This window comes from Bacillus rossius, chromosome 6, assembly GCF_032445375.1.
Source record: "Bacillus rossius redtenbacheri isolate Brsri chromosome 6, Brsri_v3, whole genome shotgun sequence".
NCBI classification, from domain to species: domain Eukaryota; kingdom Metazoa; phylum Arthropoda; class Insecta; order Phasmatodea; family Bacillidae; genus Bacillus; species Bacillus rossius.
In genome coordinates, this window is record NC_086334.1 from 52,499,335 (window position 1) to 52,643,513 (window position 144,179).

Below are 144,179 nucleotides of genomic sequence, written 5' to 3' on the forward strand. Positions count from 1 at the left end.
ATTAATTCATTCCTGCCTGCCACGTGGCGACATCACACCCCCAGACGAGTCTCGCTCTGCCTTCGAACTAGCCCGCAGTATCACTAATCTAGGCTAGTTGATGCCTTCAGCGATAGACATCCAATCACCGACTCTGTAAATCATATCGCCGACCATAGAAAAGAGAGTATGAATGACATATGTCTTTCCTGTAAATTCACTGCCAATCTCTGCATATGATCGAATGTCGAGCCGTCTTAGCTAAGATGCTATAGTTTGGTGACGGAAGAGGTAGAACAATGGAATCAGTGCTAAAATGTTCATGCGGCCACCATAACTCAACCATTGTACTGTAGATGTATCGTCACTATGATGTTGGCGAGTAGAAGAATCATTCCTGCTGGATACATTATTCCTTATCATGTATCCAATTTATATCTAAATATAATGCTTATCTTCAAAATTAAAAATGTTTTGTAAATTGTACAATTTAAAATCACAAACACATTCTACTGCCTACTTTTTTTTATGTTAAAATATAATTAGATATGTTATACAGAACAAATGCTCCCGGAACATGGTTCCTCAAAGTTATATACATATTTTCAATATAATCTATATTTTGGTAATTATACAGCTATGCATCACAAACACTCGAATTACATTATTTATTCTAATTTTTTTATATTGTAATACAACTCGATACACAATAAACCTCAATCATAATAACCAAATACTAATTTGATCACAACAGTCTCCAAACTTCCCAAAGCTCGTCTTCATTTAAACTTGCTTCAACCGAACTCCATGGAGTCTTGTCTGAATTCGTTTTGTGCTAAGCTTAGTTGAAGTTAACAATAAACAGTTCTTACTTTTTAAGTTACCGTGGTGCTGAAGTGTGGGAACTATGGAATGTGAGCGTCGTTATATTAGCGAACGTTTCACTACCAATGAGAGAAGAATTCTTTTTCAGTTAGTTGGGAAGAGAGCAGCCGTATTTGCATGTAAACGAACTGATGCTATTGCTTCGGGAAAGCGGCAAGAAGCGTGGAATGCTCTTTGCAACGAGTACAATTCGTACCCTGGAGTGACTCAAGTTAGTTTAGTGGTTTAGTGTTTATACATAATTTTATTCCTAAATGACCATGCTACCAAATCCTGTTGGACATGGGTCAATAATAATATTATTCCTAAAATGTAAATATGGAAAGTACTCTTAAATAAGTTTTGACAGTTTATACTAAAACATATCCACATGCAAGATGCAATTATATTTCAAAATAAATAAATCGACTATGTCGTTCAGCGAGGTAATTTAATAGCAGCTTTTCCGGGGGTATAAAAAAAATTCCTAAGTTGTATTCTGATAATTTTGAGCACTACGTTAATCATCGAGAGGATCCACAAAAGCCAACCGAAATTGTATTCTCAGTTAATGACATGGTAAAGTTTTAATTTGGCGGCTTTTCCGTAAAAAAAAATTGCATTAATGGTGTAGATGTTTTCATTTAATTAGTACCTATGTCAAAAATCCTGTGCTTGATATTTTAGGAAACTTGGTAGAGGGAAACTGCACTGAAATCTGCAAAAATTGTGTTTTTAGCCAACTGAAAAATTAGTAAATATTGGATCTAAAAAATATTACATAACCTACATATTATATAGAAATAACTTTACCTAGGCTTTAGAGAATTCAAATGTAAAATAACTTAAAATTACAGAAACACAAGGAAAGCTGATAAAAAAAAACTTACCTTTTATGGAGGCTTTATAAATTCTTATCTGCAAGCATATATTTTAGCATGTCAGAAATATGTGATGCATTATGAATTGTCAAATATGCAAATAATGGAAGATATTTTTTTTGTAGGATTCCATAACTAGCAATAATGTAGACATTACCCAACATGGGAAAATGGGGTGTGTGGGTGGGGAAAATCAAAAGGTAAATATTTACAATCGCGGTAGATGCCAAAAAAAATGCTAAAAATCCGAAAATACTTTTATTCTATGCTCTTTCACTTCCTCTTTTCAAATCAACCGGCGGAGATAAGAAATTCCATATACTTTAGGAGATATCAATTTTTTTAATTTCATGATATGTAGAGTTGCGGTATATGCGAAAAAAAATGCTAAAAATCCGAAAATACTTTTATTCTGTGCTCTTTCACTTCCTCTTTTCAAATCAACCGGCGGAGATAAGAAATTCCAAATACTTTAGGAGATATCGAATTTTTTAATTTAGCAATACAACGCCCGTTTAACCGTTCGAACGTCGCCATTTTTTTTTTGACGTGTGTTAGTGAATGCGTAATAAATAAAATGGTCGATTAGGTCAGGTCAGTTACATTATAAATACTTTCAAACAAAGCGGACATTAAAAATAATGTGAATTTAATTTAATGGTTCTTTAGTTTTAAATTATTTATAATGTAACTGACCTGACCTAACAAAACCCGGACAAATGATGAACATTAACAACTCACGTAATTTCTTTTTACTTATTACTTGCGCAACAAAATCCAAAAAAAAATAATACTTTAAAATTAGAAACGTTAAAAACTCACCTAAGTTGGAGGCGGGTACATTTCCTTTGCCACTAAAAGGAAATGATGTAGTCGTTCACCTACGTCGCGATACCTCCGACGGAACATGAATTCCGCAAGGTACCCGACGTAGTGGTTAAGGGGCCCGCCTCGTCAGGGGTGTATGTGTGTTAGTGAGGCGGGATGATAAGCGCGACGCTCGCTGGTGCTTCCAGCGCGGTATAGCCTCTAAGCGCAAGTCTCTGAACTGGCGCGCATTCGTCTCGTCGTCACAGGATAACTGTGAAATTTGAGCGGCGACCGTAACATTATATGGCGGAGAAATGAAGATAAAGGTGTTATGCAAGCCCCTTAAGTGCTTTCAAGAATCTGTACTGATTGTTTTATTCCTACAAATTACTCTGAAAACACGCGTTTTAGGCATTTTAACGCTTCTAAAAATACAGTTTAAAAACTTAATCCGAAATTAAAAGTACTTTTCGGTCCTCAGCGAACTCTTAAATGCTATTCGTAAATAGGCCCCTCTCGGATATCTTGAGTAGTTTTGAAATCGCGTTGTTTTTCCTGAAGCTCTGCACACCGTATGTGTGCCCAGGTAGGCGGGCCCCTTAACTCGTCGACCATATCGTGGCACATTCTGCCTTACTTCCCGCCAAAGTCTCTCTATTCTTTGGGTGTTCGCCCTTGTGTCGGGATCAACAAAGTTCATACTATGATTTACCTTCAGGTGAAGATAATCATGCTGTGAAAGACAATCATAAGCACGCCAACAGTCGCTTATAATTGTCGTTCCAGGCGAAATGTACTTCTTGATCACGCGCAAGAGCGTCCTGCTAGTACGATCTTTGACAGGAATGAGAAAAATGTTATCACTATTTCTCTCAATACCGCCAAAAACCCACTGACCCTGAATGACTCGCCCCTTATTATTCTTACGTTTGCCAATTTTAGCTTCATCAATTTCGACAACTTTGCCCGGCCCACCCAATTTCCCTACATTTACTTCCAAACTCCACTTAATTAAAACTTCCCTACAAAAGGACGTCCAATCTACGACGGTTTTCAAGCTGACATTACAATTGAACTGAATAAATACTGTATTAGGGTGATGAACTGTTAAAAAAAAAATAAGTTATCTTCAAAATAGTTTCAATCGAAAGATTACTTTTGGAGAACCACGTGCCGTTCCTGAATGATTTTTTGAAACAACAAGGTACCCTTTTAACTTTTTTATTGGCACGGGTTATTGTTGACCAGTGACATTGAAAAAATCCGCTGTCCTCGGGCAACTCAATTACCGTCCCACATTGGTCGCACTTTACCTCTGAACTCAAAACTCCCTGATCAACTAAATATTCAAACAACAATTTCCAATCATCACACAAATGCACAAAATCGAATACATTCAAGGAACACCCGCTGCATAGCTGACTATTCCCAGAAACACAGGCCATTTGAAAGACAGAATATATCAAAATATAATAGACGATTCCCCAGAACGACTACAACATCGAATGATCAAATGGCAGAAGTTGACTGATTAATTAAACATCGTATTGAACAATAAATGAATAAATAATCACGTATTGGCTCATTTGAATACTGACCAATCACGGAATAAATAATCACCTATTGGTTCATTTGAATACTGGCCAATCACGGAACAGTCACGTGACAAAATTGTCCAATAAGAAACATGATACTCGTAAACAAGAAACCTTATTATCTATGACAAGAAACAATGGTGATCGCCGCAGGCCGCATACTACGCAGGTATTGTGATGCAAATTAAAAAATTCGATATCTCCTAAAGTAATTGGAATTTCTTATCTCCGCCGGTTGATTTGAAAAGAGGAAGTGAAATAGCACAGAATAAAAGTATTTTCAGATTTTTAGCATTTTTTTTGGCATCTACCGCGACTCTACATATGATGAAATTTAAAAATTCGATATCTCCTAAAGTATTTAGAATTTCTTACCTCCGCCGGTTGTTTTGAAAAGAGGAAGTGAAAGGGCACAGAATAAAAGTACTTTCAGATTTTTAGCATTTTTTTTGGCATCTACCGCGATTGTAAATATTTACCAATCAAAAATATAATTACATACAAAAATAATTTCATAGGGAAACTATCATGTGGGTATCTTAAAATTCACTAGAATGATTAGGATTCTAGGATAATTTACAAAGTAATTTTCTCGGTAAATATGTAGTTGAGCGGTATTTGCGAAAAAATTTTTTAGAAATCTGAAAATACCTTTATTATATGCTCTTCAACTTCCTCTTTTCATTAAAAGTGGCGGAGGTAAGAAATTTCAAATACTGCAGGAGATATCGAATTTTTAAATTTCATCATATGTAGTTCAGCGGTATTTGCGAAAAAAATGTTAAAAATCCGAAAATACCTTTATTATATGCTCTTCAACTTCCTCTTTTCATTAAAAGCGGCGGAGATAAGAAATTTCAAATACTTTAAGAGATATCGAATTTTTAAATTTCATCACAATACCAGTGCATTCATGTGGCATTCAAAATTGTTTCTTGTTTACGAGTAGGCTATCTATTTTTTTATTGGATAATGATGTCACGTGATTGTTCGTGATAGGCCAGAATTAATTACCGCCTCCAACTTAGGTGAGTTTTTAACGTTTCTAATTTTAAAGTATTATTTGTTATTTGAATATTGTTGCGCAAGTAATAAGTAAAAAAAAAAATTACGTTAGTTCCTACTGTCCATCCTTTGTCCCGGTTGGTTAGGTCAGGTCAGTTACATTATAAATAATTTAAAACTAAAGAATAATTAAAATTAATTCACTTTATTTTTAATATCACCTTAGTTTTATAGTATTTATAATGTAACTGACCTGACCTAATCAACCATTTTAGTTTACTGTTCATCCTCTGTCCCGGTTTGTTTGGTCAGGTCAGTTACATTATAAATATTTTAAAACTAAACAGCCATTAAAATTAATTCACATTATTTTTAATGTCGGCTTAGTTTGAAAGTATTAATAATGTAACTGACCTGACCTAATCAACCATTTTATTAATTACGCATTCACAAACACACGGCAAAATAACAAAAATTGCAACGGTCGAATGGTTGCACAGGTCTTGTATTGCAAAATTAAAAAATTCGATATCTCCTAAAGTATTTGGAATTTCTTATCTCCGCCGGTTGTTTTGAAAAGAGGAAGTGAAAGAGCATAGAATAAAAGTATTTTCGGATTTTTAGCATTTTTTTCCGCGAATACCGCCCAACTACATATTTACCATTTTCTCACGTCACTGCTGGTCCGTAAATAAAATAACAAACTTTGGTAAATACCTTTTTTGAACTTTAAAGATGTTCCTCTATTTACCCTGTAAACAGCGTTTCTTAATTCCTACTGGTTTCTGAGAGTATATGAGTGTGTGATTGTAATGAATCCAATTTGTGATACCAAAGAAACACAGCTCATTCTGACTCATATTTCCTTTATCACAGCTCCAAAACCCTTCTCTCTCTTTACAAAAATTTTTTTTGCTAGGTACATATTGGCACAAAATATTCTCCAAAAATTTTATCTCATTTGAAACACTACGGTTTAATCACTGCAACTCCGTATAAATATGCACAATATGCTTTAGTATCCGCCAACGCCACATGGAGAACCATCTTTTTTAACATATGACTGTCGATACTTCTACTTCACTGTGTACCAGTCTAACATACACAGTATTTTACAAACCTCATTTACTTTTCACAATGTCATATTATTCCTTTCTTGTTTACATTCAGGCCATAACATCTTAAATCGTGTCAGTATGCCAGTAAAGTAATCCTGACCCAATAATGGTGCAGTATCACAAAAATTTGCATTGTAACAACTACTAAAAACCAAAGTAAAACACACCATTATAAATTGCACTCTCACAAACTAAATATAAGTTCTGCAGCCTTCATCAGCATGGCCAGTCAACTACTCCTATACATTTAAAATACTGGTGTTGCTAAGAGTTTGACTAATGATACAAATATAGAATAATAATTGAGCAAAATATTGAAATGAAACTGCAGTAAGAAAATTTTTAAAAAAATCTTTGAAAAGTTGCACCTAAGTAATAACAAAAAAAAATTAATACAATAATTTTGGTATAAATGATTTAAAAGACAACAGTGTTTTATTAAAAGCTTTGGTGGCCCAGAATGTATTTTTAACACGTAAGTTCATAACTCCCAACTGTTAATTTGCTTAAAACCTTATAGCTTATGTAGGTATTGTCTTTGAATACCTAGGTTTTGCTATTTGAGTTCTGGTTTTATTTTTAAAACAAGGATGCTGATATAGAGATCATTTTAAATTGGTTAGAAAATAGAGGAACTATAAAAATAGAGGAACACATAAAAATTTTATTTGTCCTGGGTAAGTAGGCAACCTACTGTTTACATTCCTGCAGTATGTCTTAACCACATTTCCATGTGGACCTTTCAGTACTAGGCTGCTTACATTTTATAAGCCAAAATGCCTTTGTATTTTCATATTTAGTTACATTATTTATTGTTTTAGCCACTTGATTTAAGTAGTTTATACTTTTTGCTTTTATTCAGTACCTAAACTGTATAAAATCTTGTTTTCTTAAAATAGGTATGATCTTTCCAGCATGTAAAAGAACAATGTTCTATAAATAATAATTTTTTCTTTCCCATATGTTATAAGTGGGGGGAAAAAAAATCAAATAAAATTACCTAATAGTGTGATTAGATATTTATGCATAACATTTGTGGTGCTTAAGAAAATTATGTTTTACTTCTATTCCACTTTGATTACAATTTTGGTGTTCAGTTTGGTTTTAATGCTATTTACCAAGTAATGTGGACTGAATTAACTGTTGCTGAAAAGGATAATTAATTTTTATTTTGTGATAGTTTTTTTATTGGAGATTACCTATTTCATGGCAGGGTAAATGTTTCTTCTTTATTTTTAATTGTTAGTTTAGAACATATTGTTTATGTTGCAGCGCACGGTTCAGCAGCTGCGAAAATGTTGGCAGAACGAAAAAACGAAACGGAAAAAAGCATTGACGGCCGGATGTAGGCCTTATTCGAATAGGTCCTCTATAGAGCCAGACCCAGAGTTCGAGAAGGCGTTGTCTGGAATTGAACACTACGTCGAATACACGCTCGACGATGATCCGCTCTCGCCAGCGGAGGATTCGGAGGAGACGGTTGTTACAGCAGGGTCTGGGTTAGCCAAGTCGGAAGAACTAGACACAGAGTGCTCTTTCATTGAACTTGATTCAAATGAAGAGCACAGTTGTGCTGACTCCAATGCAGCGACTGCATTCAGCAGCTTGCACCACACTAAACACAGAAACAGCTCTCTTTCCACGCCAACTGCATCAGCATCCACTTCCATGAGAGATGCGGCGATAGAAAAAGAGCTGAGCAAAAGGCTCGAGAAGCTGCAAAGGCAAGGTGCACAGAACGACCAATTGCATGCTTTGTGCGTCAAGGAGCAGCGTTACAAGACAGAGAAGGCTCGCTTGGAGCTTGAAAACGCAAAGAAACAATTTAAGCGGGAAGAGGAGCTTCATGCATTTGCACTCGAGGAGTCGAAGCTGCGACTCAGATTTCTCAAGCAGAAACTGCATGATAGAGACCTTCAGGAGACCACCTATGTTTTAAGTTAATTATTTCATACTAAAATTTATCTTTTAATATTATATTTCTCAAGTTAATTTAACCCATTTACAATCATTTCTGTACCATATCTTAGAGGTCAAAATATTTTTAAGAATAATATTTCTGTTCTGGCAGATGCAATATGAAGAAATACACCAAATGAATACTGTACCTTCAGAGATTGTTATGATGTAGGGGATCTGTGTGGACAAGTATGTGAAATTTCTGTATGACAGCCACTTCACACAATTTGTCTAATACTGTACTATGCATTTTTAGGAACACTGTTTTTTATTCATCCAGTTATTTTCCTGCTGGTGAATGTGGGTTAAGTAATATAATTGAATCAGCCTGTGGAGAAAGGAACAAAGTCAATGTTTTTGTTTTTCACTTTTTAATACAAGTGGACAATATGCTTCAAATAGTGGTGAAAAGAATGGTCATATTGTTCCTTATCTCTTAAATCACACATCTAAAAATGTTGATATTTAGAGAAAGGAAGAAGTCATTGACATACATAATTCCTTCCTCCATAAAATAACGTAACTTTGACTTTATTTGTTTCTATACTAAATTTTTTTAAATGATGCAAAGAGAATGTACTCTTAGAGAGTGGTATATTTCTGATTTACATTAGCAGAAAGTAGTAGTGATGTTTGTTTAACAGTTAATCTTATTTATAATTATTTAAATATTGGTTTTTATATAGTTGAAGGCTATCATCTTCCAAGATGCTTCTGTTGGAACAGTCGTCAATGTTCAGAGGCATCCAGACAGTGCAGTTAACTTCTACAGAGAATAATTTTCACAAAATTTCAACTACAGATTTGGGCACTCACGAGTTGATATATGCTGTAAATGTGAACTAATGAACACCAAACTAAAAAGCCCTCACATAAGTGATAGCATAAAGCAAGCAGCAGAGAGTGTGTTAAATGTGCACAAACAGTGCAAAACTTATATCAATAAAAGATGTAGAAGCCCGGTGTCATAAACAAGAACACACCGGAGGTTTGGTCTTTGATTTTATGCAGAACCTGCCACTTCCATGTATACCAGTACATGAAAGTGTTTGTGTTTTCTACCTGAGGTATAGACATTCTGTGATATGCATGTATCATGAAGGTGAAGGACACAATAGTGCAAATGAAGTGTGCTTTTTTGTATATGACTATATCCACACTGACATTTTAAGCAAAGTAACTGAACTCTTTCTTTTATCAGACGGGGCACATATAGCCCAGGAATTTTAGGCTCAAAAATACCCTAACCCAGAAAAAAATATTATAAAGCTGCAAATTTGGTCATTAGTACTATTCACCTTCCTGAACAACATACTGAATTTCCCCTATTCTCCCGTGCCGGCGTCCATGTTTTTTTCGGGCAAGAATGTCTTAAGTCGCAAAAATCGACACACAGGCGAAATTGACCCTTCAGAAATTAAACCCAAGAATAAATACTTTTCTATAAATATTTTATTTCATCGTAAGATCATACTGAATAGCTGTAAATTTTCAATTAGTAAATGAAATACATTTTCAGCGTTGTTAAAGCGATTATCTTTCAAGAATTTCTTGAAAAATTAGCAAAGTTACAAATCAACTGACTCAGAGAGTATAAATTAAGCAAGATAGCTAAAATGTGGTTTTTACAATCGATATTTGCTACTTCTTTTTCCAATGGTGTATTATTCATTTTCATGGGATGGTTTGTTTAGGAGATACGGCCACCTTAACAATAGCGCGCGTCGTGTAATCACGAGTTCTGGCACGAGTCACCACCAGCAGTTGTCTAGACGCATTGTATTTCAGTACTTGCATACGTGTCTGTTGTCTCTGTCGATCGATTACATACAGTCGACTGATCGGTGACTGGCTCCTCACATAAATGTTCAGTCTTTGTCCGGACGTGTCAGAAGTGAAGTTGCGTATTTACTGGTGCTTTGGAATGAGTTATTTATTTCTTAATGTGAGTTTGTGGTTAGAAATGAAATATTAGTTGAAATTGCTACTCAATCTGAGTGTTTGATTTGTAAAAAAACACTGGAACCTGGTCAAGAAGAAATAACTACAGTAACAAGAGGATTGTTGGGACTCGTTAAAGCCAGTGAACAAAGGGCTGATGGAAACGTTCTTTTCTTACGGTCTCTCGTGGAGACTGGGTCGTCACTAAAGTTGCACAAACAATGCAGGTAAGGTAATTTATTACAATTTTAACCTAGCATTGTGTTGCACTTATATTACTATTGTGGTGTCAATAGTGAGGTATGTACAACAACGGCATTACGTTGGATTCACATTTGGGAGGACTCAGGTTCGATACCCGGTTGAGCCATTGTGATTTTGGTTTTCCATGGTTTCATTAAATCACTCTAGGCAAATATTGGTAAAGACCATGGCTGACTACTTTCCTATTTCCTGATTAATAGTGTTCCTCTTTAGGCCTTGCGGTTCGGTAATAACTCAAAACATAAAAAAACTAATTATTATGTTCAATAATTGAAAACTTTTCCATTATCTAAATATTAATTTGTTTTATTTATTTATTTATTTATTTATTTATTAAATTTGTGACATGCACACCAACAGCCGAAGCTTTGGAGGTGTGCACAGAACAAGTAATAAAGACACGACACATACAAACGAATAAATACAACATAAACAGGATAATAAAAGACGACACATACAAGCGAATAAATACAACATACACAGGATTTTAAAAGACGACACAATAACAAACAAAACAAAACAGCAACTGAGATAATCTTAACTAAATGATCTAGAATGGGAAGAATAAACAGGATTATAATTACTCAAAATATTAGGGTAATCATAAAAATTAAAATTTAAAGTTTTTAATAAAATTTTCATATTTATTGAAATTTGAGATAAGTCTGTAAATTAAATCATTATTATTGTGTAAGGAACATAATAGGGATCGAAGGCGGCTTTTGAACTGCGGGACTCGAATACCAGAGTTACCAAGTAAGTATAAGCAATTAATTTTTGAACTATAGCACTTAAACACAAACAGGGCATCCAGATGGATGCGGCGATTTGAAAGAGATTCTAATTTGGGTAATTGATGGTGTCTAGAACTAATTATTTTGAAAAATTTATTTTGTATGGATTCAATTTTGTCACTATCGGTGGTGTTAATACTGTTCCAGATAACTGAGCAATATTCGAGTTTACTTCTAACTAAGGACAAATAAAGAGTAAGAATGGATTCAATATTAGATGCATAGTAAGTTATATAATTTATTAAATATAAGGTTCTACGGGAAAAGGATACTAAAGAATTAACATGTTGATGAAAGAATAGTTTGGAGTCAAGAATAACACCAAGATCTTTTATACTAAGAGATTTGGAAATTTTTGAGTTGTCAAGAAAATAATCATATTTAACTGGATGAATTTTCCTTGTTAAAGAAATAATTTTTGTTTTATCTTTGTTAAGTGAAACTAAATTCATTTTACACCAATTATCAATTTCAGTAATATCATATTGAAGAAGCAGACAGTCATTTAAGGAGGAAATTTCTCTGGATATTTTAAGATCGTCAGCAAACAGAAAACCAGTAGTATGATGAAGAACTTTAAAAATATCATTAATATAAATATTGAATAATAAGGGAGATAAAGTACCCCCTTGAGGCACACCAGAAGTAGCATGATATAAAGTAGAAGTTTTTTTATTAAGTGAAACAAAGAAACATCTATCTTTAAGGTAACTAGTAAACCAGGTTATATAATTATTACAGAGACCGAAGTTAGAAAGTTTAGCTAGTAAAATGGAGTGATTGACAGTATCAAAGGCTTTAGCCAGATCAAAATAACATGCATCAACCTGCCCCCTTGTTGTAACTTTATTGTATATAGGATTAATAAATGAGAGAAGATTAGTAGAAGTTGTCATACTATTTCTAAAGCCATGCTGATTAGGAGCTAATCTGTTGTTTATTGGGAAGTTAATATGTTTAAATATTATTTTTTCAAAGATTTTAGTAAAGCCATTTAATAATGATATAGGCCTATAATTAAATACACTGAGTTTACTACCCTTTTTATGTATGGGAATAACCTTAGCTATTTTCCATTTAGTGGGAAATACTTGTGATTTTAGACTTGTATTAAATAGATGCAACAATAGAGGCATTAGAATAAAAGAGCAGCCTTTAATAATGAAATTTGGTATACCGTCAGGACCAGTAGACATAGTAGGTTTTAATGATTTAATTCCCCATAAGACCTGGCTTTCTGATAAGAATGATACAGGAATTGAATCGTGAATAATATCGGGATCAATGATACGAGGGTGGTTGGTGGATGGTACATATACACTAGCAAAGTACTTAGCAAAGACATTAGAAAGAATACCTGGATCATTACAGATATCACCATTGACATTAAGAGAATGAGATTCACTATAACCATTTTTCATAACATTGACATATCTCCAGAATTTTTTAGGGTTATTCTTAACCTTATTATTGATACTACGATTCCAATTAGTTTTATCACGCTTAGTAAGATTTTTAACTAGTGCTCTATATTTAGAGAAAAGAAGGTAATACTGAGCATAATGTTTCTTTTATAGAGTTTATGAAAGTGTTTTTTTAGATTTTAAGGCATGAATTAAATCACCAGAGAACCAATAAGGATGTTTAGAGGCCTTACGTGTGGATAATGGAATGTGAGTATTGATTTTATCACAGATACAAGATGTAAGTTGATCTACAAGAGCATGTACATCAGTGGTGTTATAATATTCATCCCAATTGTGGGTTTTTAGAGAGTTATATAGGCTTAAGTAATCACCAACTTTGTAGTTTCTGAAAAAAGAATCTGGAGTAAAATTGTGTGAGGTCGCCTCAATAAGTAGTTTAATAAGTAGGGTAGGATGATAGATATCCTCTTTGACCAGAGATTCAACAGCTTTTTCAACCACACAATGGGATAGATTAGAAAAACAAAGATCTAGAAGATTATTGGAAGATTGTATTAGGTTGTGCTGAATTAAATCCAAATTAGATATGAAATCAAGTAGGCACTGAGCCTTGGATCTGACATGTGCACGGGCAATATTGAAATAGTGATTACCTTTCCAATATATCCCAGGTACATTGAAGTCACCTAAGATAATCACATTATCATGCATGCATTAATATTTATAAGGTATTCTACTAATTTATAATGCTGGAGCATTCTAATTTTGAAAGTACAACAATGTGATGTTAACAATGTGATGTCAAAGTTATGATTATTATATAAAATACAGCTGTGGGAGATGCAAAGCTCAAAACCAAGAATCAATGACAATTAACAGACAGCATCATCCACCATCAGCAGACATCATAGCCGCCAGAGGCAAACTTCAAGTTCACAGTTACAAAAAGTCAACATTGCCAGGACTCAAGGGCATTAGCATTCGCGAGCTAGCCACTGTGTCTGATGCTACAGCTCGATCTGTGAAAAATGCTATTGCAGCAGATGTACTTTGGACCTCTGCTAGATGGTTAGAAGAGTTTTAAGCATCATCTTGGAATGGTTTTATGCGTAGCTGTATACACACAGGGAAAATTAGTTGGTGCGTCACTGCAGTCGAGGCAGTGCCATTTATAAATTTAGAGCGATCAAATCACAGTACTATTTATACTGCACTTATTTTTGCAGCTGAGGAGTGTAAACACCACAATCAGGGTAGCTGTATTGTTAATTTTGATCAGCCACTTTATGCGAAGGCATCAGAAATTATCGCAGCTGCACCTCCTGGGGAACTGGATAGTGTAACTCTTCGGCTTGGTGGATTCCATCTCCTCGTCAGTTACATGGGCTCTGTTGGATTCATAATGTCTAGGAGTGGCATAGAAGAGCTGTTGATGCAAGTTTATGCTAAATCTTCAGTAACACATGATTTCAGGCCATGCATTTTCTAGAGCTGTGCGAGCACACATGTTAACTTCTTAGGCCCTGATTACTATGAACTAGGAATGGAAAATTGCTTTTCGTTTTATCAAGAAGAATTACACAAACTCTTTCTTGAAGATATAAGTGGTGAGAAAATTATTCCAGATGCTGTGGAGTCACCTTTGCTAATCAGTTTTCTAGCTTCATTTGAAAGAAAGTGCACAGCATTGTCTGAACAAAGTCGTACTGGCAAGTCATGGGTGCAGTACCTGCGGCAGGTGGACATATTACGCCTTTTTATTAGAGCTGAAAGGTTCGGTGATAGGGAACTCCATTTACAGTGTGTGCGGTCAATGTTGCCATACCTGCATGCTGCTGGACACTTTCACTATGCAAAATCAGCTCACTTATATGTCCAGCAGATCGAGGCACTTCCATCTCAAATGCCATCAAATGGGTACAACAAAATTAAATCACAAAGTTTCTTTACTGTACAAAGAAAGGACGAGTTCTGGGGAGGCTTATGGACAGACTTGTCGATAGAGCAGGATCTCATGCGTGCGCACAAAACTCAAGGGGGCCTTACAAGAGGACGTGGAATAACAGAAAGTACACTTGCATATTGTGTAGCTACTTTTCCTGTATGCTTGAAGTTGTGCAATGCCTTGGAGGAGCTTTCTGGCATCAAAGCTGGATCATCTGAACAGCATGTTGAGTTAAGGGATTCATGCAAAACCAGAGATGCTCGTGATGTTGCTGTACTACTGTCTTGACAATCACACGAACATATTCGGCGTGCTTCTAAAAGGACATCTGCTGAATTTATGTTTGACATGAACACATCTGCGAGCACAACGCAAGCTGATTTCCTAAGTAACCATCACAACAAGGAACGACTGATCACCTTGTTGGCCCACCATTTCGAAACAGCAGGAATCAAAGTGTGCAATTCTGAGGGCGATGCTGATACTCTTATTGTGAAGAAAGCGCTTGAGCTGGTTTCATTGGGAAACAATGTCACAGTTGTTGCATCTGACAGACATTGTAGTCATGCTGTTAGCCCGCGCCACTGATGACATGGACTTAAGAATCCTTAGTCCAGGTACGAATACAAAATGTGACAAAGTGTGTCATGTGAAGGAAATTCAAGAACATATCGGAAAGAGCAAAGATAATTTCCTCTTCTGTCATGCAGTTACTGGTTGTGACACATCTGCTTTCTTTGGCAAAGGTAAAAAAAAGCATGGAAAATTCTCCAGAGACCTGACATGGTCTATGTTGCACAAGTGTTCAACAGTCCAGAGTCTACGAAAGAGGAGGTTTGTGCTGCTGGAGAGAAATTCGTCATAGCTCTGTACGGTGGGGAAAATATCACCAGTTTGGATGAACTCAGAGTAATTCAGTATACACGCTCCATCGCTAAGCAGTCTGTTACGGCAGCCTTAAAACTAGCGACATTGCCACCAACAAGTGCTGTATGTGCAGAACATTCACTGCTGACATATTATCAGGTAATTCTTTTCAACTTTACACTGAGAATGTAACTGAATGTATATAATATCGAAACATTAAATAATAAAACTTGTGTTTTTGTCCTAGGTTCAGCAGTGGTATGATAACGTATCCCTTAATTCAGTCAACTGGGGGTGGCAACTGGCTGGAGGATACTTGGTTCCAATAATGACTAGCTGGGCACCTGCACCTGATTCTTTGTTGCGCCTGATTTCCTATGGCTGTAAGACAGACTGTGGCTACAGATGTGAATGCAGACGTGCTGGATTGGCCTGCTCGACGATGTGTGGACATTGTAGAGGAGGAAGCTGCATGAATATAGAAATTCAAGATTTTCATGGAAGTGGCGACGAAGATGACCCAGAGGAAGCTACTCTATAAGTAATTATATCTAATTCATGAACCAAATAAATTGCTTTCCTTTTTTTTAGTTTATAATTCACAATGAAAGAGTTGTAGAAAAGATTGCAAACATTACTACTTTGCATATAATTATGAGAGGGTTTTATTAACATAGAAAGCCGTATTCTAGTTTTAATAAAATAAATTTATGTTAGTAAATGCTGTGCTAAAAAATATATTACGATAGGCCTAACATAAGTTATTTATTTTGAAATTAATTAAAACAAAACTGAATTAGGAATCGAAATAGTGTTTCAGTTTAGGTGTCGCATAACATAACAGTCCAAATCATTTACATAAATTATGTATACATGATTAACAAACTTATAATATGCGTTAAACTGAATATTACTTGAATATTATAACTAGCTTACACTTACATAGATTCTGTAGACTCGCAATTGCACTTGACGATGCACGCCAGTGTATGTGATTACACGACGCGCGCTATTGTTTAGGCGGTCGTATCTCCTAAACAAACCATCCCATGAAAATGAATAATACACCATTGGAAAAAGAAAACTGTAGCAAATATCGATTGTAGAAACCACTTTTTAGCTATCTGGCTTAATTTATACTCTCTGAGTCTGTTGATTTGCAACTTTGGTAATTTTTCAAGAAATTCTTGAAAGATAATCGCTTTAACAACGCTGAAAATGTATTTCATTTACTAATTGAAAATTTACAGCTATTAAGTATGATCTTACGATGAAATAAAATTTATATAGAAGAGTATTTATTCTTGGGTTTAATTTCTGAAGGATCAATTTTGCAGGTGTGTCGATTTTTGCGACTTAAGACATTTTTGCCCTAAAAAAACATGGACGCCGGCATGGGAGAATAGGCGAAATTCAGTATGTTGTTCAGGAAGGTGAATAGTACTAATGACCAAATTTGCAGCTTTATAATATTTTTTTCCGGGTTAAACTCTAAAATTCCTGGGCTAATAGTATGTTTGTAAGAATGTGTATCGAGCTACTGTCATATGGGCATAAACTTAAAACAATATGTCATCGATTTCTGTAACTGAGCTCATTATTGCCCTGTGTTTTTTTATTAACAAAAACTTATAGAAGTGTGACTGATTTTATACTGCTAAACAATATGTAGAGGTGACTGCTAAACGTATGCATAATATTATAGTAAAGGATGTTGACTGCAAACATGAGGTTTTTAACTTTGACAAGTGATGGCCAACATATTTTAAAAAGGCAGTTCTATCCTACGAAACTTCCTCAAAGTGAAAAACAGGTTTTTACACCTGCCGGATTAAAGAAATTTAAGTTTTCTTCAGAAATGCCAGGTTATGTCATTGCATCACCATTCATGTATCATATAGTATTTCATACATTCAGACTTAAGAAGCACACAAACATTTATTTTGGTATGACAGCTTATATTGCTTATGAGTTTAGTCACGTATCAATCAGTTTCAAAACATTAGAAGACATAAACAACCCATTTGATAAAGCACAGCAATTTTATAAATATCACATCTTGGCCTGGGACATAATTTGTAAGTAATTTTATGCATAATGAGCTGCATAAATTTTCTAATTACCATTGTCATTGATATGTTGGAATGTTTTTCACGTATGACCTCTGGATGCACAAAATCAGCGGAGATAAGAAGTACAAATTTTTAAAAACCTTTTATTGTATAGTTTTTCTATATTTTCACATTAAATATGTTATGTTTATGTAGCCCTGATGTATCAGAATATCATCTAAAAAAAAATTAAACAGCTAGATAGTAACCACTACGATTCACACTAATTTTAGTCTCTGCTGAAAACTTTGATGTTTTTGACTGTCTTCACAGACTGATTCAATTGTTAACTGCCAATCAGCATACTACAGATTTTGATAATCTAAAAAATTTTAAGTCCAGCACCAACTGTAGTTCTTTTATTGTATCCATTGTTTCCCACTGCCCTAAAGAAACCAAAAATATACTCGCAGCAAATCCTGAAAGAACTTAACATGCAGTTCAACTATATAGGAGTCAGTGTGCATAGTCGTGGCTATTATAGCTTATTTTAAGGTCCGTTAAATTAATATTTTTGTTAAGTTACAGCAAGTTGTCTGCTAGCAAAGGAGATGTTTCCACAGCAGAAGTACAACGCTGCAGCATTGCAGCTGAATTGCTGAAATTGCTAAGCATTGTGAACGGACATAATCCAGTAACTGCTTTTAATGTAATCTGAATGAAACACAAATAATTTTTAACATATATGTATTTATTACTAAACAAAAAAATTATCAAAAAAAATTCTTAGTTAAAATTTAATCTGATATAAAAAATTAGTTGTATAGTTTTTACAGAAAATGTCTGTTATAACAGTTTCAGTAGTACAGAGTAAATTACATTAACAGAATGTGTACATTTCCATACACTCTAACATTCATGTTTTTGCCAGTTTTCTTCATTCTTCTCCTAGCAATTCACTTATTTCCTCAAGAAACCTGAGTTGTGGATTCCATGTAAAAGTCTACAAGAAGTGACGCGTATCTCTTGTTGGTTTCACGCATGCACATTTCTTGAACGTCATTAGATCCTTTTCTAAGAACAATACAAATTAATATTAATTGAATGCCATCATAATATAGCCATTTATGTTATATTAAAATAAAAAAAATAGTAGCAATTGAATATTATTGCAATGAATACATGTTTTGTTGAATGGTTAAGAATATGTGTCTTTAACCAGATCCTTGGATCAGTGCCCATAATTATGATAGGACAATAAAATATTCACCACTAACTACATCCTATCCCTGAATATAAGATATATATTTTTTATTATTTCTGTTAAAGCTATGTAATTTGAAAATTCAGTATGGCTGTGGTCCCGAACATGCTAAATTAAAGAGCTTTTATTGTATTAGACTACAAACAATTATAAAACTAGGGAAATTTAATTGTAGCACACACAAGTTTGTATTCGTTCCCATTCTGAGGTCCAGATAGACAAACCAGGTATAAACACGATCATTCTTATAATTCATGCTAACTACTTATTACTCTAAAAGGAGGGGCGTGGAGGTACTCCCCAGAGTACCAGTAGGTGGGAGATAAGTGGAGGAAGCAGATAGCTGTGACGGACGAGAGACTACAGAGTCGTGTATGTAGGAGTCGCAGCACAAGACAGTCGTCTGCTGGATGAGTATGACAAGCACTGAAGAGAGGACCCACACAAGAAGTGCATAGTGAGAGCTCGTGATGACTGTACCTTCGAGAACACTGTGTGCACTGGTTAGGAGCTCTTAGGGGAAAGGAAACAGTAAGGCATAAAACTTAACTAATCTTGGAAAATTATTTGTTGAAAAAAATATTCACTGTTAAACATACCCCTATTCTTTCCCTTTTACATCTAAAAGTAGTGCAATTAAAATGCAAACATAATGTTCAGCATACACAAGGTATCTGGTTTGAACTAGACTCCAAACCTGCATACAGAGTTTGTCCTGTAAGTAATTGCATAAGTGCTGTAGTTTAGCGCGTGTGCTGTGGTGGAGGAATCTGTGGCTGAGTGGGGTGGTGGGTGGTGTTAGCTATACGTTGCAACCAGTCCCAGTTATCGACAAGCAGTTTGAGTATGTGAATCGTAGAAGTAGTGAATCCGTGCACGAGTGACGTGTCGTGAAAAAAAAAAAGGCATGTTTCATCGAACAGTGTTACGCAATTAAATTTTCCATCAAACTCGGGAAAAACTGGGACAGAGACGTTGGGAATGTTAAAGACAGCTTAAGGCAATGAGAGTTTGAGTGGATCAATGGTGTTTAACTGGCATAAGGCCTACAAGGAGGAGAAAGATGATGTTGAAGATGAGAGACGGGTGGGTCGACCTTCCACTGCCAAAACAAAGGAAGATATGGACTGTGTGCAGGGCAGATTGAACAGTTATGGATGAAAGAGAGTGATTAATCGCAAAAATTGCCCAAAATGTAAGTTGACTAAATTTTTACGCAAGAATTGGACATGCGAAAAGTGTGGCAATTTTGCAAGAATTGTTTGAGCAGGTGGCAGCAGTCAACTTTCTGCGGAATGTGATCACAGGAGACGAATCCTGGATGTTTAATATGATCCGGAGACCAAAAGGCAAAGTTCCGAATAGCACCAGGAAGGGTGACCCCGTCCAAAGAAGGCCCGCATAAGCAAATAAATAATCAAAATAATGCTCATCCTGTTCCATGATTTGAAAGATCTCCACTCCTGAGCAAAATGCAAATGCACATTATCATGTTGAAGTACTCGAAGGACTTCGAATCCATTGCATCCGTCTGCCAACAGCTGGATCCTCCACCATGACAATGTGTCGAGCCACACCGTTTTGGGGACTGGGGAGTTTCTGGCCAAGAAAAAAATTCCAACATTGCCACAGCCTGCATACAGCCCAGATCTGTCTCTGTGCAACTTTTTTCTGTTCCTCCGGCTGAAAAGGGTCATGACCGTTACAGTCATTCAAGACTCCATGACGAGGTACCTTCGCAGCATCCCAGAGGAGTTCCAGGGGGCGAACGAGCAATGGAAAGAACGTTGGTAGCGCTGTGTGACTCCACAAGGTTTTTTTTTTAGATTTTCAAATGTCAGTCATGTTTTTGTAATAAATTGTCTTTGCCAGTGTTAATCCAATTACTTTCAGGACAAACCCTGTATGACTGAAGGTAGCTTTATTTTTAATTTATTTGTTCAATTAGTAAAGTTACATTCAAATACCTGAAATTTCTGTAAGTAAACAGCACATGTATGTTATGCTAAACAACAAGAATACTTACTCCTTTAGTTTACACATCAACATCTGGTTCTTGCTAACCACATCCAGAACTTTGTGTGGAACAAATGCATCCTGACTGCTGACTACCTGCAAATTCACAAAAGCCACATGATTGAGAGAGAGAGAGAGACTGCAGTTTTCACCATCCAGTATACAAGAGGAAACACTGACAGATAAATAAGTGAAAAAAATAAACAGTTCTGGTTGAAATAATTTATTATTAAAAAGTTAAAACCAAATATTTAATTTAAAGATTTTAATAAAGTAGTATTTATACCTCTTCTATGGAATTAAATTTTCATTAAAGGTGATTCACTGTTTCTTAATATAAACACCATGTGGAAGCTTAATGCATCTAAAATAACTAAAATATATACTTTGTAACTGTACAAATAGTATGCCTTCATAACCTTATTATTCAAAATGTAATAAACAATTTTCTATATACAAAAATAGCATTGTTACAACATTAGTAACATTGCTGTTTTAGCTTGTCCATTCAATTCAAATAGCTATGTAGTTGAAACAAACCCCAATATTGGTGCAGTAATTTAGTATTAATGGTAGCTGATATTCATAAATGTCAAGACTGCATTCTAAGCTGCATTTAGAGCCTATACAGATATTTAACACTGACATTTTTATTTATAACTCCATATGTACCTACTTAAATGTAGCAACAAAATAATTTGTATTGTAGGGGAGAAAGTTTTTAATGTAACTTGCAATTTTTTTTTAAAGTACATATTCTTGTTCCTGTACCCTGATCATTGTAATACTTTGTACAAGATGGTGATGTAAAATTCCCTGGTTTAACTGTACAACTGTTGTTGCCTTTGTGCTTCAATTGCTTGAAATACATTGTGATTGTGCCGAAGCCTTTTGTCAAACAGCCATGCAATACAGTTAGAAATACACAGCAGCATACCATAAAGGATTAAATATAACAAAAGTAGGTAATTAAAACAGTAAAAAAAAAAAATACCTTGTCCAATCAATTGAAGTCACACAAGAAAATTAAACCCAAATTTCAACATAAATTTAAACTACCTATCTGGAGGATTTTGTTAGTAGTTTATTGTGTAGAAAAATGTGTCACTTGCATGGTAGTAAACAAACACTTAACTACTCTCATAATTTTTCTTAAAGCCTTAGCTATAAATATAAGAAATTAATCATTATTCTGGGTTATGAGGGAGCTATATTCCCATTAATAGCAAGATTGCAAATGGCATGACTATCTCTATTACAGACACCAAACCTGGTTAATAATGAAACCCAGGACCTTTCAATGTATCGTAATAAATGTGGCTTAGGTATTGTTTAAAACAAAACTGGACTTCAAAACCACACAGATAATATTTTAGTGTTATGTTTTCATGTATGCTGGATTTAAAATCATATAAACAATTAGTACTTAAATTGACTGTATGTTGTTCTCTGATGACATGTTCAAATTCTGCCATTGCATGGTCACAAACATTTTAACAAAAACTTAAATTAGTAAAAGTAGAGGCTAAATGATTGTCATCAAAGTTGTATGTTGAGAAAAGCAGCAGTACACACTTTGAAGTGTAGTTAAACTCAAGTCAGTGAGAAGTTTGTACTGCAAGTGTGTGGAGAATATCATCGTTGGTTCAAGTGTACAAACTCTGCCAGCAGGCATCCTTACCCAACAGCCAGGCCTCCTTTCAGAAACCATTTTAAGATAACTGTAAAGACTAACCTCACTCCCAGGACTGTGAACTGCATCGTCATCCATTCCACCTAGAGGACTAGATGTCATGTGTTCTTCGGAAGACAGAGTGATAGGTGTTTCTAGTGATGCATTGTCGTTACTCTGTGATGTAAACGATGCACCAAGAGATGGGAATTCTTGAGGTCCCATACTTGCTGGTAGTGATTCACTGAAACTAGTGTCACTTGAAGTGGACGCACTTTGGTCCGAAACTGTCAAGATTTTTTTGAAGTAGTCTAAAATGATTGGTTGTCTTTTCATTTCGGATTTCATCTCTTTCTTCAGTTTGTACCTGTTTTCTTTTATCCTATTCAATTCAAATTCTTCAATCAATTCTGTACAGAATAACTGCTCTTCTGGCTCCCACGTATTTTCATCACTGAAACCAAATATACTTTATGTTGCATCACTAACAAATAAATATTATTTGGAAATTTTAAATAACTATGGAAGAATCTGTTTTAAAAAATGTATTAAAATCACCTAATAAGGAGAGCTTTAGTTTCTAGCAGCTAGTAAAAAAACCCAAATGCAAATTGACCTTTTGGACACTCACAAACTAGTCATAAAGATGCCTGATGTTTTTGTAGTTGTGACAAGAAGCTATTCCCACCATTGGCTTGACAGTAACACAATAATAGTTCTATGATTTAATACAGCCAGCACAGCAAATAAAATTGTACTACTTAATTGTTAACAAAACTAATGAGCACTTATTGTTGAATGTATAGGATTTAATTGTAGTGGAGTCAAAAGTTTAGCTTAAAGAAGTTCTGCAAGAATTTTTTTTTTTTTGACATGAATATGTCTTTAAAATTGCTTCCATAGTGGGAAGCAATTCAAAAAACGAATAACAAAATCGGGGGAATACAGTTTGGTGTTGCAACTACATATCTATCATCTCCATCCAAACTTTAATTACACCACTGAATAGCTAAAGAATCAAAGAATTTGTTACGCTAAGTGAGGACTGTGACGCATCGCGCGCAGTGGAGGGCGAAGCGCCACCAGTTTGAGGTCATTTTGCTGTGTTTCGAGATTTCCATTTAGTATAACTTTTGACTCTGAGAAGCTACGACGTTTGAGTTTCAATCGTCAGTTCTCGTCAAAATCGATCAATTGCATGTATAAAACATTAGTGCAAAATAGTTACTGTGAATATAGTTGGTGTTAAAATAAAAAATATATATAATCAAAAACATATGTCGACCTATATATGTGTTCAAACATAACATCGATAAAATAGCGTAGTTTATATTTTTTACAGATAATATTACCTGTTAAGTATACGTATTCACGTACAACACACGGCCGTGTCCATGACACAGCAACACCCCATTTTTTTGTTTGTTAAATCAACCATTATGTACTCCAAAGTTTTGACTTTCAGTAAAGTTTTCCAGCTCCACCAACTGCTTAGCAAGTACAGGAAAGACCAAAATCTTAACTTGGTTCTACATATGTTTGTAAGATCTATATTTAGCTACATATAGTGATACACATATGTTTTATTACATTCAAGTGAATAAAGCTCTTATTGTTTTTTTTTTTTTATTTGTAGATCTCAAGTTTTTAATTTTGAGAAATTGGTAATTACGTAGCTTGCATTTTGTGAACAGAGTTGTTTGATAAAATACAACTCGGGGATACTTGGTAATAAATCGGCATTAGCTTACAGTAAGGAGCCAGCCCAGCATTTACATATACCACAAGCCAAAATCAGGATGTTTGTACAAGGTTTCAAGTCAGGGTCCTCACACAGATATTTTACCACTACACCACCTTGCTTTGAGGTCCTCAAGTTATTAGCTGATAAACCATTGCAGGTCAGCGAGCATCAAATGAGCCAGTGGTTTCAAAACACTACCTTTTTTAAGAGTTTGCGTATTGATAGCATAGATGCTTGTTACACATATCGATAAGTGAGCCAACCACGTCAAGCAAGTTTTGTGCAAAGCAGCACTATGTACATGCTAGCCAAAGGACTTTAGGACTACTGGTGATTGCATGATGTGTTGAAGTCGGGCTGCATAATTTAAAAAGACTGGCAGGTTGTGGATGAATCTTGTTGAGGGAATTAGCAGAAAGCTTTGTTGATGGACATTTGAAGACAAAGCCATCAAGATAAAATTTAAGGGGAAGGGGGAAGGAATCTACACTCCCTAGAGGTTTTGAACCTTTGAAGGGAATTTTGATGATAGTTATCAATGGCCAAGGTTTTCTATGCTACATATCGTTGAAGTCCACTAGTAGTGTATCCTGGTATTTTGTAATGGTTTACGGAATTCTCAAGTATTTTTGTAAAATCAAATTATAGGCCATAGATTGTTTAGATGTCCGTTATGATAACATGTATGCATTACTGTCTCAAGTTTTTCTTCATTAAAAATTGAACGTAGTTTTAAGGGAGAGAAGGTAATTAAATGCTATTGTTTTGATAGTTTTGGTGGAACACTATCTTATTTTTTTTGCGAAATGTTGGAAGTAAATTTTTTTAAAAAATACTCAAGTGTTTGTCAGTTGGTCCTTCTTTCACACAGCCAACATATCAATATTATTTGCATAAATTATGGGTCAGTGAGCGACATAGACTAAATATAATTATGAAATTCCATCCTAAGAGAGTGAAAAAGCGCTAAATTCAGTTTAATATTAGAATATTGTAGCAGTTAGATCATAGACACACAAACAGTGCATTTTTTACATTTCTCTATGTCTGCCACACAGTCGTATAGTAAGGTCTGGCAACTTCCTATCCTTTGCCTTGGTGAAACCCATCAGCTTAGTTAAGCTCGCGGCTGCTAGCGAACTAAAGGTGCTATAAGTTTAGAATGTCATCAATAGATGGTGTTGCCTTGAATTTGTAATTCGCTATTGTTCAGTGCGTCCATCATGTCTTGCCTAGGAGTTACCTGCCTTCCCTCAAAATAAAGCTTAAGATTGGCGTCCTGGTTTTGCTGATGCATAGCCTTGAATCACTGAGATTGTGCAATCAATGGGACTTTAAAATCAAAATTTCCCATTTTTCAAGTGAATGTCCTACAGACTTGAAACTCAGTAGTATTATTCCTTACATTATGGTGTGTTTATCCCTGGCAACATGGCCCTTCCCTAATAAAAATACATAATAAAATCATGCTTCCACTTTGTTAGCACTTGGTTCTCAGATACAGCCCATTCAAGTTATAAGGATAAATTTTACTAAATTTTATACCTGGAGATTGTGTTGGCACATCTGAATGCAGGAATCATCAATTATGCTTGCTAATGTTTTGTGACATTCGCTCTGTATAGTTTGTTTCAGGTAGTGGACATGCCATGCTGAAGGGGGGTTAATCATCCAGAAATAGCAATCATTCATGTGATTTGAAGGCTCTCTCCAAATCACTGGGACAACAAACGGCATTGAACAAACTTTATTGTTTAACCATCCCATTGAATTACTTCAATCATAGAAGACAGCATATCACCATTTTGGGATGCCATCAGGAGATCTGACCAAGTCCCGGGCATCATATACAATTTGCAATGCATATGCTGTGAACCTACATGGATTGTTAAACAATAAAGTTAGTTCAATGCCGTTTGCTGTCCCAGTGATTTGGAGAGAGCCTTCAAATCACATGATCAATTGCTAAACCCCTTCAGCATGGCATGTCCAGAAAAAAAAAAGTGGACTGCAGAATACCCCAAAATCCCCAACATCGACCAGAGTACCTACCACATGGAGACGGTCGGCCTCTGCCACTCCCTCCGGAGGAGTACACTCAGCAGTCAGATGTGAACAAAGACTGTGGCAGGGAGAAATCACTTAATCTTTCATCTTCAAAGGAAACTGATTTTGTGCTTGGAAATGAACTGGCCAGTAAGCCACAAAGGTTTAGCCCGTCTGAACTAAGTGATTTAGACACTTGGAGCTAACTGACGACACTGAATAGGTTCCGGCATCAAGGCTCATTCTCCCCTTCAGTTCCTACAGGCCATGCTGTCCATGGGAAAGAAACCTGTGGAAATATGAAATCACTTCCGACAGCAATTAAGTACATCGACCCTCAGTGGCAGATTGTGGATTCTTGAATTGCTGGGCATGCCGTTGGGATACACAAAGTACTGCTGTTTCCTGTTGTCAGTGGGACAGTCTGGCTAGGTCATCTCACTACAAAGTAAAGGACTGGTTCCCAAGGGAAAACCTCTACATTGGAGAGGAAATATGTCCAACATGATTCTCTGGTAGAGAAAGCCAAATTCTTTTGCCGCCTCTACACACAAGTTGGATTAATGAAGAAATTTTTAAAGGGGATGGAACAGGGCAGAGAAGCTTTTCAGTACCTCAGAGGACTATTTCCACCGATCAGTCATGCTAAAGTTAAAGAAGGTATCTTTATTGGCCCGCAGTCATCATTTTCTTAAAGATGAAAACTTTGATCAAGTTCTCAAAGGCCATGAAAAAGCAGCATGGAAAGCATTTAAAGATGTTGTGAATGGCTTCTTGGGAAATCCAAGAGTTTACAAATACATTGCAATTTTGAATAATCTTTCTACTAAAAAAAGAATTACGCTGCAACATGTCACTTAAACTCCATTTCCTACATTATCACCTGGACTTCTTTCCTGATAATTGCGGTGCTGTAAGTGACGAAGAACATGGAGATATATTACATCTGGACATTTCTCAAATGGAACTAAGGTATAAGGGGAAAAATAGAACACTTCTATGTTTGCGACTACTATTAGACAGTGACAAGAGAAGTCTCAGAAAAAGAGTGCAAGCAATGAGCAAGGGAAAATGAAACACTTCTATGCTTGTGGACTACTATTGGACGATAAAGAGACGACCCAGAAAAGTACAAGCAACTTGCAAAGAGATGTTTGAAGTTAGTGAAGCTATAAAACCAGAATCTAATGTCACATTCTCAATCCAAAATTCAGGTAGTTTAGCCATTTTCAGAAAGGAAAAATTTTTGAAGTGTATGTTTAGTATTTCTACTTGAAATTAGCATATTTTAACAACTAGAGCTAACATATTTGTTTTTCTCGACCCAAAATTACAGTAGTTTAGCTATTTTGATCAAGAAAAGAATTCCAAAGATGAATTCCAAATGTTGATCAGTGTTATTTGTTAAATATAAAACAATGTGTGAATAATATAGTAGTACAAATTTAAATTTCTCAATAAATCATCTTAGCCTCATACATGTTACATTATTTTTTTGTAAATATTCCAATAATGTCCGGTGTAGTTTGTTAAAAGCTATCCTCTGGTGTATTTGTGATGTGACCTGATTAAAAATTACAGGAACAACATAAACTACACAACAAATGTATATTTTAACAGTATGGGAGATAGTGTGTTTGTTATGATTTCCAGACTTTTCCGGAGTACATGTAATTCCCTAACTTTTCCATGTTTTCCTTAACTGTACCAACCCTGAATAAACAGAGCACAGGAAAGTTAATTGAAGTAGACTGAGAATAATCCTGGAGAATTATTCTCTAAATGAAGTTTCTGGAGAAACTTGAGAAATTTGTGGCTAGGTTTCTGCAGGAAAAATGTAGAATTAAAGCAAAACATTTTTGTTGGAAAGCCTGGACGAACTGTTTGGAAAGGGTGCTGCTATCGCGACCAAAAATGTAAATATTATTAGACCATAATTTGTCAGCACTCAAATACGGAAATTGCATCATAAAATCCACTGAGAAAGGTAGGTATACAATTACATATGGAAAAAAGGCTCTGCTCTGAATGGTTTGCTTATTTTTAAGTCAAAGAATAAGTCTGAAGATAACGTCGAATATAATTTGAAAAATTTTAATATACACGAAAAGTAAATGACAAATTTTCCTGAAAAAGATACGGTATCAAAATATCAAGGTTAAGAAAAAATGGCTGACTAGAAACAATGATGAAAATAAAACTTTTGTTTGCAGTAAAACATGTGCCAACAAAAAGTGAGTTTATTACTTTTCTTACTCATGCACAATAGCAACTTTTCACTTCGGTTTCAATGTTCTTAAGCGAAATGGATACTAAAGATCAGTAAAATATTGGTTATTTTTTTTGCTGTGCCATAAACAAGCCTTTGTTCATAACATTTTCTTCAGCCATGCCTTCTTTAAATTTATGCATGTCTGAAAGACGTTTGTAAGCATTTTGAGTTAAACAATAAACAAACATATTTCAGTTTCAGTTACACCATAACATTAAAAAATAAAAAAAATACACGAAACCACGCAGGACATAATATTGTTTGGACAGCAGTATTAAAAAAGCTGGGACTTGATTAGGTTACCGAATGAGTGAACAAATAAATTACCGAGTAATAACATTGTGATCTTGTAAGAATGAGTCAAGCACCACAGTTGGTTCCCACCCCTCACCCAGCTGCCTCTAGAGAGGAAGGCAGTGGATGCACACAGAAAACCGAGAAGGCTCTTTTGTTTTTCATTCATGGATCATCTATTTTCCCAGTTGGATGGCAACACCATTTATTTGTAACTTTACAAATACTGATAATTTTTGACGTGACGTCTAATAAATCGATAAATATCGGCTGCACGCACGAAAAAGTGTCCCATTACGCACATTGTTCCATTACGCTGTGTTCCTTTTCACACATTGTTCCGTTTCACACATTGTTCCGTTACACTGTGTCCCGTTACGCTCATTGTACGCTTGCGCCACATCTATCTCTCTTCCACTCGACTGTTTATAAAGTGAAAAGTTAATGTGGTTTTCATTGCTTATTACAACAATTTCGGCAATAAAGGTTAATTATTCTTGCATTTTAAAAATCTGATTACTAGTATAATTTCAAGTATTTATTATTTTATTATTAAAATAAAAATGATTCAATTTCATTCATAAAGTATGCAATCACATCAATGTTTTATGACGTTGTCACGTTAAACTATCGTCCGTAAACCGATTTTATAGACAACCAATTTTTTTTTTAAATATTGTAAGCTTGTATTTGGTACAGCAAGCTGCATAGAATTTTCAAACTTCAAAAACTTTAATTTGCAATCAGAAGTCAATAAATTTGGTAAAACTAAGATGACAGATCGTTAAGATGCACCCCATTTTCCAAGCTTGAAAAGTCACAACAAAAAAAAAATGCTTCTTAGATTAGTGTAAAATATTTTTTAAATTTGTTTACGAGTTTTGCAAAGCCTAAAAAAAACCTACTTATACATAAAAACTTTCATTGCTTCGGCAGACAATATTCCCAACAATTTATAAAAAATATATATATTGCAAAGCACTACTTTGAAATTATTTCATGCAAACTTAAAATTAAATTAAAAAGATGTTATTATAAAGTTATAATTACTTTATTAAACAAATTAATTTATGCATAAATATATATATACACATAGAACAGCATCAACATCATACAGTATTATACACAAAAGTCAACAAGGTCATTGCAAGGTATCCACACAATTGTAATAAAAAATTTACATTTCCTGACTTAACTACACAATTTCAAATCTCCTTTATTAAATGCATTAAAAATACTACAATAACAAAGAAATCTCATCTTACCAGCCTGACCTAAACATCTTACTTTTGAAAGCACAAAGAAAAAATAAGGATGCCTTAAAACTACACAATATTCAATAAATAAAACTATTTGCCTACTTTGCTTGACAAAATTATAACTGAATGTTTACATTACAAGACACCTAAGAACATAAGTTTCTTAAATGGTTATGATTTCTGTAGGTTTTTGATTATCAGCGTCATCAAAATTAATACAAGCAAACATACTTAACACCAAGTCACTAATCCTAAGTTTAGTTTTATGGGGAAAAAAATGTATGTAATAATTACTTCCAGTAAAAAAGCAATATTTCTGAAGGTTAAATAAATGAAAACGGAAAGGTTCTGAACAATCTGCACAGATGGATTATGATGGTTGCTGCTATAGCCTGTAGAAACCTCTCTCCACTGCTGGTATCCTGTCGCTTACCCTGCCATGCGGTCATTCATTTGGTAGTGATTTCCAAAAAAGGACAAGTAGAGCTGGATACTTAATTTTATATTTTAGTCAAATGAAATATTTAAAAAATTGGCTAAATCACATGTAATTAACTTTTTTATCAGAACTCTCATAGAACTCACATAAATAAAAAAATAAATAAAACCATGGGGAATATTAAAAATAACAAAATTCTTTAAAGCAACACACACAAAAATATTGTGTTGTTTTAATCATGCAAAAAAAATTTCTATTAAACTAACAATCTAGATTTTTTTAAGCACATGTAGTTCTCCACATTTTTTTTATTATGAATGTATAATCGTAAAACATTGATTCAAGGAATTAACTAAAAATGTCTTGGCTAGGAAAATTACACTACAAGTCGATGAAAAGTTGCTGGCTTGTGTTACAAAAGCCATTTATGGCATTTCAAAAGTTGAAGATTATGGCTGTGGAGTACAACTTTGATGGAAAACATCCCATAATTTTATTGTGGTTTTAATTGAGGCCATAATATATGTAAAACAAATGCCTCCAAATCTGAGAGGGGGAAAAAAGCAGGATAATCAACAAATATGAGCCAGAATAAGAACTTAATTCAAGGCAGACTGATAATACTTACGCTTTCTTGATACAGAACATAGTTTACACATATAGTGCATCTTTATAATGGTTTTAAATGTCTATAATTACAAGACAATTACATTATACATAATTAGAGGATTTTTTTATAGACAAAACAGAGGCACTTTTGTCAAAAACTTTCAGTGTTATGAACGGAAATTAAAATTTCAAACAACTAAATTAGGTGTCTTGTTTTCATCACAAAATTTAAAAATAAAATTTTATTGATAATTAAGCACTATTCACAAGTAAATATGGTAAAACTTGGGTTCCTGAATTTTGCAATATGAAATGATTCGATTGCCTAGGAGATACTTGCACAAATTTTTTTTTTTTCAAAGTTCGAAGGCTGGAATTTGTTCTTTCTAGTTTGAAAATAATGACAAGGGAGAAGACTGCTATTTGTTATACCCTTGTTTCCCTTTCCTCCACTGTTAGTTCCATCTATAAAAACTAGCATGCAATTTACCCACGAGGCTGGAGGAATATAAAAGGTGATCTTATAAAATATCAGCGATGGTTGCAGTTTTGTCATGGTATGTTCAGTTGAAAGTGTGGGAAATCTCATTCAAAAACCATAATGATTGGGCACAGTTTCATCATGGACACCTGTCAAGATAGACACTTTAATATTTAATTGTGTAGGTGCCAGTTCTTGGGACATTTACTAAGAGAGGGAGGGAAAACCGTCAAAACTGCCACATGGTCTCCTGCACACACATGCACTCTCTTGCTCCCTCTCTGGCTGGTTTATGTTTAGATTTCCCCCTCCTCTCCTCTCCTCGTCTCACCGTCGCAACGCAGGTGCGTCACTAGCCGGTGTCACGACCGGTTGGGCGGCTACACAGCACACACACATTAACTGTGCTGTTCACGGAACTTCACATGACTGCTGAGATATTTTGATTAAACTACTTATACTTTAATGTAGAGTTATATTCATTAAAAACCAACATAGGTTAACCTATTTATGCACACATTCATCCACAGTAAAATATTATTTTTTTTTAAACCCAACATACGCATTAGGACGGCCGCAGTACATTTTTTTTACACTAAAACTCGGCATAAAATATAGGACTCATACGCGGGTAATACAGTAATATACTTCACTTGGCTGTTGAGTACGTGGGTGAATATTGGAAACAAAATTAGTGTTGGGTCAATCCAAAAATTCAATTCTGATTCCAGTTCAATTCTCATAATTGGGATTACTGATTACATAAAAAACAATTTTAAAATCATGATTAGTCAAATTAGTGGGGTATCAACCAATTAGAGGGTTATTGGCAGATTAGTGCAATTTTGGCTAATTAGTGCAGTATCTGCACAATATTTGAATGTAAAATATTGATAAATAGTTTGATGCCCTTATTATAACTAAAAATCCAAATATTGTGCTACAGGGGAAGAAATGACCAGCTTCAATTCAAAAAACATTGGACTCTTGAATCATTCAATACCACTCAAATAGATGGAATCTGCCAGACCCAACACTAATTGTAAATTGTAAGGGACCCAGTTCTTCAAGGGCTCAACAAGTTGAAGGTGACTTAAAAAAAGGATTAATATGCAATATTACAAATTTTTGTTCATATTACAGTATGTATGTACAGCAATCATGGGCGTATCCAGGAGGGAAAGGGACAAGGTCCCTAAAGTAGAAATACAGCAAGGAGCTGTAGTTAGAGAAAATTTGTAATTATTCTTAATGAACTATCGTTCAATTTTTTTTAAAAGAAAATATTGTTTTTTCCTTTTGATGGTTTTTTATTGTATGACATCATGGACCCTCCCCCTCCATGAAAGAGGCTGAGTTACGAAAAATGAAATTTTCCCCACTTCCTACTTGTTTAGAAATGTATACGCTCTTGTCATGAACTGAAAAAATATTTATTAACATTTCGGTACACTAGAAGATGAAAAATAATAATCATCTTATATTACCACTACTAAAAAAATCATTCTAGACTTTCTGATTCAATAAAAAAATATTCTTGTTTTCCTGACTATCAAATTTTACAGATTCAGGAAATGGCATGACAAACAAATACACATTACATTACTAAAAACACACAACTACTGCTTGCTTTGTGTATTGTAACTATACTACAGTTCTTACAAATTAATTGTTGAAAGACTACGCTATCTAATGGTAAAAATAAATATCACATGAGAGAAATGAGAAAGTCTAGTTTCTCAACCACCAAATACAGAACACTGGGCATTTTTAAAATCTGGTACTTGCAATTAAGTACTGTCTATACATAAAAAAAACTTTCATGAATAACATGTAGTTAGTACTACAAATGAGAAATGGGCTGTTCCTTATCCATTCTAAGTTTCAATCAAGTGCTCTTACATTAACATTCTTTAGCAGTTACAACTGTAACACTTAGTGCGGGGAGAGACTAGAGACTTACATTCCTCAATCAAATAGGATGTTAAATGCTACATTGTAAAAATTTTCCAAACATATCCTGAGAACATTAATAACGCTGTGAAACAATACAAGAGCCTACAATTAGAATATAATAGCTGTAACAATAAAATATAATGAAAAAAATATACAGCGAAATTTTCTTCTGTTATTGCTACCTTTTGTAATTAAGTAAGAAAACATTTACATATTGTTATAATCTGATACGAAAATACTGATCAATAATTTTTACAAAGCACAATATATATGTACCACTATTTTTTACAAAATATTAATTACCATTTAATAAATCACCAAAATAAAAATTAATCTGGACTTCTGGCAGAATGAAATATTTTGATTTCAAAAACTTACATTGAAATTGTAATATTCCAAAGTTAAAATAAAAAACCATTAGTATTTTTGTTTCTTAACATCATTACAAACAAACTATTGAACAAACAAAAATATAATTTAATCAGATTACATACGTACATAATTATGTGAATCTAAATGTTTTGAAGATTAAAAAAATAAATTAAAAATGGTATATTGTACTTAAAGACATGCAAGGCAAGATGGAAAGTAAGTTAAAATAACAGTGTATTAAAAAAAAATCTAATTTGGCACCACGAGCACGTTACACACCTTTAAAAAAAAAAATCAGAATGCTTTTGAGACTTAAAAGACAGCAACAAAAACACCCCTGCCAAAATCAAAACAAACACTTTTTTTTTTGGAAAACCATTCAATGAAACGCAGGCTGGAGCCGAACGTGTTTGGCAGCATTCGTTGGAAATCCAGACGGTGAGACGGACGGACCGAGCGGGGGCGCTCAGGCGGCTCCCTTGGCCGCGGCCACGCCCCCGTCGTCCTCGTCGTGGCTGGACGTGTGCCAGGTGAGGCGCTCCTCGTAGAAGCCGATCACCACCTGCGGGCACTTGACGTTGGCCTGGCGCGCCGGCACCAGGTCCGCCTCGTCCGTGCCCTTCCTGCGCACACCAGGCACCGCGTCACCACCCCTGGCCACCAATACTGCCGGTGTCGAGGATGGCTCATCTCACCGTGAGCGCAGGAGGTCCAACCCTGGACCAATGCTGCTGCAGGAGGAAACTAGACAGGCTCCCGAGCCCTGTCGTGGCACGTGACCAGAGGCGGGACTTGTCCTGAACTTATAAAGGAAACACCTGCACCTGTGTTCAGGTTTGGTGTTTGGGCATGTTATATGTAATTCAATTTGTGAAAAGTTATTACTACTAATAGTAATAATTATTACTATTTCCCATATGTTCATCACAGGCCATTTCTCATAGCTTGGTCATATAAGAAACAAATTGTAATAAAAGTTGTAACCAGTTACCTGGTAATTGTTTTCCCCATAGGTTAGCTACCTCAATTAAGATTGTTGCTTTATTTAGTTTTAATAAAATGTTCTTGTAATATTAACTAATTTTTATTTTAGTTCTGTTATTTTTAATAGGTTAAGTAAGTTTAGTAGTTTAAAATAATTTCCAGTGTTAATTTTCTAGTTTTCATTTAGGCTTGCCAATCTCTTTTTTGGTTGTTTTCAGAGTGAGTCCAGAGAAGAGCTGAGCACGAAAGAACGGTGGTCGGCGGTGTGCAGCGAGAACGACAGACGACATGAGGACTTGTGTTTCGCCGACAACGAGAAACTGAGCTGCCTGAGCCCAGCGAGGGCGGCGTGAAACTCCTACTATGAGTTTCATTGCACGCCACTGGTCTTCAGTGTCGCCAAAGAAAGTAAGGTTGTCGATACATGAATAGCTGTAAGCCATTGAGGGCGAAAACTTGCAAAGTAGGAAGACGATCTATAGTGTTACAGACTTGCTGTGCTTTTGAATTGGACAGTAACAAACTATAGCACTATAGCACGATTTTTGCTATGAACTGATAAAGTAAAAATTGCGGTTCAACCTAATATTGCATAACTGCCAACCTTTCATGCCAGTCATCAGTAATCACTCGGAGGCATATCCAGGATTCGGTGTGGTTAGATGAGGGGGGGGGGGGGGGGGTTGCCACGCCATCCCCAACACCCTTGTTAATAACAACACTACAGAACATACATTAAGCTACATTTTTCAGCATAGGCCTACAGCATTTTGAAATGAAGAAATGCACTCTTTACATAAAACGTCAATGTTGTCTGTGTCATACACTTTAAACTAACATTAAACTCTTTAAGTCAGATGTTTCGTTGCATGTTTTCCAGCCTGCAACTGTTTTTGGGGAAAATGTTTTTTGTGAACAACAACTCTGCATTCGTAACATCCGTATCGTCACTGTTTACAAAAAAAGACGAAATTGATTTATTGTCTGATTTCACTTTCGCATAATCTCGGTGTTTCTTGCAATCAAAATGTCTTCGGCAGTCGTCTCTACTTCCGTGGGCAACCGAAAAATCACTATTACAGACGTTGCAGAATAAGTGATTCTCAGACACAGATGAACGTGAAAAACACGGCCATTCACTTGCATAAATGTCCCGGTATTTTTGTAATAAAGGTGTTCTTTTGCTAGTACTTTCACTCCGCACAGCATCACGCTTCATTGTATTTTCAATGCCACTCTTAAACGGTAAAATAAGTGACGCGTAGCCCACGCAATCCAAACATAACGGCCATGTTTACAGTTAACTCGAAAAGGACGCCAAGACTGCTTGAAAAAATCGCCGCAACAGCGCTACTATTGCAAGATATCGACAGCGATAACTATCGTACTCACAGCGTCACCGATATCGTTCTATAGTAAACAAATATCACTTAACCGGCTTTTTGTGGTTTTTGTAAAAAAAATCCGTAATACTTTCTTACCGACCCGTAATTCAGTAATATATGTCACTACACCGTAATAATTACGGACAATCCGTAATGGTTGGCAGCTATGATATTGTGACGGACGTATAGTTCATTCATGTTGTTGGCTGCTGATAAATTTTATATGATATCGTGAGGAAAAGAGAAACGGTTAATACAATGTGAATTTTTCCTTCTTGCCTACGAAATTGCTGTGTTCGTGGATGGTAAAATCAAGTTGGAGAATATACATAACTTTAAAGAAATGATCAAGATTTAAGTACTAACTGAATGTGTGCTGAATAGTTACATGGGCAAGCGTGTAAGTAAACGGACATGAACTTTCGAGATGATTATGAAATGCCAAAAGAACATTTTTAAGTGCTCTCCAATTAGTGATAGTATTTCCAATTGATAGTTTAATATTTTTTTAATAACCCATTTTTAGATGATTTAGTTTTTACTTTGTTACATATTCCTGTTAGGGTGAGTATTGTGTTTCAGAAAATAATATTTTTATGCTATTTGTATTTACCTGGCACTTAATTTTTACACATTTTTATAGCAATTGTTACTAAAGTTGCCTATATACCTGGTATAAAAAGTGTGTGTCAAATTTTTTTAACGGTTGTACAGGTTTATGCGGATTGTGGATTAAGTGGTAAATGCCAACGTTAAGACAATAGTGTTTCCTACGATGGCCATGATCAAAACAAAAGTTGTAAATAAATCCAATATATTTCAGAAAAAAATTATAAACATTAGCTGGTATATATATATTTTTTATGGGTGTGTGGGATCCCGACGCTTCGGGAAAAAAGTCGGGAAAATAGGCTTCCCGAAATGCCGGGCGGGAATTTTATTACACCCGAATTTTTCGGGAAATTGTTTAAAAATTTACAAATGTTTACTAATCATGTGAACATGTTTTCTATCAATTCAAACTGTTTTTACAACAATATTTTTTTATGGATTCGTACATTTTTGAAGGGTTTCCGTACTATTTAAACGCAAAACATCTTTTAAACTTATGCCGATCGTAGCGACAGCTGTGGTGTGCAGTGAATTATGATAATCGTTTACACATATCTAATTGGAATATAAAAAACGTGCATGGAGTACCTTAAATATTGTATGCGCTCATAAATATATTTCTTCAAGGGTACAAATTTGCAAGTTACGTGAATAGTCAGTTATATAACGTTATTGCCGTCACCATCGAATACTTAACCTAAAACCACCGTGTGTCCTTAGACACAAACAAAATATGCGCATCTTTTCGCCAAAGATATGAGAAATACTAGGCTTGCGTTACATAACGAAGCGTAACCGTTCTCATTACTTGATAACAGTGGCGAATAGAGAACTGTATTGGCACTTTGAAAAATATGAAATCACGTAGTTTTACACCACTGCTCACGAGTATCTAAATATCTATGATTTTGCTTTGGGAGAAAAAAAATAGTTGTTTACTGTTTAGTTTGGCGGGCTTTGTCGTTACGTTACGTTATTAAGGTTTGTGCAAAGTATATGTTCCTATTTTCGATGCCGTTGTATATTAAAACAAACTAGCAGCCTACAAATAATGGAGTTCGCAACCGATCAGCCTGTTACTTGTAAACCTAAAGGTGTTTGGAAGTATTTAGAACGTCTGGCAGACAGTAAATCCCTGGCAAAGTGTGTCTCGTGTGGAAAATTTTTGAGATGCGAGCATGGTAGCACGTCTGGATTACTAAGACATCTCAATAAACATCCCTCTATAAAAAAAGAATTTGAGGATGCTAAAAAATACAAAGTCGCCGCCGAAAAAAGGGCAAGTGAAGCAGACAAAAGAAATAGCAGCAAAAAACAACTAACTTTGCAAGAAACTTTTAAATGGCCATCTTCTCATATTAGAATTAAAAATTTGCTTTTTTTTTTTTTTTAAATTTTTCCCGATCCCGTCCCGTTTCCCGAAAATTTCCCGCAGTACAAAAACCTATTCCCGCACACCCCTAATATTTTTAAATTATTTTATTGTTGGACACTCTTCAAGATTAATGAGTTTGGTAACTTGTGTAATCTCCCATAGCATGCTCAAGGGAGGACTCAGGATTTGCGGGACCGAGTGTAGATAGGTTTGTTTCGGGCAGCTGAGTGCATGACCCTCTTGGTAGCGTGCGTGACAAAGTATGTGGATATCACAACACTCAGGTCACAAGGTGACCTATATTGTGAACAATGGTTTGTTCTTGCTGCACACACGCGACCGCCACCCACTTCAATGGCAAGCGAACAAAGTTTTCTAAAAAGATGGAAGATATAATTCATGGTTCCCACACAGCCAATTTCCCTGAATTTTCTCCTTCCCATCCAAAACATTTTTTTCCCTGTCTAATAGGTGCATTGGCAAGCTAACAGATATATTACGATACACATTATTATAAAAATACACTTCAACAAAATAAACAAAGTGCAGAATTGACTATTAAATGGTTTCCTGCACAATACATATAGAGTTTACACTGTTTTCACTTTCTTTGGCATGATGTAACCAACATTGGCATTCTAAAAAGTTTAATTAATATTACTAAAAATCAGATTCAGATAATTAACAGCACACAAATTAACACAAACACATAACAGTTTTAAGACATTATGTTACTACATAGTATGGTAAAATTAATGATACCATTTGTAACTATATTATTGTCAATATTCCTGCTTTTTTTTTTTTTTTTTTTTAAGGTTTTAAATACATCTTTTCAATTCCCTAAGTTTTCCCTGTCTGTAAAAAACCCTGCAGTTACTCACAAACGTTTTTGACCAACACCCATACATAGTTACTACTCTTAGGGCCGGTTGCACCATTGAAGATCGCTGGTCGATCCGAGATCATACGAGGTAATGAACCAGGATAGTCACACAAACGGATTGCACCATTCGAGTTCACCTTCTAACAGAGGATTGAGGTGAACCTCTGTTTGAACCACCGAAATTGATGGTTCAGAGCAGTTGGATCCGAGATCTTGTGTATTTTTCGTTGGTTTGTTGTGTTTTGTAGTCGTGTTTGCATAGATACTGGTTTGTTTACAATTGATATTTTGATGGGTTACAATAGTTTACAGGAAATTTAGGCCGATATGTTTTTAGGTATGCCCGAAGTACGGTAATTGTCATAATAATGTTATTTAAAATATAATGCCAATTCTTGCCAAGCTTCTTCCTTCTGCTTACAAAACACGCCATCAGTTCTCTTATACTCTAAAATATCCTGTCTTTCTTGCACCAAATCGACAAGGATGATTTTTTTCTTTTTCAGAGAAAAAAACTTTATTTAGATACTGAAATTTTCTTTTCCATCGTCATGTAACCCAGTCAACTAGAGCTGTAGCAAACCGTATGTATTCGGTACTGAGTAACGGGTGCGCCATCTAGTAACGAGTACGTAACGAAACCTTACACACGGCGGCATCTCGTTACTCGCATTTTTCGTATGTTTTACGCATGCGCGCGCATATTCGACGAATTTACGTTACAAAGAACGATGTTTGTTTATTAAGTAAAGTATAATTTGGGAATTCGTCGTCCAAGTTTTTTTACTATTTATAAGAAAGTATTTTTTACAAATTAGAAATATGTATGTTTTTGTTTTTTTATTATCGCGTATTTTCACGGTTTTTTTATCTTAAAAGAGATAATATAATAAAACCACTCTAATCAGATTTAATTGTTTCTTGGTTAACAAAAACTGTTAATGATCAAATATTGTTAATTGTTTATATTCTAGTTATTATTATTTACGCGACGTCATACTGTACGCGTATGCAATACGACTCGATTCGTTGCTGCAACATAACATAGCTTGTTATGCGATATCAGAAGTAACGAGTAACGTAACGATACGATAGTAACGAGTACTAATTGTTATAGTAACGAATACATACGGGTACGCTTTTTTTCGTTACTTTTACACCTCTACAGTCAACTCGCAACCTGCCACAAGTTTGTAATCAGTAAACAAATAGGCTTGTATGTAAATATCACGATGCCAACATTTACAGCAAGAACTTCAAACATGCTAAAGAAAATTCTCTGTGACTAGACGGAATTCAGTAGCCAATAGAAAACTTGCTTTCATTTTACAATCGATCTTTACCAACCTAAACTTAGATCGTGAGATCGAATGTCTGAACTCGTAAGTTCACTTTGGTGCAACACATATACACTGGATCTAAGATTCGACTTGAGATCACACTGAAACAAAGATCTTACGATCTCAGATCCGAACAGTTATTGGTGCAACCGGCCCTTAGACGATTTGATTAGTGGAAGGGCTAGAGAACCAAGTTACACAAACCAGGTTCCCATGTGCATAGTTGCTTTAGTCTTAAGCTGTTACCAGCACTAACTATTCACATTCAGTGAATAAGAATTTTAGTAATAAGAAAACTGTTGCTAACCATTTCATGAGGAACATCAACTCTCCACTGGAATCTGTAGCACCAATTATTTTTTCAGGATCTAAGCCTCGCTCGAATCCTCTAGGCTTGTTATCTTCCTGGAAAAAACAACATGATATTACAATATAGGCCTAGCAGTTATTATTGTTATTAATTAATATACAGTATACACCCGAATCCAAAACAAGGATTTTTTTTACAAACTTACAGCATATAAATTCAAATTCATCTTACTTGGGATATAAAGACTAGTCTTATTGTTGGTATTTTTTTCTTTCCTATTTTCCACTTAAATTAATGCTAAGTTACAACACAGACTATTTATTTCAGATACATAAACTATACTATATTTACCCAAATATACGATGACTCGAATACACATTTTCCTCTTTTATCATGAGAAAATCATTTTTACGTGTTTAAATATGGGAATATGCTCAAACAAAACATTTCACTTGATACAGGTTATATGTATTGTTAATATTCCATGACTATGTTAAGATTCACCATTTAATTATAACCCTGTTATTGTTTATGTATCTGAAATAAATGGTCTGCGATGCAGCTTAGCATTTTTACCTATCCCTAGCACGACTAATTTGTTCCTAAAAATGATTGTGTTACTCGAAATTGCATATTCTGAAGCATTCAACTCACGTCGCGTACGTTTCAAAACCATCCTTTACTGACAGTAAAACCGATATTACTGTCCGGATGATTATAATTTAATTTTTCAAAAATTAAAGTGCTTATTCGCGTATCACAACCTGGTTCACACCAATCCAGTCAAGCCAATTTCTTTTCATTGCAACATTTATTTAACAACCTTTTCCACGTGAATCATCTGTTCATTTCTGTTCCGGTATCTAATGAAAAAAATTTATTACCGCTAGTACAAACAACAGCATCAGACTTATAAAAACTTTTGGTAAGAGTCCTTATTTTGTACGATTGTGCGCACAGTTGACTTGCTTAAAACTAAAGTGCAACCAACATAAGCGTGGCCTTCATGACAATCTACAAGCCGTAATACTTATAGTTTTGTCTCAAATACTTGAGCACGATGCATTATGAGTGATCAAGCACGTACAGTTACCAGCAGCTGAATGGGCAGACGTTGCATTTTTTGAATGAATTCCCTGCCACTGGCTAGACTGAGTTCACGGCCCGGTCTGTGGCCAGGCGGCAACGGTACGGCACGGCACCATACGCGCGGACGTAAAAAAACATTTGGTCCTTTGCACTCCATAGCCGCAATTTAACTTGCCACAGCTGATGTTTGTACAACAGCCGATGGCGTAGACAGACCTGCGCACGATTCTCTTCCCCCCCTTGTTTGGCTAAATGTATCCCACAGCACATGTTCACAAAAATTGAAACAGACTTCGTGGCGTCGTGCTTGACTTTTTTTTTGCCTGCCGAGATTTTGTGCTAACTGAAGTTTACAGACGTGCTATTTTAGACTGGGGCAGTAAAATTAAAATCGCGCTAAGTGAATTCGCACAATCTAAAGCCGTGTTAAGTGAGGGATAGGTGTGTTAAAGTGGCAAGCAGGAAAAGAATATCAACAATAAGAATCTAGTCTTTATACCCCAATGCAAGACGAAGTTGCATTTATATGCTATAAGCTTGGAAAATATTGTTTCCATTCAGGTAAATACAATAAGTTAACAAGTTATATTTCATGATATTTCAAAACGCAGATACTTCAGCCTACTAAAAATAATAAACATTTTTAAATCACATGCCTCTGTTTTTTAACAAATTACTGCCAAATTCTTAAGACACAATAAATATGATAGTTACTATTATACCTGCACCTCTCTCAGTTATTCCCTAATTGAAACATAGAGCACTATCAAATATGGTTTTTTTCTTCTTCTAATAGAACATCTTTTAATCATTTAAGTGTGACTGTCTACTATCTTCATTAATCTAGACACTGCTCTCATTAAAATCATTTTTCTGTATTAATTATATGTCTAACTACATTTTTTAAAATGTTTGAATAGTATTTTAAAAACAAATATAAAAAAATAATGCATTTACGGGCCACATTGGTTGGCATAAATACTTCCTTACTAAGTAGATGTTAACATTTCTGAGATTCTAAATAATTATAATACTAATACAGCATCTCTGTTTCAACGTATAATGATTAAAGAAGCATTAACACTATGTTCTCTATTTACAAGAGAGATTATAGATTATTGATCTTGTTAAAATAATATCAGACACTGTTGTTAACTAAATGCATGTCTACTAACCACAACATTCAGTTGCTGAGCACATGACTTTCCACAAGAGCAGCATGGTAGATGCAAGGTACACTTAATTAAAAACCTTTTGATCTTTCTAATCAGAGTTGCTGCTGAGTGCTGACTTGCAGGAAGCCAAAATATAAACACTGGCTCAATACACAAAGGCATAAGAAAAATTTCTGCATAGTAAATAGATAACGATAAAGTGAATAGCTATTAATAAAAGGATAAACTGAATTTTTTAATTTGTTATATAATATTTGTTACATTATGTTTGATTTTGCACGTGTCAATGCCATTCTGTGTGCACAAAAATTCAGGTAAAGGAGAAAGAGAGAATCTGATTCCATAAAGCCAGTATTTCAAATCATGATCAAATTCAATGGTGTCGTTACTTCAAAACCACGCAAATTGAACTGCATTACTTTGAGGGTCAGATGTAAAAGTATGTTGTGTTACAATTTTAAAAACAATCACATACTGATATTTCTAACAGTTCAGTTATAATTTAAAATAGGGATGGGGCGAATCCTGATTTCCTCGAATCCGAATCCTAACTCAAATCCTCGACTGGAATTGCCGAATCTCGAACCCAAACCCGAATCTTTTAACAGATGATGTCCACATATCTAATGTGAGATGTATTCTGCTTGCACTAAAAGTCCCTTGACTTTATCACATGTAGTTTGGTACATTTCTGGTATAGCCTAAGTGTATATAAAGACAAAAAATTTTTTTTGTGAAATTTCAGTTTTAGTACAGATTAGCGGTTAGGATTTTTTCTATAAATAAGCTAGAGGTCTGCGAGCCTAAGAATTTTACTTCGAGCCGAGCTCGAGCTTTTGTGGTACAGTTACACTTTTGGGAAATTATTTTTATCTTAAACTTGGTATAATGTTTGAATAAAGTATTAAAATGAAGTGGGCTTATTAATTTTGGGTAACTATTTACAGTGTGTGTTTACATTTTGGACTGCTAGAAAAAAAAAACATTTTTTTCCCATTGAATCTTACCTGTTTCCATTGGTTCATTAGTAACTGATATCATCCAACTATCATAACCAAGTACATATATGTTTGTGTAAATGTAACATATCTTGGGAAAATTTCATCCTTGTCAATTTTTCTGGAGTCCTTACTGAGCTTCAACAAACTTAGCACCAAAAATCATGTTGTTTGAAAAGTACATTCACATTGTTTCAACATTTCCACTTTTCAGCACAATAATTCTGAGAGAGATTGTCACAGAGTCTTAATAAATTCTGTTCTTTAATCTATCATGCAGAACAATAATTTGTTCTGCACGTTCAGGAGTTAAATTAGCTCTACGATTGGAGATAGTGTTTCCAGCAGAAGAGAAGCCTCTCTCGCTGGCAACCTGCTTGGCTGGAATGCTTTAGTAAAATTGCTTAACCTCAAAATTAGTGTCATAAATATCTGTAACTGGTCATTAAAGTTTAATCAATTGAAAGTAATAAAAATAAAAGCATTTTACTTTATTCAATTTACACTTGCAAAAAAAACATACACACATAATTAAACCTACATGGAAATTAAAGTCTTTTTCAATATCCTGAAGTCTGAAATATGTTTACTCATGTCATTAAATGTAGAGCTGTATTGAAGAAGCCGATTTTGCCAATATTTAGTTTAATCGGCATTTCTGCCGACTTCCGATACAGTACGCTTGTTAATTTTCGGCCGATATTACTGAAAAACGAAAGAGACTGCCATAACCTAAAAATCCATGAGTACCATTTTCACTTTTCGTAGTAGTACTGCATTCTTTCACATCGCATTATTTCTTAGCAACGTGTGCCAACCGTACATATCAAAGTTTAAAATCCTTTTTTTTTTCAACAATGTTCTTTAATTTAATATGTCATAAATAAATAATACATTACTTATCACGGTAAATATACATCTCGGTTGTTACGGTAACTATAGTGTAAATATGGTAGCTATCTTGCTTCTGTAGTAATTATGGTATTCTACAAAGAATCTTTAGTTCTTATTGTGGTATTTATCTTAAAATAACTATTGGGTTTGTACTGTAGTTATGGTACATCATCCATATTTCTTTGTATGTTGATGTTCATTTGTCTTTTCTTTATATTTACGTGAGCCGTTATTTGAGACAGGAAGTTTCAGAAAAAATGTTAACAGACTTTATATCACACATTTAATGGCGTAAATGATGAGACCTCGGGCAATTTAAACGCTTTATACGGAAAAACCTACCATGCGGAACCTCGTAAGCAAGTTTTACTGTATTTTTTTTCCGTAAATAGTAAAAAACCGAACCCTTTGACGAATCCTATATCAGACCCACCGAATCTTCGAATCCCTAGGATTCGGCGGATTCGGCGGATATTGGATTCGGTCGCCCCATCCCTAATTTAAAAGCTTATAGACCTGGTAATGCAATAGTTGCCAAGCTTTCTGACAGCTTGCATGGATTGAAACGGCAACATCACAGAAGGAGCTAGCTTTGTGGATGTGGACCTTGACCATTGCACCAGTGACTCAAGACGGTAGCAAAGGCTTAGTTCAATTCCAAGTGAACTTTCTCCAAGACATCATTACAAGCATAAAAAGTTGCAACATTACTTGTATTATGCTCACAAGACACACAATTTGTTTGTTGAGACAGTCAAAAAACTAAATCAAGTTAAGTAATTTGCTTTCTTTATTTAAAGAGCTCTAGTTTTTTGTTGACATTAAAAGCCTTATTTGATTTGCTAAGCATTTTCATTTTTAAAAAATATTAACTTTTTTTTTTATTATTTCATGCAACCTTTGAATTGAAAATGAAATGGTTGAACTATAATCCTCCACAAAATAATAGGCACAAACTTTGTTGTGAGTGACTATAATGGCAGCTTATGCTGTATCAATATTGCCTTTACGTTATCAGAAATTAAACTATATTATATGGTGCAATTTGTAATTTAGTACTGCATTACCATTATAAATTTTGCAAAGTGAAGAATTTTTTTGCAAATGGAACAAACATGCACTTGCATACTATATCAGAAAGTCAATTAAGCCCCTACAACGAAAATTCGTTAATATTTTGGTGAGTTTCCACAACTATTTGAAAAGTTTCTGTGACTATTTTGGTGAATTTCCACAAATATTTTTTGTAATGTTAATTTTACCAAGTTTTAAGTTTGATTTTTGAAGGCTATGCCTATTAAACCCACTTCGAAAAAAGTGACATATTTTGCTGCAAATCACAAATCACATTTTTTAATATTAAGTAGCTCACAATGATTTTTGTTTCAAATTTCAGGTGGCATGTCAGTCAGTGGTTGTAACCTGGAAATTGTATCTAATTAACAAGAAAAATCATGGCACACATGGAAACTTACGTGACTCTTTGGAGACAACTTGCTACAAAATGCAATGTAAAATGTTTAAAAGCTGCTTATTATACATATATCTATTTATTCTTTCATTACATATCCCATAATCTTCTTTGGAGCAAACAGCCAAGAACCAAATGCTATTTTTTTTATTACAAAAAACATTCACAGGAATAATTGTAAGCCACTTTCAGAAATCTTAGTATCCTACCTGTACCCTGTTCACATGTACAATTCAGTGCTATAATATGTATGTTTACAAAAATAAAAATATTTTATACAAAACTAATTCACTGATTCACACACAATACAAGGCATAAACATAATGTACACATAAACTGGTGAACCATGCCACCATATTGAATTGAGTACATCATAAAGGAGGGAAACTATTCAATAACCTGCAACAGAATCTTAAAAGAAATAAAAAATTTCCAACACTTTAAAACAGGCGTATTTAACTTTTTAATACAAAAATGTTATTACTCCACAACAGAAATATCTAAATAGGTCAACTTAACATCTTACCTTAAAACTTTGTTAATAAAAATCACTTTTTCTTTCTCAATACTATTTCAATGTTTGCAAGATTAAGGAATTATGATACATCTTGTACAAACTGTATCTTACCTTACCTATATTACGGTTTTACATGAGTATATTTGGATCTATTTTTAACAATAAAGCATAGTGTTAACAGTATACTGGAGGTGGGACCACAGCCAACTGGCCCATCAGCCCCCGGGTGGGGCACGCTCCATTACTGCCGTGCATCTGCGCCTCACTACCCCCTCCTCGGCGCATCTCAAGGGTTCAGCACGTTCCCTGCGTGAAGTGGAATAACTAGAAAGCCATTTGTCTGAGTGTCAAGTCAACCCTGATGACGTGACATTCAAAGGGGTACAAGACCATTCCAGGAGGAGGCTGAGGGGTGCCTCCGAGGCAGTCGAGGCAGTGTAGTGAAGAGGGCGAGTGAGGGCAGACGACAAGCGACAAGCTATAAAGACTGTGTTGTGTGTGACGGACAAGTGAGCAGCGCGAGGCAGTGTGTTGGGACAGAGGTGCGCGGTAAGAGACAAGCAGTAGAGAGAGCCACTGTTGAGCCCAGTTCCAGTGGGGAGAATAAACTGTGATAAATAAATGAGAATCAGTGTCCATACCTTCATTTCTGTGATGGTTTTTGTAACTTTCATGACCGGTGAACAGACTATGTATTTTAAATTGACATCATAAGCTTCTTAAAACTAACTTTGTATTAATGCTTGTGTGGATGCCACAGTGCTTCTATGGCATACATAACTGAAAACTAAATTATGTCTTTAAAAAAGCTTGATTGACAAAACAGACACGGGTGTAGATCCATAGACAGACACACAAACTTCTTAACTCCATGATAAATAGACTATGTTATTTTATCATGATTTGTATGATAATATATTATACATTAAAGTTTAAGTTCATTGTTATAATTACATTTTCTTTCATCATAAATAATGTTTTATATAAGTTTTATTTAAAATTAATACAGTTACTTAAGGCCCAATTCTTAAAATATAACAGTTATGTAATTTTTTATAACTCTAAGGGAGAGCTCCCCTACATTCTGACCAAATGCAGACTCAAAAAATAATTTATACAAGTTTATAATATTAATAATTAATGTTGTTGCAACTAACCTCAACGTGTTTCTTCTTCGCAGCTGGTTTCTTCTCATCAGTTCCTGGTGTGGATTTCCTTTTCTTTGCCTCATCCTTCTTCATTGCCTCCTTCTTCTTGCGATTGTCTTCAAACTCTGCTATCAGATCTGGACAGTCTAAATTTTCTTCAGGCTCCCATGTATTATCTTCACTGCAATGGCAAATGAAAAAATAACATAAAGAGTTATACATCCTGAGTTCAAACACAACTGCCACAACACATTAATCATTAAAAGATAAGTTTTTATACTTCCATGGTTTTTGTTGTATGGCAGTGACGATGAAACAGTATGTACATCACTTTGATTACATGTCTGCTGCTCTCTAGAGGTGGTATTCACTGCATATCTTGAGACATGACGTAAAACAAGCTATACCAAGATAATCTTACATTTCCAGGTAAGGTTATTCAATTACATCCAGTCGTAAATGCAACGCGCTTCAAGTTCAGGCATCCAATGACCCGACAGAAAAATAAGGTGAATGTAAATCAATTTTGTTTCAAGTTTTGATGAGTGTTTCATACGAATTTCAAAAGTTATTAATATTATTAACTGGTCCCATATCCAAACATGAGATCAAGTCGAGTTGGTATATCGGTAGGTGGCTTTCTGAGCTAAATGAACAAAATGATGGAAATTCTTAAACCAAACGGTTTTTGATAATTTAAGTGGGTACAATATGAAAGCTAAATATTATTTATACTGGCCACTAAGTAGCTGTATCTCTCTCTCAATTTCTCATCCTTAAATTGGTTTGTGAAAACTTCTATAGGAAGGTTTGGATAGGGAGTAAATTCATTTAAGTCGTCATCGACATGGTCACGTGATGTCAGCTGTGAATGTATGTATGTAAGTGTGTACACACACACACACACACACACTCAGTGGTGCGCGAGCAGCCAGTACATATAACACAGGTAGACAAGTAATGCACACGACATATACCAATACATATTTTATTAATATGCGTCTTCAGTCCCTGTACATCAGTGCTGTACAAATGTGAATCAAATGTGTGTAAGTAGTAAAAAGTGAGTAAAAATATATCAATATTCTCATATAGATATATAGTTTGAATAACGAAGAAAACGGAGTCTTTGTAGCAATATAACCTAAAAATTAAGAGCTTCATTATTTATTTTTTTAATACCTAAAATTACTATGCAAAGCGTATTTTATAGTAATTTAGGAGCTATTTAACTAACGTGATTAAACAAATTTGTTGTGTGAGAATATTTTTTCGAAAAAATTGCGAAAAAGTCTCTGATTTTTATCAAAAATTAATTTGGATATCTAAAAATAACTGTTTGTTTATAGTTTTATGTTTTCACTTCTGTCGGCAGTCCTCACGACTGCTTTGAAATTTTTTTGTCTATATTTGTTAACATAAAATTCAACTGCTGTGAACTTTAAACCATTAAATCAGTGCACAAGGGTTATTAATACAAGCCTTGTCATGTCAGAGCTTCACACAGTAGGCATATTCAGTAAAATTCCACAAAAGCAGGTTGTCGAAATCTAATTCAGCGCAACCTGACTAATGTTTTCTTCCAGTACCTGTCTGCTTGGTGTTTGGGAGGGGAAGGTAATAAAAAGAGAAAGATGTGAGTTTCCCATGGTTGAAGTACACATGACTTTGAGCAATATAACTTGTTTCATAACAAGAAGGGATTCTAAACACAGCATTGTGCCAGATTCTTTTTACTGAAGCTCTCCTGGGTATAAATAATTTTATTTCATTTTGATGATATATGTGTTGTGATTTAAATGATGCACCCCAAGTTCGGCTACATGAGCTAGTAATTTACAATATTAAAATTTGGGCTGTTCTGATTACCAATTTTTGATATCCTTACACCAATATGATATCTCGATAACCCACTGATACCTAATGCTACAATCAACATTTACAATTACTGGCCACACTAAATATGAATAAATAATTCAAATATTTTTTTTTAATAAATATGTTTGAGAATGTAATTTTTCGAAGTCACACTTCTGTAAACATGTTTAGGAGAAATTTTAGTATTCAACAGAAATGCAATCAAATGTGCCTGCATCAAACAGAAATTTAACAGGTTGAAAGTCCAATGTCCAATGCGCATGCATGTTTCAGCTACCGTATATATAACTTTCGTGAATATTAGGGGATGTACTAAGTATATTGGTGAGCCAGATTAAACTTTAAGATAGTGAAACTATCATGGAATATAATGTAAACATGAATAGTCATATCAAGACATAATCACAACTTAAAAAATACATATAATTAATTAAGCCAAGAAAATTGTATTGGAGCAAACTTGGCATATTTAAAATTGTGTTGGTTCTCTATAAAAATTTAAATGTGGTTCTTTTAAATATTTTTCAAACTACAAGTTGTAGTCCAATAGATAAAATAAAATGAAGAAAAAAATAGTTTAACTTAAAAAAATGTGTATAAAAGTATATACACAATTACTAAAAAATTTGCATCACTCATTTATAACAAAAACATTTTCAGATTTATTTACTTATAGTTAAACAGTGCCCAAGTTACTAACTTATAATTCACCTTCAATAATTTAGTTAAAATAATTCAATAAAGATAAAATTTTCAAACTATAATAAATACATTAAAGTATTTAAAAAAAAATTACAAGACCACAATATATTTTCTCTGATACTTTGGTATCAGCCAGAGAGTTGAATATCACATACCGGCACTGGGTATCAAAACAGCCCTAGTTGAAACATACTTATATCAATGAAACAAGTAAATGATACAGCAATACTTACGTTAATATTATCCACAGCAGTTGTTTGCAGTGATGAATAATTATTATCCTGCTTAATGACTTTCAACCAAAAGTATCCAAAAGCTTTTTTTTTCTATTGCAATCCGTCTATTTCTTTTCCGTTGTACGAAGAGATGCCAGAGCTTTTAAAAGTTGTTCTTACAGATGCGAACAGAAGTAAAGAATGTTCCCTGCTGTTCCCTGCTGTTTCGAAGAGGCAAAGGCCACGCAGCAGCCGCAGCGCGCAATGCCACTGTGCCAACTGACAGCAGGTGTTAGAGGCAAGTTATTACACAGGTTGTATCAAACGCTGGACTAGTCGAAGGGTGCATGTGCAGCTAGCTGCGTGCATGTACAGATTCTCAAGAACGTGTGACTTCAGTCAATAACCTATAATCTTGCCACGGTTTGCATTCCAGAATCTCCAGTTTCGAAATAAACTAATTCCATTTGGAATAATTTTACCAGCTACTAGTTTGGCAAGATTAATCTCGCGCTTCCGTCTTATTTATTAGCTTAGTCTTCCATTTAATTTCCAAGTTTATATACTTCGTTAACTTGCTTGGTGTTTAGAAAGAAAATATTTCATTACATCACTTGCCTAAGTTCAACATAAATAATGTCTCATTTCAACTGCCGCTCCTCAGAACAGCATTTTACAGTAATGGGAAAAAAAGTTAAATAAATTAGGTTAAAAATTAAGTTACAAAAGTATATGGTACTTACTTGTAATAACAAACATTATTTAAATTCAGTTTATTCATATGATTAGATGGAATAAACTTACGTAAAGAAACTAAAAACAAACCCAACAGCTGTCATGCACATTAGTTAAACAGACTGTCAATAGATGGCACCCTTTTTAAACGATGCTGCCTTTATGACAAAATAATAATTATATTATATAACAATTATAATACAATTTTTGTACCAAAACCCATTTATTTTAGACTATTTTACATCAGGGGAATCATTAATTTTGATGAAATAATAAGGGAGATATGGCGTTTTAGAAATAATATTTTCCAGCCCAATAAATATTTATGTTACAGAAGAACTTATAGAATTTGTGAAATGTTTTTGATAGATCAATTATGTCTAGACTTTACAAAATGTTTAAATTACAAGTTATCAGTATCACAGAACTTGAACTTTTTCTTAAAGAATTCCATTTATGTAATGCTATAATGTTTGTATGACTTAAGTTTCTTCATTTGAACTAATATACCAGAATTTAATGTCCTGTTTGCAGAATAAAAAGATAGTGTGATTCCTTACTCTGGCAATGAACTGATAAAAATATGATCAGCAAAGGATCTGAATTGATTTTTTTAATTTGTTAGTTATAGATTTTGATAACAAATTTAAATCTGTCCTAATATTTTAAAGTAGCTTATATTTTGACTCTAGTGATACCTTCACCAATGAACTTACATGATTTTAAATGATTCAGTTGTATGACTAATTAGCTAAACAGATATCCTGTCTAGTAACTGTAAGTTGCTATAATATAAGAGATCCTTGTGTTTCTGAGTTACCTTATTTTGATATTATTTAATTTTACTTTTCTGAGTAAATTAGATCTTTCTGTCATACAAACTTCTTATTTATAATACATAATGCCTGAACTTCTTATTGATAATACATAGTAATACCTGAATTCAAATAAGTCAATAATATAGTTGAAACTATAATTAATTTTAAATACAAAGAGATTTTTGACTATGTGTGTTTAAGGCATAATATAAACACCATTATAGTAAACTGAGTAAATTATTGAAACTTCAAACAGTTTTTATATCACTTTAGTCTGGTAATCAAAAATATATTGCCACAGATCATTGATTGCAAATATTATTTATTTATTTATTTATTTATTTAACATTTGTTTCATGCCTGTGAATAGTTTTGTAAACCTTGGTGGTAACAAATACATTTGTTTTGAAATTCAGAGCTTAAAAGGTGATAATATTTTGGTTGTTTGTTATTTCAGTTAATGACCATTCATAAGCTACAGAAAATCTATAATATAAACTTCACTATGATATGAATTATGCTACTTAAAGAAACTGCGATGGCATGTATCTTAATGATTGAATTTTGCAGCAGTAATGTAAAAGAAAAAAACTACAATGAGCAGTATATTGAGTGTAGGTCTGAAAGTTACTCAATATGATGGTAGAGGAAGGATGGGAATTCTTTCTGAATTGGATTGAAGAACATATTATAATATAAATTTATCTAGAAACCAGCAAAGTATTAAATTGCTTGTATTCTGATGCACTAAAAAATCTATTCCCTTTGTTATATAAGTTGTTAATACGCAGATTTTGTAACATCCAGGACAGTTTAGTACAGTATAAAGAGTGCTGACAAAGAGCAAAAGCACAGTAACAAATACAGTGGAATCCGTTTATAATGACATCGAAGGGAATTGACAAACACGTCATAATAAGCGGACGTCATACAAAACGTTTTGTGGAAAAAAAAAACCTTTTTTAGGTGAATACTTATGTATTTTAATAGAGAGACTTAACATATAAACACATGTACAAACATGATACATTTATGTACATATTTTTTATTTTTAAATTAAGAAATCTGCAATTTTTGTCTGCTTTTATTTTTTCATTTTTTGTAATAACAGTCTCTAATACCATGGTCAAATTACTATCATTTTCAATATTGCTATGAACAAATCATGATAATAATTCTGCAGCCTTTAATGCCTCTTCTGCGGTAGGTAATGGTGCTTCCTCGACTTCGTCTTCCCTTTCCCCATCACTTTCGAGGTGTTCCCTAGCATCAATGTTCTGTACGATATTTTCATCGGTGTGTTCTTCGGATGTGAGAAGAGCACTATCGATGCCAACATAATCTTCCCACATTTCCGGTGCTGCTAAAGAATCTAAATTTAGGTTTCGTGACCACAAAGATAAAGGGACGTCTTCTTCATCAAATTCATGTTTTGCTGTTTGAACAGGTAAACCGTCGTGGTTTCCAATGAATCCAGCATGTTTGAAACAGTTGTGAATGGTACTTTGTGACATTTTATTCCAAGCATCATTAAACATCAGAATTGCATCTAGCACCGTTATTTTTGTAGAAGAGTTGTTTTCATTAGCATCAAGACAATTAATCATTTTGAGCACAAGGTTTTTTCTAAAATTAGTTTTGAGTGATCGTATTATTCCCTGATCCATTGGCTGTAGTACTGATGTAGTATTCGGCGGAAGGAAAGCAAGTTTTATAGACTTTAAATCTTCTTCACCAAATCACGATCCCAATTTCGAAGCCATTTTTCAAAAAGCTCTGACGTCATCCAAGCTCTACGATTGTTAGCATAATCGACAGGTAACAATTTGACACTGCTAAAATATCTTGGTTTTTGTGACTTTCCAATAACGAGCAATTTATTTATCTCTGTGCCACTCATATATGCTGCTACCATGACAGTTATTCTGTCTTTCGACAACTTGCCTCCACTACAATTCTCACCTTTAAATTTCAAAGTTTTGTCCGGCATTAATTTGTAAAACAGTCCAGTTTCATCAGCATATAAATCTCATCATCAGAAAATTGTTTTCGTAGATTCTGCCACACAGACGTCAACCAGTTTGTTGTTGAATTTTGATCAACAGACGAAGATTCACCGATAATTTTTCCCGACACAATGTTATGTCGAACTTTAAAACGACTGATCCAGTTTGCAGAACAAATGAAGTCGAGAATACCAAATGCGTGGCAAAAATATTTGCCTTTACCTGTAGCATAGGGCCGCTGACAGGTATTCCCTTGTTTCTCGTGATTTTAAACCACTGAATTAATGCTTGATCAACATTTTCTTATCACGATTTTGGAAGCCTCTTCGGTTTCAAAACATTTGAATTGAACAATTGCTTAATCCGGTTCTTGTTTTTGAAAATCACTGAGATTGTTGAATGATGCACGCCAAATTCCTTTGCGAGAGAAGAGTTTGATTCTCCATTTTTTAATCTGCATATAATTGCACCTTTGTCCTCAATCGTGAATGCTTTACAGCGTTGAGATGACATTTTTTCCACAGGATATCACAAACAACAATGCATGACCTTCAACTGTCAATTACTCACTGAGGTCCAAAACAAAAACGAGCCACGAGCCACGTCATCGGGAATTAACGAACATTGCAGAAGGTGTAAAGAATCACGTCGTCATTATAACCGGACATAATTAATTAAAAATGGGTCACAATAAGCGACATGTGACTGTAAGCAAAGTCATTATACCAGACTTATTTACAAAGAATTTTATATGAAAACCAAATTTAGTTGTGTTATTACATCATAATAGGTGGTTTGTCAATATAGGCGGTTCGTCAATATAGGCGGAGTCATAATAAACGGATTCTACTGTACATATACACCTGTCAAAACAAGACTTCTAATACTGAATACAGCCATGGCAGTGCACACTCAAAGTAATAGCTGAACATACTTTAAGCAGTAACAAGTAGCCCAAACTTACTTTGAGTAACCCTTCCACTTGAGAAGATACTCAACATGCCCATTCCGCCATCTTCGGTCCAACACTTTCTCTACAGAGTACTCTTCTGCCGGCTGGTCTACACCACCTTCTCCTTTCTCCTTATTTCTACGACTTGCACTAGTGGGACCCTCCACTGAAACAAATGATCACTCACCTGTAGTGTAATCTGCGTTCTGGCAGCACCACCTAAATAACAAAACAGGCTGCCTCATTTCCAATATTCTCACCTTACCATTGGCATAAAACTGTTTTTCAAAAACAATATCCTTTACACTAAAATATAACACACCACCATTTCTTCCAGTGACATATTTACATGGTTTCCACTAAATGTGCAAGTCAAAATATTTAAAAAGAAAATGCTGGAATACAATAGGTCACTATTTAGTGCGCAAGCTAGATTATTGAAAAGTTTACGTACAAAGTGGATGACAACAAACACAATGATAGACCATACAATAATACACTTTGTCATACTGCACAGGGTTTCACATAATTTTGTTTCAAAATTTTATTTGTTAAATATAATGTGATGTAAATGTATAGACAAAAAACATGCAACAAATCAATCTAAAAATTTATTTCTTATTTTGGTTTCAAAACATTTCGTTAATTAGGATTATAAACCTAACTTCCACAAAAATGTTTAATTATTCACATGTTAATACATAAAGAGGACAAGTCATAGAAAAAAAAATGGTCGTATGAACACTGGAAAAGATTTGGCATTTTTATGAAAATAAAATTTTGGTAACTGAACAGTTGTCATGAGATATTCACACTAAAGTTCTCAGTTATAGTGTAACCATTCAGGATGTTTACATGTTGTTTATTATTATATTTTATTATGCTGTATATTAATTGTTTATTATATTTGTTTTTAATTATTGTAATGTTTCATACTAAAGTTATTCTATTGTTATAGCGAGCCACCTATTAGGAATGTTGATGAATTCTTATTTGCAGTTTAATTTCTCCTAGATTGTTCATTATATTTATTTTTATAATTGAATCATTTCTTTCTGTGCTGAGTCTCCACTGGGACATATTCTTCTTGAAACCTGAACACAGTTAAACAGGTAAAAATTATTTCAGACAATATTTCCCAGAACTGTTTCTCTTTGGTGCCTTACTCAGTTTGAATTGGAGCTTCTAGTAATAATAAGGAAGCGTAGCAAAGAGTCTTTTTTTATCAGGACATCGGGCAAGACATCTCCCATGTGTCAGGCAGTCCCGATTCCCACAGGATCCCACACAGAAGTCAAGACCTTGCGACAACTTCTATGTAGGTTAAATTTCAGGATGTCTGCCATTTGCAGCATTAGATGTAGAGTTTAGTGAAATTCTGAAGCCGTTGCAAACTTCCGTGTTGGGCATGAACAAGACTCCAGTCTGGAAGGTTCGGCCAAGACGCCGATGACGCCCTAATCCTAGAGTATCGTCTTTGGTGAGAGTGTCCCAAATTCCTAGCAGTTTTCAGTAAACTGGAGGAGTTGCTGTGGCTGAGTTCCTGATGTCCACAGTTGTAGTTTTAGCTCATTCTACATCACTATAGCTGATGTTCATGGAAACTGTGCTGGCCTCAAAGATGTCCTGTAGTCAAAGATTTCTCAGCTCTACCAAACCCCGCGTATTTTGCAGCACTTTAGTGTGGTGAAAGTGTTTTTGAATGTTGATTCAGATAACCCAGAAATTCATACTTAAATCTTTAAGTATTACTAATCATTCAAGGGTAGCTCACTTAAATACTATATCTTACACGAGGTAAAACTTCAGTTATTTGCATAAATTGATATAAACATATTGCTACTTAAACTGAATAATTTCAATATTGTAAGGAAATATATATATATATGTGTCTCATCTTTGAACTTTCAAATTAAATGTTTTGTTCCAAATCAAATAATAATAATAGTAGTAGTAGTAGTAGTAGTAATTATTTTTTCACATTTACTTCATTTATATATAATTCATAATAATTTAAATGTCATTTTATTTTTTGGGTTCCTATATGTTCATTATGTATTAACATTGCATACACTATATTCAACACACCACACTACTTTCATCATTTTACTACAAAGATATTTTCTGTGGGCTTGTAGAGGCACATAGTTAATATATTTTGCATATAGCACTGGCTGTGCCACCAGTCGTGTCCAGAATTAATGGCGCAGCCTTACACGGGGCCATCGTTAGGTTTGTCATTTTGTCTTGTCTTGACCTTCAGAAGTTCTTAGCTTTGCAAGGAGAAATAAAGTATGTCTGGCGACGAAGCTCGGTATTTTCTGACAAAGAGGAAGAATGCAATATGTCAGCAGGGAAAGTAAGCAATGCTGGTAGTGACTTAATAAACTCAGACAGACACGTAGCAGGAAACGTAGACAAACACACAGACAAAGAGCAATTACCGCTCCAAACCGAGGAAACTAGTACATCATGTGCGTTAGCTGAATCACAGCACAGAAACACACACGTCATTACCATGGAAGAATTTAGTAAGGCCTTTAATACATTTTTGTTCCAACTAAACGCATCATTAGCTTTGCTTTCCCACCAACAAACCGAAGCAGCGGAACAGCTAGCGGCTAAACAAAAAAATTATTTCCGACAAAATATCTCAGTAACAGGCGGAACAAAACAAAATTATTTACAACAAAATATCTCAAACAGGCAGAACAAAACAAAATTATTTCCGATAAAATGTCGCAGCAACAGGCTGAAGCGGCGGAACATAGCCAAATTCTTTCTGATAAGTTGTCGCGTAGAAAGGTTGAGATAACCGAAAGCGTCAGTAAAATGCAGACTGAGAATTTAGCTAGTATTGATGCTAAAATTACAGACATTTCACAGCATACCACCGCACAAATACATGACACGCATAAAGAAATTCAATATTTCCGTGACTCTGTAACAGCGAAGTTTTCACAAGTCAACAATCAGACGCTACACAACAGCACGTTGATCACACTGAGTTGACATGAAAAGAAACGGCCAAGAATACAGCCAACAAGCAAATTACTCAATACTCTCAACCCGTTGAAACAAATTTTGAGCAAGTACGAAAATAAAACTACCGAATAATTAAAAATCGGAGATTATAAAATTAATAACTTGGAAACACGTGCAGAAGATAACGTTGCATGCTCCTGATGCGCAACCAACATGCATGCCGACAACTTTGCCAACTGCGCAGTACACCGTGTCTTCGCCAATGCACTCCGACAGCCGATTTAATTGTTGGATGCGGTCACCGCATTAAACCATTCTTCACGTTAATGGGCCAAGGAAATGCCCACAAATGAGGCCAAATCTAACGAGAATAAGTTTTTGAAGAATATGCTTCCAGATTTAATTTAACAAAAAGTGAAAAGCTACAAAGCCTGAATGCTAGTTTGAAAAGTACAGCATACTATCGGAGGGAAGTTCACCAGACTAATATAACTTTCTAAGAAAATTTCATACAATTATTTTTGCAGCCATATTAGAGTTTGACAATACAAGGCAACCTCAGCGTGCAGTTGCATAGCGAAAGGTCACAAAATCTGTCACTAGAGTCTCACATTAGTGACATGTTTGAGATGACTCATTACTTAGATCTGGTGATGAGCGATGATGAATTCATCGCTATGGTGCTTGGACAACTGCCAGTGCAATGACATATGGCCTAGTGATAAAGGTTAGCAGAAATATCTTACCAACCAAAATGGTATTGCATGATGCAGGAACAAAAAAAGACATAAATGGACAAATATAAAAATTAAAAATTTAATTGAGTTCTAAGTTAAGTTCAGATTTTTTATTCTGAATGACAAGCTACGGTTCCAGTGCTGTTTGCAAAAGATGAACAATTTTGTATGATTATTATTTTGAACTGTAATATCCTGCCTCTTATTAGAACAGACAATTATTCATGAAGCTTGATTATAGATATCATATAATGCAAAAAAAAAAAAAAAAAAAAAAAAACACTGCCCAGTAGATACTTCCTTACGAGAAAATAAGACAAGAACTCATGAACAACTGTCCCCCTAAAATAATTATTAAAGAAGTATTGAGACTAAACATATTCAATTTTACAATAATTTTTATGAATAATGTATTGAAAATTATTTGCAGCCAAGCAACAATTCAGAGAATAACGTGTCTTGAAAAAAAGACCTGTGAAAACTCTGTTTACAATGACATTCCCTTTAATTAATAAAAGGCCAGTGGCTTAGTGTTATATAATTTACATATGTCAAAAAATCAGTCTCCTCCATTTTGTAAACTAACAGTAGCCTAATGTTGGAATCAAATTAGTGCAACGAAGATGAAGCAAAGATTTCTAACCAATCACCTTTAACACATCTATGATGTCAGAGCAAAAATTGGTGGAAACGAGAGTGTCCAGATTATAAATATTTTATATTTCCATCCCATAGTATACGTGGTGTTACTGAAACATGTGTCAAAATTTTATGTTTGAAAGATGGTTCAACTGCTGCATTGGTAGTTCTATTAATTTTTCTTATATGTGTAATGTTTTGTTTACTAAATTTAACTGTGAAATCCCTCAAATATGTTTAGTACAGCAATTTTTACAATTATTTTTTAAATTTTTATTAAATAAATGACTCTCTCAAACATATTTATTAAAAAAAAAAAACCTGCAAGCATTAATGGATGGTGTGTGTGCAACAGCAAAAAACATTTTATATTCAATTTTTTATGTTTGGTTGTCGTACGGGTAAAAACCATTCCACTCTCATAGAAGTACATATTATATTGCAAACTAAATGTTACTTTTATTTATTCTTGGTTTTTTTCTTTGTCTTACATGTATTTTATGCAATTGTTCTTTATAATTCCTTACTGCACTAAAATATGTTTTGCCTGCAGTTATTTCTCTAAGCATTGAGCTTGTTTAATTATTCATATTTTGTTTGAACCCACCAATGTTAATTTAGGTTTTTAAGCTTATATCACAGAATAAACAATTGGTAACAGAAGCGACAAAATGTGTTTTTATCCTTGGTTAGTGCGTACCAGCAATCTGATGCTCTCGGGGCGTACACGAATGTAAACAAACAATGTTTTTCCATTGAAAGTAAGGGGCGTATGATTTAATGAATAGTTTGTGTGGTAGTAAATACAATAATTCGTCATAATTTCACGAATATGTTTGAATTCATAGTATTTAGAGTATTCATGCGTGATTCCAATCAACATTATTCTTTTGTATTGGAATAAATAAGCTAGTTCGTGCGCATTCTAGCCTTTTGTTCCGTGATTCAGGTAATTGTGCAGTAAATGCCGAACAAATTTATTTCAGAAAGAATGCATAATTTTTGGTGTAACTCGTAGACATGTTATTAAATAATGATTGAAAGCCAGTAGGCGTCTTCTTGTCCATCTTGTTTGCTGGAAAGAATGAGTGATATTTGTGTAACTCTGTGCTTACTGCCATGCAACGTGTCTCGATGCCTTTATTTATTTTTTGCCACAATGCACCTAAGACTACAGCAATCAAAATGTAGAGTGATTTTTGTCTATAATTTAATATGAGTGTACACGTTTGTACAAAAATATTAGACAACAAACAAAAAAACCTTGCATAATGTTAATCAATGTACGCAAATGTGAAGCCTACATAATTAAATCATTTAAAATGCCAGAATTCACTCGCAATCACTAACTAATACAGTACTTAACTCAAATCCGACTAAACTGCTATCCCAGTATTGGCTAAACGCGCCCCGAAAAGATGGCGACTGAAATATAAACAAACAATGAGCGAGTACGCGCGTAAACCCACTTTGTCGCTTCTGTTACCAATTGTTTATTCTGTGCTTATATTGTGTTATAGGAGGTTGAAATTAAAAGGCTGATTGCTATTGGCGGTAAGGCCCTTTCCTCTGATTAGATAATTTATTTTGTTGGTGTTGTTTTCATTTTCACACCATATCTTTAAGAATTGTGGATAGGAATTAAAAGGTTTCCATTTTGGAAAACTGTAGTAATTGTTCCATAGTCGTATCGAAAGGATATATTAAAACTAGCTCCTGCATGAAAGACTTCTGGTTAAGTTCAAGATACTTATGGTAAGCAGTGCAGTGGAAGCCGTTCCTATATTGATCAACGAATATCTGTAATATATATATTTATAACTCTCTACTATTACAACAAATAAAAAGAAGTTGAAGGAAGTGCCATTCAGCGGACATTCTACGTTGTTATAAGAGGAGTTAGACATCATCGAAGAATAATTACAAAACTTCCTAGAAAAGGAGTAAATTGTCTTAGGGTACTACAACTCAAATGAAGAGGTAGAAACTCCTAGAGCTGTCTGTCAAATCTGCAGCAGCGACTAGCTGATTACTACAAAGTCGTTTGATTAAAGAAACTACGAAGAAGCTATGTCAGTCCAGCATCCCAAAGGAGGGATGTCATTCTGTTGGCGGAGTACCACGGAATAGCAGACCTCTAGGACATCACTGCCGAGTTAAACTTCAATTCCTGCTGTATCAACATTAGTCGATCCAGAACTGCCAAACCCGAAAAAGTACGTTCACGTCATCCGCAGCCGCAGCTCGAAATTGCAGAATGGAGGCCTAATCCAAGAGGTCATGGTCGTCACCATATTCCGGTATGCATCTGAGTTGGGTCATTCTCCCCAGATAAACGCCTGGATCTTCGTACCCTTAATTATAGTCGAACACGATACTAAACTTTTCATGATTTAAAGTATTAATATGTCCCGTGACAATATTGTTATTTTGAATAATTTTTTTTTAATTTCAAAACTAGTGAACTGCCTCCTAAGTTCCACCTCCAAGACGCTAAATAACCCATGATATGATTTTGCTATAGTAATTTACCGTAACCTGTCTTGTAATGTTAAACATAAAACGGATGGTGTCTGTTTTCCCCTTATAAATACTAGAGTAAATTTAATAATATTGGTTGAGTTAACCTTTGTGCTTATATTAGTGTTCACCTTCCAGTGGCCCGTTTGCTGAACCACTGAGCACACTTAGCTCGAGCATTTGAAATAAAAAGTTTTACACTTATAATTAAATTTTAAATTGAATCTGATAAATATTCAGAACACCATAGATGCAGCACACGTAACTGATCTCCCTTTGATTATGAAAATAATGATTTGAAATATTTGTTTTGATAGCAGATCGGGAGAATTTAGCATAGTGTTGACAGAACTGAGCCTGTGATAACCGAGACCATCTGTTATTCAAATTAGAATTAAGAAACAGGGTTTATGAGTGATAGTGTTTAATGTGTATATTGTTTATGTTTTGTGAAAGTGTGTAGTCACTGGAGTACTCTGACCCTAAATAATTACACACAATATTCTACACTTAATTTGTATTTTATTCCAAGTATATTTTATGACCCTGAGCACATAAAATGTTTAGACATAAATGACATCTTGAACACTTATTACATTATTTAAATTTCAGGTTAAAGTCAGAGATTACGGCAGTTCTGTTCATTTCAATTGTGCTGTGGTTTTGCCTTTAGAATAGAAAGATACACTAGTCAGTATAAGTCTTTCGAACCATTACCTCAAGGGGCAGCTAGCTCCACAGTAGGTTCCCAATAACCAATTATGCAATATTTTGCTGTCGCATTGCCATCTTCGCACTGTGCAGTCGCTGTATTGTGATTCTAGCCTCACGATATTGTCGACCTGGCTTTTACTGGCTTAAAATTGCTGTTATACGAAACACTATCTGCTGATTTGTCGTTTGGCTACAAATACTATAACAACATTTAATTTTTAAAAATAAGTTCTGAACTTGATTTTTAATCATGTATAACACCTTTACAATACACTTTAGGTATAAAGTTGTACATACGTGTTGGTTTTATTTCTTGTAAGGAATCACTTGCCAGACACTGCTAGTGCTGTTTTAAATCATTCTATATACATTTTTTTCAGTATATTTCATTTCAATTACTTGATTTCATCTTCACCTATAACAAATACTTCTATTTGAAAATGTAGGTGGGTAGGCAACAATCAATCCATATTTCAGCATAGTGCTAAAATTTGGATTTGGCATTTCTGTCAATTCTCAATTTGGCATTGTCATCATTTATGATTCAGCATTATTTGGATGTTGTTGTACCTCTAGGGTATCCATAATAATACTTTAGTTCATTTCAGTTTGTTCTTGTGGCATCATCCCATGGTATAAAGCACTTCTCAAATTTTTGGCATTGCGGTTAATTTGCCATTCAGCTATGTGGTTTTTTGGAATTTATTATTGTACTTTTATGGTAACAACCTCTTGAATAGTGTGTAAAAAGTCTTTAGATAAACATTTTTGAATTTACATTGAATACAACCCTTGGCTACAGTCAAATGTTTCTCAAAATCAACAGTTTCAATTTTATAAATAATTCGTGACTCAGTTGTCACTTAAATAACCTGCATCTTAATAATTACAGCAAAAGCAGTGTTAATACTTAACTTATGCAAAGAAAAAAATTGCAATATAAAAATTTATTTCAAGGAAGGGTAAGAGCAACAAATTTATCTACAGAATAAATTTTCACACGCAGCAACTTATACACGTTCAGAAACAACAAATAGAGTTTATGGCATTTGTAGGTAAACACTATGCAGGCAAAAAAAATTTTTCACTGTCCACTTGCAAATTATTGAAGTTCTTTGGCAACAAACCACTGTAATCTAAAAAATATATTTTCTATCACAATTTTGGCAAGAAATTTAGGGAGTGTATACAATAACTGGCTTTTATAAGAACGTACTACCATGGCATGAATTATGATAAGAACATTTGAAAAGTAACAAATTAAAAACTGATAATCACGTTTTAATTTACAGATTTTGAATGTAGCTCGTTAAAACTATTGACTGCTTGGTTATTAAATATATATTTTTTTAATTAATAAATTTTTATTAATGCAGATAGGTGTACTGCAGAACCATTATAATCAAATGTCCAGTATACGAAAATAAATTATCTCTAATTTTATATAAATACAAAAAACAAACACAAACTTACACAATAAGAAATCAAATATTTTAACTTACTTTTTGGCATTAAATGAAACTAGGTGTACTTATTGAAGACTAGGCGTATTTATCGAAGATAGAATACAACTCAATCGGAAACTGACCCACAATGCTTCTATATTAAATTCCTGGAAAAAAAAAAAAGAACTCAATAAAATTATGTATCTAAATTATTTCCTGCATTACAGTTATTTGGTGTACTTAACATACACAACATAAAATGCTATAAAAACATTTTCAAACAATTAAATGCAATAAACTTATCTTAAAAATATATCCTCATCAACAATGTTTCTTAGACAGGTCAAGTTAAAGTCATTTTAAGCTGCTTGGGATAGCTAATACTGAGGAAGTAAAACAATTATTTTAAAATTATGTTGTATAAAGTTTTATAAAATACATATAGCAATAAACAACTTGGTTGGGATCAGTTATTAGGATATCATGAATGGCCAAAAATATAGTTTGTACATATTTAATATGGTTCTGATATTCAGATATAATATGTAGAAAGCAAGTCAGGAATTGACCAACAAACTTCATTACAAAATAATAAGTTGAAAACATAAAACATCTTATGGTCTAAAGTGCTTCCCAAGGATAGTACACACCTTGCTGAACAAACATTTTTGTTAAAATAATAATAGAGAAACAACATCTAATAAAATGTATTTTATTAAGGCATTGCTCGCAATTATATCAATGAAATTATTTTATAACAGGATGGTTGAAGAACTTTGTAACATTTTCCAGACAGTGTTCATATCCAACTTAAAAAAAAAACACCAGCCTTGATAAGCACTTCAGATCTTAAGTCGTAGTATGTTATCAACTAATTTTTTTTCTGCTGAACCTGCAGTCAAAATTTATCAGTCAAATTCTGACTCAACTTGAATAAACACCATGAATGCAGTAGTTTGGATATATGCAATCGGTCACAAACAGAGGGAACTATCTTTTAATACAACTATAAACACAGCTAAAATTCCAAAATATTTAATTGCAATTTAATGACCAACTACAACAATTATAAATAAACAAAAACTTTAATAAGCCATGTTGTCTTAAAATAAAATTGATATTCATAAATTATACATTTCATTTTGCAATGCTGGAAAATTTCATAATCTCTTAACCCTTAATACCCAAGGTGTGGTCTCCGAGACATGTTATCACATGTAATTGTTTTCCCGAATCACGTCTTGTACAGCACTACCCCCGTCTACCTTCCTTCTCAATCGTTCCCATTCAAGACCCACATCAGTAACGCTACAGCTACCTGGCAGGCCGTGTTACACTGTGTTAAGTTTCGAAGCAGTCTCTGAGACAGCACGTCAGGGTAAGCGCCATGGATCGCAACCACAGAGCGCAGAGGAAAATTTGTGCTGATGATCCCAATTTCTAAGCCATCACCAGTCAGTAGCTTCAGAAAGATGAAGAAGACTAATGATGCTGATGACTAAGTTGCCATTCACAGTGAACATTTCAGCCAAAGAAGACAACTAACACAAATGACAGTGGAGATTCAACATTACAGGAATAAACAGAAAACTCAGTTCAAAATTACTATGGTATAACTGGTACAAATGGGCATTTAGCCCATTTACAACTCACAATTACTTTTAATATTATAAAAGAAAAACTTAATAAGAAAACATGCTGATATGATCCTAAAAAGAGAAGAGAAATGAGTTACCTGTTACTTGTGTAAAAATCCTGTGTATTTGGTATGCACTAAAAAAAGTGTTGTGTTAAAAAAATCACTTATGTGTTTTTTACCATTTGTAATTTTTTTAATGTTGATTTATAATTATTTTTTTAAAAAAAATGGGAATGTCATTTAAGAGTTAGTGTAAGATTGAAAATAATTTATCCTAACTTGCAGCATACAATTTTTTTTATTAATTTCAGTTCTGTGTAATATTTTTTAAAAATAAATGCAAAGGTTTAATTTTGTCATACTTGATCAATACACTTTTCATATACATAATTATAATTATTGTAGAAAATATGAAGAGATAAGAGTAAAATTATTAAATATCCATGATCAGGCAGTTTAAAATGATAAGTGTTTGTATTTTATTAAGTTCTAATACTTCAGCAGTCTCACAGACCACACCTACGGGACTGTGCGCGAAAATTGACTACACACAGCAAAACTGCAGGTATGCAATTATACGGTTCATACCCTCTTAGGCAATCAAAAATTAAGGAGTTTTTAAGGACCCCTTTACTTCATGTTCTTCACCACTATCAAGAGGTAGAAAACTATTTGTAATGTCATCAAATCCCTTAAAAACATGAGTCAATGCACAAAAAACAAATTTGATGGTTTGTTCAATTCTGACAGATAACTTGTCACATAGTTATCTCTGGAACACACATACAACCCAAGCACAGTGTCCATCTGAAATTTGGTTAAATTACATTTAATTTATAAAATCAAAGTAAGACAGTAAAACACATCTTTTAAGTTTAAAGGCAAGATAAAACAATACAAAAAAAAATTAAATTTTTTTTATACACATAACATTGCCGGAAATTCACTAATTACACAGTGCATTCACATGTTGGAAACAAAATAACATTAAAATGCCCACTTTTTCCATTAGTTGAACGCTATCATCTTTAATAAGTATTTTTTTTATTCTTAGTGAAATGTAAAGACTTCCAAGGGCCCTTATTTAATTAAATAAAAATTACTGACTTTTTAAGGATATTGAGGCGTATGAACCCTGAATTCATTACACAGATTGGCAAAATATACATGGCAATGGTTACAATATCAGATCTAACGGACAATGGAGTTGTCAGTACACGACATCAGTGGGCAACTCTTCTGAGGCAAGTACGACCACAGTTCTCGTGACTGGCCTACAATATCATGCAGATCAGTACAAGGTCACAGTTGACTCAACTAATGTTCCATCATGGACAGATTGGGAGATTGAGCTGCCAATGGCAGCCTAGTGGATGCAAGTCAAAACAGAACTAAATAGTACTACATTGCATATAAGATACTTTTACTAGCCTTTTGAATAAAAAAAAGTGTCTACAATTAAAATAATGTTATTTAATATTTTTATTACAATTCATGTTCAAAATAATTCTTTTTTGCAAGTCAAAACAGAACTAAATAGTACTACATTGCATATAAGATACTTTTACTAGCCTTTTGAACAAAAAAAAATGTCTAGAATTAAAATAATGTTATTTAAAATTTTTATTACAATTCATGTTCAAAATAATTCTTTCTTCTTTAAGTTGAAAATGAAACTTACCATAATTAAGTCCATAATCAATAAATAAATTATTGATTTTCCTTTCATTGAAAAAGTAAACCAAGTGCTCCTGAAGTTATTTTGTATTAATTAACAATATTTAGTACAGCAAAAGGCCTCAAGTATGGTATGTATTTTGTCCCAATTTACAAGAATCCCAACCAGGCATTTGCACAGAGTGCTGTTTTTAGAAGCTGGAGAATTTAAAGTGCAAAATTAAAAAAATTGATTTTTTTTGTAAAAAATTAAAAGTCAAGGAGAACTGTTGGTTTTTACTAACTATTGCAATATGCTTAAAAATATTATGCCTTAAACCAAATACTTCAGAAATAGATTAAAAACTCATTTAACAATATACAGTATATTCAAGTTTTATTACTGTAGTTATACCAGCCATATTAAAACTACAACAACCATTTATTATATTTAAGTAAGAAAACAAAGCCTGTCTTTGAAAAACCTTAGTATTTAATAATTACATAATGTGTTGTTTTAAAACTGATAATTAATAAGCTTGAATTATGATGATGTGGGAGAACTGGAAAAGGAACCAGGAGGAGGGGGCTAAGGATTATCTGCCCAGAGCCAGCTACCTGAACTAGGGGCCTGGCACTATTGCTGAATTATTGAATGGCGACATTGAATATATATAATGTATAGAAGTCGCGAGCCCAGGTTAAATTTTCTGCCCGGTTTCTCAGTAGAATTGTTGTAGTTCCAAGCTCCGCCGCTGCGATCGCTTTCATCGCTGGGTATCGGCCGTATACGCCCCTGGCGGTATTTGGCAGAACTAGGTTAACCAGCCAGTCGTGACATCATCCTTCACTTCCCCCCCCCCCTCGAAAATCCCAGACCAACGATTCAAATTACCCGGCAGGTCTTATCAGCATCGTTAGGCGACCTTGAAGAGGAGCTTCCCTTACCGTCGTTTGAGAATGATGAAATCCCAAAAGAAGCTAGCCACGGAAATCACTGAATGATGGGATTCTGTACCCGAGTGAAGTGAAAATTAGCTATTAAAACTTTGTATTGGGCCAATAGTCAGTGTTACGTTCAAAATATGGTTTTATTTTAAAAGTAAAATACTTATTTAAACTATATTTCGCGTTTGTACAAATTTACTTTTAGATATTGGCAAGGAAAATCAACATACCTTAAACAACCTTCTCTTATTCAACGTTATCTATTAAGTAGTAAAAGGGGTAGATATTATTTTTAAAAATAAAAAAAAATGTAACCCACTAAATCAGTATTGGCAAGATATATATATAAATTCAATATTAAAATACGCACATTAAAATTTTTTGTAATTAACTTTTTTTGGTAAAAAAAATTCAGGATGATTTTGGTTTAATTGGTTTACGTATATTGCTATATTTTCTAAATCACATAGAAAAGGGAAAACAGTGCATCAGTGAAAATTCAAAAAATTAGTTGAAGTAATACTAGCCATACCAAAAGATCAATATGCGAGATGAAATTTGGTAACTGCTCTACATTTCAAATAAAAATGCATTGGTTTCATGAATACTGAAATGTTTGCGTAATAAGGCATATTATGTTATTATACTAAGCATGACTATAACTAAAAAAATTACAGTAATTTAAAACGATGGCAGTCTTAACATACAATAAGTGCGCGAGTCTTAGTTTATTTTTTAATTGGCTTCTTCGTCAGATGGAAAAGAGTTAAGATTTCATCAAGGAAAAATATATTCTCAAAGTCACTAAACCGGGAGATAGAAAATAAGGTAGGTACTTAATTTTAAATAAAAGTTAAAATAGACTTACGCTAAACCAATTAAAAATAAGTCGTAAAAATATTTTTATTTATTAAATATGTTCTATACTTGACAGTTCTTTGTGTATAATTCTTCAAAAATCTTTGAAATTTAATACATATTTTCTTAAAATGGTAGAATATCAGCAATACCCGGAAATTACGTGAGCAAAGCCACGGGTTATTAGATACACTTTTATTATAAAATAAAAACAATTATGCATTTGTAGTTCACGAATGTGATATTTTGTTTATTGCTTCACAACATTCATTTGCCAGTCTCAAATTTCATCGTACCACTTGTCAGAAATGTCACCAAAAATGAGAGATAGTTTTTTTTGACGAATTTCAATTACGAGGAAACCTTTCGCAAGACTTTTTTCTTCGCAGTAGTCACTGGGACACCATTAATTTAAATCCACTAAGATAATAAAATTGTATGTATAATGATTTGTTTTTGTATATTTATATAACTTCCCAACCAATTTTTAATGATTTTCATGTGAATAAAAACTTGTAAAGCAATTTAATTAACTGTGTCATAATACTTCTGATTAGATGGAAATACAAACTTTTAATCAGTAATATACGATGATAAAAATATGTATTATTGCAAAATAATATTCACTGTTCAAATGCAAATTTAAATAGATTATTCATACATGTTTCCTGCTAATTAATGGTTTAAAATAATAATTTTTTAGTATAAAATCATTTTTCTCTTGTGTTAAAATGGGTTGCTAAAATGAGGAATTATAAATATGTCACTTACTAAGTCCGTGCACAGATTTACACAAAACAGCAATGTAAATAATCTTTTTTGGTAGTTTCTAATTTTGTGCCCTGGATAACATGAATTTGGTTTAATTCATACCAAAGTGAATTTTTTGAACAACTTAAATTGATGTCATAAATAAATATTTATTTTATATTAAAAATCCACAAACAGTTTTTAAAATATAATATTTATCACGCCAGATGGAATAATAAACAAAAAATAGCTCTTATATGTTGTCTGTGTTTAAAGAATTGTATTATATTTCATGGAAATAATATTTACCTTTCGGTTATTAAAAGAAAATATATTTGTATTCAAAATACTTGCGCATCGTTTTTACGAGCATAAAGGCCGGGATACATTCGCAATAGCACGCAAACAGCACACAGATAGCACACACGCACAGAGATAGCACAGAGCTTGATGCTACATTCACGCACAACACAACACAAAATAATACCGGAAGCATTCAAAAAAGTTTTTTAAATGTAAAACTCCCGTTCACAATTTTGGTCACTGAAGTTGGCATACGTGACGTTTGTTTAGATTCGTGTGTTGTTATTGTGGTACGGTTTTCGTTAAACCCAGAAATATTTTAAATATTTCAAAGTTAACGTACAAAACACAATGAGCATTCAAAAATATATATCACTGTTTATTTCAAATCCGGCTTCTTTAACACATTCAGACACAGACTTCCAAGCATTTAATTTAGCTTCTTCATTTTTTATCCTGCGGATCCCCTGTCATACAAAATATTTTTACTTTCTATTACAACTATCAAAAAGCTATCAAATGTGCCTTCCATTTTTATGTTATCGCGTGTTTGAAAACAATAACAAACTACTCAAGTCAAGAGCACCAATACTTTCGTGACAATTGTTCTTTTATAAGCCCACTCGAGTAGTACTTAAACTGTTTGCTGATTGGCTACCACCATGGTCGCGCACAGAAAATAACCTAAAAGTTAAAAGTTAATGAACATTCTGTGCGCCGATCCTGTGCTATTTTTCTGTGCGCGTGCTATTTGCCAATGTGGCAGCTCATATCTAATAGTGTATGTTGAACTTCTGTGCGTCTGTGCTGTTTGCTTGCTATTGCGAATGTAGCCCGGGCTTAACTTGTGTATCTAACCTCAATGCTATAACAAACACTCTTATTTTCTTTGGAGATCCGGGAAATGTGCGTTATTTATAAGCAACTTAACATAGTAAATCGTTAACTTTTCAGATCTATGTTGGCAAAATTGATTTTTTTTTGTGGTCATTCGCTACTGGGAATATTCACCATATAACGTTTAAGATTATTTATTTTGAATTACGAAACAACCAAAACATTATGTAAAAATGCTTCATCTTATGTTAAAAAAATTATAAACTGCATAGCCACAAAGTATGACATCATACCATTAGTTTTAGTTACTAATAACAACACGTGCACGCGTTTGAACAGTCATCGCAGCCATAGTTGTTTCATAGCTACCAAAATCATTCAACGTTGTCAAGAATTATTCCAAATTATGTTTTGCCATTTTACTCAATGTGCCACTCCGTTAACACAACATTTTATAAATTCTGAACTACGAATGTCAGTGGGAATGTACACTATACTGTACATTCCAATCTGATACGCTTTAAGAAATTTCTGTAGTTTTCTTATTATTAAAACTTAATTTTTGATGTTGGCATCTTTTAACCGCACTTTTTTTTTTTTTTCGGTGGCCGTACTCGTCCAATTCAGTTGCGCCCGCCGGTATCTAAGCGCTCGGATTTCAACAAAGGGCACCGCCTCTCGATAGAGTGAAACAGAATTACGCGCACGACCTTGAAAAAAGCGACGCTACAGCGCTCTGGCGTGGAAGCTGGTAACTACGAGTACCCTCTTGTGGAAAGAAGAGCTGTCTAGCGGCGGAGCTAACAACTACCTCAGTTTTGGATCCGAAAATTGGAATAATAAATCCTATCCCCTCGCGACTTCTATAAGTTATATATATTCAATGATGGCGATCAGGTTTAAACGGGAATACCAAACTTGAAAATATGAAAGGTGAAACGTAACCTGCTGCTGCTATACAACGTAATGAAATGAAAACCAACAGTAGTAACAATGTCTTTCAGAGAACTAAAAATGCTGGAAGCACAGTAACACGGCCAAGGTCAACAGCTGGAATCCCCCATTCCCAAAAAAAAAATTTCAGATGTGAACAACTCAATTGGTGCTGGATTACAGTATCAGCCGAACAATAGAATGTCAGATTTAAGATCTTCCACTGTAGAGCAGAGCAGCTACTGTTACTTATAACTTTTCAATTATTGTTTCTTAATTGCTATCATATCAAGGCTATATTTTTTTGTCTTTAACCCATAATATCCGAGTTAGCATTTTTAACACAGTCCCCAAAGTGAGGTCAGTTAAGTTTGCCAATGTATTTTGATTCAATAAAATATACACACTGTCACTTTTAGTTGCTTGATTATAAATACATACTGAATATTTTTTTAAGTTGTACTTTTTATACGAGGTCCTCACATATAATGCTTGCATTACTTTCTAATGCTACCATGGAGGGGACAAAGAAATAAAGAAGAGATAGCCGTGAGTAATATTTATATGGCGTGATACACGAATATTGTTGAATGGCGTGGGGTTACTGATGGCAGCAACAATATATGATTTCATATTCTTTCATATAATTTACAAGCTTGTAAAAAAAGCAGCAAAGTCTCACACTCCAAATAATTTGTGTTTACACTACTATTACATAAGTACTTCCAAAAATATTTTGAAGCCCAACACATACTGCCTTCAATCAGAAAACAAATTATGAAAATTCAAATTTTTGCAATTGTGAGGCAGAAGTTCAACCTTCAAAGTTGGTAAGATTGAGTGATTTTAGAAAGATGGTTTATGATCAGAATTGTAGTAGGTATATAATGTGCTTAACACCTCAGATTTTGTTTCATCATGCTATGACCTACCAAAGCTAAGATAAGGCAATGTGGTAAACCCTTGTAAAAGTACAAATTGTTGCGCGCCACAGCAACAAAATGGCTGCCATAATCAAACCAGAGAGAATAAAAATTTAATTGTGCCAGTTTCGAACTGTCAATACATAATTTTAACAAGGCACAAATTATCAACTTTTCTTAAAATGGTCGAGCAACCAGTGCTGGACCACTTGGTATGGATTGACCCATAGATAAATTAAGATGTTTCGAGTACAACACAACCACCTTTCCGTAAGTAATAATTTTGACATTAAGTTCCAATGCTCTAGTTTATATTTCAGGAACTCAAATATTATCGTAGAATTTTAATTATTATTCACACATTAGCTAGATAACAATTTTTAAAACTACAATAAACCAATTATAAGTTATAGGAGGGCAAAGCCATTCTTTCATGGTAGCAAAAATAGCACATGCTGATGAAAATAATAGACTATAGAGTAAAAAGAAAATAACAGTACAATTCCAATTATTATAAATCTATATACCACGACTTATCACCTGGGAATCATTACTAAAGAAATATAAAAACACCTCATTCAATCTCGAGCCACTTTGCAGCTTCGCACCTCAAGTGCATTGCACAGATGTGTTTCCAATCTAATCGAGCTCCAGGGAAGCAACGGTGGTTCAGTATCAGACATTTGCTTCAACCAATGCAATCCTGTAAGGTAATTGCTGGTAATTTCAAATGTGAATTTCTCACAAGTGGAAAATATAGCCAGGTATGCAGTAAGTTTTTTCTGTTAGGGCACTATCATTTCCCACAAAATGCATTGTCACTGGTTCACCTCTTTCATAGGCATCCCACCCATCTGCACAGACCCCGATGTCATCGGGTGGTCAGGTAAGAGGCATGTCAGGAAGGGGATGAGGTTAGTCTCGCAGCTGCTAGCTAACTGCGGCTGCTTGGCTTCTGAGAGATTTAGACTGGATAAGCCACTGCAGAGATAAGAACTGCAGATAGTTTACAATGTTTCAGCGCACTTCAGTGAACAAATAAAGTTGCATGAATTGACGTACAACGCACCAAAACAAATATCACTGCTACATGTGTTTCAATGGCAACAATTTCAGGCAGAGGGTAAGGCAAAGAACACAACCAGTATAACTTTTTTGACATCTAAGCTATGAAAACAGTTGGAGTAGACAATTTTTACATGTGGTGCCTTGGAGAAAAATTCCAGTTTTATTCTATAAAAAAATTCAGTCCCGACATTAAAAAGAGTAAAATAATTCTTTGCAAGAAGATGGCGTTACAAACTGTAGCAGGAAACACCTGAGAAATTTGTCGAAGATAAGGTTCAAGCAAAGAGAAAATTTTGATTGAAAAGTTTCAAATATCTACTTGGAGAGGGCCACTATCTCAAACAAACACATTAATTTTGTAAGGCTGGTAGAACAGTAGTTTTGGTTGACAAAAATGATATTCATGCTAAACACAGTATAAGTTGTTGGCAGTCAGATACATAAATGGACATCAAAGAATCCATAGGTGAAAATTTAGAGATTAATTAATGTGCAATGAGGTGGGTTCTCTCCCTTCCCTCCCCACAAATTCTAGAAAATCTATCATTCGACAAACAAAAGGAAAGAATCTGCAAGCAATCACGTAGTCTCCTCCCTCCCCCCCCCCCCCCCCCAACCACAAAGAATGAAATTCTGTGTACGCTCCTGGCCAATTTTTATAATGTTCATTTGAACCCAAAGCAGAGCATTCAAAACTGGCTGACAAGTAAAAATATTGCAGTCTATGCAACAATGACAAATGCATATCTTTTTTTACTTCTAGTATTAGGTGCACCAGGGTTGGGTCATTACACGTAGAATATTATTTTTCTACATACACGTAGAAAATAATGTAGAGTATGTAGAATATGTATAATATTTACGTAGAGTATGTAGAAAATTAAGCCTAACATTGTCAAAGAAATATTTTGTATTTTAAGTGAAATAATGTATCTTGAGGTTTGTTAAAATATGCACCTCATTAAAATGGAATAATTTATGTTTATACAATTGCACATAATGGCCACAGACTATTGACTATTGTATGCAGACCAATCAGGGCATAGGAGAGAGACATCAGTTGTTTCAAAATGGCTGGCAGGCCAAAGCATTCATTGTGGAGTGACCTCGGTTTTAAGTTAGTCAAAGAAAACAACAAGTGTGTTTAACAGGTGTGTTGCATTTTGTACTGTGTCAGAAAAATTTAAAAAATACTGCTGCAAAACGTCTAGAATCACACAGGTAAGAAAATAATTTTATTGATCTTTAGTACTTACATACTTAATATGATATTTATAACCTAAAAAATCAAGAACTAAACTAGGCACTTATTGCACTAACTGCATATGTATTGTTAATATAATAAAAAATTATGAAACTTGATTATCGGCCTACAACATGAAAAGTACAATTTAATGTCAAGTGAATAATTAATATCTATCTTTAGTTTACTTAATATGATGTTTATAACAAAAAAAAAAAAACAAGATGTTCTAACAACAAACTATTAATTGTATAATTATAACAACTTAATTTTTATTATATTACAAACTACATTTGATTTGTATTTGTTTGAGGTTTATGTCATTTTGATAACAGTTAGCCTACAATTAATATAATGTAGATTTATTTAGATTTATTCTAACATCCATTCATACATTGATTAGGGAATATAGAGTTATAATAGAGACCTAAGGTCATTCATTAGCTTGCCTACAAAACGTGCTTAGTCTTAATCAATAAACTTTCTTTGGTATGCCAGAGTGTATCTAAATGTTTCTTTCTGTTCATATTTCATGTGATAAGGACATTGTACAATGCATTTGGAAATTACTTTCAAAGCTTACAAACCTGAGTTCTGTTTCAGGAATGTATGCCGCCATGTAACCTCTACAGCGGTTTCCTCTGCATCACAATCTGTTCAACCACACACAATTAAACGAAGACACAAAGTTAGTGATGATGATGATGATCCTGTATTTGGCCTTTCCACTCCTAGTGAATCTACGAGTTTCATTGTTGCAACTACAAGCCAAGGATCTTTATCTACAGGTGGCTTACAGTACAAATCTCATGAACATAATTCACCATCCAAAGTTCTAGGCATTCCCACAGTCACAACCATAAACCAACACTCTTTCACTGCAGGCGACTCTCTGGGTGATTTTCACCGTAAGGAACAGAATTCCATACCAGAGGTTTCAGAAGGAGTACATAAATGTATTGAGCCCCCAAAGTTGATGGAAACACACACAAACGTGGCACAAGAAAATTTGGATTATAAGAACCGGACTTTTTTTGATAAAATATCAAAAGCAAAGAATGAAATTGCCAACAGTGCACTGGGGAAACTTATATTTGGATGTAACATTCCTCTTAGTTCTGTGGACTCTAATAATTTAAAAATTTTTGTCAAGACATTAAGACCGTCATACAGGCCACCAGTTCGAAAAACACTTGCAACAACCATTCTTGATGCAGAACTTCTTTAAAGTTTGGTGAACATTCTGTTCTGCTTATCGATGAATGGAAGAATGAGGCAGCCAACACAAAAACCATAGCTGCTATGATACAAAATGCAGCAGGTGACATTAGATTTCTTGATGCTTGGGATCTGTTGGGAGAGAGTGAAACAGGAAGTGCTCTAAAGGATATTGTTTCACAAGCAATTGTATCTGCACGTGATCTTTACAATACAGAATTATATGCTGTATGTTTGGACAATGCTGCCAATATGATGAAAATGGGTAAAATAATAGATTTGTGGCACATTACATGTAATTCACATACTGGCAATCTTCTTGCAAAAGAGCTTGTCCCATCCCAGCTGGCATCAAGAGTAAATACATTGTTAAAAGCTTTCACTTCAACTGATCAAGAAGTACGTCTCCTTGCATATGGTGGCCACCGGATATGTAAAACACAATGGTGCAGCAATAGAGATGCATTCCTTTGTCTGCAGAAAAATCTACCAGCAATGTAAAAGGTGGTTGGACAGGGTGTATCAATTGACCCTGCTGCTCTTCAGCTGATGTTTGATGACATCTTCATGAAGCAAGTTTCAGATGGCATCCAGCTGTTTGACCCTGTTTGTACTTTAATCAATAAGTGTCAGCAAAGAAAATTCAGTATTGCTGACGCTGCAGAAGAGTGGATGCAATTACGGTTGCCAGAGGGATACATCCAACTCCAAAAAAACTTTGAAAAGAGGCGTGAGCAAGCACTTACCACCTATGGCTTAGCAGCAAACTTCTTGCACCCAGTCTACCTAGGGAAGAGGTTTTCTGCAGAACAGCATGATGAGGTATGTACCCAGGAAGTGAATAAATTTAAGGAGGGCTGGGTTGATAGACTGAAGGAAAGGGGGAGGGTGGAGAGATTGGTGAGGATATAGCCATGTTTTGAATGGAGAGGGATCATGGGGAAGCTAAGAGACATCGGTAAGAGGGCACTACAAGGGAAGGAGGGGCAATTGTTGGACGGTCCATAGGCAGAGAAGGAGAATAGAGAGGAAAGAACTCAATGCTGGTTAGAATGGCGAGAGAGTGGAATTAGCTGGGGGACGAATCTAGGGGTTGGAGCATTCAGGAAGAGTGTAAGGGTAGAGGGAGGGAAGGAGAGAGGACAGATAAAGTGAACCCTGGAAAATACGGTAGCCCAAATGCAGTTGTAAATGTTGTTGTTGTTGTTGTTGTTATTATTAACATTTGAAATCTTAACTGCTCCTAGTTAGCCACACAAATTAATCTGTTGCAGGTGGAAGAGTTCTTGCTTCAAGAACTTGATGGGCAAAGACTGAATGATCTAGCAAAATTCAAGAGTTCTACGGAGCATAGTATTTTTCAGTTACTTAGAGAAAAAGGTGTTGTTAATCCATCATCTTTCGGGGGCTTGCTCAACGAAAACATCCAGAAATAAGAACTAGCAATTAAGCTCTTGAATATCCCAGCCTCATCTGCACAACTAGAGAGGGCATTTAGTAATTGGTCGTATGTCCACTGCCCCTTACGAAACAGACTTACATTTGAAAGGTCAAAAAAGTTGCTGCATGTGTACCATACGCTTAAACTTCGAGATGTCCCATCTGATGAATATTGACTAACTTGATAATTGGAAACCAATCCTACTCTCTAGTTTTATTGTTACTAAAGAATATTAAATATGTAATTTAATACATACAAATTCTAGTTTCCAGGTAAATATGTAGTCTGTATGCTGTTAATAAACATAATTTTCTACGTGTAGACTATATAATAAATCTCAATATTCTACATGACATACTCTACAGTAGAATATACATGTAGATTACTTATTTTCTACGCGTAATATTCTACTGACCCAACCCTGGGTGCACCCAATAAAAAAACATTTAAAATTGACATTTTGTTTATGGAACGTGGCTATGATGTCATTCATCTTGTTTTCTTACCATGTTATTTAAAACTAATTGAAATCATATGGGCTGAACAAAATCGCCAAAGACATATCCAAACTGCTAGAAAGTGGAAAAAATTGTTCAAGCATTATTTGAGCAGCTATTCTGTGGACAAATACTGAACTGCCTTAATCCAGACCCTTGAATTCATTGGCTAAGCTAGAAGGTGTTTAGTATTCTGTTTTTACATAGTTTTAAGGTATCCTCAATTACAATAACTTCACATTTTATATTGTCTAGTCAATTATAATTGAATGTAACTAACTTTAATGGCCAAATACACTATCCTTAAAAATTAAATTAATTCTCTGGAAAAGAGAATTAATTGTATGAAAAGTAATTCCATAAATGAAAACAATTTATTTTATATCAGTAAGTAAAATATTTTCAAGAACATCAATATTTCATTTACCTAAGCTTGCAGGATTTCCACACAAATTTGACTATACAAAAATTCATAATTTACTTCTGACTATTCTTAATAACTATACAAAAAAATTCTTACCTAACAATAATAATAAATTCAAGAACTGAAAACTGAAATTTAAAATGTGTTTGAACTTTGAAATAATTACAAAACATTGACTCAACAATTATGAGCATGTTCCCTCCTGCAAAATCAAATTAAAATTTAATTCCTAACTTTAACACTCAATTGCTGAGAAACATTTTAATATAAAAATTAGTTTTAATAACAACATAATACATTCAGAGTTTTCCCAGCTTTTCATCCCACAAAAGTTAAATAATTTGTCTACTTTAAAATCATAAATGAAGAACAAAAGGAAATATTATAAGTATCTTGAATTTAAGATAGAAAAAACACACATGACAATGGGCAGTATATTTCTTTAAAGCTAAAGGGCAAAAATTGAGTGATGTTTAAAATTGTATTACAGTTGCAATTAAGTCTTTAGTGCCTTTATATTTTTAACGAGTACCAATAGTAAAAATTGAGGTTTTGGGTGAATAACTGTGATAAAAAAAAGTTGTGTCATAAAGAAAATACTTTGCGTGTATCACAATAAAGAACAAAATTGTTGGTTATTCTATAAGATATACCTACAATACGACACTGAATTTTTTTTTTATCATGTAGTAAATTAGAATTCACACTACACTAGTATATTTGATTACCAAATGAATTTATTACAATCATAAAGTACCCAACTACAACTATTGGGGGTCAATTCTAGATGACGATTCTGGCAAGTGCAGAAGCTTATTACATGTCAAAACAAAAGTAGGGGAAATGAATGATGTCATAGGAGTGGGTGAAAGTTGGAATCGAGCAGGATTTCGTGTTTCGATAGCAATGGAGTTGACAATGTTGATGCATGGGAAGTAGTTATTGGCAGTAAAGGAAGTTGCAGACCGCGTGTTATGCTTAATGACCGTTGTTTGATTAATTAAAGGTTACGGAAAATATAGGAAATGTCAGCAACAAATATGTATAAATTTTTAATACACTGTGTTAGAATTGGTTTGAATAGAAAAAAGTACACATGAAATTACTTCCAAAAAGAGGTAAGTTGGATATGTACAATCGTGTATATAGAACAATTAAGCATAGATGTTGAATGAAGGTGTTAATCTACAGGTTAGGTGAAATGTGTAATTTTAAACGTTAGGTTAGCACTTATTCAAGTAATTGCAACCAAGTGAAAGGTTGATACATTATATATAATTACTAGCTGCCCGACCCGGCTTCGCACGGCTATACTAATGGAAAAAAATTAAGCCACATCTCCCATTTACAGTAATGGTAAATAAAAAAAATTCAGTGAAAATTTATTACAATGCTGTATAATGTACCGGAAAGAAAATGAATAGCACCGATGGTTTCCCGACTTGTGCACGCAACGTACAACTGATGTACCCGTACTTCGCTACGGCAGTCTACAGGCAGATCACTCTTGCGCCGCTCATTATACATGCCCCTCCTTGTGGGTACGCCACTGCCGCGCGATGCCCGTTGCCATGGAGACGCAGAAGGCATGAACAATGCAAAATCCTGTTCTCATGCAGACAAAGTACCCACTGTTGCCTGGTTTTAACCACCCATGGAATCTAATTTTCGGAAAATGTCATCCTGCGTAACATAAGGAACATTACTGTGAAGTTTCAAGTATGTAAAATATATATACTTGTAAGGGCAATAAAAAAAAAAAATTAAACACAGAGGGAAAAAAAAAACAATAGTTTAGGTTTGCGATTTAAAGTGATAAAAAGTATTTAAATACTAACTGAACTCTTATGAGGGTACCTACTGATTGCTTCGTTGTAAATATAACACGAGTGTTTTTTAGTTGTTTGGGAAAATTAAGAATGGATAAGGCATCTAGTGTGTGGCAACAATGTTAATACGCAATAGGAAATAAACTTCTAGCACCTGCGGCATTGTCAACACACACTTCGTACGTGTACTGTTGTATCTAACCCCCTCCAACGCATTTGATTCTAAATTGGACTTTTAGTAAGGATCCCTAATGTTATTGATAATATAATATAGCCTATAGCCTTCCTCGATAAATGTACTATCCAACACTGAAAGAATTTTTCAAATCGGACCAGTGGTTCCTGAGATTAGCGCGTTCAAACAAACAAACAAACAAACTCTTCAGCTTTATAATATTAGTATAGCTAAATTATAAAAATTAAATATTATAAATAATTTAATATTTTCTGGATGGAACACAAGTAGGTTGGTTATTACTATAGCTATATTCATTTGGGAAAAACGTGGGTTTTGGCCAGACTAATGTAAAAGCAGTAATTTTTTCATATTTAATTTGGATATTTTATAGGTTTTGGGTTTCGTAATAAATAATACAATTCTCCTTGGTTTAGTTGAAACTATTCACGATCAATTCCCACCCAGTCCAGTCTGTTTCGTGATACTGGTATTTAATTTCTTAAAAACTAGACAGTGTGGAACAAGTTATGTACTGTAATTTTTTTTGTCTTCCTGTAAAGTTACTGAAACATTAATTAAGCAGTATTGTTGAGTGATGATATACATAAGCTATATAATTGAAAAAAAAAAAAAAAAAAAGGTATTAGAAAATAAATTAAAATCATTGGCATTCCAACAAACACATGATATATGGTAAATATGTAGTGTACGGATAAGCGCCAAAAAAATCGTACAAATCTGAAATAACTTTCATTATATGCTCTTTTACGTCCTCTTTTCATAACCACCTGCGGAGATAAGAAATTCCAATTACGTTTGGAGATATCGCCGTTCTTAATTTGCAATAAAAGACCTATGTAAACATTCGACAGTGGCCATTTTATATTTTGCCGTGTGCGCGTGAATGCATAAATAACAGAAATTTTCCATTAGGTAAAGTTAGTTACATTATAAATACTTCAAATTAAACGGAAATTAAAAATAATATCAAATTATTTTACTTGTATAGTTTTAAGTATTTATAATGTAACTGACCTGAACTAACAAAACAGGACATTTATTTATAAGCCTCCATTTCTCCAGGCAGCCTGAAGGGGAGTTGTCAATACAAAACACATAGGACACTCACATACAGAACTCAAATTCAGTACAGCGGATATTTTGTCATGGTGCTACCAGCAAATCATATACAGTAGCAATTAATATAGGTAGATTAGGTCAGGTCAGCTACATTATAAATACTTTGAAACTGAACGGACATTAAAAATAATGAAATTAATTTTAATGGTTGTTTAGTTTTAAAGTATTTATTATGTAGCTGACCTAACCTAACAAACCGGAACAAAGGATTAACAGTAGGAACGAACGTAATTTTTTAAAGCATAAAAATTTGAAACATTAAAAACTCATTTAAGTTGGAGGCGGCCTATTGGTTCATTTGAATATTGGCCTATCACGAACTATCACGTGACAACATTATTAAAAAAAAAAAAAAAAAAAATGATACTCGTAAACAAAAAAAATGGTGAAGGCCGTGTGAATGTGCAGGTATAGTGATTAAAATTTAAAAATTTGATATCTCCAAAAGTAATGAAAAGAGGACATAAAAGAGCATATAATAAAAGTTACTTCAGATTTTTATAAAAAAATTTTTTTACAATAATTAAAATTTAAAAATTAGGTATCTCCAAAAGTAATTGGAATTTCTTATCTCCGCAGGCGGTTATGAAAAGAGGACGTAAAAGAGCATATAATTAAAGTTATTTCAGATTTGTACGATTTTTTTGGCGCTAATCCGTAGACTACATATTTACCTGATATACTAATAAATATAAATATATTATGGGTAAAATTGCATTGGAATTCTAGTATAAATACCGATACCCCAAATGGTATTTCTGTACTTTGATTAAAAACATAAAAATCTAAAAAAAGATTTTTTTTTTACCTTACATCTTTTTTAACCAATCTATAAAAGGGAAATGGCATATTTCAAGTAGCTTACCAGTAGTTTATGAATTTGAAAAGTTGGTTTGGCTAGCTTCATTAAAAATACTGAAAATTTTGTAAATGGTTAATTGGGCTAGTTTAATTACATTAAAAATACTGAACACCATTTGTAAGACATTGAAATGAAATTAGCTTAAAAAAATGTTTGGGGATTTTTTTCTTCTTCTGATATGCCATTCTCATAATAAACTACCCAAATTTACTTAATGAATGTATTTTGTTCAAAACAAACATGTTTAGAATTTACTGCTTTAAACACCATTTATTCTCTCGACAAATTCATCATTATTATGGAATATAGTTGTTAACTAATTCCAAATATGGAACAAAATTAGAACAGTTTACAAATGTTTAGTTAACCAAATAGTACTATAGTCAACATAAACCCTTCCCACATATTTCCCCACAGTACAGTGTACTACACTTCTTACAAGAGAATGAAATAAATTATAAAAAAAAACAACAGAAAAAATTAAGAATCAGATTGTTCATAATTTAAAATGTGTTTATTTCTTAACAACAAACAATATCCAAAGCGTTTGTATACCGTTAACATTGAGAACACTTTAAACTAAAAGCTATAATTGTATCACCCTTGAACATAGGCTATTAGGTTGTTTAATGTGTGATACAAGTTATATTTTTTAACTACACTTAACCAGTTAACCTACTGCATGACAGTTTAGACAAAAACTAGATTTTAAAGAATATAATATTAGCTGTTTTACTTCGTGCAGGTGCTTGTAAACTGATAGCTAGTGCATAACTGAACACAAAATATCACCCATACAAACATATTTATTTATTTACCTCAGGGACGAAAATTCACATTCTCAAATAAAGCCGACATTGAACACAACGAAAATGAATGGCGGCAACAATAACGAAAAAAGAGCGGGATGAGACTTAACAGACCTGAGTTACACAAAAGCAGCTGTAATTGTTTGATTATTCAAGAAGTGATAAATTTTAAAGAACTTGGAAGTTCTTTAAATTTAGTTAAGAATTAAATGATTTTTTTTAAATTCTGTTTGAGTTAAAAATGCTACATTGATTGTGTAAAACAATATTTACCTTCGCTCTTTTGTTGAAATTTTAAAATATATAGAATGTTAATAATATATTGAATTATTTACTTAAAAGTCTTTTTTAAAAATTCGCCAGTATTAGCAGCTTATATATATATTTTAATGCACATATTATTAATAATAATTGTCATGCCGGATGTAGTCCTTGTTAGACGTTTTGTCACTCCTTCCGCTGTCTCTCTACAGCTCATTGCTGGATCTTTCCGTTGTCCATTTCGAGTCGAGTGTGTTAACTTCGTTGACTGTCTGTTGCGATATTGTAAGAGTTACAACAATATGGTGAAAATGGAACATGAGGTAATAACAGACGTTATCTAATATCATTCATGTTGTTTTTGCTTAATTTATTTCACACTGTTCGTAGTATTATATGTGTTAGTGTGATAAAATTCTCTTGAAGCTTGGACTTGTCTAGCTTTTTGTGAGAACTAATTATATGTAATGGGCTTTTTTATGCATGTTATATATTTGTTGCAGTTAATATTTTAAGCTAAAAGTTGTGTAAATTTACAGTTCACCTGGAATATAAAAGAATTATACTACGGTACTGATATATCATTAAATTTTTGTGTTCAAGCACAGCGTCCATTTTGTCTGCTCGTTCTAATCTTTTGCTGTGAGACGTATTATATATAAAGTTTTAAATACGTTCCGAACTTGTTAATTATGCAAGTACGCAAGTAAACTAATGTGTACTACTCGTACTTAAGTTGAAGACACGTCACCATTTTGATTAACGTTGGTGAAGCTGGAATTACAAGATCCTAAGTCCCGTCAGAAGCTTTGTAATGTCATACTTTTTGATGGGCGAATGAAATTGTAACCTAATGTCTGCAAAGGTTTTTCTTGTCATTTAATATATTACAAGTTTTAGATGTTTAATTCATTGTATATGTAAACACTTTTTTTTTAAATTGGTTGGACAAATTTTGAAGTTGTTTTGAAACAATCTTTCTATTCACGTACGTGTAATTATGCATGGTATCTCTAAAAATGTTTGGAAAAAATGAGTGAAAAATATTGATTTTGAGTTACAATAAAAAAATTTTCCAAAATTATAAACTTCTTGATACATGTGCTCCTCTCATAAAGTAAAGAAAACATACTCCACGTTGGTTAGGCCAATGGAGTATGCAGCTGTGATTTAGGATCTCTATCTAGTGACAGTTAAGGGAGCTTAAGGGGAAGCATAGGGCAGCGAGATGGGTGATTGGTATGTGGAGAAGTGAGGAGCAAGAGGGAGAAATGGATAGATTTTAGGGATGGGTAGTTCGCGAACTACCAGTTCATTTGGAACTGTTCTGACGAGCGAACTAGGTGACTAGTTCGCTGTTACCAAAAACAATCGTTCTTTCGTTCTTTGCGTGTTTCTCTTCTCCTACTCTGTTTGGTCCTTACTGCACATGCGCGAAAGATCCCTAGGTGACTAGTTCGCTGTTACCAAAAACAATCGTTCTTTCGTTCTTTGCGTGTTTCTCGTCTCCTACTCTGTTTGGTCCTTACTGCGCATGCGCGAAAGATAAACCCCCCCCCCCCTCCCCACCAAACAAACCACTGTCAGCCAATATGCCACGTCTTTCTTGCTTTCTTCCCTCTCTTACGTTTGTTCTTTATTTGGTCTCATCCCCCCCCCCCCCCCTTCCAATATTTCCCCATCGCTTCGTCAGTTCTAGACTTGCGCATAATAGTTCGCGACCGGGAGCGCTCCTTTTAGTTCGCAGCTCCTTGGCGAACTAGGTCGCTCTTTTAGTTCGTCCGCTCCCATCTCTAATTCAAAGAAGACAGGTCACAGATAGTTCGTTCGCTTTGCTACCGCTACTGCAGGCGATCTTCTTTGTATCTTATAATAGTTATTTTTTATAATGATCAGTGTTGTGAACGCCTAGATTATCCTTTTTTGGGTTATTATACATCAAATGAGTAAATAAAACAATAATTTACATAATTGGGTATAATGGCGTATATAACAGTTCTGTTTTTATTCTTCTCTTAACATACACTATAATCGAAACATTTTAATTTATAAAAGGGTTTATTTTATAGCTAGTTTAAGAAATATTATTTATGAAATGCGTTTATTTTAGTGAATAAAATACTGTTTTATAAATATACAAATTATATTTTTTTTAAGAAATAATCAACAAAAATGTGTTATTATGTACAGGCTACAAAATTACGTAAATTATTAAGAATAGAGACCCATTACTCTTCTAATTTGTTACCTTACAATTAGATATAGAAAAAAAGCCGTAATTAATACCCGAAAGGGAGAACGAGTGACGACTTTTGATAAGAGCCAGATCATGTGCACAGAACTAAAAGGAGATCGGTAAAAGAACGAGCTAATGAACTGAGGAGCGAGGGATCTGGGAACTAGTTCGCGTAGTTCGTCTGTGGGAGCGCTCTTCCGAACTAGTTCGATCGCGAACTACACAAGTCTAGTCAGTTCCAAGCAGTGACGTTCCAAGTACTGATCTGAACTACGAAGACCGAAGAGAAAGGGAGTACATATACACACTGAACTAGCTAGTTCAAAGACATAGATAGTATCGTTTGACGATCGTGAACTCTTAATTTTTATCTAATATTCTTTAGACATTTACATTACATATTGACATTAAAAAACGTGTCACGTAAATAAGTGTAATTACGTTAAATTTCAGATAGCCTATACAACCTGAAATTAAACTTTCATTACACATAGACCACACATTACAAAACTACACTAAAATTTAAAGAAACACAATAAAACTTACCTAATACGAAAAAAATCAGCTTAGGTTGTCACAGATGAGAAAACACTATACCATTATTTTGTTTTGTAAACATGTGAAAATAAGCACTTTACTTGCAGAAAATAAATTAATACACATTCAAAAATGTAAGAAGTGTGTGAAAGAAAAACAATACGATAGTCGCTCATTTGTAATGGGAGATATTGTTTACAAGCATCGGATTACTGTGTGCCTCTTTTATTTATAGAAAAAGAAATGCCCATAAAACAAAAAGTCTGTAACAATTGTGTTGGTGCAATGTATGGAATATTTTGTTTAAACATTGGAAACCGCAATACAGTCCGCAACCGATGTAGTTCAATAGAACGGTTCCTAAAGAACTAGTCTTTGAAGTGACTAGTTCCGAACGAACTAGTTCGTTCCAAAGAACTATATTTCCCATCCCTAATAGATTTAAACAAATGATTACAGGGGAGAAGGTTGGAAAGGGTAGATTGCTTAGTGTGATAAGAGTGAGGGGTATGGTGACAGCTGGGAACTAGAGTACATAGGAGGGTACAAGGGTAAAAGATCTTAGGACTTGTTACATTCCAAGTTGCCCTGGATAGGCAACCCGGAATAATAACAAATACACAATTTTCACATTGTTCCGATTTATTACTTTTGAACTTCACATTGTTTTAAAAGTTACATTTTGAAGCGAGTTGCCACAGCCAGACGTTGCAATGGTCCAAGGGCAACACGTCAAACTAAATAATACGAGTAACAACTGATTACTGCGACTGACTGCACCACTCAGTTACTGACCCTTTAATAGACAACGAAGTTGAGACAACCCCTTGGGCCAACCAACCAATCACAGTATTTTCTGAAAAATACTGGCTTGGGGAGACACATCAAGGTTGCCCTGATTGGCTGGCGAGACAGTGCCCAACAAAGTTCCAATTTCTTGCTGCGTAGTAACATGTTCATGTCCTGGGATTTTCCAACAGCGCACTATCTTGAGGCGTGAAAAATAACTTGTTGGCGACAATTTGTTGGGCCTGTCTTCCTTTCTTGTACAACCTTCTAGAATGTTCTTATTCTCGCTGCGCAGAATATGCTTTGAAATTTGACATAATATAATTAATACATATTATAATTTTAAATAATTAAGTAAAATATAATGAAACAAATAATAAAAACACTAAATTCAGTTTAAACATAAGCCAAATTAATAACTGTTGAACTCAAATGAAATACTTGAAATGCATAAGCATAATAAACAAAAAATATTAACATAAAACATTCTCAGTCAAAACAGTATGTATAAGTAGTAGGGGTAGGGATTCTGAAATTATGTATGTGCAGATATAATTTGCATCTTTCATTTAAGCTGATCCTGAATTTAAATCTATTTACTTTAGTTTCAAATTCAACAGTTAAAACTTTTCGTGGAGGTGATTTTGTTGTGGCTTTTCTTCAAATAAAATAAATCTTTTTATGACCTTCCGCTATTTACTGATAAATAGGGCTTCTCAATTGTGGTTTTCCATGCATAAGAATGTGTGTATTTTAATTAGGATATTATAATGCAATGTTGCATAACAAAAAATTAAATAATTCCCTATTGTGCATCCAAACACAAGTGTCAACCCTTGACAGGAATTTTTTTTAGCAATATGGAGGTGTATATAGCCTACTTTTTAATAATGTGCTGTCATGCCTGTGTCCTTTGTGTGCTTGCAAACAGCTTGTCTCACAAATGACAGGGACCTTAAAAAATCATAACCTGTTGTGTACCGGTTGACTTAATGCGGGCACTTAGTAAATTTTTAAATAAATATTCTCATTTTTAATTTCTTTTACCCCACAATTTACCTTGGTTTCGCGGCCCTGACCACTAGTGTGTTTCTCAGAATTTAGTAGGAAGTATAAAATGCTGTTGGGGTGGTCAAATACTGGAGCGTCCAGTTCTCCAAATCTGGGTTTTTTTTTCTATCTATATTTTTGTCTTGGTTTGTTGGTTTTTTCTTTTAAGGCAGCATTTTGCATTTCAGTGACGTGCAAAACTGTTGTAGCTGAAGTTGTATATTCCCATAGCTGCCAACCATTACGGATTTTCCGTAATTATTACGGATTTAACACCGAATTACGGAATTACGGAACATCGCTGGTGTATTACGGAAACGAGGCGTTGTGCTGCACGGAGACGGAAAAAATTCAGTTTCTGCTGTGCGGTTTCGTGAACGCAGTTCGAATACATCGCGTGGTTGCGCAAATAACGGAACTAGTATGTGTGCGCATGTACTATTGAAATTAGTAGATTAATTCTCGTGTTTTCAAATAGTAATGGGATGGTATTACGTCCGTTGTACGACAAAACTAGTACATATTCTCGGACTTTTCGTTTTTCGGCTACTTACATCACGATAATTTTTGCACGGTACTTTGGCTAACCTGTGTTTTAATTTTTTTTGAAAGCCATTTTTTTCATCATAGTGTTTTTGTCTTTCTACAGACGTGAAATTTTTTTTAATGTTTTTCGATAGTGTTTTGTTCTTCAGTGCCGGTTGTAGAAATGAAGCGTGTGACAGAACAAGTGTTTCTGGGGGGAAAAAAAGAACGCAATTCTTCAGAACTTTCGACTTAAACTATTCAAAAGAATGGCCATGCTTGTCGTCTTCAAATGTTTTGGAACACCACGCGTTTTGTAATGTATGCACGTGTGACTTTTCGATTGCACATGGTGGAAGGGATGACTGTAAACGGCATATTGAATCAAAGAAACATGCGGAACATTTTATAGCCATGACGATTAATATATCTATATCGTCGTTTTTTTCGCTACATCTGAAGAAACGAAAGTAACGAACGCAGAGTTATTGTTTACAAGTTCTTTTGTTTGTCTTCTGTTGTTTGTTTACAAGGAAGTTCTAATCCAACCAGGATAAAAGAAGCAAATAAAAAGACAGTTGTTCACAAGTTTAACTTTGAATACTTTGAATTGAAGGTTCAAACTTTCCAGTACAATTATTGACATTTCTTACATATTCAGATGAATGTATTGTTCAAATAGTTTTTTTTATTCATTAATTTGCATTGTATTCATATATACCTATAGGCCTATATTTTTCATTTTTTTTTTGCATTTTATTTTCCTTGTTTTATCTTGTATGTGTCATAATTCCCCAGGAAACATTTATCGTGCATTATTTACGCGTACTTTTTTTTCTTCATATAATTGTCATTACTGATGGGTGTGATTTGAGGTTGGCAGCTATGTATTCCCATCAGTTTATGCTTTGTATAGTCTTTATAAATAATTAAAATAGTTGAGTACATAATGTAATAGGTATTTTCTTGATTATGCTTATTGATGGTTAATTTCCTAATTAAACATTTGCCTGTTTATGTACAGTGGGTGCCACCATATGTGAGTACCTACTGTGCTTGGAAGCACCTTGCCTCACAAATGAATGGGACATTAAAATTGTAATGTCATGTAATTATGGGTATCAAGTGACTTAACAAATATACTTGCTGCTATTTTGAAGTCAGTATTTATCTAATGAATTTCACACCGCCTCATTTATGTGTGTCCCAAACGGTGGGGCCAGCATATTTTATTCTACGGTAAAATATAAGAAAAGATATAGTTTGGTGCAATCCAAAAAGGCTGTGTAAATATGTAGTGTACGGATTAGTGCCAAAAAAATCGTACAAATATAAAATATCTTTCATTATATGCTCTTTTACGTCCTCTTTTCTTAACCGCCTGCGGAGATAAAAAATTCCAATTACTTTTGGAGATATCTCCGTTCTTATTTTGCATTACAAGTCCTATGTAATCATTCAACAGACGCCATTTTATATTTTGCCGTGTGCGCGTGAATGCCTAAATAACAGAAATTTTCCATTAGGTAAGGTTATAGTTACATTATAAATACTTCAAAAAAGGGAAATTAAAAATATCAATTAATTTTACTTTTATAGTTTTAAGGTATTATAATGTAACTGACCTGACCTAACAAAACGGGACAAAGGTATATTAGGTCAGATCAGCTACAGTATAAATACTTTGAAACTGAACGGACATTAAAAATAATAAAAATTAATTTTAATGGTTGTTTAGTTTTAAAGTATTTATAATGTAGCTGACCTGACCTAACAAACCGGGAAAAAGGACGAACAGTAGGAACTCACGTAATTTTCTTTTTACGTGATGTAGTCCAACTACGTCGCGAAAAAAAAATACTTGTAAACAAGCAACAATGGTGAACGCGGAAAGCCTACGATTCACTCATCCTTCTGGACATACCTGAATACTCACGTTGGCAAGCCTTCTTTCAACAGACGAGAGGCAAACGCCCGATAGTGCAGCTTCTTTTTTTTTTTTTTTTTTTTTAATAAATAAATAAATAAATAAATATGCAACTCATGAAAACTAATGGTCAATTAGGTTATGTTAGCTACATTATAAATACTTTAAAACATTGTGGATGGTTGATTTGGTTAGGATAGCTACATTAAAAATACTGTGAAATCATGTAAACGGTTTCCTAGTGCTGGATAGCTACATATTAAAAAGTTATTTGCTAAGCAACCATAAAATGATTTTACAGTTTTTTTTAATGTAGCTATACTTACCTAATATAACCAACCATCCACAATGTTTTAAAGTATTTTTAATTACTTCTTGCTAATTTTAAGAAATGAAGGCTTGCCAACTTGAGTATTCGGGTATGTCCAGAAGGATGATTGAATCGTAGGCTTCCTGCTGAACGCTGCATCAGTGCACAGCATGAAAATTAAAAAATTCCATTTCTCCTAAAGTATTTGGAATTTCTGATCTCCGCCGGGTTTAATGAAAAGAGGAAGTTAAAGAGCACAGAATTAAGGTATTTTTGAAATTTAAATTTTTTTTTACAAATAGTGCCCAAATATGAAAATTAAAAAATTAGATATCTCCTAAATTATTTGGAATTTCTTATCTCCGCAGGCGGTTATGAAAAGAGGACGTAAAAGAGCATATAATGAAAGTTATTTTATATTTGTACGATTTTTTTTTGCTCTAATCCGTACACTACATATTTACCAAAGGCTGTGTTACTAGAGAATAAATGATCCAAAGACCACAGAAATAAGTTTGCAAAGTTTTAAATTGTGTAAAAATTTTATTTTATAGGGTTGGAACTTATTTTATTAGCTGTGATGTTTTCATATCACCAAATATTCTTATAGATAGTAATTGCAGTACCTGGCATTGCCCGGGCTGAAAACAGGGTGAAGGGGACCTTTTACGAAATCAGATGTAGTTAATTGTCTTAATTGGAATGTCAAGTGTGCAAAATAATTTATATCACTTTCAGATCCCAGCAGATGTTCTGCCAGTGTATAGTTATTTACCTGAATATATCTTTTAAAAAAATTGGTGGTTTGTATGTAATCTAGACTATAAAGCACTAGAAAAAAGCTGAAAAATAAGAGTTTACTAATATTTAAAAAAAACAATATCTAGCTAATGCTTGGCATATATTGAAATGCCTCATTCAGTTTTGTTTTGTAATGTGTTTGAAGTAGTTAGACATATACTTCTATATATATCTATGTGTACCTATCTTTAATATTTAAATAAATTGCCATGCGTGCGCACTTATACAACAAACAAACGAAGTGCCGCTATATAATATGAAATAAACCCATTTTTTGAAACGATTCATGCTACAACTATTGCAAAATAGTTATACCATCTCAGAAACCTTCACGGGTATGCGCATATCTGACAACTTGTACGATTTTCCCGTAATTTACACGGAAAATAATTCATATTACGATTGTACGAAAATCCGGAACATCTTACGATTTTTGTCGGTTCAAAAATGCAGTATAATAATTTAGTGCCCATATAAATGTACAGGGTGGCCAGCCAACCGGGAAATAGCCAGGATTTCTTAAAAAAAACCAGGAATACCTGGAATCAACCAGGAATTTTTATTAGAACCGGGATTTTTTTTTATGAAGTAATGATCACAATAACATACGGCTGTTAAATGAGCACGTTCACCACCCGTCGAAGCACGACAGTGTGCTCGTGAGCTATATTTTGTGAAAGTTAATTTGTTCATATTGCATTTAAAAACTTTTGTAGTACGTAAGAAACCGTTAACAATTCAGACTTCCATACTTATTATGTTTCTGTATTCAAAAGCAACAGCATTTTGGCTGAAAATGTTGTAGGATGGTAGTAATTTCTCGCACGGCATGTTGGTAGCACTAGTTTTGTATGTATATTTGTTTTTACTTTGCGCTCATGTTGTTGCATCACGGTATCACGGATACTTTTCTCGAGGTTTTTTTAAAAGTTTAGTTGTGCGGGACGTTGTTTTGAATCTTTTAATCTAACATGTAATTGGCGCAGACTATCAAAATGTCAACGAGTTCGGTCACCACATACAATGACAAATGTACGGAAGAGTTTGAATGGGTGGAGAAAGATCCAAAGTGCGGGACAAACGCTATTTGCAATTTCTGTAATGTTAAAATCTATATCGGTAGCATGGATGGGAAGAACAGCATTAGCCAGCCACGCAAGAGGGGCAAAACACGTGCGTTTGGTGTCAAGTAATTTTTGTGACGTGAGATTATAAATTTTTTGTTGGTGGTAGGTTTTGTTTTAAGCAAGTTCATTGATTTAATTTTTAAGCCTATAGTTAAGTTGTCTATTGTTTAACTGCAATAAAACATCATATTTTGTGTGCTTTGCGTAACAAAAATGCAAATTGTATGCAAATATTGATAAAAACCACCCTTGAAAAAACCTGGAAAAAAAAACAGGAATTTTATTATGCCAGAAGAGTGGCCACCCTGATGTACCGTTTGAAAAGCATTTGTTATTGTTTAACAACATGGTGTCCGCGTCCACAATAATATGAGAATGGAGTCAGTGAAAAATCGTTCAGAAAAGAAAGTAAGTTTTGTAAGTTTTGTTGGTACACAGCAGGCTGGATGGCAACTGATCTTGCGAATCTTTTGTGCGGAAGTCATGAAAGTAATGTTTGTGAGTTTTGTTGGTACACAGGTTGGCTGGAGACGAGTGATAACGATTTAAACCGTTTAGGTACGAGTGCGGTAAATATTTTATATATTAGTGCTTGTACGAAACTTAAGATAACATGATTTCATAATGGCTACGAGTAGTAAAAAACAATATGGGCAGGTGTTTCTGTCATCTTACTCAGAACTATTTCCTTTCATTACTAAGAGTGAAAAAGGCTCTAATTTTGCGTTTTGTAGTGTTTGTCGTTGCGACATTGTTTCCCATGGTGGCAAGCACGATATTTCCTATCATGTCAAGAGCTTGAAACATGCAAATAACGCGAAGCTTGCAGAGGAAAACAAAAAAAAATCAGTTTCTTTTCCGTGACAGTGATGTGATTAGGGCGGAATGTTATTTTACAAGCTTTTTAGTGGAACATAACCTTCCATTCTGCGATGCCGACCACGCTGGGCATGTGTTTCGAAAAATGTTCCCAGTGTCTGATATCGCAAAAATGTACGGCTGTGGGCGCACTAAAACTGCAGCAATAGTAAAAGAAATGGCTTCCAATACTACTACTTCAGTAGTAAAGATGCTTGCAAAGTGGCCCATATACACTAGCTACTGATGGAAGCAATGACACAAGTAATAAGTTATATCCTCTCGTGGTAACTTATTACAACCCTGACTGCAGGTTAATAACTAATTGTGTTTTGGCCATACCTTCATTGGAAGGTGCTTCTACTGGTAAAAATATTCGGCAGTTATTGCTATCAGAACTGGAAAGTATGAATGTGCCAATAGGTTTTGGCTATGATAATGCAGCAGTTATGGTTGGAGTTAAAAATGGTGTTATTTCTGTATTAAAAGAAAAGCAGCCAAATTTAGTAGTCATAGGTTGTCTGTGCCACTTAATTAATTTGGCTGCAGAAAAGGCTTCTGCCAGTGAGGGTGGAAGAAATACTTGAAGACATTTATTACTTTTTGGAAAAAAGCTCCAAAAGAAAGGAAAGGCTGAGTGACTTGCAAGGTCTCCATGATAAAGAAGCTCATAAGATCCTGAAGCATGTGTATACGAGATGGCTGTCTTTGGGAAGAAGCCTAGCTAGGATTATTGAACAGTGGGAACCTCTTGTAAGTTTTTTCAAAGATGAGGTTACAGGGAGTTCTCAGAAACAGCCAGGCACATTATCATCATACAAGATCCCAGAAAAACAGCAAGGGCCATCCAGCAGAACTACTGAAAGTAGTGCTAGTACCGGTAAAAGAAAGAAAGAGGACAAGCCTTCTGATGTGAAAAAACAAAAAAAAGAATATTGTAGTTCTGTTTTAAAGAGTGATACTGCAATGTTGAAGAGTGGCAGTCCTGCCCTGAGTCGTAAAGAGAAACTTCGTTTTTATCTTCCTCACTAAACAAGGCATTCTGTTTATTTTTGCTGAATGTTTTACCTGTCTTTGATAAACTAAATGTAACACTTCAGTCTTCAAGTCCACACATGCATGTATTGTTAGATCTCCTGCAAGATTTTCTGAGAAATCTCTTATTGCATTTTGTTTGTGGTAGTGCTGTGAAAGGTGTGGCGTTGTTGGAAGTTGATTACCATTGTGCAGCCAATCAAAAGTGTGACAGTGAGTTAATGATTGGATGTCAGGCTGAGAGAATTGTTAGTTGGTTGTCAGATGAGAAAAAAAAATTTCAGCTGTCAGAAAATATTTTACCTCAGCATGTGATTATGTTGTACATACGTTTCCCATGAAGAGTGAAATTCTTGTCAATGCTCAAGTAGCATAAATAAGTGACATCAGTGATGCGAAATTTGCAAATCTGAAATATTTCATTGATTTGTTTCCTTTCATACTGCCTGTCAGAGATGGTGAAGGCATGGATGGTGCAATGGATGAACTGCATAGGCAGTTTGCAGCATTGCAAGTTGAAGATCTCACTGTTGTAATAAATAAGAAAGAGAGAATTGATACTATCTGGACTGAAGTAGGAAATATGCTCACTGTTGATGGAAAATTAAAATATGACAGAATTTCAGAAACTGTTTTGTCGATACTTTTGATTCCCCACAGAATGTTCAGTATTACAAAAAAAGATCAGAATTTAGGTCATCGATGAGCAACAGTTTGCTACAAACAAGTTTTTAGTGATGATTTTTTAAAAAGAGCTAAACATGCTACTGTACAGTATCTGCAGAATTCCAGTGCACAGTCAAGTGGTCGTAGGGAATAAGTTACTGTTTTTCTTAACTGTGTGTTTGTGTGGCAGTTTTGTGTACATATTAACATTAACTCATAATTGGCAAATTGAACTACATTGGCAAGAAGTGATATTTTTTTTCTAAACTGATAGTAATGACATGCTCTAAAGTGAACTTAATTTTATAATTTGTTCTTCAAAGGGAAGAAACTAAAGGACTTATGATAAAGGCCTATCTTGGTAAGAAAATATATATTTAATACACAAGTACACAAGTTGGTGTATATATATATATATACACCAACTTGTGTACATGTGTATTAAATCATTTATTTTGCATTCAAGCTGTTAAGTTTTAATAAATTACATTAACTTGTTATTTAACTTTCGTATTTTGGGTAGAGACGTGTTATCAATGCAAAATAAAACATGTTTTCCGGATCACTTATTTTAAACATCGCGCCTGATTTATGCTATTGATTTGTTAGTTTGGAAATCTTACTGCTTGCACTCCTAACAAGTTGGCAGGTATGTATGCGCATGACTCACCAAAATTTCATCGCAATCGGATGAATAATATAGGAACGCATACGGCACAAAGGAACAAAAATTAAAGACCTGACAAACACATCAAACGATGGTGCGTTTAAAATACAAGGCAACTCTATTGACGAAGTTAAGAACAAAACTGTTATTAGCGCCTTTATTTTGCTAGCTGCTGCGAGCTCCACTAAGCAGACTGGTCTCACCAAGGAGAAAAAATATTAATTTGCCAGACCTTATATGTGTATGATCGTGTGGCAGACATAGAGAAATGACACTCACTCACTCACTATTTGTACATGTCTATAACCTATGATTTCTTCTGTTATAAAACGAAATTATCGCTTTTTCACTTCCTTGGGGATGTTATTTGATATGAATATGTGGTCTGTGTTAATCCAGGTTATGAGCTCGCTGGCGTGATTAACAAACATCCAAACTTCCACATTTATAATATTAGTAGGATTCACACACATCTGCTCACTTGGAATGTTAAAAAGTCTTTCAACCATCTTAAAAAATGTTGGGGCCTTGGCTTAATTTTAATTGTGTTGTATTTGTGTATTGGTTTAATATTTTAATTTAGAAAGAATTATATATACACATAACTATATTTGTATAACATGTTTGTTTTTTATTTACTCTTACCTCTGATGGTTAGTCACATAGTTAATAATGATGTATTTTTGCATGTTGCTGAAAATTGTATGTGCTCAGTTGCCATTTCTTTGTTTTTCAGGATGGTGGCAAGGCAGAGCCTGAACACATCAGGAAGCTGTTCATAGGTGGTTTGGACTACAGAACTACAGATGATTCACTCAAAAAGCATTTTGAGCAATGGGGTGAGATAGTTGATGTGGTGGTTATGAAGGATCCAAAAACTAAAAGGTAGGCTGTTCCAAGACCGGTTCTTTTTTACTTTTATAAATATTCAATTCTCTCATTTTATTGCTTATGGTAACATTGCTTAATTGGTTGCCAATATTAGTCAGAACATGAAACATAAGTAAAAATAGACCTTTATTTCTTTAACTCTCTGAATTGATATTGACCTGTTTGATTTTGACTCTGGCAGCTGTTGCTGTCACTTATGTACTATGAAAGTTAACCTACAAAAGAATTCAAGATACAATTGAGATATTTATTTAGGAATATGCTCTTAACAATTTTTATTCATTCAGATTCAAAGTTTTACTTTCCTTTTTGATTGAAATTTTAAAAACTAGCAGAAGTAAAGCTTGTATGGTTTTGCTCATAATTTGATCCCTAAGTACAGTAAAAGTCCATTACATGTTATGTTATGCTGTATCAGAAGTAACGATACAATAGTAACGAGTACTAATTGTTATAGTAACGAATACATATGGGTACACTTTTTTTCATAATTTTTGCACCTGTATCATGGGTTACAATCGGCGTGATTCTAAATAAGTAATGCTTGCAGCGGGGCCCTGTCTTGCTTTCGTCACCGCGAGGCAAGCTATGCTCGCTGTGGGGCCCCACCTTGTGCGGTGTTGCCAAGACGGCCACATCATGTGCGTTGTTTCGTTTGCTGGACGCGTGGAATTGTGCGAAGCTGTTTTTCATTTATTAAGGAAATTTTAGATGTTTTCTCATGGTTTTAGAGCAAAATTTCAGGTGTGTAATCTATCTCTATAGCGCAAATGAGCCCACGCTGCATTCGTTATTTCCGAAATTTTTATCCTACGCAGCATATGCAAAACTGACGGTGCCGATGGAAATTATCGTTATAGCGGACTTTACGTTATAGACCGTATTCGCTACAATGGACTTTCACTGTATATTTTCTTTTATAGTCTTTTCCCCTTGAATAATGTAAAAGGTGTGATTGTCGAGTGCACAGATTTAACCATTTTAAAATTAGCTTTTGAAATGAATGCCTATATTGATAGATGTTGTGCAGGCTTTTGTGGTCATAGGTGAAGTTTTGGGTTGGCATAGAGTATTTCTCATGCTTTTTTTAATTCTGTTCAGCTCTTTCAAAACTAAAAAGTTTCTTTGGTATGTGGTGATACAGATGATTATCATAAGTTAAATTTTTGGACTATATTATTGTTTTATGAGTTTTTTCATTAATATTTGTGTATGTGAATGAAATCTTTATAATCCTTGTCACATTTAAGATGCCTGTTCCTTTCACATGTAAACACTTAAAAATAGTTGCTGGGTGTCAAATTCTGTTAATGATTAAATTATTTGGAGAACAAAAAATTATAATGGTTGAATAAAAATAAGTTTTGTGCTGGAGTTTTAAAATTAATTCTTAATGTCATAAATTTACGTGTCCATGAAGTACATGAAAAAACACTACACATTTTCACCGATAGCTACTTAAAAACCTGTGTCTTTAGGAAATAATATCCCTAGCGACTTTTTTCTTATGTACAAACACCATGGGATTTACATCTAACAGACCAGCCAGGTGTGTGCTGCACTTCAGGAACATAATTTCTAACCAAAACATCAGAAATCTATATGTTTTTATGTCATCAGCAAATAGAATAATTTAATACTATATCAAAAAAATAAGAGGGGGGAGATAAATGTACCGCCTTGAAGAAAACCAGAGTTGGCTTCATGTAAATCAGATACAGTATTATTGATACATAGAAATTCCAATCTTTAAAATAACTGCTGAACCATTTGAGTCCTAAATTAGATAATTTTTTGAGCAATATGGGTTGGTTGACTGTCAAAAGCCTTAGCTAAATGAAATAGCAAGCGTTCTTGGTCATGTTATCACTTAATGATAAATTGTATTTATGAAAGTAATTATGATCAGTAATTGTAATCAAACTTCTAATAGTTTTTTGGGTGAAATTTGAGATTTTTTTATAAAGGACAGTGTGCCTTCTTGTGATAAATATTGAAAGTTGCAGCTTATTGGAACTACGTAAGAAATGTATTGGCTTGTATAAACATTACAAAGTTGTTTCCTGAAATATTAAGATATTTTTACATGAGTTAGAGGCATGGCTTCTAAGGAATATTATAACTAAGGAAAAGGGTTGCTACATTAATTATGTCAAGTTTGTTAAAATTGTAATTTATGTATTGTAGCAAACTTTCGCTTTAGTTACTATTCGCTTTAGTTTTCAGAAGCTGAAAATCAATCACCTTCAAGTAAAAATTAACTTGTAATATTTTAACACCCCTTCAGCAAAAAAAAAGTATTTAAGCCTAAACCTGAGAAAATTTAATTTATTTATTTTGTGTAGTGTTACTTAGCTTTATTTACACCTATTTTATTTAGTACAGTTAAATTACCGCTAAACCTAATTTAAATTTATGTATATAATATTACAAGATTTTACAGAATTTTCAAATGCTACAAACAGGTGGCAGGCATAAGATTTGCACTTTCTATTATTATTTTGTTGTGCCGGTTGTATTTCTCTACTTGTGTTATAAAATACTGTCAAATTTAAAATACCTGTAGTGTGTTCAAAAGTCATGAGGTGTAAGTGTGAAATCTCATGCGATTTGAATATTTTATTTACAGTGAAACCTCATTAATACAAACCTGAAGGGGAGTAAAATATTTCAGTTTGTAATAACGAGGTTCATATTAATGAGGTTCTTGAGCCAATAGGTAGAATAAGAACTCGATAAGAAATATTGAATTCCTACATGTCAGAGCACTAAAAATGTGGAATATTATTATTGTAATAGAAGCCAGATATTGACATGCACACTAACAAAATACACTTAGAAGCAATTTTAATAGTTTTAATAAAATATACTATAACAGACTGATAATTAGTGTACATATACGTATGTATTCTTATTTAATTTGCTTCCAGAGTTTTGACAAAAATGATTAACATTTACCGTACAGTTAATTGCTGTTGAGTGTATAGCAATTCTTATGCAAAGTATGCAAGATATATTTACATAGGTTTAAAAAAATCATTAATTTTTTTCTGGACACACTTATCTCTGTAAATATCATTTACAGCAGAACATATCTTCTCAAATCCTGCAATCAAGTCAATTGGCACATCACTTGCAGCAAGTACATTTTCCAGTGTACGCAAAGCACTGATTGTGTCACTTTTGCTTGGAAGTTTATGCACTACCTCACCATTGTCGTCATCACCATCATTATCCTGACTTGTACCACCCTCACAAAGTGACTACAGCGTCAGCCGTTGGTGTTTCCTGTAATCCTCGTGAACCAACAAGATCTTCTGCAGTTAATCTTGCACTGGTGTACACACTGTCATCAATATGAACAAACTCATTGAAGTCATTATCAACTTGCACATGTTCTTTTAACTCTTGCCAATCCTCTAAAGGTTGATCACAGTCAGGTTCTTCAACAGTTTGCTGGCCAAAACCACTTTTTGCAAAGCAATGCACAATTGTCTTTTGGCTGATGCTGTCCCACGACATGGCTATACTGCGGATAGCATCCAAAACTGACCATCTAGGAAGCTCAGTCTTTCCTTTTTCACACTGCCTGATAAGGTATTTCACCAAGCGCTGTCTGTAGTTTCTTTTCAAGCACTGTATTATACCTTGGTCGAGTGGTTGTGTCACACTTGTTGTATTTGGTAGCAAGAAGAGTAAGGTAATGTTTTCCAACTTCATACCATGAGCAGTATGTGCAGCACAGTTGTCCAACAATAACAAAATTTTGCGATTTAGAGTCGCCATTTTCCTGTCCAATTTTAACAACCACAACTGGAAAATTTTTGTGGTGACCCAAGCCTTACTGTTTGCCTCGTAATCTACTGGCAGGTTTTTTGCTGCAACATCTTTGAAACATCTTGGCTTGGCAGACTTGCCAATAACCAAGGGTCGAAGTTTAGTACTGCCATCTTGATTACAACATAGTAGAACTGTAAGACGAACTTTACTGTGTTTACCGCCATGGCAGTTTTCACCTTTTACGGTTAGAGTTTTATTGGGCAACAGATTGTAAAAAAGCCCTGTTTCATCCATATTAAACACATCTTGTGGTGCAAATTTACTTACGATGGACTGTACTGACTGAAGCCAGTCACTCGTTGCTGTTTGGTCTACAGCTGCAGATTCGCCACAAATGGATTTTGTGGCCAAATTATGCCTATCTTTGAAGCGTTGAAGCCATCCGTTGCTGCAATGGAAATCGTCAATTCTGAGTTGCAGTGCCAGCTGATCAGCCTTTTCTTGGATAATAGGCCCGGAAATTGGAACTCTGGCGGCGCGCATTTGATGAAACCACTCCAGCAGTTTGGCCTCTAATTCGGAATGTTTACCGACGCGCATCCTTTTCTTAGTTTGATTACTACCTTTCCTGACCGCTTCTTCTATTTTATCTGCTTGCTTTAGAATTGTACTTAAGGTTGATTTTGATATACCAAACTCTTCAGAAAGTTCTGTTTTCGTTTTTTCACCCTGACGAACTGAATTTATTATCTTAATTTTCGTCTTCCTTGCGTTTACGTTTTGCCTCCATTTTTATGTGTGTACGTACAAATTCTAAAGTTTAATAAAATTCTCACGAGATAATTCACTTAAACTTTCATTACAACGTACACAAATATTAAACACGTTAGGCGTAACATATATTTTGTTTTTATTGGTCCGGCACAGATTCATGTATACAAAGGAAGTACAAAATCGAACGTAAATACCATCCCACGTGAAGTTCGATATATCGAATATTGTACAAACGCGAGTGATTTCTGAACATATCGAACACACGAACGAGTGATTTTGAAAACATAGAGTTAAAAACACACTTCGGACACTCAGGCGGGGCCGTATCTTTGTGGTAATCTTTGGTTCGTATTAAACGGTAAACATGACTGTTTGTTTATACGGACGGGAATTGTTATTGTTCGCTATACATAATAACGAGAATTTCGTATTAACCAAACAAATCTTCATTGTGTTTAATGGGCATATTTCACGGGGAAATAGTAATAGGTAATATTAACGAGTCATTCGTAATAAGCGGGATAATATTAACGAGGTTTCACTGTAATTCTACCTTCAACTTTTATCTAACTACATATTCATGATTCTTATGATAGATGCTTGTCTTGTTTTCTCTATTCCAAATGTTTATGTATAATTGATAATGAAATGGGATGTCTAATTGAAAGTGATGTGTACTCAGGTCCAGGGGGTTTGGCTTCATTACGTACTCAAGAGCCCACATGGTGGATGATGCACAACAAGCCAGGCCACACCGGGTGGATGGCAGAGTTGTGGAACCCAAGAGAGCTGTCCCCAGACAGGTAGCTAGCTCTTGGTTCCAGCAGTTTTTATTATTGTGTTTGATTAAGAAATTAATTTACTAGTGGTATTTTGGTGTGTTAATGTATTTATTGTAAAAAATTCTACTGTAAAACATTCCAAAATACTGGATTTGTGTTCGCGGATAGTTTGATGCTTATATCAAGTTTAAGTGTTCTGGTGCTGTTAGATATGAAGACACACATTGTCGGTGTATGAAATAGTTAAATAACTAGAAAGACCTATGTAGATTTACAATTCTAATATTCAAATTTTTTTTTGTCTTGTTTATCAAATATGGTTGTTTCCTGTGACAGGAAATTGGCAGGCCTGAGGCTGGTGCCACTGTGAAGAAGCTGTTTGTGGGAGGACTGAAGGAGGATATGGAGGAGGAAGACTTGAGGGATTACTTCAAGGAGTTTGGCACCATAGTGTCCTGTGCCATTGTCACAGACAAGGAGTCTGGCAAGAAGAGGGGCTTTGGTTTTGTGGAGTTTGACGACTACGATCCAGTGGACAAGATATGTCGTGAGTAGTGTCCTAAAGTAACACGCTTGTAGGTCCTAAAACGTTAGTAACTCATTATGTTATAGAACTTGTTTAGTTAAACATTTAAATACAAAATAATCTTTAAATTTTATGGGATCGCTAAATTTTTATGCTTGGTGAAAATTGCTGTATTTACCTAATTTACCAATTTTTTGTTTTATAACATTCAGTGTGACCTTTGTGAGTTTATTTTGGGTTAAAATAAAACATTGCCCTTTGTGGTTGAAAATGTGCTTGAATTATATTTTTTTACTGATTTATTAGGTTATGTTAGAAAATGAATTGAGTGCTGCAGTGAACAAGGTTGCTTACAAGGCACTTACAAAAATGTTTCAGAATTTTTATAATTCCCTGTCAGTGGGTTGTAGTCTGAATGTTGAATTTGGTGGGAAAAGTTAAATTTGAATGTTCCTAAGGTTGATTATTTCCTTGGGATGAGGGGGGTAGTTAGTCATTCTTGAAAAGCAGAATCTTCTGATTTTTGCACTCCATCTTTGCATCCAACGCTCCCTCTTGGTCTTCAAAAATGCTGCTTGTTATCCACACAGACTTGTTTACTTAACTCGCACTGTAATGTCTAAATATTGTTATGGGGGGGGGGGGGGAATTCCAATTACCAGCAATGGTGACTTTTCAGTGCCATCCTTGTTGGCACCCAATAACACTTGTCACTCGTTCCTTAGTTTGTTTGCCTACATGGACTGTTTCACCTTTTTAAAACAAAGGCATTGTCTGGAAGCATGTTGAAAAAACAGACCACATTCATGGACATGCAGGCAAGTTTGTGTTTATCCAACCCTGGACAGTATCATTACACACACTCTGATTCCCCACTTATAGTTCTTTAGACAATTCCTACTTTGTTCTTAAATCAAATGGTGGGAACAGCCTCTCAGTCTACAAATGTAAGCAGATAATTGGTCTAAAAATACACTTGTAACCGTGTGCGGCATCTGGCAAGGGTTTTGACAGTCTTGTGCTAGTTCAAATTTATTCGTTATTGTTCAGGAATAAGTTAATTTTGAAAAATTAATGTTAAATGGAGTTTGAAAAATTTATTTTATTTTTTTCCCACAAGTGCTGTCGTTGCTTGCTGGAAGCGTATATTAACAAAAACTTAATGAATGGGGAAAATTAACATAGGGATATACGGAAGTGATAAAGGAAATAATTTTGTGAACTTAATAAGCAGGAAAACTTATAATGCAGAAATATCTTAAGCGAGTTTTTTTGTAGCTAATCTATTTTTTTCCAATATTAGCATTTAAGTTCCAGCACATCTGGCCGATGCAGCGGTATCCTTCTATTTGGGTGGGGGGTTTGCGTAGGGAGCCTGTGTGCTATCAGCTCCAGCAATTTTTCAATTTTTATGTATAAATTGGTTTCACGTGTCTCATGGGGCTTAGGGGTTAGGAATATGTGTGCTTTGTTTGCCCCAAATTCGTTTCTCTACTAGAGCGTTTTATGGCAAACCTAAAATGTTTTAGCCTGGAAAGGATTGGCTGATAGTTTTGTAGTGTTAGGATTACATTTACTGTGTTTGTAGTGTTAGGATTACATTTACTGTTCTGTGACTGTTAATTGGCGGACAACTGGGGTCTGGCCTATCACTAGTAATTATATGTGCGCGTACGTCCTAGAGACGTTGCAAAGGGATTTTTGGTGGGTCAGTCATTTAAGACAATGAGACTAAAAGTCTGAAAAGATATATTTTGTACAAAATTGTTCAAAATAGTGTATTTGTATTGAGGGTTTATTTGTGAGCGGGTAGTACTGTAAGTGATGTGCCTGTGCAGTGCAGCGATCCCACTCGATCCGGGGCAAGCACATAGACGTGAAGAAGGCTCTGAGCAAGGCGGAGATGGCCGGGCAGGGTGGCTCCGGGGGCCGGGGAGGACGAGGCGGGCGCGGGGGCGGTGGCTCCGGAGGCTCTTGGAGCAGTCGAGGTGGCAGCGACTGGAGCAGTGGGGGTGGCGGCGGCGGTGGTGGCTATGGTGGCGGCGGCAGCAGCAGTAGCTGGGGAGGTGAGTTGTTACCTTATTGCCTTAAAGATTTTATTTTTTCCCATTTGGTAATGTAAATTTGTGCAGGCATTATCTATTTTAGTACATTTTGGCAAAAAATTATTGATCTAATATTTTGTATGGACTAAGTTTTTCTTGAAGGTACTACACAAAGAGCTCATTTCTAGTGTATGTAAATTTGTTGTGCAGTGTGTTAAGGAATAAAACTTTACTATTCGCTATAATGTGTTAAACTGTTCTATGTTGAATACTAGCAGTTTGAAGTAATGGATATGTATTTGTTTCTTTGTGAATGCTTGACATAACATGCCTTGAGTTTTTTTGTCATTGAACCAATGTTCTCTTATCAGATTGTCATTAGTGTGATGCTTATACCTATTTTTATGCCTAATGAGATTTTATAGTCAAAATTATATAACAGCGAGTGATTTTTTTAACATGCAAAAACTATTAAAGATGGGGTTTTTCACTATTTTGCCAAGCAGTGATAAAAAATAGCGTGAACAATTCAAATCATACCATATTTGTAATAACAAACTTAACGCCAAACTTTTTTTTTTCTGTTACGCACATCAGCAGAAATAAAGAGAAATAAAAGGCAAAAAGGTCAACCAATACAGTAGCCACTTACTTGCTGTATATATCTGTTATGAAACATGTTAAGACTAAAAAAAAAAATTTTTTTTTAATGTAAGCTATGTTAAGGATTCCAGTTGAAATTAGCAAAACTTGTGTATAGCGCGCCCTCGTGTATAGCGCGCACCACGATTTTTGCAACAAATTCCAAAGAAAAAAAATTGAAATTTTTTTTTCCCATAAATAAATTTTACTAACATTTTGTGGTACCTGATTATTTAAATTGATGTGTGGTGATGCGTCAGGAAAATATTTAAACTCTGCTGTGTAGACGGAAGATAATGAAGCGCTGTATCATCACAACTGGTACGTGGGAGGGAGGGAGGCGTGCTGCGCTACGTTGCTAAGCTGGCGCGGAGAACTGGAGAACTAGATGACTCACTGGTCGCTGCTGGGACGAGGAATGGAGGAAGCGAAGAAAGCGAACGGTTGCGGGGGGGGAATTGGTGACAACATTCTCTCTTTTTTACTAGCTTCTGAGCTGGCTTTCTGTAAAGGGGGGAGGTCTAAAAATAAACAAGAGACCATGATGTGCGAGCTTGCGCGCGCGTGTGTGTGTGAGTGAAACAGAGGCCTTGTTGCTTGTGCGTATGTGTGGGGGCTGGCCAGAAACGTCACCAGTCACCCGGCAGTTAACGACTTCCACTCCTCCCCGCCTCACCACCCAAACTTTTTATTTTCAGTGTATAGCGCGCATCCTTATTTTTTTCCTTTACTTGAGGGGGAAAAAGGCGCGCTATACACGAGTATATATGGTATATTACTGAAGAAAAGTACAATTTACTTGCCTGCTGTTAACTCTGAGAATTCGCGATATAGGGTTCAAATATTTAAATTGAGCTAATTCAATCACTAATTTGGAAATGCAGCATTTTAACAAATATTTATTTTTTCCTAATAGATTTTATTAAAATTTTCTGTATCCAAATGTAGTGTAGCAGGTTGTGAAAAATAAGGCAAATAGGAACTTGACTTAAAGGTTGGTTTGTTAGGTAGCTGCATAGTTTAGAAATAAATATGTATCACAATTCCAGTATTTAAAAAAAACTTCCATATTATCTTTGTAGCTAACTTTAATATTTGTCTAATTTTCCTTTTTGGGTTCTGTATACATATTTAAAATTCTTATTCAATTCTAACTAAACTGATTCGCACAGGCCTACCTTTTAGTATGGAACGGTCTGCTGGGACTTGGGCATGCAGCGCTAACTCTGATTTGAAGAACTTGAGCTGTTAACTTACATTTCTCACTTTATCTGGATAATGCCATTTTCATGGGTGTTGATAAGTTTTGTTTACTTATTTTGTCACTAAAATGGTGTTGCCAAGTAGGTGAATGAAACAGCTTGCTTGTTGGTGTTGTGTTGCAGGCAGCGACCCGTGGGATAGCCAAGGCAGTGGTGGTGGTTGGGGACAGAGCCAGGGTTATGGCGGGGGCAGCAGCAACTGGAGTAATGATAGCTTTGGAGGAGGCTACCAGCAGAGCTATGGCGGTGGCCCCGTGAGAGGCGGCAGCTTCGGGGGCAGTGGCCGGCCCGGGCCCTACTCCGGAGGTGGTGGCGGCGGGGGCGGTGGCTATGGCTCTGGAGGGTCCGGCGGTGGCTACGGGGGCGGAGCCCGCCGCTACTAGGCCCCACACTGATCCTGGTGAGTTGTGTTTGACATTTGTTGCTGAGGGATCTGATTTTGTATGTTATGCTAGTGGATTGTACTTGTCTTATGATAGTTTGTTGAGAGGTGTAAACTAACATGTTTTTACTGAACTTTTGATTTAGGTCCTACTTCGCTCTGTACCGTAGGCTAGCTGGCAGGCAGGGAGGCGTAGCGCAGAGCAGGCTAAGGCTATTGCGGAGGGCACGGCAGAATGCAGGATAGTTAGCCTAGCCAGAGCATCTAGGAAGGACGCGATCGATGTAGGCCGCACATCGTCTATCCCACGAAGGCAGTGTTGTGAGGAAGGCAGACAGTTCACACTCCACGTGTCTAGGTTTTTCAAATGGTGACGTACAAACTGTGTATTAAGTTACTTTTGAGATATTGTGAATATTCATGCTTAGTGTTAGTTCCCTGGAGAATTTTATGGCTGTTCATTGTGACTTTATTTATACTTGTGAAGTGTTGTGCCCCTTTTTGTTTGAAGTACTTTTAACTGTTCAGTATACATACATATATCAGTGTTAGACTAGCAGACCAGTTATACTTTGTGGTTGCACCATTGCTACTCAGTTGTAGTGCAAGTGTAGTTGTGATACAGTTTATAACTTTAATTAAGACAATAAAATTAATGGTGCAAGAGGTGGTTTTATTTTATTAGTTTCACATCCAGCAGTGTGTCTGAAATATGCCTACCCCAGATCAGATTGTTCTCAGGTAAAGTTAATTGGGAGAAATGGTGTCTTTGTCAACATTCTTGTAATGGTTTTATTATTAGGTTGATTGGTTTTGTAGCAAATGTTTTGTTAGATATAGTTTCATATATTGTTTGGTAAACTTAGCTGTTAGTTTGACAAAATTTAACATTTAATAGGTTGTTAATTTCTTTATTCCTTTTCCTTTCTGCAGTTTAAATTAAACCTAACGGAATTTCTGGAATGGCTAGTTTTAGTACACATTGAATTAATGTATGTGGTGCCAGGAGTGTCTGAAGCTTATGTAAGGTATTAAGTCATGCCACAGTATTATCGTTTGTTTCTATTTAAACATAGAATTTGATTCATTGGAAATTTTTTGTGTTAGGTAAGTTTTAACTTATTTTTGTTTTTTTTATGTAATTTTTTTTTTAATTGTATACTTTTAATTAATCAGTGCAATATTTTATTACACGAACAATGCTCTTTATGATAACATTATTTTCTGTCTAAATTCATGCCTGCTATGTAAACTAACAATTTATGGCACTTATTACTTGAAAATAGTAATGGCATAAAACATTCTGTACTGTAAAACATGAACTATGCTTAGAAGTTGCACATGAGTATGTAATACAAAACTGGCTTTAGAAATTGACATCACACAATTTTTGACCTTCGTAAGTTGAAGGTTTGGAGGGTTGGTATTTGTTTCACAATTATTCATAACTAAAATAAATACTATATATTATGGCAAAGTACGATAATCTGACAACACTGACACATGTTTTTTACAGACATTAAACTAAGTGAACACAAGTTACAGTGGTGTATGTCTATACATAAAATTTGATCTACCATTATGTGCGCAGTAGCAGCTGGTACTGTTAGTGTGCGCTCTTTCTTGATACTTCACATATAAAGCTGATATATTAATTTATTAGTTTTTGCAGTTAAATAAATTTTTCTGTCTAAATTAATATGTAAGTAAACTATTGTTTCATGTACAATCTTAGGTCAGTTCCTTAAATTTGCTCGGGGTGGCCTTGATTTCTGGAAAAGTGAATAGAATGGATTAATTTTTGTCATCTGAAAAAAAACTTGGATTATGCTTAAATTACAGTAGAGCTTCATTATAAAGAACATGAAGGGACCAAAATTATGGCAGTTTGTTATGAAGTTCTTTATACCGAAATCACAATGATTGCCTGCTTTGGGTTTTTTAACATAACTCGATCTTGTTAAAAAAAACAAAGTAGAAAACCTAATACCAATATGAGTGGTACAAGCATCAATTACTTTTAATAGCTATACTTTGGGATCAAGATACATACTACATACATAGGGACCCCAGACAATGGTAAATAAAACTGGCTCATTTCGGTGTAATAAAATGACAAAAGCGGTGCAAAAAATCGGTGTAAAATAACCTCATAGCGGATAGGCACTACAAGGTAGCAGACTCTGCCTTACATTGGCCCACTTTGTCTGTTGTTTCATCACACAAGAATACAATCTGTTAGTCTTCTACAGCGTGCCTTACTGCTTCCTTATTTGCCTGGCCAATTTTTGGGACATAAGTTTGAAACCCGCCTTCCGGTCAAATTGGAAGGGAGGTCCCGTCCCCGACTCACCCGGGCGGTCGAGCTAAAAAAAGCGTAAATACTACAAAATTATATAACAAGACTTTGGCTCATTTCAACAACCAACATTTTATTATTATTTCCATCTTCAAAACATCCAAAATACCTATATAATCTGAAAATACAAATACTATAAAAATAAATATAATTAATTATAAAAGTTCCAAAAAAAGTCCTGCTGGGAGCCGGGTTTATTTACGTGCACAATCATTAATATCTGCAGGTCTTGCTTCCAAGAATCAAACAGCTGATGCGCGTGACCTTCAGAAAATACGTAGAATTAGTTCAGTCAAAAAAAATCACTCAATCGCAAAGAGGCGGTTGCAGTAAAAATGTTTTTTACTTCAGAGGGCATATCTCGCAGGTAGACGTAATTTAAAAAAAAATCTCTTCAGGGCATAACATCAAATTCTACACTCCACCTTATCATAGTCCAGCCAAGGAGCATTGATCCATTTTATACAACGGCAAAGTCTAATCCATATGCTTGCACCGTTATACGCAGTTCAAATAAAAGTTCGCCTCACAAAACTATGCTTCTTTTTATTAATAAATCTTGATCCACAACCCGCTACTGCCAAGGCTAAGTGTCGCCTCTTTACCTTAGCGTAGCTTGCGAATATCTTGCCGCTGAAGACGCCTCTCGGTAAGGCAAGGCACCATCTCAGCAGGCCCCGGTGAGGACTGGCCGGTGCAGAGTCGAAAAGCCGTATCTCCTGCCTCGCAACACACGTTAAGTCGCGGCGACTCCCAAAAACCAACAGACCGCGGCGCACAGTTCCGTCCGCCTCCGCCGGCACACGACCGCTCATGACGTCATCGATGCATCACATCCGCGCTCCCAGTAGCCGGCCATGAGAACACAATCGATATGTATATATAGAATAACAATATCACTAGAAAGACACCAAATCAGAATAAAACTATAAAAAAAAGTTACAATAATTAAATAATTAACCAGAATAACACTAAATAAAATTTAAGAAACAGAAATTATTTAAAAAAAGGAAATAATTCATAAAATCGATGAGTAAAATAAATCCATTACGTAAATGTGGCCTGGGGGCCACAAGTTTCTCCAAGAGTGTTGGCTGATGGCAAATCCCCTGCCCCTTAAATGTATACATAACTTACAATATACTTATAAATAGGTAGCATTTATAAGGTTATCGCTGAAAATATTAATGGCCTAATTTACTCAAAACAATTCCAAGCCAAATCTAACCTTTTCAAGATTACTGCTGGGTTACAGTCAAACCATCAATCAATCAGTCAAAAATATCTTGTGGTGTGCTCACTATTTCACAATGCAATCCATCCTATTTATGTGTTTGTTAATCTGAGGTACTTGCATATTTATTTGAAGTAAAGGTAAGTTAATCGATAATATTGTAGGCCTACATATGCTTATGAACTTTTATTAGAGGGGGAAAACATTTCTAAATAAATAAGGCTAACCTTCTTCAACATGGGTGTTAAACCATTCCCTCATAGCTGGATGATCAGCTTTTTCCAAAGGAATTTTAACTTACAGCATCATATTAACAAAATCAGAAACAAATTCTTGTTTTCTGCACTTTCAAGCTTGTTTGCTTTATTCACGCTGTCGCCTATCGAGATTTGTTTAGACACTGTAGAATTTGCTTGACAAATAATTGTCTTTTCTGTTTTGGTTTGTGTCATTTGCCACATGCTTTTTGCACGTCTTTGTGTGTCCAATCAACCCGCACGTTGCAGAACTTGCAAATCATATTTTGTCCCGCTGATCAAAAATAGAAAAATCCATCCGATTTCATCTCTTTCGCGTCGAAGTTTTCGGAATCTTAGTCATAAATTAAATTGTATCGCTAAACTAACAAAATGTGGACAGTATTTGTAAACACTCGTAGATATGTTCACGCAAAAATGACCGCCATCTTAGCTCCATGCGATTAAATTAGGTTAGGAAAATCGACACCAGTGCGCCTTGCGGCAGAAACGACCATTATTCAACACAAAAACTGTGGAGTCAATTTTGTTATGTTGGTAGTGCGCACATATCGATCGTTGACATTTGTTACATTTTGTTTTCATTTGCGTTGGCAATATTTACTGCTTGTAAACAGAGTAATAAAAATACGTAGATTTCAGTAACGTGTCAAAACGAAGATAATATTAGTCTGTTTATTTCACGTCTATGTTTATGATTGCGTAAATAAATAGAACTTGCAACATAAGGGCATTATTTTGGGCGAAAATGCGTGAATTTCGTGCGAAAATTCGTGAATTTCGTGCGAAAATTCGTGAATTTCGCGACTGTTGAAATCAAAGGAAAGTCACAAAATTCGTTTAAAGTATCAAATTTTCGTGAATTTCACACTTCGCCATTTTTCGGGGTCTCTATACATACATACTAGTATGTATATGTCCAATACAGAAATACGTAGGTAAGTTGTTTGCCAAAGCAGTAAGCCTACCTTTGGAATCAAGGCAAGGTGTTTGCAAAAATGTTGTAATAAATCAAAAATATAAAATTTAAAAGTTGGGAAAAAATTTACATTTTATTGTCTTCCAAACTGGATCACTGGGTGAGAATTATTGATAATGTTGATTTGGAGATACCGAACGTTTTAGCCACATCAGTGTTTATTTCCATTATCTACTGCTTTTAACATTTATAAAGTTTCACATCAATCGCTTTTCGTTTCCTAGAAGACATTTTTAGTAGTACGGTTTTTTAAACTATAAAAACAAATGGACCTGACACATGTAAAAATAAGTTATACTTGTATAGTATATCCATCTCAAAGAATAAACAAGGAAACTGCCAGAGATGTGTGTGTAGCAATACTTTATGATGTAGAACTTCGCATCGATTAAACATGTGCGAGCATAGAACAAAGAGTAATGTCAGCGAACACCACAGTGCAGCGCTTTAGTCGCCACACCAGTTTTGTGCATTAATTTCATCACTAGTCCATTGCAGTCATCTATGGCGCGTATCAAAATAAATAAGATGGCAGTTTGTGGGTGAATGGCTGCGATTTTATCCTTTTGTCGTTTACCAAGCCTGACAGAAAAGTGTTCGTTAACATTAATATTTATAGAATATTTTAAAAATTTGAGCGAGAAAATTCATACTAGTGAAAAAAAATTTTTGTTATATGGATGTCTGACGGGACCAGAGGCATAGTTAGTAGTAATGAATTGTTCGCTCTATTGAAGTTCGTTAAAACGGTGTTTTACTGTACTTGTTTACAAGAATTTCATTATTACACTTGCAGATAATGTCTGCTAGTTTTAAATGTTATGTCAAACCCAGACTTTTGATATTAGAATTTTATTTCAATAAAGATAATTAATGGGTTTTACTGTTTGCTAATTGGTGGCGGTTTTTTTTTTTTTCAAGTTCAGGCAATTTCGAAACAAATTGTTTCTGTTTCATTAAAATTTAAGTGTAGGGCCTGTCAGAGCATAACTGTAAATCAGAATCTTAAATACATATAGAATCACTATCAAACAAATTCCTTGGAAAACTTCATTTTGTTCCTTCAAACCCTGAACTGCATTAATTTTTAAATGTTTGGTGGCCACCCTGTTGTAGCTGTATTGATTCTTTTGAGGTTTAATTATTTAACACGTGTAATATATTTTTATTATTTTACAATCATAGGTACACTAAAGTTTATTTTAAAAAGTGCATCAAGTTGCAGAATGCATTAAATTGTATGTAACTTTTTCGTTTATTGAGCTAAGGTTATTTAATATTAAAATATATTCTATCAAATCCCGCTTCGAACGCAAGTTACATTTTCTGTATTTTTTATGTGACGAATAGAAGTGTGATGCTATAATTTAGGGATGGGGTGACCGAATCCTAGGGATTCGAAGCTTCGGTGGGTCTGATATAGGATTCGTCAAAGGACTCAATTTTTACTATTACGGAGAGAAAAAAAACAGTAAAACTCGCTTACGAGGTCCCGCATAGTAGGTTTTTTCTGTATAAAGCGTTTAAATTGCCCGGGGTCTCGTCGTTTACGCCATTAAATGTGTGATATAAAGTCCCGTTAAAAATTTGTTATGAAAGTTCCTGTCTCAAATAGTAATGGTGCACGTAAATATGAAGAAAAGACAAATGAACAACATACGAAGAAATATGGATGATGTACCATAACTACAGTAATAACCCAATAGTTATTTTAAGATAATTACCATAAAAAGAACTAAAGATTCTTTGTAGATACCATAGTTACTACAGAAGCGGATAGCTACCACATTTGCACTATAGTTACCGTAACAACCGAGATGTATATTTACCATGATAGTAATGTATTATTTATGACATTAAATTAAAGAACATTGTTGAGAAAAAAAGGATGTTAAATTTTGATATGTACGGTTGGCACATGTTGCTAAGAAATAATGCGATCTGAAAGAATGCAGTACTAATACGAAAAGTGAAAATGGTACTCGTGGATGTTTAGGTGATTTTTAGGTTATGGCAGTCTTTTTCGTTTTTCAGTAATATCGGCCGAAAAATAACAAGCGTATCGGAAGTCTGCAGAAATACAGATTCAACTAAATATTGGCAAAATCGGCTTCTTCACTACATCTCTACATTTGATGACATGAGTAAACATATTTCAGACTTCAGGATATTAAAAAAGACTTTAATTTCCATGTAGGTATATTGTGCGTATGTTTTTTTTTTTTTTTTTTCAAGTGTAGATTGAATTAAGTAAAATGCTGTTATTTTTATTGCTTTCAATTATTTAAACTTTAATAACCAGTTACAGATATGACACTAATTTTGAGGTTAAGCAATTTTACTACAGCATTCATCACGCAGGTTTCCAGCGAAAGATGCTTCTCTCCTGCTAGAAAAACTATCTCCAATCGTAGAGCTAATTTAACTCCTGAACGTGCAGAACAAATTATTTTTCTGCGTGATAGATTAAAGAGCAGAGTTTAATACTCTGTGACAATCTCTCAGAATTATTGTGCTGAAAAGTGGAAATGTTGAAACAATGTGAATGTACTTTTCAAACCACATGATTTTTGGTTTTAAGTTTGTTGAAGCTCAGTAAGGACTCCAGAAAAATTGACAAGGATGAAATTATTCCAAAGGTATGTTACATTTACACAAACATATACTTGTAAACTGTGGTTATGTTGGTTGGATGATATCAGTTACTAATGAACCAATGGGGAAAAAAAATGTTTTTTTTTTCTAGCAGTGCAAAATGTAAACACTCTGTAAATAGTTACCCAAAATTAGCCCACTTCATTTTAATACTTTATTCAAGCATTATACTAAGTTTAAGATAAAAATAATTTCCCAAAGGTGTAACTACCACAAAAGTTCAAGCTCGAGATGTTTCAAGTAGGCTCGCTCAGCTCGAAGTAAAATTCTTAGGCCCACAGACCTCTAGTTATTTATAGAAAAAAATCCTAACTGCTAATCTGTACTAAGTCTGGAATTTCTCAAGAAAAAATTTTTGTCTATATACACTTATACCAGAAATGTACCAAACATCATGTGAGAAGGTCAAGGGACTTAGTGCAAGCAGAATACATCTCACTTACATTAGATACCGGTATGTGGTCATCTGTTAAAAGATTCGGGTTTGGGTTCAAGATTCAGCAATTCCAGTCGAGGATTTGAGTTCGGATTCGAGGGAATCAGGATTCGCCCCATCCCTACTATAATTCATTACTTATCGAAATTTTATTTTGCTAGAACTATGCTAAATAGAAATTAAGTAGCAAGAATTTGCCTTATAGTTTAAAAGGTGGTGTATTAATTTTACTTTGTTTTAAATCGTGGTTTTTTTTTGGGGGGGGGGGGGGAATATTTATTGGGGTTTATTGATATAATTTATTATGATTAACTTAATTTTCATCAACCTATATTTAGGCAAATAAAGTTTAATTTTGTTAGTTTTAACTACCTATGGTTAAGAATACTATAATCTTCAAATTGAAATTTGTGATGGTCTGGAAGTTTCTGAATTTTTTATTTTGCATTGAATCATTCTATGGAGCTGAAATCTATATTGAGTGTTGGTTTAACTTGTAATTATCTAAACAATATAAGTTCAAAATTAATGGCAAATAATGTATCTATGTTTTTGGTTAAGTTTTACCTTATTGCAAACTTAACAGCCTAGTAACATAATGGTTTGGTTATACTTGGTGTCAATGGAAGTAAACAGATATCAACCTTAGGCAGATAAACATTCTGCCATTTGTTAGTTGCTATTACAGATGTTATATTTTTTATTTTTCTGTATATACAAAAAGTTAATGTATTGCTAATGGATACCGTTTGACCAATCTCTATGAAAATGCGTATACTTAGATATTTGAACACTGAGAATGTTTTCGCAGTGTTCATTTTGTTATAACTTCCATAGATGGTGTTGCAGTGCATCAACTTCTATTCTGTTAGACCGATCACCATGAAAATTGGTATATTGTGATTTTTACTGCCCTTTATCCCAATTAACAAATTGTGGCTGATTAGTAGAGGCACGATTATATGGTAATGCGCAATAAAACGGAATAACACCGAAAACCACTTGAAAACACGAAATTGTGCGAAATCCGCGATATGTCACAAAATTTCGTCTATCCTGATTATTTACCTTTTTTTCCCCATTCTGTAAGGACAATTAACTATCTTCAGCACAATCTAATATTTCTGACAGTAACTACCAGCCATATATATTATATGTGACGGTGATTCATTATAGATTTTAAAATTAAGTCTCGGAATTAATGTAATATTTTCTTTAAACGGTAATCTTGTGTACCATAATAATTTAAGATGTTGATAACTATGATACAATGGCCGCCGTTCACTTTCTGTAAATACAAAAATAACAAACGTCCAAAATATGTTTTTCTAAGATTACTTTTTTAATAATTAAAATAATACACACTAAAGCTTTTACTGTTTATTTAAAATAAAGTACGTAGGGCACGAAAATAAAATTAACCCTGCTTAACGTAACGATTGTAAATAATAAATAGTACATGTTTATGTCGGTATTAATTTTCATGTACGTATGTTGGTATTCGGTATGCGTTTGTACAGCAAAACCCCTTATTTGCACTTTTCATGGGGACAAAGTAAAAAAGTGTAAAAAGCGGGAAAGTGTAAATAAAGGGAAAAGTATAAAAAGGAGTACAGTTTACCTTATTTAGAATTTTTTTCCTTTTGTTTAATAGCACATACTACAATGCAGGTACAAACACACTAACAACAAATTTTACTTTAGTATTTAATCAATTATTAATTTACCACATTTGACAAAAATAAAAAAAGAATGAAAGCCAAAATGTTTTTCTGATTACTTCCTAAAAAATAAATTTGAAATTTTCTTCTGCTTGCTTTTTTGGCTGTTCAAGGAGATTATTTGCCTCTCCAAATTATAAATACAGTTGCAACCGGCAGGGTTTATAACAAATACGGGCTACATACACATTGCTCACAGTAAAAAATTTTTTAAGAAAAGGCCGCAAATTGATGAATATTTACCGTCAATAGCGCGCCAAACGCGGAGAAAGGTCATTGTACTCGGTCAGCTGCTGTAACGACGCGGCGGTGCATGCGCACTCTATGCTCCGCCCAGACTCATGACGCCATCAGCCGCCAACCAATAGATGCGAGCTTAGCGGAAAAAAATATAAGCTCCACCTCCCGTGTACCAATTTTGTCCAGTTCTAATACCAGTTTATTGGTATACGCACCAGTTTTCTCGCTGCCGTGACATGTTCAAGTTTACGTTTATCATGATGTCTTGATACCAATAATTAATTATTTACGATCCCCAGAAATAAATGGTTAGTTAAAAAATATGGCGTCAACTGTACAATACTTCCCAAATTATAAAAGACGTATAAAACAGTTACCAAGACACCGCTCATTTTATCTTGTGAAGTTTATGTCTCGTACCAGTATTTCGGCTAAGTTGTGACATAAATACAGTATCAGAACTTACAAGCAGCCATGTTTGTACATTCATGAGTTTACGTTTTCCCCTCGTGCATTTTAGATTGTCTCCTGCTATAATTACTCGTACTTTTACACGCCTAGGCTTAAATTATTACATGTTTAGAAATAAAAGCAACTTTTCATGTTATAAAATATGTATATTTTGCTATTTAAAATGTTCATTGCCTACTAGCTCCACGGTATTTTCTGGTTGTTTATGGTTGTTACGTGACGTAAATAGCGGGATTGATTCGATTTTTGAGACGTAATTCGCGGGAAAGTATTGTATTGGACTATATGGGAACCAAACGGGACCTGAAGAATATAGTGCAAATAACGGGAAAACGTAAATAACGGTAACGTAAATAAGGGGTTTCGCTGTATTTGCATCTATTCTCCACTGTTTTGATCTTTCCAGCACGGCAAGTTTTTGCGTATTAGGAGGTTAAAAAAATTTTGATAATGCCTAAAACGAAGCTTTCCGCCAGTGACTGATCGAAAGAATTTTCCAGCGAAGGATTTTATTTCAGTGATAAAATTTTAATGTGCAAATTCTGTAACTGCAGGCTAGACTACGAGAGACGCGATACGATTGTGAAACATGTCGCGAGTGAGAAACATAAGCGTTTGAGGCAAAACTCATCTGTTGAACGACATCCTTGTCTAAGGGCGGAATTCATAGTGGTGATATAAGCAATTCTTGAAAAAAGTACTGCTTATATGCATGCTTAAGTATGACATTAAATTCATAGCGAACAAAACGAGCACTTCTTATTAGGACTACTTCAAGTAATACTTCACGAAGCATTGCGTCAAATAAGTACTGCTCAATACGAATTCACAGTCATAAAATAAGTTTGCCTTGTTTCGCAAGTATTCATAATCAAATAAGCCATGCTTATTCATTGATATAAGTAATACTTCATGAAGTGGGCTATCTAGGTGACTCAAGTACTGGTACGGATTTGTTTGTTGTAAGGAATAGGTTATGTGAGGTATTAATTCCTGTTAATTTTTCCATATATTAAATTAAAATTGAGAGAGTAAACAAATTAAATTTTGGGAAAAGAAACTAAACAAATCGTTGCCGCTTAGTTTTGTAAACAATGCAGGCTACGTACATAACCTCTTCTGCAGCTAGCGTGTTGTTTTGCTACCACGTGGTTAACTTCACCCGCTTATAGATAGAGCTGTAGCAAACCGTATGTATTCGGTACTGAGTAACGGGTGCGCCATCTAGTAACAAGTGACGAAACGTTACACACGAATGCATTTCGTTACTTGCATTTTTCGTATGTTTTACGCATACGCGTGCATATTCGATGCATTTACGTTACAAAGAACGATGTTTGTTTATTTTAAGTAAAGTATAATTTGGAAATTCGTCATCCAAGTTTTTTACTGTTTATTAAAGGTATTGTGTGTGTAGACAAAGTTTGAGATTGGAACAGAAACAACGTAAGAAAGTATTTTTTACAAATTAGAAATATGTAGGTTTTTGTTTTTTATTATTGTGTATTTTTACGTTTTTTTTTGTTCTTATCTTAAAAGAGATAATAAAATAAAGCCGCTCTAATGAGATTTAATTGTTTCTTGGTTAACAAAAACTGTTAATTATCAAGTATTGTTAATTGTTTACCTATATTCTATTTTTTATTATTTACGCGACGTCATACTGATACTGTACGCGTACGCAATACGACTCGATTCGTTGCTGCAACATAACATAGCATGTTATGCGGTATCAGAAGTAACGAGTAACGATACGATAATGAGTACTAATTGTTATAGTAACGAATACATACGGGTACGCTTATTTTAGTTACTTTTACACCTCTACTTATAGATTATAGACACAAGATGGCCAACATAATTTAACAACACAAACATTCAAAACATATTTATGTAGTCGTAAATTCGTTTTCAATACATGTTCATATTTATGTTATTCAAGTTCACTATCAAATAAAGTATAAATATCATCTTACATATTAATTTCATTATTTTAATCACATATATGGTTTGAAACGTGGGCATTTTTATTTTCAAACAGGTAAATTATATATTTACAGCGGTATATTTGCTTGCGTTACGTTGACACAAAATTCGTCCTTTACTTTTTGAGATACTTCATCAAGTACAGCATGGCCAATATAAGTAGTGCTTGTTCAAGTTTTACTTCGTCAAGTATAGGTTTATGAATTCATTGCTGGAATAAGTACTACTTGAAGAATAAGCACTACTTTATAAAGTATTACTTATTCGCCAAACAAGCCTTCGACTATGAATCCCGCCCTAAGAGTCTGTTCAACCCAAGAAATGTGATTAGGGTTAGCATAGAAGATGCAAACCTACAGAAGTCTCTGCATACCTTGCCTTGTGTTTCCCATCTTCCCATTGATACATTCATCCTTGGCTATGTTGCTTTCAAAAAAAAATTGAGGATGAACTTTCATTGCCAGAAACAAGTCAAATTGATGTTGCAAAGGTACTGTGCTCCCTTAAAGGGGACTACAGTGAATTTACTCAAGCCAGTTTAAGGGCAATCTGGTTCCCAACATCAAATGTTGATGCAGAACGTTCATTTTCCAGGCACTCACTGGTAGTTAGTGACAGAAGACAACGTCTCACTCCAGAAAATGCGGAAAATTTAACTATGATAGCATTTCAATAAAACCGTCTTAATAGTAACTTTGGAAGTGCCCAATTGTGTATTTTTGTAGTGTATGTGATTGTAATTAAGTTGTGAAATTTTTAGTAGTTATTTAAAAGTTTGAATTTATGAATTTGCAAATGAACTTAATTGTGATTAGATCATGAGGTTTTAGTGTTTATTAATATTTGTTTTAATAAATTTGCATGTCGTACAGAAAAGCAAGAAAATTTTGCCGTGGGTATCTTCAGCAAAAAAATAAAACCATATAACACCAAAATCTTTATTTCTTTACACCGAAATTTGTCTTAAAATAACACCACAAAATCTTGACTACTGATTAGTAATTGGTGTATTCAAAGTGGAATACAATTTCACTTAGATTAACATACTTACCATCCGTCTGGCAGAACGTCTACTGAGTATGTGTGTGTGTATATATATATATATATTGTTTGTGGCATTTTTAATTCGTTGAACCTCCACTACTTTGTTGGTAACCATTTATGGTAATGCACTTTCACCTTTATTTTAGAGGTAGTAAATGTTTTTAGCTAACACAATAGGGGTTAGGCCTGTCCAGCGATTACATCTATAAAGGTAACGTCTAAATCCATACTGTGGTGGGTTTTCATAATTTTCCTCCTCCCCCCAATGTAATCAATGAAATTGAACTATTTTGGAAATGAAACTGATAATTTACTAGTCAAGCTACTGATGCATGTCTGGTAATAAATAAACATGCAATTGAGTAAGTTTCTATGAATTGATTAGAAATGACATCAAAATTTTAGTGGAGAACGAATCACTTGAAACTTAACATTTGTATGTAAATATCCACAATTTTTGTATTTTTATTTTGACATTCAAATGGTATATAGTTCACAACTATTGAGGTTTATAAATATTTGCAATCACTTTGTTTTAGGAGTTCTTTAAATAAATTACCTCCTTTTGCTGATTAATAGAAATAATTGGTATATTTATTGCTTGCAATACAATTTAAATTAATAATTTTTATGGCAAGGAGATAGTCCACAATCTTCTCACTAAGAGTATTTCTGATTTCTGCATTTGTTTGGGCAAAATATCAGACTGCACATGTTTTGGTGCTGGTGGGCGGAAGGGAGGGGGGGGGGAGGTTACACCAGGAATCATTTATAAATTAAAAACAAAAATATATTAAATCTAGAAATCTCATTGGTCATACAGGTTGTGTGTGTACACATTCATGAGTGTCGCATTATGAATCACACTTAAAACTAGCTTTCAAAATCAGGTAATCTCAACCTCTGGTAAACAAAATAAATAATTGTAAATTTTAGTATACTTGTTATTTTATTAAGTGGTTCCTGCTTCAGTACTATTGATTTTTCATTTTATCAAATTTGAGGTTAAATTAACTAGCCATAATATAATATGTCACTTGAACAATTGTTAAAATGCATTAAAGGATTTTTAATGTAGTTAACCTTGTCTAACAAACTTAACCATTCAGAGTTGTAAACTACTTAAATTATTGGAAATTGTGCCAGGGAGTGAAAGTGCAGTTTATTGAGTTTTTCTAGAAAAGAGGCTTTCTTTCAGAAGTACCAATTTTGATAAGGTGAGTTATACAGAGTAAATCATGTTTTAGGTGCAGTTGAAGTTCTTGACTGGTACTTTCTTCTGGGCAAAGAGGCTTTATCATGTAATTACTTTGATATGCATAAGTTGTGTGAAAATGGGAGGTTGGAACAGTATGTTAAACCTCTTCATGCAGGATTGTTTGTGTCTGGAAGGTCAGGGAAATTTGGTCACTTCAGGTTTGTGAAGGTGAGGGAATCTGGCATTGAGAGCTTGTAGCATCCATGATACTAGTGCACATTTATTTTGTGGGTTTTAATACTCAATTATGTTCATATAGTCAAACCTCTCTGAAATGACCCCTGACGGTTCACAGGAATAGGGTCGTAATAAATGTTTTCCGAATTTTCAGTTGATTTCAACACCCCCTCCCTCCCAAACCGCTACTCGCTAAGAAACCAGCCGAGCAATGGCAGGATGCTGTCACTCACAATGCTAGACAGCTTTGCTTTAAACCCACTTCTACCTTCATGACAAGTCTGTCGCCCTATAGGCCACCTCTAAAGAAAATATGTCAAAAGGTAGTTTATTTTTACTTTTTAGTTTACATGTATGTTTTCTGCTTGCCGTAGTCATACTTGCCAACCCTCCTGCTTTAGGCGGGAGACTCCCGATTTTATAACCTTTCTCCCGCCCTCCCGATTTGTCATTCAAATCTCCCGCTTTTTGGTTCTGTTTCTCTTGAAGTTTTTAATGCCGTAAATTTATAGTATTAATATGTTTGTACCATTATTCCGTACAAGCGTTTAGTATCTACAGTTCGTACCATAACGTGTGGTTATTTTAATAGCCTCAATGCCCACAATTGTCGGCTAAAACTCTTGGTTAAGCGTAGAAAGAAACTTAGTTATTTACGATAATTATGGGAGCTGTTTTGGTACACGTTCGTCATTGGTGTTTGTTAGCCAACCAGAAAAAGGTTTCATTTGTTTTCCAAGATGGCGTGTGTTGTCAACATTGAAAACTGTGTTTTCGGTGGTGGTGGTTTAAAATAAAGACGGACTGAATTAATGAGTTTATGATACCACTGTTTACATTCGTGCCCAAATTCGCTTCGGTTTGTAAGCCGGCTATGTGTGAATTGTTAGTTTGTGCCTGAACAAATTCGCCTTTGTTCGCGTCTGTGCTCACAGACGAAGTGTAGAGTTAGCATTATAGTCTTTGAATTTATTCAACGGTGTATTCATAAAAATATTATTTTGTGAAGCAGTTGCATGATGAGTATTTTTGTTTAGTTGTAGGTCTACTCCGCAATAGGGATTTAATAGAAATGGCGCTAAGTAAGCCTACAGTGAAGTATCTTGCTGTGTACAAGAAGACATTCAGTGACGAATTTCCGTGCATTTTGCAATCGAGGAAAGGTGAACATGCTGCATTTTGTAAAGTAAATTTCTATAAAATATTGATAATGACATAGGACTTATTTAGGCATAGTAAATATCAAGAAACTTAAAGATGTTAATTGAAAATTGGGAAAAAAAATTTAACAATCTAGAATTAACGCACGTTAAAGATGAGTAAATTTTAAATTTGTTTTTATATGGTGTGCACGTACTATATGCCCTCTTTTTGTGGCCCTGCCTACCCTATATTTTGTAAATGGGAAAGTCTTTCTCTTTTGAACTCTCCACAGTAGGCACGTGCAGACAATTCTTAAAAATAGCAACTAGCCCAATAAAAATATTACAATTTCAACCAGCTGTTTTTTATAATTTTTACTTAGAAATATGCTTAAAAGCACTATTTTGCGTCTTCAAAACAAAATTTTCCCGGGGGAGAGCCCCCGGACCCCCCGCTTTATTGGGGGAACAAGTATTTACTCCACTAAAAAACCTCCCTCTTTTGGACTGGCCAAAGTTGGCAGGTATGCGTAGTTAACTACACTAGAACCCCAATGTCACGAAAAAGTGATTTTACGAATACATTCTCGGGAACCGTCAAAAAATTGGACATTTTGACCAAAATGTGAAAATTGGAAAAAAATTTAAAAAGACATGAAAGATCATTAAAATTGTTAATTTTAACACACAGCGTATTTTTGTTTTGACTTTAATACTTCCAATAATGTTCATGTAAGAATAACAAAAAAAAATGGGACATTTCCTTTAAAAATATGGCAGCTGTAGGTTCTGCAACGCGAGTGGGCGCACACGAAGCTCGCCCGGCTGGCTGGCGGCAGCGGCTTCGTGACGCTTAAGCTCACCCCTCCCTCCCCTTGTTAACATTCAAGGGCAGCTCATCCCTTCCAGACACACAAACCGTCTAGAGTCCTCCCTTATAACACCCCAACTTTGCTCCCATTTGAAAAACCTTTAGTGAGAAAATGCTCTTTTCACCCTCCCTTCTCCCGTAAAATTTGGCTGTTATGAATGGTGTACTAAAGCGGTGAAGAAGGGGTAGGAGCGTTGTAAATAATTTCGGACCCCTCCCCCCATCCCCATGAAACATGACCAAAAAAATTATGTCAAAATGTCACTTTTTACACCAAGTTAAAGTTCAGTCATCTCTGGCAAGGAATTTACATGCTTTCAAACTTAAATATAAATGTATTTTAATGGCAAGGGTCCTATGAAAAGGAATATACCGAATAAAATCAAGCTACTGTCACCAAACAAAGCATAAAACGGCCCAATGCGTGGTCGCTTAGTTATTGCTTGCGCGACAGGTGAGACGTGGAATGTTAGAAGAAAGAAAAGTGCATGGGAGGCAGCCGGCAGACAGTGTTATTCCTGCATGGGGAATAAGTGTCGTAGCATTTTTTTTATGCTGGGTGAAGCGGCCTTTTTCTGTCAACCCATGGGAAAGATAATTGCTTGAGCTGTCAAAATAAACATCGCTGCGGCAGTTAAAACAAGTCGAGGCGGGCGTGCATCCAGTCGGTCGCTGTGTATATCTACTCGAAAAACATAACATCTCAATTCATAACAAGATTCCTTATAACCTACACGTATTGCCGGATGTTTTCAGTCTGATCCATACAAGTTCTTAAGCCACGTTTTGAATGAAAACAACTGGCGGGCCAGTGTTGTGCCTTGTTTTGGGGACACACAAAGATTTTATCAATTTGCTGACAGTTTTAATATATTTTTACTCTCGTTAAAATGAAGCAGATAACGTGATTGTTAACAAGTACAAGCAGCATCCGAGATCGGCCGCAGTGCACGGTACCGGTACGGGGAGAGAGTGAGAAAGGGCGAACGAGCGGCCGACTACCATGTTAGCTCGCTGCGGCCGGAGGGTTTTTCCTGCGTTGTATTAATAGTAATTAATATTTAATGGTATTTTATTTATTAAGTCATAATACACAAAATCGGAAAACAAGAAAAAACCTGCATAAGTCATCAATAGTTCACAAGTTCAAGCCAGAAAATATACTAAATCGGACTTCTAAGACTAAGCAAACATTGTCAACCGATAGTAATCAAAATCAAGAGAAATCCAGCTGGTAGCTTTGCCTTAACTGCGTACCACACTGGACACCCGCAAAGAGCTAAACGTAAACACGTTGCCACAAAACCCTTTATCTGCACCCTGCCAGCAAAGGGATGTGGAATGGGGGTTGTCAAGCGCTGACAGCGGTCGACAGGAAGTGGTATCTATTTTTAGATATGCGTTACTACGGCAGTACAGCCCTCGGCAAGAGAAATGCAGTAACACGCTACTCACCACAAGAAACTTATTTTCTTCGGATTTTCGGCAATTTTTCCAGTTCCTCGAAATTGGGTTGTAATAGAGGTGGTCGCAACAAAAAGGGTTTACTGTATATGGAAAAGAAATTGACAGTTCCTTAAAAACAAAATGCTGCTGCAGTCAGGCTAGGCTAACATCTGCCAATGTTGGTTGTGGCATTGTGACTTGGTTTACATTCTTAGAGACTAAAGCTAATACCACCCAGAAACCTAAATCTACCACCTTCCTCATGGAAATACAGTGGCATCTCGTAAGTAAAAGTACGGTATGCTTGAGACCTTGCTGGGGGTTCAAAGAAAGATCTACTGTTATACAGAGTTAGCTACCCCTGTCCCCGTTCCCATATTACGTTTCTCCATAAAGTCTCCAAATGCTGGGAATGGGCTAAAGTAAATACAGTGAAATTCCATTACAACGTACTTCGGAATATCTTCTTTCATTTCAATGTATGATTTTAAATTCCCGCTCAACACCAATTTACCAATAAAAATATTTCTCTTTAACATTAAAAATTTATCCTACCTTTCAATACAATGACCATTGTTTTCCAGTTATCAGAAACTTAACATAATTGTTACTATGTTTGCGCAGGGGTTCTTTAATATAAATGTATATTATGATGAATTTTTATCTTTCAAGAATCGTTAACAAGTATAAAACACACATTCTCAACGATTCAAAGAATCATAGTACTGTATAACGCGCCATTCTTCCTCCATGGATTACACACGTTATTGCACGAGACGATATAAAAGTTGAGATTCTACTGAAATATAGTAATCTAAATTTCAGGCTGCATGATTAGTAGTAAGTTTTGATAAGCTATTTCAAGTCAACATTTATTTCAGTTATTTATTTTTGCCGATCGCTAACGCGCAAACAAAACGAGAACATCACAATGAAAATAACGCAGGAATAATCAAAAGAAATTACAGCTAAGTTGTCAATGATGGAGCATTCATAATGTGTGGGTAAGCTGCGGTGTGAGGGATGGAGAATGGTTTTTTTTCAAGCCACTTGTAGTCTAGGGTTGTTGGCATGGTGTAGAGCTAACTTAACTGTGGCATAATCAGTCATCTCACCCCCTCATACTACACTATCCCTGATAAGCATGCCGGAGAGTAGAGCCATGGCAAAGTCAACTTTGCCATATCTCTACTGCATCACCAGTACACGGGCAAAAAATTTGTAATTTGTAAATACGGTAGCCAATGCGCTGGCACCATAAACGCTCGTGCTTTTGTTAAGTCCTATACCACCATGCCGCTCCAAAACAGTCTTAACACATTCCATGTGGACCAAACAAGAGGCACGCCCACTAAAACGTTTCTGCTCGCACCGCGCAGAGACTGATGTGTACAGTCCAGCTGGCGTGACTACTACCAGTTCTGCTGCACCTGAGCATTAGTTCAGCACTGTCACCCAGTGGAGACTAGTATCAAAAGTCTTGTATGTGGAGTAAAAGATTAAATTATCTGCACCCCATACAGGTAATTATAAAAATTATATAAAAAAATATTACTGCAATCTCAAGGAAGGTGGTAAAATAAAATACAATACGTAAGGTAGATTAAATTTAAATTGCTAACCAAAGATTTTATATAAAATCAAGGAGAATTAAAGTACGTAAAAATTACCAGCAAAATTAAACAGAAAATATTTCAGTGGTATATGGTGCTATAATGTTGGTTTGACAGAAAATCATACTAAATTAAACTAGTTATTAGAGTTTATTTCTTGGTCCTTTTGTAAGCACATTGCATTCTATAGCATAATGTAAGATTGTGATTTTTATGTGTAGGTATTTTGCTGAGCATTTCGCGTTACTGCTGGTTCTAGCAGTAAGTTGTAGTGTGACGAGAGGAGTTGGAAGTCTAGGACACTGACATCTGTTCCTGTTGTTACTTCCTTTCATGTGTAACAAGAAGAAATTCATTTATCATCAGGATTTTATTATATATGTATGATGTACAAATCTATAAATTTTACCAAATGATGATTGATGGAATGATTAGTCATTTATTATAAATGTGCAGTTGTAGATATTATCTGAATGTAATGTTTTGATACCAAGTTCTATTAGTTGTGAAATTCAGTAAGACTAGAAACTGCACAGTTGTTTTGGTTTTTTACTGTGAAATTATTAAAGCTTGTTGGCTATAATTTTCAAGGAAGTTAGTTACTAGCAGGTGAAAGTGAAGAGGCTATAAGGCTTCAAATTATTGCATACAGGTAGTGAAGTTTGAACAATTTTGTGCAGAGGAAGTTCAAGGTAGCAGTTATGCATATACATACGTGGAACTGATTCTAATGGCAAATACCTGGCTTCTTGAGTTAAACTTCATGTACACAAGTTATGTGTCTCCCTAAATTACATTGGTGTTTATTCTCGTGCCATGGTCTGGAACAAGTTTTTACTCTCTGCAATCTTTTTGTATTCCATGGTAGTGCCAGATTTATTCTTGGATAAGTTCTTAAAAAGTCTGCAGGTGGATTCTTCAATTTTTGAAAAGTATATTTTTTCTGTTTGAGTAATTTATATAATTCACTGAAAAATTTGTATTGAAAATAGATCTATTAATCATAATTTTCACTTCTGTTGATATGACGCATAATAGTTGGGTACCTTTGTTTTCTCATATTCTCGAAAATGAGCTGCACTGTTAAAGTTAAAGCATGTGAAATTGAACAATCCAGAATATTAGTTTTACCAAGAAATTGTCTTGGGTGTTCTTATTGGGTAGTTTAGTGGCATCAAGCAAATGAATGTGTGTGTTTCTTGTTACAAAAAACTATGCTTCAGGTAGAATAGTGAGGGAAGAGAGAATTCATGACTGGATGCAGCCATACACTGGTAGGTTTATTTTCACTTCTGTTAATGATAAAGGTTAACTTTGCTCTTGTTATAACAGTTAGTTTTTAGAGTATTTAGCAATGTCAGTTTCTACATTATTGTGTTAAATTATTTTTTGAGGTCAGGGACATGGGATCCAGGCATTCTGTGGGATGAGTAAAAATCTGTGCTTTGAACGCACCGTCCTGCCATCCAATCCATGCGATGCTTTCTTGTTGTATTATCAGTTTGGGTCCAGGAGCTAGTTAGATAAGAAAGTTGCATTAGTGTGTTTGCTATCTGGAATGTCAAGGATTTAAAGGTGAACAACATAGATTTTAAAAATTTCCAACAATATGTATTTCTATTTATTAGTGGGGGAAATGCTGTTAATTCACAAGTCAGTTTTAAATAATTATGTAAAAATATTTTTTAGAATATTGCTCTGTCATTTCTACAATTACTGAAATAAAACTATCGAGTATAAAAATTGTATATAAGTTTTTTTTATTATTTTTGTGTACAATATCATTTTTACCAGATGTTGGGTGATAATGCCATATCAAGTTAAGAATGGTAGTAAAATTTTTAAAAAAATCAACTTAGAAATATGTTTATTCCCAAATAAATATTATTTTAACTGTATTTAAGACAGTGATTTCATTACACATACACATGGTTGTATTTCCTGAAATGGCAATTTTTTTTTCCAAATTACATAAATATTCAAGCGTCTGTTAACACGGTTGCTTACCGTTGGTAGAGGCTTAAAAGGAGTTTGATGAGATACTTACTTTGCTGAGGGACTGAAGGAACAGTGACCACCCACTCTTGTCTGTTCACGTCAATAAGCCACAATGCCCGGCTTCCGCTTTCAACAAGAAATGCCTATCCGGGCTTGTAGAACAGTAGAGAATCCTCCCGGGTATTTTCACTAGCAGTCTGCAAGAGTTCTTTGTGGCCTGACTTGGCCTCTCAATGTACTACTTCACGCAAGCCTGGACGGGCACCTGTCCGTGCTGTGTTCCTGGCCTAAAGCCTTTAATGTTAAAATGGTCGGTTCATTGTATGTGGTATTATTTACCCAAATGCAAGGTCTTGGTTTGTTTTGAGGATTTCTGATAATTAGCAGCAAGTTTGCAGCAGTTCTTGTACAAAAAGCCAAGCACAATGCTGGGATCTGAGTTGATATCTGCTATTGTTTTACATGAAATGTGTGATGTATATGATTTGACTAAGGTTCTTTCTACTAATAATGTGTTTTTTATTTGTCAAGTTGGCGTGCCATGATGTGCTACGTTGTGAAACTCTTGCAGGTTAGTATTGGTAGATTGTATGGTGCAATTGCAGTGCCATATGAAGTATTTTGACTTCGGTAAGTTGAAATGAGCTGAAGGAAGTAAAATATTTAGGCTAACCCGCATGTATGTGTTTTAAGTAACGATAAGATATGGTTTATATTCCGTTCTAGTGCCACAATGTTTTTATCTTCATTTTTTGTATTTTTATCAACTGGTAAAAATGGGATTTCTAGTTTTTATTCATTGCAGAGGCATCATTCATTTAGCATGACAGGGTCTAGTGTTTAGACCAACAACTCTGAGGTTATTAAACATATAGTTTGTTTAAGGTACAGATATTACTAGTCTGCAAAGATCTAGGTCCTTGCTGAAAACAAATGACTACCTAAATATTTAGCTACATTAAGAATAAACCATTATACGGTTTAGGTATTTTGAGTGGATATTTTATCAGCATGGGAGAAACATTTAGTGTGTTGACAAAGCTACAAAAAAAAATAAAGATTTGTACAAATAGCTTGATAAATGTAAGTAGTTACATTTAAAAGGTAAAACCTTATAAAAGTTCAGACCATGCATGTCGAAGACAACCTTCAGAATCTGTTACACTTATACAACACACGTCTTGATGTTATGGGTACCGTCACCAAAATGAGCGTAAACACGGAATGTGAGGGCCACTTCATCTTTAAACAAGTTCTAAATTTAATATGACACTCATGTCGATAGGAAAAACAATGGGCGGTAACTACGGTTTAGTGAGGTGAAGTGCCGTTTCTTTATGGCTTGTGCAAATAAGAAAACTTTAGTAGACTTTTTTTGTTTATCGTAAAAGTTTTCTTTTATTCACTGTTTGAAGATACTTGTTGAGAGTTGTGGAATTGTAATTCTTAAAATAAGTGCCTATGTTTGCAGGAATTTATTGAAGATGAAAAAATTACATTTCAGTTTCAAATCATTGTAAATTGCATTATTTTTCGAGTTAATCACTAAATTTTCAGGTTAATAGTAATACTAACAGTAAACAGAGAGGGTGGTGTGTACGCAAGAATGCACAATACCACAATGGTTCAGTGGCCAGTCCACTGGTGGGAAAACACCCTGGCAACATTGGACCATTCATTGCTTGCCAAGAAAATTGCAGCCAAGTGTGTGGAGGTATTTTGGCTGATTTCCTTTTAAAAATAATTTATATAAATTTTTCACTGTTCCTTAGAACGCGGTCGTAAAAATTGGGTTTTACTGTACATATTTTCTGCAATTGTATACGATGCAAGTTTGCGAGAAGAGTGATCTTTTGACTTAAGTAGCTAGACTTATTTATATTTTTTTACTATTTCTGGGTTACAGAAACTGCAAACATTCTTCATGTTTAGGTGTGTTTTATCATGCAGGTACAGAATCGCACATCTATTAGTTTAACTTTTGTTTAGGAGAGTATAAATTAGTAAAGACTTTAACATAACCTTTCATTTTCATTCAATGAAGCATGCATGCGTGTAAAAGGTGAAACTTTTTTACGTCATGATGTTTGTTAGTAAAGCCATAATGCTATGTTGCTAAGTTTTCAAATCTTAACTTTTATAACAGTGCTTAGAAAATACTTATTTATAGATAGTGTTATGAGAAGCTAATTGATGAATTTAGTGTCATTTGTTCCTTTATTTGATTAAGTTTCTGGTATGAGCAGTAGAAAAAATTCATATGAGAACCATTTTAACTAATTCTAGCATGTGAAGTATTAGTTATGTGTATTTTACAGTGTGTTTATATATGTCTACAATATAATAGTGGTTTTAGTTTTTAAATGCTGTTTTAGGCATGAATTAAATTTACCTTTTAGTTACAGAAATCAAGATTTTGTCTATATATTTCAATTATGTTAAATCACATTTTATCTTTAGAATACCTTTTGAAATTATTTTTTTATGGTGCAGGGGCATAGTGGTAAGATGCTGGACTCAAATTCCAGGCATCCTGAATTTGGTTTTCCATGGTTTAAAATCCTTAGGATGGTTCTTTTTCTTGGTATTCCTGTCAGGTGTATGTTAATGAGGGGTGATTCCATGCTAGTTCACCAAATGGTTCCAGTTATACCATCTTAAGATTTTAACTTGGGCAGAATGCTATCGGGTATCTTGCAGGAAGCTGTGGACAACACAGAATTGATTTATTTAACCACTCTCGGGTTCAATGCCCCCTACAGCTTTGTGTTTAAGCATGATAACTTGCTGAATTTTGGCATTTTGTGAGGAATGTCTGCATCTCAAATTTTGGTCATAAATTGACAACCTATTTTTTATAAATATATGTGTTGAGAATTTGTATGTTTTCATGGTTAAATAACTGTAGTAGCAATGTTTTTGGTCATTACATTTTTATTAATAATGGTCTTAAATTGTAACTAAAATATCAAGTGTGAAATTTTACATATTTTTGCAAGCAATTAAGATAGGTACACTACAATTATATTGTGATTAATTTCATTGGAAAATAACTAGTTTTTAACTTTATGGATCTTCTCATCCCATTTTGAATCCAAGCTATTAAGAGGCCTGTAGAAGCACTTAAGATGATGCTTTAAATTTACTCATTAATGCTAATGTTTCTTAAACACTTAATCTACATTTAACTACAGATTGACCCATAGTTAAGACTGCGAATATAAGTTTGTTTAGTTTGAATACAAATACCTAACAATTATCAGATTAGAATAGTAAGAACGTGCATTAGAATCCCACTAAAAATTTCATATTGTGTAACAAATACATGACAGAAAAAGTATACATATAAATGTATAGGTTTCTGGGAAATGATACTGAAGTAAAAGGTTGGTTAGGCTACATCAGCTACAATATTTATTTATAAAATGTTTGTCAGATTAAATCAATTGTGTTTTTAGTTATGGAGTTAACTTAGCCTAACAAACCAACATTTAATTTCATATCAGTTCCAATGTGCCTTATTTTTCATCAGAAAATTTTCTGGACTACAAGATACTGTTGAATACAATGTCATCCGTTTCACGAAAAACTGTTTTCTTTTATTGGCCATTGATTTGAGTGTGTGTTATGTGTACACTATGAAATCTTGTTTTTGTCTAAATTTGGATATTTCAATTATCTTTATGTAATCCATTCTATAAGAAATCTCATTGTTGAAAATGATCTCTGCTAAAATACAAGGAATACTGTTGATTAAACTAGAGAAATAATGATTAATGTTAAACTAGGGCAGAAGCTGTGTTCATCATGAGAGAGCAGATTCAGATAAAATTGGCCAGTTTAGATACATTATCATTAATTTAGTGATGACTGTTTCAGATTCTATAAAATAGCTTTTGGTGTATTTCCTCTTAAATTTCAATGCATTAGAAGTACATATGTGCAAAGCTATGTGAGATAAAAAATAAGTTGTATTTTTTGTACAGAAGAAAGTTCGGCAGACTTTCTCTTAATGAGAACTAATTACAATAAAATTAAAGGGTACCCATTTCAGATGAAAAAGTTTATATGGCTCAACATTTTATATTCAATGTGAGAAATCTCAATTCAATTCCTGTGGTGAAATGATATATAAAGAAATGGTTGTCTACTGTTTGTTGGTATTTTTCTAAAACTTCAAAATCCAACTGTAAAACAATCTGCTAGACACTTCAAATAAAACACTTCTGCATTCTCCATCAGAAAGTTGATGTAAAATGCCAAAATTAAGCACATTTTCTTAAGTGTGCAGTTGTAGGACATAAAGTGAAACATAATTAATGTAAATCAATTCAGGTGTTGTAACCATTTGAGTAAGGTAATCAAAATTGTGTACAGTTTCCTTTGACATCTGAGAGCATTCTGTCAAGTTAAAACAAAATCAAAGATGGTGGGGTTTTGAATCCTTTCTGGAATTTGGTATGTTGAGGTTGAATACCTCTAAGGCTACCACTTGATGGTTCTAGTGCACAGGTAGAGCTGCTGAGGGCCTATAAGGGGACATTAGTCAAATAGATTACTAATCAAAGAAATCGCCAATATTAGTTCTCTTACATATGTGTTATCAAACCCCAATGCTTGCTGTAGTGTTTTTAGTTTAGCAACAATTGTGTGTTATGTATTGTGAATAAAATAAACAAAATGATTAATGATAGTGTGTGTTTTATTAAATCCTTTACCACAACTGTTTAGATTTTAAGTTTAGTCTAACAACACTTAAATGACATGTATCCAGTTCTCCAAATAACTCCTTCTAAATAAGAAAATATGTTTTACTATCTCACCATAACCTCAAAGTAAATGTCATGGTCATCAAATTCAAGTTTGGATAGCTACTTTGCTTGGGTTATATGAGTTTCAGATGATCGTGGAAAAGAAGATATCTTTAGAAGTAGTTTTTTTTCCCCCATAATTATACATTTTCTTAATCATATGCCTCCCGCCAAGGGGACGGCAGTTAAATCCCTTTAGGATTCCATGTTGTGCTCATTTCCCCGACTAATTCATTCCATCGCTACTCCATGCCCCATCTCATTGTTGCTTTTTAGGGTGGTTGGAATTTTTTTCCAAATCTTAACTGATAAACATTTGGTGCAAGCAGTTCTGATTTTGTATTAATTGAAATCTGTTTATAGTAGTATATAATAGGGCACATGGTGCGTATCAGCAACTTTACACATTACTAACGAGATCATTATAAAATCCATACATAGTGGCCATCCCCCAATGGTCATGCTAACAACTAATTCAGAAGCTCTGGACACTAATGACATACAAAATGACCACCTGACACGTGGCTACTATCATGTAATAAGCAGAAAGATTGCAGTGGAATAAAACTAAGCTAAGAACTATGTCATGTGGGTGGAACTAAATTCAGGTTCCAAAAATCCTCGGCTTGTATTAATTGGAAAAGTCAATTCTGCAACAGGCAGCCCCGCATGGATTAAACTAAGAACGATTCGATGACTTATGTAATGAGTCTGGGTGGGCGCCAGACTAGCTCTGGGGCTAATCGGTAGTTGGGTCGTGGGGTCGATTGCCCTGCGTGGCCCACTAGGACCGTCGGCGATGTTGCGTGGGTTTAAGAAATTCCCTACTCTGCGGTGGCTGAGGATCGCAGGGTTAAAGAATCATACGCTGAAATGAGGTGATATTTGACGTGTGTCATTTATTCAGTCGACGGTGGCTTTGGTGTAATTTTGTTGGTTACACGCCACGTCTTACAACAGGTGACGTCACAAGATACAAAAAACTACACAATTACACGCAACTAAGTCTGAAAGTTACTTAATAAACGTGGCACAGGTTTACAAAAGATGTTGCACGGAGGTGCGTTACGCAAGTTTATGAATGTTACGTGGAGAGATGCGTTGCACAAGTTTATAAAAGAAAATGTTACACGAGGGTGCGTTGCACAAGTTTACAAAAGAAAATGTTACACGAGGATGCATTACACAATTTTATGAATGTTACGTGGAGAGATGCGTTGCACAAGTTTACGAAAGAAATGTTACAAAGTCACTAATTATTCCGTATTATCGTGTCCCTAGGTGTTTCTGAGCCTGGCTGCTCAAACAAGGGGTGAGGGTGATTGGAGGCGGCCAATCCCGTAAATTTGCGTATCGAGGCGGTGCTCTCGTCCACGGCAGTGGAGCGCGGACCGCAGCTAAATTCGCTCAAAAGTTCCCTTACGGGGAGTGTCAGTGCCGGAGCGACTGAGTTTAACCAAAGTTCTGTCCTCGGGAGACGGCCCGTACCGGATATTGAACCTACCCCGCGGACCAAGTGTGGTGCAGGGGGGTTTTTAGATTTATGCGGCCGGATTAGGTCCTGGACCGGGTTCACACGGAGAGATTATTAAAAAGGGGTTTTAAGAATGACTATATTTACCAGAAGTGAACTCGGTGTGGACAAAGGATGTTGTCTCTCCGTGGGACGTGCGTCCGCCCCGGTCCACGAGTCGCGCTGTACTGGCGTCATGTCATGGCGTCCGGCCGAGGCTCGGTGGCCCTCGCGCCAGGGTTGACCTCATTACGTTAGTTTTTACTGTGACTTGTTAGTAAGAGAATTTAAGGGTGTTAAATTCTTACGTTAATTATTAAAGCTGAATCAAGACCACTCGTCCCTTCTACAAATTGAAGTTATTATATTTAAGAATTATGTTTAAATATTTACGTCACACCAGCGACTGTTCGTCTCTTGCCGGATTGCTCTGGTGGGGGTTATGACGCAACACAAGGTTTGAATATTTATGTCATATGGTCTGATTGACTAATTCAGGCAGAAGGCCGCCAGGAGAACACTCACACACGTATTGCCGTAGTTACACACGTGAGTGCCCGGGCACTCCTACGTCGCACTTCCGTTAACCAACTTCAAATTAATACGTAACACTGTTTAATAATCTATGTTTGTTTTTTAACGTGGTTGGTTGTGATGATGGTCTGTTTATATTTTTTTTGGGGGGGGGGGGGGGGGGCCGAGTTCTACCTTGGTTGCTGGTGGCTCGCCTGACTCGGGTGGGCCATGGCTAGGGGCGCGTTCCGTTAGCGGGGTTGAATACTGGCGGTTGCAGGTCGGGCTTTAGGGTGGCCTTCGGTCGGACGATGTCAAAGTTACACTGCCGCTGAGTTCCGGCCGGCCGTGCAGACTGCCCGTGGGACCAGGTGCATAAAGGTTAGAAACTTAAGCTATTGTAATGGTGATTTCAGAGAACAGATTGTTGGACCCTGCAAGGCGATATGCACTTGGTATGCTTCAAGGGTGATGGCCAACTGCCGAAACTGGATTCCGCGCGGCTCAATTCCTTCCAAAATGTGCAGTGTGCATAAGAGTAATGCAGGCCATGCTTTAAGCCTGATTGTGCCAAGAAAGATAGTGGCAATTATTTATTACTTAATAATGGAATAGTAATATTGTCTAATAATAATTGCCTAGGTTATTTGTAAACAGTATTAATGAGCAAAGTTACAGTAACAACACTAGATTGCCGCTCGCTCGGGTGATAAAGGTGGGTTTACGATTGAAAATTAAGACTTAGTTGTGTACTTACCATATGACTATGTAAACTAGTGGAATGGTTAATGATTTTCGTGAATGAATTTTGAGGGGTCGTGTGCGAACCATGTGATGACTTAAGATTTAACAGAAATGGTTATATTTTTCGTTAAGACTTCAGGGAAGCGACCAATCGCAACAAACCGGAACCTTGCAACCGGAAGTTTGTCTTATTATTGGACCGAGCGAGGCAGTAATTTGGGTTAGAATTCGTATATTTGTCATTTGTAATCATCATCCATTTCGAAAAATAGATATCCCATTTGTCAATAACCTATTTCAAACCTGCTTCTCCGTTTCGAACAATGGCCGACCATGTGTTTTGTGCTGTGATTGGTTAGAATTAACGACTTCTATGTCAATCATAAACTGGAAAATGTAGTTTTGACTTAGGGCGCGGTTACACGGGACCCTGAACTACTTCAGGTGAACATGTTTAAGTAAACACGTTTACAAACGCGAAAGTGTACGGTTACACTGTAGTTGCTGAAAAGTGTGTTTAGCTCTAATACCGATTGTCTACTGTCAACGAATGACTGTGTTGTTGATCTCTATTTTGTAATTGTATCCTGAAAACGCGTGATTTTCTCACTTGTTTATACAGCATTATCAGCACAAATGGAATGTGTTTTATATTGCTCAATATTTTTTTTTTTACAAATCGGGAATTCAAACAACATGCACAGTAAAATATTTAAACTTATTTATTATTATTTTTTGAGCGAGAGTACCTATCTCAGTTTTAAGAAAATTAGGATCAATTAATATATATATATATTTATTTATTTATTTATCTGTTGATTGTTTTTGTTGCATTCGGTAAAATATTACTCGAACTTGTGCCAGAAACACTTTCCATCTAGAATTTCTGCAGAAGACTGTTTATATTCTAAACAGCCAATCAGAGGCTAATGTAGAAGATTTGTCGATCTGAACTACTTTGCCATCCTGTTTAAGTTAAATGGGAAATGGCCTCGAACGAAACATGTTCAGACTGTGTGTAACCGCACTCAACAGCTGAACATGTTCACCTGAAGTAGTTCAGACTCCCGTGTAACCGCGCCCTTAATCGTGTGCTCGATGTTAAGTTATAATTCTTAGGGAAATCAATCGTAAACCCAGCTTAATAGTTACGCCAGTGACGGCTGGCACTCTTAGCGTTACACTCGCTTGCCCTGCACTGCATTAGCCTCGTTCGGGCCGCACACAATTTGGCGAGGCGGCAACATGCTATCAGATTCGAAAATTTACAGATACAGCATAAGGTCTGATTCTTGTTGAGGTGGGGTTAAAACAAAGTGGGGGGGGATTTTCAGTATACTACACGAACCAATATTGCGGCCGTTTGTTTACAAATGTATCAGCTGTACCTGTTTTGGAGGTTAAATTGGAGGAAAATGCCAACTCAAATCCAAAATTTGTATTATGAAATTTCGTTTTAGACTTATTACAAATGCCGTCGTCCGGGGTCTCGGGCTCGAGTCCCGGTGTGGCTACTAGTGGGAAAAGGCGGTTCTTGATCTGTGTTGTCCGGGTGGGCGCCAGACTAGCTCGTTTCTAGTCGTGAATTTGGGGTCGTGGATGTATGTGCCCCTGCGTGGCCCACTAGGGCCGGCGGCGGTGTTGCGTGAGATGATTTTAAATAAGAGACGTGGAGTTGAGGTGGCGGTGTCGTACCTTTTATTCAGAGGAGCGAGTCGTACACAATACAACACTCTACAGAGGTCCCCGGGGGGTTTTTACTTGTTATTCCGTGGCGCCTTATTGTTTGTGTTCCGCGTTACGTGGCCTCGGATGCTGTTATGTCTCAGACGTCTCACTAGGTACGCAGGTAACGTAATTTCGTAACACAAAGGCGGGACACAAAATACACTGAATTAAGGGGGCGCATACAGGTTATGTGGCACTCGTTACTCGGGTAACGTAAGATAGCAATACAAAATACGGGATACAAAAATACACTGAATTAAGGGGGTGCGCACAAGTTACGTGGCACTCGTTACTCGGGTAACGTAAGTTAGCAATACAAAACACGGGATACAAAAATACACTGGATTAAGGAGGCGCGCACAAGTTACGTGGCACTCGTTACTCGGGTAACGTAAGTTAGCAGTACAAAATACGGGATACAAAAATACACTGAATTAAGGGGCGGGCTATTGGAGACGGCCAATCCCGTATGCAAATGTCTCGGCGCGGGTGTTGTGCCCACTGTGGTGAAACACGCACCGCAATTAAGTTTGTCCAAGTTCCCTTGCGGGTTTGTGGTCAGCGCCGTGCGCGTGACCTTAAACAAAGTTCTGTACGTTGCGGGAGACGGCCCGTGCCGTATGCTGAAGAGTAGCCCCGCTGACCAAGTGTGGTGCGGGGAGTCCTTAAGTTGGTGCGGCCGGATTAGGTCCGGGACCGAAAAAAGGGACCGGGTACTCACGGAGAGGTTAAGTAATAAAAGGGGTTTGGTTAATTAGTGACTATATTTACCGGACGTTACTTTCAATGTAGACAAAGGATGTTGCCTCTCCGTGGGACGTAGGTCCGCCCCGGTCCGTGAGCTGCGCTGAACTGCCGAACTGGCATGGCGTCCGAGGGATGCTCGGCCTCTCTCGCGCCAGGCGTGACCTCATTACGCTAGACTCCAAACGGGTGTGTCTGGAAGAGATTTTATTGTCGCTAAAATCCTCATTTAATGTTTCAGGAGGAATGGGTACGGTTCTTCTCTTGTCTACTCAGGTTTCCGCGGCTTTGTCTTTAATTGCTGTTCGGGTCGCCTGACTCGGGTGGGCCATGGCCAGGGGTGTGTTCCGTTAGCGGGAGCGTATACTGGCGGGTGCAGGTCGGGCTCTGGGGTGGTCGTCGGCCAGACGACATCAAACGCCCCCCACCCCCCTGTGAAGCCCGACCTTGCGCCGCTTATGGTCCCGCTAACATGGGGCCACCCCTAGCTCCGGCCGCTCCATCCCGGCGTGGTTCGCGGCTCAGCAGCTGGTTGGCTCCGCGTACTGGACCTGGTGATCAAGGCCGACTGGGCCAGCGTGCGCGCCGCCCCGGTTGCCGTCGTGGCAGGTGTGCCGGGGGCGGCGTCGTGGCGCCTGTGCGGGGTCAGCGGCAGGTAGGGCCAGCGCACTGGACCTGGTGATCGTGGCCGACTGGGCCAACGTGCGCGCCGCCCCGGTTGCCGTCGTGGCAGACGTGCCGGGGGCGGCGTCGTGGCCCCTGGCCGGGGTCAGCGGCTGATAGGGTCAGCGCACTGGACCTGGTGAACGTGGCCGACTGGGCCAACGTGCGCGCCGCCCCGGTTGCCGTCGTGGCAGGCGTGCCGGGGGCGGCGTCGTGGCGCCTGGGCGGGGTCAGCGTCTGATAGGGTCAGCGCACTGGACCTGGTGATCGTGGCCAACTGGGCCAACGTGCGCGCCGCCCCGGTTGCCGTCGTGGCAGACGTGCCGGGGGCGGCGTCGTGGCGCCTGGGCGGGGTCAGCGGCTGATAGGGTCAGCGCACTGGACCTGGTGAACGTGGCCGACTGGGCCAACGTGCGCGCCGCCCCGGTTGCCGTCGTGGCAGGCGTGCCGGTGGCGGCGTCGTGGCGCCTGGGCGGGGTCAGCGGCTGATAGGGTCAGCGCACTGGACCTGGTGTTCGTGGCCGACTTTGTCCCTCAGCGTCGGGTACGGCGTGGATGGGTACAGCCTCCTCTCCCGTTCCGGTGTGCCGGGCGGGTTTGGAGTAGAGGCCTCCTCGTCCCCGTCGTCCAGTTCCATCATCATGAGGGTGGTGTCGGCATGGTCGTTGTGCGGTTGTGCCCTAAGCACCTCCCCGGACTCGTTCGCGGGGGGTGACGGTGGTTCCGAGTGTGGCTGCGGTGTCTCGCAGTGTGCGGCGGTGCGGTGGTGGCCAGGGTGCCGGCCGGCAGGGGCGGCGGCGACCAAGGTCAGGCGGCTCTCGGCTGGCGGGCAGCAAGCGCGGGCGGCGCTCGGCACGGCCCGGCTCAGCCATGTCGACATGCGGGCGTTTCGCGGCCCGTCGTGCCATACGAATGACAGGCGTCATTGTCTGAGTGACGGTCACGTGCGGTGGTGGGGCGGTCGGGGGTCCAGGTGCCGTGGCGTCGACCTGCATTGCGTCAGGCAGATGCAGGGAGCTCGGGCGACCCGGTAGCCGCGGTGTCGTCACGGTGTGGCGTCGTGGCGCCTCTTGAGGGCGGAGTGCGCGTCGCCTCGGCAGCTGCTGTGGCAGGCGGTCCGAGGGGCGGCGTCGTGGCGCCTCTTGAGGGCAGAGTGCGCGTCGCCTCGGTAGCTGCTGTGGCAGGCTGGCCGAGGGGCGGCGTCGTGGCGCCTCTTGAGGGCAGATTGCGCGTTGCCTTGGTGGCTGCTGTGGCAGGCTGGCCGAGGGGCGGCGTCGTGGCGCCTCTTGAGGGCAGATTGCGCGTCGCCTCGGTGGCTGCTGTGGCAGGCTGGCCGAGGGGCGGCGTCGTGGCGCCTCTAGCTTTTTTGATGTTTCAGGCGGTGACGTCGTGCGCGTCTGTCTTGTTTTGGTGGGCTCCATCCCCTGTGCCTCGAAGCCAGGCGGGCACCGCGGGGCGAGTCCCGGTGGCGGGGCCTCGCACAGGCATCTTGGCATCGTGGCCCTGGGCGTTTCGTTTTCCAGCGTCCCTTTTGAGACCGCGTACTCGTGTGGTAGTGACGACGGCTGCATGTCGTTGAAGCCAGGCGGTGGCGACGGTGTGGTGCGACGTGTCGGTGCCGAGTCTGGTGGCGTCCCGGTTGAGGCGTGTGTCGTAGACGACGCGGGTTGCGTCGGAACGGTCCTTCGCGGCACTGTGACAGTGGTCAGGTGCGGTGGCGAGGCCATCCCGGCGTCGTGGGGTGTCTCCGACACGATGCGGGTTCGGGTCGTCGTGGCAGACTGCGGTGGGACGGTCGGCGTCGTGCGTCGTTCGGTCGGCTGTGGCGGGTCAAGCGTCGTCACAGTCATGTTGAGTGGCGTCAGGTCTGCGAGGGGTGTTGAGGCTGGTGGCGTTGGGCCCGGAGGCGGAGGGAGCAGGATTGGCGGCGAGAGGGTGACGAGCGTCGGCGTCGGGACGGAAGGCGTCCTTGGTGAGGCGTAGTGCGTCGGCGTGAGTGGCGTCAGGTCGATGAAGCGTGGACCTGCTGGTGACGGTGTTTCCAGACTTGGTTCGGGAGGCGTCAGGTCTACGAGGGATGCCGAGGTTGGTGGCTCCGGGATGGTTGTACGTGACGGTGCGGATGTCGTCGGGGCGTGTGTTCGTGATACGTCATGCGTCTGCGTGAGTGGCGTCTCGATGTCGTGAATCGTCGCGGCGTATCGTCGGGGAGGAATTATTAGCGTCGCTGCCCTGTACTGCACCTGGGTGGCTCGTTCTGCAGTACATCGCGTGCACGTGAACGTGAAGGACTCGTGCTTCAAAGTCCCGTCACGCTCGTTGGTGCAGTCACGATGCCACAGGCTGTCACATTCGTCGCAGTGGTAGCCCCCGCTACTTCCTCCGGGACACGACCGGCTTCCACACATCGTCATCCCGTATGTGCGGTACTCTTCACAATAGCCGCACTCGTACCCAGCGGCGGTCCTGCCGTATAAGTACCCACTCGGGCAGGGGTGGTAACACCCGATGCATCTGTCCGCATCCATCTCTGCGCACTTAGTGCTCCTGTTATCGTGCGTGTTTTTCACTCGCGGCTCTGTGCGCGCTGTGCAAGTCTGTGCGCGGGGTCGCGTTCGCCGGCTGGGCAGGTGCCTGGACAGCCGCACAAAACGGAGGCGAAAACGGTCCGCGCGGAGTGGGGGTATCAGGATGGTTGCCCGAAGCGGAGAGCGTGAAGAGGGGTGGCGAGGTGGGGGCAGGTGCCCGGACAGCCGCACAAAGAGGAGGCGAAAACGGTCCGCGCGGAGTGGGGGTGGTGACGTCGCTCCGTTGCTCGCCTCGCCGTGATGACGTGCGGGGGTGGGGGTGGTTGGAGTGTCCTTTGTCCGCTTGCCTCATCGCGCCGGTCTGTCTGGCCTTCGACCCTTAGTGTGTCCAAAATGGCCGTTTCGTGTCTCCGCTGTCGCCTGTTGGTGAATTTATCTCGAAAATGTCCAGAAGGGGGAGAAAAAAAAAATTTTCACGTTATTTTCTGCCCCACGCAGCGGGCGCCAAATGCCGTCGTCCGGGGTCTCGGGCTCGAGTCCCGGTGTGGCTCCTAGTGGGAAAAGGCGGTTCTTGATCTGTGTTGTCCGGGTGGGCGCCAGACTAGCTCGTTTCTAGTCGTGAATTTGGGGTCGTGGATGTATGTGCCCCTGCGTGGCCCACTAGGGCCGGCGGCGGTGTTGCGTGAGATGATTTTAAATAAGAGACGTGGAGTTGAGGTGGCGGTGTCGTACCTTTTATTCAGAGGAGCGAGTCGTACACAATACAACACTCTACAGAGGTCCCCGGGGGGTTTTTACTTGTTATTCCGTGGCGCCTTATTGTTTGTGTTCCGCGTTACGTGGCCTCGGATGCTGTTATGTCTCAGACGTCTCACTGGGTACGCAGGTAACGTAATTTCGTAACACAAAGGCGGGACACAAAATACACTGAATTAAGGGGGCGCATACAGGTTACGTGGCACTCGTTACTCGGGTAACGTAAGTTAGCAATACAAAATACGGGATACAAAAATACACTGAATTAAGGGGGTGCGCACAAGTTACGTGGCACTCGTTACTCGGGTAACGTAAGTTAGCAATACAAAACACGGGATACAAAAATACACTGGATTAAGGGGGCGCGCACAAGTTACGTGGCACTCGTTACTCGGGTAACGTAAGTTAG

At 35.6% G+C, this 144,179-nt stretch overlaps 2 protein-coding genes and 3 long non-coding RNA genes across 6 annotated transcripts; 4 read left to right on the forward strand and 1 right to left on the reverse strand.

Moving 5' to 3' along the window:
- Positions 1 to 764: 764 nt before the first annotated feature.
- On the forward strand, positions 765 to 17,174 carry LOC134533187 (uncharacterized). The gene is made up of 2 exons (XR_010075261.1): positions 765 to 1,075; positions 7,525 to 17,174. It is a non-coding gene; the product is annotated as an uncharacterized LOC134533187 (long non-coding RNA).
- Positions 17,175 to 32,231: 15,057 nt separating this feature from the next.
- On the reverse strand, positions 32,232 to 84,150 carry LOC134533186 (chromobox protein homolog 1-like). The gene is made up of 6 exons (XM_063370553.1): positions 84,020 to 84,150; positions 64,512 to 64,621; positions 55,427 to 55,580; positions 48,118 to 48,289; positions 40,814 to 40,911; positions 32,232 to 34,547 (listed from the first exon to the last, which is right to left on the reverse strand). Exons 2-6 carry the CDS (start codon positions 64,519 to 64,521, stop codon positions 34,391 to 34,393), a joined length of 591 nt encoding a protein of 196 aa, XP_063226623.1. The 5' UTR covers positions 64,522 to 64,621; positions 84,020 to 84,150; the 3' UTR covers positions 32,232 to 34,390.
- LOC134533188 (uncharacterized) lies at positions 34,944 to 47,910 on the forward strand. Of its 2 annotated transcripts, none has more exons than XR_010075262.1 (2): positions 34,944 to 36,857; positions 47,133 to 47,910. It is a non-coding gene; the product is annotated as an uncharacterized LOC134533188 (long non-coding RNA). The 2 variants fall into 2 exon arrangements; XR_010075263.1 differs by having other exon boundaries at positions 47,142 to 47,910.
- On the forward strand, positions 75,012 to 78,953 carry LOC134533185 (uncharacterized). The gene is made up of 3 exons (XR_010075260.1): positions 75,012 to 75,590; positions 76,216 to 77,652; positions 78,105 to 78,953. It is a non-coding gene; the product is annotated as an uncharacterized LOC134533185 (long non-coding RNA).
- A 306-nt stretch (positions 84,151 to 84,456) lies between the features above and the next one.
- LOC134533189 (heterogeneous nuclear ribonucleoprotein A1, A2/B1 homolog) lies at positions 84,457 to 108,549 on the forward strand. Its single transcript, XM_063370554.1, has 7 exons — positions 84,457 to 84,594; positions 97,536 to 97,684; positions 102,927 to 103,047; positions 103,363 to 103,573; positions 105,391 to 105,618; positions 107,625 to 107,901; positions 108,030 to 108,549. The coding sequence occupies exons 1-6, from the start codon at positions 84,574 to 84,576 to the stop codon at positions 107,882 to 107,884; spliced, it is 990 nt and encodes a 329-aa protein (XP_063226624.1). The 5' UTR covers positions 84,457 to 84,573; the 3' UTR covers positions 107,885 to 107,901; positions 108,030 to 108,549.
- Positions 108,550 to 144,179: the final 35,630 nt, after the last annotated feature.

What these genes read in the sequence shown, in the direction of transcription:
- LOC134533186 (XM_063370553.1), bottom strand. An exon ending in AAGTGGAAGGGTTACTCAAA is followed by an intron (nt 48,290 to 55,426) that starts GTAAGTTTGGGC and finishes TTGCCATTGCAG; the next exon opens with TGAAGATAATACATGGGAGC. An exon ending in CGAAGAAGAAACACGTTGAG is followed by an intron (nt 40,912 to 48,117) that starts GTTAGTTGCAAC and finishes TGTTTTTTCCAG; the next exon opens with GAAGATAACAAGCCTAGAGG.
- LOC134533189 (XM_063370554.1), top strand. Translation starts at nt 84,574, where the DNA reads ATGGTGAAAATGGAACATGAG. An exon ending in AAGGATCCAAAAACTAAAAG is followed by an intron (nt 97,685 to 102,926) that starts GTAGGCTGTTCC and finishes ATGTGTACTCAG; the next exon opens with GTCCAGGGGGTTTGGCTTCA. An exon ending in CAGCAGCAGTAGCTGGGGAG is followed by an intron (nt 105,619 to 107,624) that starts GTGAGTTGTTAC and finishes GTTGTGTTGCAG; the next exon opens with GCAGCGACCCGTGGGATAGC.